Source organism: Oncorhynchus kisutch, linkage group LG1 (assembly GCF_002021735.2).
Source record: "Oncorhynchus kisutch isolate 150728-3 linkage group LG1, Okis_V2, whole genome shotgun sequence".
In the NCBI taxonomy this organism is placed as follows: Eukaryota; Metazoa; Chordata; class Actinopteri; order Salmoniformes; family Salmonidae; genus Oncorhynchus; species Oncorhynchus kisutch.
Window position 1 is genome coordinate 44022050 of NC_034174.2, and position 144179 is coordinate 44166228.

At 42.7% G+C, this 144179-nt stretch overlaps 2 protein-coding genes across 2 annotated transcripts; both read right to left on the bottom strand.

The window, feature by feature from the left end:
- Nucleotides 1-9368: 9368 nt before the first annotated feature.
- LOC109893182 (acidic mammalian chitinase) lies at nt 9369-13739 on the bottom strand. Its single transcript, XM_031825271.1, has 12 exons — nt 13701-13739; nt 12685-12751; nt 12510-12539; nt 12043-12247; nt 11885-11941; nt 11489-11654; nt 11151-11275; nt 10805-10928; nt 10417-10599; nt 10158-10274; nt 9924-10050; nt 9369-9786 (listed from the first exon to the last, which is right to left on the bottom strand). The coding sequence occupies exons 2-12, from the start codon at nt 12707-12709 to the stop codon at nt 9578-9580; spliced, it is 1368 nt and encodes a 455-aa protein (XP_031681131.1). The 5' UTR covers nt 12710-12751; nt 13701-13739; the 3' UTR covers nt 9369-9577.
- Nucleotides 13740-14034: 295 nt separating this feature from the next.
- Nucleotides 14035-98120, bottom strand: LOC109893174 (contactin-2). Its single transcript, XM_020486264.2, has 22 exons — nt 97846-98120; nt 39040-39177; nt 31805-31946; nt 31512-31684; nt 31133-31228; nt 30161-30373; nt 29703-29805; nt 29190-29371; nt 27532-27668; nt 27245-27374; nt 26966-27116; nt 26604-26731; nt 26236-26411; nt 24618-24738; nt 24193-24351; nt 23864-24084; nt 23502-23736; nt 23166-23281; nt 22258-22444; nt 21203-21315; nt 20589-20757; nt 14035-19093 (listed from the first exon to the last, which is right to left on the bottom strand). Exons 2-22 carry the CDS (start codon nt 39104-39106, stop codon nt 18984-18986), a joined length of 3129 nt encoding a protein of 1042 aa, XP_020341853.1. The 5' UTR covers nt 39107-39177; nt 97846-98120; the 3' UTR covers nt 14035-18983.
- Between the last annotated feature and the right edge of the window lie 46059 nt (nt 98121-144179).

A 144179-nucleotide genomic window follows, 5' to 3' on the forward strand; every position in this document is an offset into this window, starting at 1 on the left:
CATATCTTTTACCTGGATTCCTCTGGTCAGTCTATATCATGGAAAGAGCAGGTGTTCGTAATGTTTTATACACTCGGTGTGTATTGCAGGCATTTAGAAAAATGTGCTCAATTGGATTCAGGTCTGGGGAACGGGCGGGCCAGTCCATAGCATCAATGCCTTCCTCTTGCAGGAACTGCTGACACACTCCAGCCACATGAGGTCTAGCATTGTCTTGCATTAGGAGGAACCCAGGGCCAACCGCACCAGCATATGGTCTCACAAGATGTCTGAGGATCTCATCTCGGTACCTGATGGCAGTCAGGCTACCTCTGGCGAGCACATGGAGGGCTGTGCGGCCCCCCAAAGAAATGCCACCCCACACCATGACTGACCCACCGCCAAACCGGTCATGCTGGAGGATGTTGCAGGCAGCAGAACGTTCTCCACGGCGTCTCCAGACTGTCACGTCTTTCACATGTGCTCAGTGTGAACCTGCTTTCATCTGTGAAGAGCACAGGGAGCCAGTGGCGAATTTGCCAATCTTGGTGTTCTCTGGCAAATGAAAAACGTCCTGCACGGTGTTGGGCTGTAAGCACAACCCCCACCTGTGGACATCGGGCCCTCATACCACCCTCATGGAGTCTGTTTCTGACCGTTTGAGCAGACACATGCACATTTGTGGCCTGCTGGAGGTCATTTGCAGGGCTCTGGCAGTGCTCCTCCTGCTCCTCCTTGCACAAAGGCGGAGGTAGCGGTCCTGCTGCTGGGTTGTTGCCCTCCTACGGCCTCCACCACGTCTCCTGATGTACTGGCATGTCTCCTGGTAGCGCCTCCATGCTCTGGACACTACGCTGACAGACACAGCAAACCTTCTTGCCACAGCTCGCATTGATGTGCCATCCTGGATGAGCTGCACTACCTGAGCCACTTGTGTGGGTTGTAGACTCCATCTCATGCTACCACTAGAGTGAAAGCACCGCCAGCATTCAAAAGTGACCAAAACATCAGCCAGGAAGCATAGGAACTGAGAAGTGGTCTGTGGTCCCCACCTGCAGAACCACTCCTTTATTGGGGGTGTCTTGCTAATTGCCTATAATTTCCACCTGTTGTCTATTCCATTTGCAGAACAGCATGTGAAATTTATTGTCAATCAGTGTTGCTTCCTAAGTGGACAGTTTGATTTCACAGAAGTGTGATTGACTTGGAGTTACATTGTGTTGTTTAAGTGTTCCCATTATTTTTTTGAGCAGTGTATTTAAAAAGCGTACTTTTTCAACTTTGATCTCATGATAACGATATGAATTTCTGGCAGTGGTTTGTTAGGTACATTTGGTCAAGTCACTGCCAACTGTTTTTGGCAGATGCCTTGGAGCAAAGTTGACTTGGATATTTAATGTCAGCAGAATTGTTGTTTTTTTGGCGCTTTGCCACGCATGTGCACTCACGTACGTAATAAAATCAACGTAAGAAATATAAAGTTGTCAGCAATATTTTATTTCATCTTTCATTAGATCACCACCTTAGTGGGATTATTTCTTTGTCACATAAATGACAACATTTACAAATCCCTTACTACTGCTGAGACTACTGATTAGAGTAATAGAAAACAGAGGTGCAACAACCTTTAGTAGCTGTCTGTCAATAAATATGAAAGCCTTATGTAAACTGTCATTGTGGAATATGGCACAGATTGCAGTGTTGCATTTGTTTGTTCTTTTTTATTACATTGACTTGTATTGTTCAGAGACAGGAATGACAGTTCATATTAATCATGTAAATACATATTTTTTGCAATATCTACATAACAAAACAGTTACTTTGGTGTCTATTTGAAATTTCATAACCTGAGCATAAACAGATGAACAACAGTGCACCTTAGATTGGTAATGTTGCTTTTCTGTTCATTTCCCATTTTAGTAGAGATTTTGAGGTCAAAGTAATTAATACGAAGCATATACACCGTGAGAATGTTCATTCTGTATTTGCAAAACAATGTTATGTACAGTATTATAAAAACTGTAGCTGGGATTATACAGTGAGTGTACAAAACATTAGGAACACCTTCCTAATATTGTGTTGCACCCCCTATTGCCCTCAGAACAGTCTCAATTCGTTGGTACATGGACTCTACAACATGTTTTGGAAGTGCTCCACAGGAATGCTGGCCCATGTTGACTGCAATGCTTCCCACAGTTGTCAAATTGCCTGGATGTCCTTTGGGTGTTGGACCATTCTTGATACACATGGGAAACTGTTGAGTGCGAAAACCCCAGCAGCATTGCAGTTCTTGACACACTCAAATCGGTCCACCTGGCAACTACTACCCTTCCCTGTTCAAAGGCACTTAAATCTTTTGTCTTGCCATTCACCCTCTGAATGGCACACATACACAATCCATGTCTCAATTGTCTCAAGGCTTAAACATCCTTCTTTAACCTGTCTCCTTCCCTTCATCTACGCTGATTAAAGTAGATTTAACAGGTAATATTACTAAGGAAGCATATCTTTTACCTGGATTCCTCTGGTCACTATATTTCATGGAAAGAGCAGGTGATCGTAATGTTTTGTACACTCGGTGTGTATTGCAGGCATTTAGAATTTTTTAAATCATAATTGGCACAACTATCCATTTGTTGGAATTGTGATAACACATTAATTAGTCATTATGTTGGCAAGTTTGATAATAATGACCATTATTTGTTCAGATTATGCTATCTGTGTCCCGCGCTGTCAAAAACATCCAAACAATTCAATAGTTGACACTTCACAACTTTATTATGGCATGTCTGATTGTCTTTGATCCAGCAGGTTCATAGCTGTACTGAAATACTGTATATATTTAAAAAGTCTACTTTTTCAACTTTGATCTCTTATGATAACGATATGAATTTCTGGCAGTGGTTTGTTAGGTACATTTGGTCAAGTCACTGCCAACTGTTTTTGGCAGATCCTTGGAGCAAAGTTTACTTGGATATTTAATGTCAGCATAATTGTAGTTTTTTGGCGCTCTGCCACACATGTGCACTCAAGTGCGTAATAAAATCAACGTAAGATATATAAAGTTGTCAGCAATATTTCATTTCACCTTTCATTAGATCACCACCTAAGTGGGATTATTTCTTTGTCATGTACAGTTGAAGTCAGAAGTTTACATACACTTAGGTTGGAGTCATTAAAACTTGTTTTTCAACGACTCCACAAATTTCTTGTTAATTAACAAACTTTCGTTTTGGCAAGTTTGTTAGGACATCTACTTTGTGCATGACACAAGTAATATTTCCAACAATTGTTTACATACAGATTATTTCATTTATAATTCACTGTATCACAATTACAGTGGGTCAGAAGTTGACAAACACTAAGTTGACTTTACCTATAAACAGCTTGGAAAATTCCAGAAAATGACGTCATGGCTTCTGATAGGCTACTTGAAATAATTTGATTCAATTGTAGGTGTACCTGTGGATATATTTCAAGGCCTACCTTCCAACTCAGTGCATCTTTGCTTGATATCATGGGGAAATTAAAAGAAATCAGCCAAGACATCAGAAAGAAAATGTAGACATCCACAATTCTGGTTCATCCTTGGGAGCAATTTCCAAATGCCTGAAGGTACCACGTTCATCTGTACAAACAGTAGTACGCATGTATAAACACCATGGGACCACGCAGCTGTCACACCGCTCAGGAAGGAGACGCTTTCTGTCTCCTAGAGATGAACATACTTTGGTGCGAAAAGTGTAAAACAATCCCAGAACAACAGCAAATGACCTTGTAAAGATGCTGGAGGAAACGGGTACAAAGGTATCTATATCCACAGTAAACAAGTCCTATATCGACATAACTTGAATGGCCGCTCAGCAAGGAAGAAGCCACTGCTCCAAAATCGCCATAAAAAAGCCAGACTACGGTTTGCAACTGCACATGGGGACAAAGATCGTACTTTTTGAGAAATACCCTCTGGTCTGATGAAACAAAATACAACTGTTCGGCCATAATGACCATCGTTATGTTTGAAGGAAAACCGTGGAGCACGGGGGTGGCAGCATCATGTTGTGTGGGTGCTTTGCTGAAGGAGGGACTGGTGCATTTCACAAAATAGATGGCATCATGTTGTAGGAAAATTATGTGGATATATTGAAGCAATATCTCAAGACATCAGTCAGGAAGTTAAAGCTTGGTCTCAAATGGGTCTTGCAAATGGACAATGACCCCAAGCATAGTTCCAAAGGTGTGGCAAAGTGGCTTAATGACAACAAAGTCAAGGTATTGGAGTGGCAATCACAACACCCCGACCTCAATTCCATAGAAAATTTGTTGGCAGAATTGAAAAGCGTGTGCGAGCAAGGAGGCCTACAAACCTGACTCTGTTACACCTTCTCTGTCAGGAGGAATGGGCCAACATTCACCCAACGTATTGTGGGAAGCTTGTGGAAAGCTAACCAAAACGTTTGACCCAAGTTAAACAATTTAAAGGCAATGCTACTAAATACTAATTGAGTGTATGTACACTTCTGACCCACTGGGAATGTGATTAAGGAAATTAAAGCTGAAATAAATCATCCTCTCTACTATTATTCTGACATTTCACATTCTTAAAATAAAGTGGTGATCCTAACTGACCTAAGACAGGTAATTTTTACTAGGATTAAATGTCATGAATTGGAAGTGAAAGGAAGTGAAAAACTGAGTTTAAATGTAGTTGGCTAAGGTGTATGTAAACTTCTGACTTCAACTGTATAGAAAACAGAGGTGCAACAACCTTTAGTAACTGTCTGTCAATAAATATGAAAGCCTTATGAAAATATGACACAGCTAGCAGTGTTGCATTTGTTTGTTCTTTTTTATTACATTGACTTGTATTGTTCAGTGACATGAATGACAGTTCATATTAATCATGTAAAAATAGAAAAAATATATATTTTTGCAATATTTAAATAACAAAACAGTTACTTTGGTGTCTATTTGTAATATCCTTAAATTGTGCGCCCTTCATTAAAACATTGAATGAACACTCAACTTCAGTCCCTGTGGGATGCATTTAGCTGTGTACAGGGCTGCATTGTGGCTGCAAACAAACAGCACATTTATCCCACTAGACATAATGAAAGAAATCAATATCACCATGCAGAAGTGTTCACATAAACAGCTATATTTTTTGGTACCCTCATTACTGGGATTTACACTGAGATGTCATTGAAACTTCTTTATTGCATTATCATTACCTGCTAATTAAGGCTTTTTAGTATCTTTGGGAATGATTTGATTGAAATTAAGTGCCATTTGTACATATGGTAACATGTAATAATAATACTGATTCTATTGAATTATATATTTTTTCACCCTAAATGCCTCATCCTTCTAAACTGTAACATAAATGAATTAGCCACTATGACCTCATTCGGAATCCATTTGAATCATGTAAACAGAAAGTGTGCTATCTACGCTGATGTACAAAACATTAGGAACACCTGCTCTTTCCATGACATAGACGGACCAGGTGAATCCGATTGAAAGCTATGATCCCTTACTGTTGTCACTTGTTAAATCCAATAGAGGAAAGGGAGGAGACAGGTTAAATAAGTATTTTTAAGCCTTGATACAATTGAGACATGGATTGTGTATATCTGCCATTCAGAGGGTGAATGGGTAAGACAAAATATTTAAGTGCCTTTGAACAGGGCATGGTAGTAGGTGCCAGGCACACTGGTTTGAGTGTGTCAAGAACTGGAACACTGCTGGATTTTTCCCACTCAACAGTTTCCCGCGTGTATCAAGAATGTTCCACCACCCAAAGGACATCCAGCCAACTTGACACGACCGTGGGAAGCACTGGAGTCAACATGGGCCGGCATCCCTGTGGAACGCTTTCAGTCCGACTAATTAGCGCTGTTCTGAGGGGAAAAGGGGCTGCAACTCAATATTAGGAAGATGTTCTTAATGTTTTGTACACTAAGTGTATGTGCAGAGATCCGGGAAGTAATAATAATGCAGCACTTTGGACAAAGGCATGACGCTTATTACTCTCCTGATGGCCATTATCTGAGGATAAGTGTTGGCAATGTAAACCACAGCATACACTCTGACTGCTCTGCTACTGTCACATCCTGACCATAGTTTGCTTTGTATGTTTCTATGTTTTGTTTGGTCAGGGTGTGATCTGAGTGGTCATTCTATGTTGGATGTCTTGTTTGTCTATTTCTATGTCTGGCCTGATATGGTTCTCAATTAGAGGCAGGTGTTAGTCATTGTCTCTGATTGGGAACCATATTTAGGTAGCCTGTTTGTTGTTGGGTTTTGGGGGTAATTGTTCCTGTCTCTGTGTTTGCACTAGATAGGGCTGTTTTTTAGGTTTTCACGGTTCTTGGTTTGTTAGTCTGTTCATGTGTAGAGTCTTTATTAAAGAACCATGAATAGAAACCACGCTGCATTTTGGTCCTCCTCTCCTTCACCTCAAGAGAACCGTTACAGCTACTATGACCATGGGAGCACAGTTTTTATTTGGCATGTTTTCTGGTAAACATCCAGGTTTGTTGAAATTAAAATATAAAATGTTGCTTTATTTTTTTGTCTATGGTATTAACTTAGAAATGACTTGGTAAACTGGTAGTAAAATAACATTATGGACGTTTGCATCATCTTGTGTGAGATTACTTGACCCCCTATCAATGTGAACTTCTCTGAGACCAAGTGGAAAGTGCTAAACTACAGTTGTAGTGATTCTAACACATTCTTATACTGTATGTCTATGGTTGTATTTGCAGGGGGAGAGGGGCCGTTGATCAAATGCTTAATATATGCAGTTTAATCATAGCTAATAAAAGTGACAAGCTGACATTCCAGTGTATGTGCTTTAGTGCCATGACATGCAAGGTTTGTTTCCATCATGAATCACGGGTAACAGGTTGAAACATTACAGCACTCTTCAACTTCATGTAAAAATACAAACATTTTACATATCAAATCAAATTTATTTATATAGCCCTTTGTACATCAGCTGATATCTCAAAGTGCTGTACAGAAACCCAGCCTAAAACCCCAAACAGCAAGCAATGCAGGTGTAGAAGCACGGTGTCTAGGAAAAATTCCATAGAAAGGCCAAAACCTAGGAAGAAACCTAGAGGAACCAGGCTATGTGGGGTGGCCAGTCCTCTTCTGGCTGTGCCGGGTGGAGATTATAACAGAACATGGCCAAGATGTTCAAATGTTCATAAATGACCAGCATGGTCGAATAATAAGGCAGAACAGTTGAAACTGGAGCAGCAGCACGGCCAGGTGGACTGGGGACAGCAAGGAGTCATGTCAGGTAGTCCTGGGGCATGGTCCTAGGGCTCAGGTCCTCCGAGAGAAAGGAGAGAATTAGAGAACGCACACTTAGATTCACACAGGACACCGAATAGGACAGGAGAAGTACTCCAGATATAACAAACTGACCCTAGCCCCCCGACACAAACTACTGCAGCATAAATACTGGAGGCTGAGACAGGAGGGGTTAGGAGACACTGTAGCCCCATCCGAGGACACCCCGGACAGGGCCAAACAGGAAGGATATAACCCCACCCACTTTGCCAAAGCACAGCCCCTACACCACACCATCTTCAACCACCAACTTACCATCCTGAGACAAGGCTGAGTATAGTCCACAAAGATCTCCGCCATGGCACAACCCAAGGGGGGGCGCCAACCCAGACAGGATGACCACATCAGTGAATCAACCCACTCAGGTGACGCACCCCTTCCAGGGACGGCATGAGAGAGCCCCAGTAAGCCAGTGACTCAGCCCCTGTAATAGGGTTAGAGGCAGAGAATCCCAGTGGAAAGAGGGGAACCGGCCAGGCAGAGACAGCAAGGGCGGTTCGTTGCTCCAGAGCCTTTCAGTTCACCTTCCCACTCCTGGGCCAGACTACACTCAATCATATGACCCACTGAAGAGATGAGTCTTCAGTAAAGACTTAAAGGTTGAGACCGAGTTTGCGTCTCTGACATGGGTAGGCAGACCGTTCCATAAAATATGTGAGCTTATATACAGTACCAGTCATAGTTTGGACACACCTACTTATTCAAGGGTTTTTCTTAATTTGTACTATTTTCTACATTGTAGAATAATAGTGAAGACATCAAACTATGACATAACACATATGGAATCATGTAGTAACCAAAACAATTGTTACAAATCAAAATATATTTTAGATTTGAGATTCTTCAAAGTAGCCACACTTTGCCTGGAGGTGTGTTGGGTCACTGTCCTGTTGAAAAACAAATGATAGTCCCACTAAGCGCAAACCAGATGGGATGGCGAATCTCTGCAGTATGTTGTGGTAGCCATAATGGTTCAGTGTGCCTTGAGTTAATAATAAATCACAGACAGTGTCACCAGCAAAGCACCCCCACACCATCATACCTCCTCCTCCATGCTTCACGGTGGGAAATACACATGCAGAGATATTCCGTTAACCTACTCTGCGTTGGAACCAAAAATCTCAAATTTGGACTCATCAGACCAAAGGACAGATTTCCAACGGTCTAATGTCCATTGCTCGTGTTTCTTTGCCCAACTAAGTCTCTTCTTATTGGTGTCCTTTAGTAGTGGTTTCTTTGCAGCAATTCGACCATGAAGGCCTGATTCACGCATTCCCTTCTGAATAGTAGATGTAGAGATGTGTCTGTTACTTGAACTCTGTGAAGCATTTATTTGGGCTGCAATTTCTGAGGCTGGTAACTCTAATGAACTTATCCTCTGCAGACAAGTAACTCTGCGTTTCCCTTTTCTTGTGGCGGTCCTCATGAGAGCCAGTTTCATCATAACACTTCATGGTTTCTGCGACTGCACTTGAATAAACGTTCAAAGTTCTTGAAAGTTTCCAGATTGACTGACCTTCATGTCTTAAAGTAATGATGGACTGTCATTCTCTTTGATTATTTGAGCTGTTCTTGCCATAATATGGACTTGGTCTTTGGCCAAATAGGGCTATCCTCTGTATACCCCCCTACCTTGTCACAACACAACTGATTGGCTTAAATGCATTAACAAGGAAATATATTCCACAATTTAACTTTTAACAAGGCACACCTGTTAATTGAAATGCATTCCCGGTGACTACCTCATGAAGCTGGTTAAGAGAATGTCAAGAGTATGCAAAGCTGTCATCAATGCAAAAGATGTCTACTTTGAAGAATCTCAAATATATTTTGATTTGTATAACACTTTTTTGGTTGCTACATGATTCCATATGTGTTCTTTTATAGTTTTGATGTCTTCACTATTATTCTACAATGTAGAACATAGTAAAATAAAGAAAAACCCTTGAATAAGTAGGTGTGTCCAAACGTTTGACTGGTACAGTATGAAAAACTGACAAGCAAAATGAAACATTCACAATATTGTATTCAGTCTTAGTATGGTATTATTTTTATTTGAGAAAGACAGTAACCCGACAAATAGAAAATGACAAAATGAAAATTAGTATATTTTGTAACATTTTGCCAGTTGCAGTTCAGGATCAGATCCTAGGATAAGTTATTGCCGTTACAGCTAGTTGTCATTGAAGGTTGTTATAGCATTCTAACTAATTGGTCCTACATAGCTAGCAGTCATTCAGGGCCAGTCACAGCACTTGCAGGAATCAATATAGACGAGGCCGGGCTGGCATCGGTGCAGGTAGGTGTTTCCACGGAAACACTGGAAATAGGTGGTGTTGTCGATGACGTTGACGTACAAGCCATCTGGGCGTCCGGAGCAGAAGCTGAGGATGGGGTCAGGGGTGGTGGTGGGGGCCCGAGTGGTTGTGGGCTTGGGGGCGAAGCCTGGGAGGGAGAAAGGGAAGGAGGGGTGGAGGGAAGAGAGTGGGAGATAAGATGATATAAAAACCTACCTTTAATGTACTTGACTTATGGGTTTATAAAAAAAAACTAGAATTTAACTTCAATGGAACTGAATTTACCCAGAGAGTTGCGGAGGTGATTGACAAGAGGGAAGGAACCATCAGCACAGAAAGCACCAGTGAAGTCATCCATGTCCAGTGTCCACACGGAGGCTCCTCCCAGGTTCTTGTTCCTCAGCCAATGGACCTGATGGAGCAAAAGGGGACAAAGACAGATGTGTAAACATGGACATGGGTATATAGAGAACTTGATTGATTGATGGATCAATTGACTGAGATGTTCCTGGCATGCACCTTGGCAGCGTAGCTCTCCTTGTTGTCATAGCCCACCCAGGAGCTGCCCTGGACAGCATAGGGGACCTTCTGCTCATCAATCCACCCAACAGTGGCGCTGGAGGTGAAGGCGCAGACCTGGGAGGAGAGAGAAGCATCCTGTTAGCTAATGACAAACAAACACATAAACAAACAAAACAACACAATATAACATAGTGTTTTGAGATCCATGGCCTGTATGCTTTGAGTTTGAGAAAAAGGCCTCATAGATCAAATGTACCTCGTAGTAGGACCAGTATCCTGCTTCGCGGGTGAATGGGCCGGCGTCAGCAGGGCCGTTGGCGGGAGCTCCCAGGCCAGTGTTGGTGGTGGTGAGACGGTAGGTGCGGCCATATGTGGGGAAACTCATCAACAGCTTCTCAGCAGGGGCACCGTTGTCCAGCCAGTAGGTGATGGCAGAGTCCTAAATCACATGGACAGGTGGTTAGGACAAGGCAGTGAAGTTGAAGGACATCAACACCAATATTTCCTATATGTAAATAGTTTATTTACAAGTTTCCTTTATATAATCATGGTCAATAACACAATGGTTTACAAGTACTTCCTGGTTTAATACTCAGCATGGAATAGAATCAATCCTAATAAAACCAAGTGTGTGTTAGTCTTACGACGTTGAAGTCGTAGTGTGTCACTGAGTCGTGACTGCTGCGGTACAGGGGGCTGTTGTGTCCGGTTGCTTTCTCCCAGTGTCCGTGAAAGTCATAGGTCATCACGTTGATGAAGTCCAGAGAGCTGCATAGACATAAAGAGACAAGTATATGGAGTATAGTGTGCCTGTTGAGTTTGTAAGATTCATGAATAGGATGTATGGTGTTATTCTCTATTTTAAGGTTTTCCTTCATTGACTAATTCGTCTTTTTTAGATCAAATGTAATTTACCCAAACTCTGGTAAAAAATTATTTCAAAATGTGTTTGACGAATGTCTCTTTCACCCTCAGTCACATGCTGCCTACCTGGCGATCTGGGCCACCTCGTAGCTGGAGTTGATGGTGGGCCGTAAAGCAGCCACGCTGGCAGACAGCAGCAGCTGGGTTAGCTTGGTGTCTTTGGCATCTTCCATAAAGGCCTTCTGCAGCTCCTGTAAAGCCATACAGAAACATAACGTTCTGACAGAAAGTAATATAAACTATTTGGCCCTTCAGGCCGAGCTAATCCCTTCAGCAGGTGGTAGATCGCTATACAACCATACATAGTCCCAGAAAATGAAAGTAACACATTGAAAGATATTGGTGCAAATTCTCACTCATGTTATAACTGTCAGTAAAAAAAAAAAGGTTCTGTGCAAGCTTACCCTGACGAGCTCGGTGAACCTCTTCCTGTCTCCGTTGGGGCTGCCGTTCTGAGTGGGGTACTCCCAGGCCAGGTTGAGACCATCAAAGTTGTGGGAACGCAGGTAGTTGATGGCTGACTTGATGAAGGCCTGGCGGCTCTCAGGTTTGGACACCATGCCGATGAATCTGGAGGGGGAAGGAGACATAATTTAACTATTATTCTGGTTGTGAGCCTATATGAAAGGACTGAAACCCAACAGACACAGCAGTCCTCCAGATTAGGACAAAAACCGGGAAACACTATGATAATTATAATTGATTTCTCAGGTGCTGGGTGCAAAAAGACAAATCTGCCTTATGTGGAATTGCGCAATATAATATCGTTATCAACCAATAAGAATCATCACTAGACTTACGGGCTGAGTCCGTTGACTGTGCCTCCGACAGAAAGCAGAGTCTTCAGCATTGGGTTCCTGCGGATCAGCGAGATAAGATGAGGAGTCAAACCTAGTGTTCATCATGGAGTTATCAACTAAGGTCCAACTCTCACTGAAGTACACCCAGAGTCACTCACACGTTCTTCAGGTTGTTGAGGCTGATGTATAATGTTTCGTCGTTCCACTCGATGGGGGCGACCTGGTTGAAGCTGTTGATGGTGGCCAGGCCGTAGACCACATGGGTGCAGAGGAAGGGGTCGATGTTCTCAGGGGTGAATTTCCCACTGCTGGGGCGGTACTGGGCCCAGTTGGTCATGTGGCAGACCAGTTTGGTGGAGGCGGCTGAAGGTAGAGAAGGAAAACTATTCAGAGACAGAAGTTCACATTGACCTTTTGGGGTACCTTAAAATAGCAGGCTGGACATTGTGTTCATTGGGATGCTCTCTTTATTATTCCAAATGCTTATGGGGGATCTGTGGTTTTTGATGGGATTGCCAAGCATCTTGAGTATGAACCACAGAATTATTTAGAGATAAATGATGTATTCTATGGTCTAAACATTTCAACTGAGAAATGTAAAAAGGTTGATGACGAAAAGGCTTACCAATCTGCACCATCATCAGAAGGCCCAGACCTGAGGAGAGATGACAATGTTTTCATACACTGAATGACCCAGGCCCAGAGGATCATATTGAAGAATAATGATAAGAATATGATGAGGATGATGATAGGGATTATAATGACTGAAGAAGCCTGCAAGCACAGTGAGTCTATGGTACCTGCAAGCACAGTGAGTCTGGCCATTGTGTTGTGAAATCCAGTCGGTTATCTTTAGAAACAATGTACCTGTATAAATAAATACAAAATATGACATAAATGCATGAATAGACACACATTTATTATTTTTTTGTATTTTTTTTTTTACAAATGAACTAATACAGAGTTACTTAAATATAGATATATAACAACATGTTATTATTATAACATTTTGACATTTCATTATTAAAATACTTTTAAAAGTATAGAGCAGTTCAGTTGTTATGTTGTTAATTCAGATGAAACGAGTTTGTAAATATTAAGTATTGGATACTGTTCGTAATACACAATCCATAATATTTAGCAATGAACCTATGTTTCTGTAATAGCGAGATAGCAAACAAAGTCAGATGTATGTATGTCCAGACTTAGGTCAAATGTATAAACAATTAAAATACTTGAGGTGCACTTTACATAACTTGACTGGTACAATGGAATCGCTAAAATGTTCCCAAAAGTGCACCCACCCCGCACTGTGTTCAATAATGCATTTGAACCAAGTCTGTTGCATGCATCCAGATGTAGGATCTTAAGTTGATCACTCTTTTACTGCTGAGAATTGAACCTTCTTGTGTATTTCAGGTGTAAAAAAGCTTCTAAAGTTTGTAATTTCTACCTTGAAATTTCAGAATTATTTGCCGTAGTGAAAAATGTATGTATCCCTACGAAAAATATCCTTTAATTATAATTCACATAATAATTCACATTTCCTGTTGCTGCAGGATTATTTTCCTACTGTAGCAAACTGGCTCAAATGAATATCCTACATCTGTACACACACTCATTCACTGTTAGCAAACCTCCTCGATCTCTTTACATGCAATTCTACAAGTTAATTAATAAACACACTTTCATCACCATGTCATCCGTGATAAGTAAGGTGCAATATAGTAGGAATATTACCTCTGATATCACAAGCAATGTTACATAAATGAATATAAAGTTACATATTAGATACAATACATGAATACCATATTACCTTTCTCCACCAGTGACAGAGGGAGAGTTCCTACAGTAGCTGTGCTGTGTTCTTGCCGATTTATACTTCTCATTTTCCCTAATAATAATTGGTACCAAAGTGCAAGTGATAAGATTCCTGAGTAATCCGGGAAGTGGGAGACGAACTGATTACCTAATAGATTCAATTACACACACTAGGTAAAATGGCAAGTATTATGACTTACTTGAAAAGGGGATATTCATGCCGCTAGGTCACAACTGACATAATAAAGCAATCTAATATGATCATGCTACATCTGCCATGCAAATTCAACAGTGGTGAGGAAGTAAAAAACACAGTGGAACAAGCATGATTTAAATACAATCCCAAGGTGTTTATTGAGTAATATTTACAAGTGCCATACCTCCCCTTCACTTTCCCATTTAATCACAGATTTAGAAGGGCCCAATGGTATCAGAACATTTCAACATTTCAGCCCAGCCAGCTGACAGACAAACACATCCTAGCAAACACGTTGCCCTTAACCACTGATACAGGGACATATTTGTTTTCATCCCTTTATGGTTCAGGTTATGATTCCTAGATCTGTGGTTAAGGGCAAGCTCTACCTCAATAGCCATTGTAGCTTCCACCAGGAAGTGTGATTTGAATCGACTTCTTGAAAATGACACAGAATATTCAGAGAACAGGGGTTTGAAAAGATGTCACCTTAGTATTACAGAGATGCTGTAAGATGATAATTACTTTTAATGGGTCTTTAGCCGATGGGAACTTTGCATATAAAAAGCGTTGGGTTAACAAAAACATTCACACACACACACACACACATACGCAAATGAGCTAGCAAATGAGCTAGCATTACGCAAATAAGCTAGCATTAAGTACATAACCAAAAAGGCAGTGTTTCCAATATTTCCCATTGGGTTAGAAACCAAGCAAGGGCAGATCACGTGTACTTGTGAGTCTTTCAGGCCTATACCAGTGCTGGGTGAAAAAGGAACAACACTAGCCACCAGAGAGTAAGCAATTTCTTTCTGAGTATGTGAGCTAAGTGTGCGCTAACAACTGTACTCTAGCAGTACAGCACCACACAGTATCTACAGACCGATGATGAGTGAGATCCAGTGTATATGTATTTCTTTACTACAATAACTCCTATCCTGCTCTTGAGGGAACATAGGCTGCTTTCCCAGTTGGCGGCTCTATCAGTTTATCTTGAACATTATTGAACAGCTAGATGAGATATAGTGTATAGTAATCTCCGAGCTGGGTGATCCAGTGGCTTACAGCATTACCGGCCATCTGTTAGACCCTGCAGTTGCTGCCACATGGAGGAGAATGAGATATCATATCACCAGCAACGTTTGACTACAGTTTGACAGGCAGGTTGAAAGAGAGTTAACTTGACTCCCTTGTCCTGCAATTTCGTATAGCCAGCCGGTAGTACCAATCACACTTCTACTGTCTTCAACTACGAAGTGTGAGTTTGAGTTCCCCCCCCCCAAGGAAGTCATCACTGCAAGACATCTGGATATTTCACGTGTTTTTAAGCTGCCCTCTTTCTTCTAAGGTACATTGAGCCACATACAAAAACAGTTTATAAAACACAACACTCCCAATCCAATATAAAATTACCCTGAACACCATCAGGCACAGGGTTAAGTGGCTTCACCCACTAAAATCAAAACAACATCATTGGTCTAAACATAAAAACTGTCAGGTGGGGACTAGTGTGGTGCTGAATATGTCTATGTATTATAAAAGCAACACTACTGTCACTACTGGGGCACTCTGGGTTGACAAAAAAATGCTCTCTGGAACCTAAAAGGGTTATTCGAATGTCCCCATATGAGAACCCTTTGAAGAACTATTTTTGATTCCTGGGAGAACCCTTTTGGTTCCAGGGTTCTACTTGGAACCCAAAAGGGTTATCCTACAGGGACATGGGAAGAACACTTACGGAACCCTTTTTTTTCTAAGATTGTACTGGTGTTGCTGCTGTACTAACAGATTGTCATCAACATGTTTCATGTCCAGAGTGTGTTTGTATCTTGATCATTCTGATGTCGACAATCAATCGATGTCTGTGTAAGAGAGTCAATAACATCATAATAACTTCTATACAGTTGTGGGCACAACAAAGTGAGATGTAGCTAACAACCAAACAACACCAGAAAAACCATCATCCAACCACTTACTCAACAAATCTTTTTCACCTCTCAGACTTTTACAAATAACAAAACACAATATGATTTTGGCTTCACCAGACCGCTTGCAAACCATAAAAAGTATTGTTTGATTCCTAAGCTCCTGAGATGTATCGAAATCATGAGCTAACAATTACAATTTATGATGACCCACAAACCCTGAAGTGCCGCAAAACTTCTTGATACCTTGCACTGTTCTACTGCACAGAACAACATTTGGCAGCAGAACTGTGCTGCCACAGGCCAATTTGCCTATGAATGTTTCAGAGCAACAGAAATGAAAAAAACAAACAAACATACAGTAGTCGCCATTTTGTTTCCTGTTGCCTAAGCTTCATCTACCGGTAGTTATATTCAGAACAGACACACTGTGTTGAAATGGCCGTTTACCATTGAACTACTTGACTATGCCCAAAATCAATAGTTCAAGGTATTATACAGAACACACATTCCACAGATTTTACAGGTGCAAGGGGGTATCAAATATGGAAAAAGAAAATCCACTGTTCAAATGCTGCCATGGTTTTATTATACAGTGGCAATAGGCTTGACAAGGACAGTGGTTGACATGTTAGTATTGTGACTTTGGGAACATTGGGAACATCTAAACAGTGTGTGGGTATTATCCTTGCATTCCACCCAAATCAATCCCACAGGGGCTTCATGATTAACTAGCAGACGCGGTATGTTCCATAGATGACATATCCTTGCAGTGAACTCTCCTCAGACAGGCAGTGTTTATGGCAGAAGTGTTGCATGATTAACAGTTAATGAACAACGGGACATGTTATGTAAAGGGGTGAACGATAACACTGTACTTTGTGATCAGTCTTCAGTACCTGCTTTCATCGTTTTATCGCAACTATTGCCATTGCGAAATACTCATCTTACACTTCAGCATAGATGGGTTTCATAACCAACCCAAAAACACTGAATTGAAATTGTTTTCCATTTGTGTCTGAATCTTCTAAACAATGCAGGCACAAAAAAAAGTGTAAACACAGAACTGATAAATATCTTTATAAAGTTGAGTTCCCAACATAAACATAAAGGTAAACATTCATTTGGATGAGTGAAGTTATTCATTCAGACGCTGTCACCGCCATAACTACATCACATAAAACAAACAAACCAACACACAGGCAGAAAATCCTAGGACGAGACAAAAAGTTGTGTCATAAGAAAGTAAGCATGCGTCCATTCACAGGGAGTTCAATTTGAAGTAGACTTCCTGAAGAGCCATGAGATGTATGAATGAGGTCACTGTTTAATCCCCCCTTCATCTTATTCAAGAGACAAAGAGTTGGTCAGTGTCTGAGTGCACCAGAGATGTCTACTGTTCTGTATGTACACATGATGTTCTACATACAGAAGTTACGTTGGGTGACATATAGTGCTAAGCGATTAACCAAAATGTTATTTTTTGTTTTTTAATTATTTGAATTCCATGTTTTTTTTATTTATTTTTTACTGTAAGCTCAATGCACTGTTTTTCTACAAAGAAATCAGATCAAGCGCAAACTGTGATGTAGTAGGGAGATGTAGTTTTCAACAGCCCAATATTCTATATAGTTTACTGCAGAAAATGTGGTAATTGACTATAATGACCATAATCCATTGCGTGCCTACTTGTCCGGTCAAGTTTGTGGAGCAGATATGGAGAGGGATAGAAGGGAGGGATAGAGAGAGCAGTTGTTTCTTCGCGAGGTATCTCTACCCGACAATACAAGTGTTTGATAGTTGGTATTCAGCAGTCATAAAAGTATGCCTTATTTACTTGGAAGAACTACTAAAATAGTGATTTCGTCAGACAACGTAGGCAGCAGCTCTATAGAGCCAGGTAATATATAGGATGACTCATTGGGGAGCACAGAGATAGTAGGCTGGCTGGCTGCAACTGCATGAGCAGAGATGAGACAATGTCTTGGATTTAAATTTTTTTAAAGGGCCCAATCAGATCTGCTTTAGCCAACATCCGCAAAACTGATGTTTTGACCGTGTAGTAGGTAGAACTGTGTTAGAGCTGTCAAATCCCCAAGCAGCTCCCGGCATTATACCTAAAGTGGACATTACCATTGGCTGCAATGAGTCGCAATAAGAGAAATCACATGCAGCCTTGATTACAAATTTGAACACTAGAATGTGAGATGTAATCTACACCTTGATTAGTCTGATGGAAATCCTTATTATTTAAGTTGAATGATTTTACAATTTCAGTGTAATTATTTATACATAGAAGTTCCGAATAAGAAAGTGTAGGCTAACGCAAATGGGGCGGTTGTAGCTTCGTGACGATGATCCCCAGAGCAGCTGCTCACCGATTTGACTGCAGTACAGTTTCACCTCTGACACCTCCAAAACATCCACCCGCATGGGTGTCTGCTAGTGCCAGTTACTGCTTGATCTGATTGAATCTAGTCCGAAGTTATCAAATAAAACAAATGTATACATACACAACAGACATATTTTATTAATAAAGTAATGTGAATGGTTAATAAGTGGTACGCAGTATTGGGTCGTCACTTACCATCATGGGGCTTAAAAATAAAAATCTGTGTTATTACAGCATTCAACCCACATTATGCATAGTGCATTTATTGTTAAAAAAACAACATTGAAACCGAAAACCATTTTTTAAATTTTTTTAAACTACACGAAACTGAACCGACTTCAGAAAGCACGACTGACATACGCTATCGAGCTTAGGGTTCATAGCAGAGTAGGGGAAGCCAGGAGACATGGCGAGTGTGACGAATTGCCCTGCTGCTTTGAAGGAGGACAAAAGCCTCTCGTATCCCCATAAGGCATGGTTCTAATGACACCAATGTAATTGACAATCAGGTAGTCTGACCCCTCCCTTAAAACCCATAGACACACACACTTAAAAAATGTCCCGGTTTGATGTTCTTATAAAAAGAAGAATAAAATAACCATTTTAATTCCCCCCATCCCCCTTGCTTCAAAATATTACCCCACACACCCTTGTCCACCTGTTCAAAATACCCTCCCCGCCACAACAAAACAATAGATAGGTGAATCTGAACAATAGGCTTTACACCATGACTATGACACAATGTCCAGGGACTGGCGGAGATCACAGGTCCAGTAAGCCAATAAGAGTGAGGGAGAGTGTGGCGGTGAGAAGGAGGGGAGCATGATTGGACCATGGGGATCTTGCTTGGTTCTGCACCATCATTCCAGTTCCTGTTTGAGAGAAAGAGAGCGACAGAGCGAGAGAGAGAGAGGTGGGGTGGGGTGGGGGGTGGGGGGTCAGAATTGCAGACATGATCTAGTACAGTATTATCCCAACAGTTGCCTACTTGCCTCCTTGGCTTTTTTGAGGAGTCACAGCTAGGGTCTCAGAATAGTGAAAGACAGGTCCTAATATGGAGCACAATGGAAATACTAATTGACTCACTTAAACCTGTCTCTCTGACTGGCTAAAACAGCTCTATTGTGTTCTAACTTTAAGCAGGCTTAAAGGTGCAATATGTAACTTTTTAGGTGACACAACATAATTCTCATAGAAACGTGAGTTATAGATCTGTCATTCTCATTGAAAGCAAGTCTAGGAAGCGGTAGATCTGTTCTATGTGCTCTATTTCTAAGCTTCCATTTTTAAGTTTAGTTTTTGCTCTTTTACTTTCTACACTATAGTTGCTTGTTTTGTCACATAAACTGAAATTTTTGCAACTAGGAAATGATGGAGTGATTTCTGCATAGGTCAAATTTAAGCAGGATCTAAGTACTAATGTGTGTGTGGTGCCGGCGCACACGTGTGTACAGTACAGATGTAGGATCTTAATTTGATCACTCTTTTGTTGCTGAGATGTTTCCGCACTAACACACGGTTATATTAACAGTATTCTATTTTTCATGTAGCCTCGTTTTGACCAGATAATAGCCTTATCACCGATCAAGCAACATTAAGGACTAAATGTTCAAATCCTGCTACTACAGGATTATTTTGCTGAGACAAATTAAGATCTTTCATCTCTATGTGCATGTCTGCGTGCACTAATACAGAGCCCAGTGAGGTAACCCCCCATTAACCCTCACTGCCTCTCACTAAACCCCGTCACTCAGTGACAAACCTCAACTTCCATCAGCACCATATCAACCTCACAGGCAGATGTCGTGTGTGGCCGCCAGATGATACAAAATACTAATTAGTCCCTCTTGGTTCAAATGAGCACTTATGCTCTTGTACCCTTCTGTGTGTGACAGCTAGCTAATCCTGTTAGCCTCAGGCCATGCTCGCTGTTGGCGGTAGACTTGGTGAAGAACAGGAGGAGAGATTTGGATTATTTCCTCCTGTAGTGAGTTCTAGTCACAGCAGGAGTGGTGTTGCTGCTAGGCAAGTCCCAGGTGGGGATGTAACTTAAACCTGACACAAAACCTTGCCTGGATAAGCTCTGGGGCTATGTGGTGTGTGACTGAAAAACATGTGTTGTGCCGAAGTCTCCCTTCCATCAAACCTCAGTGTCAGTGGCTACGTCCCTATTACATCTCCTTTTGTTCACTTCCCTTCACTGATTTGAAAGGAATTGACTGGCATATAAATATGGTGGAAATTCCCTTTAGTATAGCCCATCCTTCCACCAATCCAATGCTTTTAGATTTGTGGGAAGTAGCGAATGAATGTACACTTCAGGAAGAAGGAGATATTATTGCGACATACCCAGTCAGTCTGTCTCACCTGAGTCGCGGGAAACAATGGTCTCGTGTGCGGCTCCGTCTCCTCCCTCCCCCCAGGAGCGTATCTCCAGGACCACATAGCCGTTGTCTTTGGGTAAGGGCAGGGTGACGGACGTCTTCCCCTTGTCCAGAACCTTCAGTGCAGACTGGCCCTCATGCTTATACAACACCTGAAAGAAGAGAGAGGGAGGGAACCGCTTCATTTCAGATTCTGACAAACTGTACAGAGGAAATCAGTTATTTAATGTTTTTCCTTTGCCCCTTTGTTCAATGTTTGTTGAAGTATTTTTGGTTTAAGAAGCTAATGTTTCTATTCCTTTTATTTTTTCTCTCTGCACACTATCGCATTATAAAAACAATAAATGATTGTTAATGTTATCTGTTGATGATATGCCGTATCATGCTCTAAGAGTTTTATTGCTCTGCAAACCTGATTACTTACACAAGTAGCTCATTATGATTTATCCAAACAACATGAATCATTTTGACCGCATATCTCCTTTCACTTCACACATTTGAACATTCTTTAAAAAATTTGGACCGTGCATTTGCAATATGACAAACACATATCCACCTGCACACACACATCTCTCCTTCAAAACAGACACCACTCACCTTGTAGCCCAGCACAGCTGATTCGTTGCCGAGGGCCTTGACATGATCCCACCTCACAGTTACCCATGAGCCATCAGTCTTCCAGAACACGTTGCCAGGGGGGCGATTAGGAGCTGTTAACATAAAAGAACAGACAACAACTTACTGGCCGGTCTCTCACCATCTGAAACTTACTTGACCAAGACATGACCAGGAAGTTATTGAGGAATTACACTTAGATACTTAATAACTTGGTAATACAAAGGTCTCGCGTACAAATTATAGATACAGCGACGTTATGATCCAAACTGTAACCGAACTGCAAACTAAAAGGCATGATATCATATATAATATACTAATATAGCTATGTTTGTGCGTAATGTTGATGTTCGTGTGTTCCGAAAGGGTTCGTCAGCTGTCCCCATAGGAGAACCCCTTTTTAGTTCCAGAGAGAAGAGAAGAGAGAGGAGAAGATCCTCTGTATCAGGATCTAAATCCCCTACTAGAATCCCTTTACACACTTAAAAGGAAAACTCCACCCTCAAACTATCTTTTGGTATTTGTTTCATCAGTCCATTGTTGATATAGACCCAACATGTTTTGTATGTCAGCGATCAACTTTTCAAGAGATACGACAAAATGCATCTGACAGGCTGCATTTCTGCATTTTAAAAGTGACATATCTTGAAAACATGACTGTGGACATGCAAAACATCTTGGGAACTACAGTGTATATCAATGGACTAATACCCAAATATCTTTTGCCTTTCTTGAAGCCCAGTGCATGCTGGTAGTCAGGTGCATGGTGGATATCTCCCCTCCCAAACACACTGTGTGTTTGAACCCCTGGGGTATTCTCAGCCGGTAGGGACAATCCATCTTTTCCCACATGGGAGAACTCATACTTGCACCGCTGGCCTAACCCAGTTATGTCACATCTGATCCCTCGAAGAGGGTTGGGGCCCAGGGGACTGAAACAATATTTGAGTGTGTGTGTTTGTTATGTCACACATACAGTACGGTGTGTTGGTGGTGGAAATGTTGTGTGTGTGTGTGTGTGTGTGTATCCTACATACGTGGTCTCCTGGTAGTGACAGTGGATTTGGGTGAGGCTGGTCCTGTGCCAGCGCTGTTGTAGGCCAGCACGGTAACATGGTACCGGGTGCTGGGTCTCAGTCCTGCCACGCGAGCCGTTGTCTCCAACCCGGCTGTACGCACACGGTCTGCAGCTGCCTCCCGCTCATGCTGACGCCAGTACCGGATCTGTAAACACACATTTTAGTGTGCTGATGCCACCAACAGTACATCTCTGTGAAAAACTGGGGGCCTTCCCCAAAAAAGAAACTACCAAATAATTATGACTGTTTTTTTTCTCACAATATACTGTGAGGTAAATATGAACAGATCACTTGAAGGCCCTAAAATGTAAGCATTTTGTTATCTCTTAAACAGTTTCCTTTTAAATGTGTACAATGAACAATAACCAGATTAATGAGCAAAGTTTCCTCCAGCTGCCCTGTCATAACATTAATGACTCTCACTCTGACTCTCCCCTTTTTCCCCCTCAGGGCCATCATGATAACCAGCCAGACCTAATCTGCCTGGTGACGGATCCCAACCAAACAACACATCAAATAAATGAATAAAACCTTTATTAGTCGGGGGATATAAGATATCAAGGCTGAGGAGATGAGGTGAGGTCATCTCCAGGGCAATGTCACTGTTGCCTCAGGATGGTAATAGCATAGCTGTTACCTCAGTTAACTTTCACACCAGTACTGACTGGTTCAGACTGGTTTGAACCTGAAGTCTAGATATGGGTCCCAAATTGCATGCTATTCCCTTTATAATGCACAACTTTCGACCAGGGCCCATTGCTTGTCACATTGTTTGGGGTAAATGCACATGTCGGGGTATATCGGGGTATGATATATTTCATGGTATATGTATATGTTCATGTTCATATGTTGTGCAGGTCCTTAACCTCGTAACCTCTGAGGATGCCATTGGCGCTGAGGTGTTGGACCGGGTCCCACGACACCTGCATCTCGAACGCCGTCAGAGCCGTGGCATTGATCCTCAAGGGCGCCACCGTGGGCTCTGCATGGAGGGGCAGGGGTCAGAGGTCAAGGGTCAGGGGTCAGGGGTCAGGGGTGAAATTAGGGTTGAGGATTATATCCAACACACACAAGTACGATAAACACAGTGAACAAATGTGGTTGGTAACATTTTGTTTTTTGTGTTTTTGTTCGCCCTCTTGTGGCAATGTAGCATAATGCTCCTCATCCTTCTTGTATAAGCCAGATCTGTTCTGACTCACCCTCCTCTGCAGAGTGCACCAGGGCAATCTGGCTGAAGGGACCCTCTCCTTTACGGTTGTAGGCTTTGATCTTCACCTCAAATGGGCAGTAGGGGGACAGGCTCTGGTTGGAGTACACATAGCGAGACGACTCCACGTTGGAAACACGCTCCACCACCCATGTCGGAGTGTTCCGCTTCCGGAATGCCAGGATGTAGCCAAAGCCATCTCCATTCTGGTACTCTCTGGCCATGGGCTGGGATCAGATTCAAACAAAACTTAATGTCAACTTTGACAAAGCTCTCCATCTAACTCTCTCTCTAAAATGCGCACACACACACACACTCAGGCATGCGTACACATACACAGACAGACATACTTACGGTCCAGGTGATGATGAGTTCGTTGCGGTCTCCTCCTCCTCCACCTAGTCCACTAGGGGCCACTGTGGGAGCTGCTTGCTGGGTGCGTACGGTGTGAGAGGACATGCTAGGCTCTCCACTACCCAGGATGTTACTGGCGATGACCTGGAACTCATAGTCCATCCAGGGCAACAGGCCAACCACACGAGCCGATTCAGCATTGCCTTCAATGTTAGATGGTTCTGCGGGGGGAGAGGAGTATGGGGAGAGGGAGAGGTCAGGGACTGATTGATTGATACAAAAACATACATTCATATGCACGAGTGCACACACAACGGTGGTCCTCTCACCTGTCCTCATCGTCCTCCATCCGGATGACAGTGGGGAGCAACCCATGATGACATACTTCCCGATGGGGCTGTGGTTGTCATAGCCACGACTCCACCGCAGCTCCGCCGACGTCTCAGCAACGTTCTTCACCACTAAACCACCAGGAGGTCCCGGGGGGCCTGAGGAGAGACCGTTGGAGAATGCATGGTCAGGACATTTATCCAAATTCCTTCATTTACATGCAACTACAAATCCTCACCCAGAAAGTAGTGGACGGAGCTCATTGTGGCCTGGGGATGAAGAGGATTACGCAAGTAAGTAATTAAGTAAAAATCCTCATAAAATGTAGAATCGAAATCCTGCAATGCTGTAACACAAACATTTCATGAGGATGACCATCATAGAAAAAGGACAGGTGAGTTGTTGTGATATGATCGGGTCTTACCTCTGACCACCAGTTTAGCGGAGGCTGAGGCGCTGTCCACCACGGTCTGAGCTGTACAGCTGTATGTACCGGCCTGACTCAGCTGACCACTCACTATCAACAGATCCCCTATGGTCTCCTTCTGTTAGAGAGACAGAGAAAGACAGAGAGAGAGAGAGAGACAGAGAGACAGACAGAGAGACAGACAGAGAGAAAGACAGCGCAAGTAAGAGAAAGACAGAGAGAGAGAGAAAGAAAGAGACAGACAGGCAGACAGACCGACAGACCGACAGACCGACAGACCGACAGACAGACAGACAGACAGACAGACAGACAGACAGACAGACAGACAGACAGACAGACAGACAGACAGACAGACAGACAGACAGACAGACAGACAGACAGACAGACAGACAGACAGACAGACAGAGAAAGAAAGAAAGACAGAAATAGACAGAAAGACAGAAATAGACAGAGAGACAGAGAGACAGAGAGACAGACAGCGCAAGTGAGAGAAAGACAGACAGACAGAGAGACAGACAGCACAAGTGAGAGAAAGAAGGACAGAGAGAGAGAGATACAGAGAGAGACAGATAGAAAGAAAGACAGAGAAAGAGACAGAGAAAGAAAGACAGAAAGAGACAAAGAGACAGAAAGAGAGAGACAGAGAAAGAAAGACAGAAAGAGAGAGACAGAGAGCGCAAGTGAGAGAAAGAAAGAGAGAGACAGAGAGTGCAAGTGAGAGAAAGAGAGAGAGAGAGAGAGAGAGAGAGAGAGTGCGAGAGAGAGAGTGCAAGTGAGAGAAAGAGGGAGAGAGAGAGAGAGAGAGGAGAGAGAGAGGAGGGAGAGAGAGAGAGAGAGAGAGAGAGAGAGGAGGGAGAGAGAGAGAGAGAAAGAGAGAGAGACAGACAGAGAGACAGAGAGACAGAGAGTGCAAGTGAGAGAAAGAAATAAAGAGAGATAGAGAGAGAGAGAGAGAGAGAGAGAGAGAGAGAGAGCTTGTTCAGAATTAGAGACATACTCAGTAATTGGAGACATGGTCTGCCTGATACAGAGAAACAAGCCAGGTATTCATATAATCACAGTTTCACAGCAGTACTGAATGTAATTTGAATTCAATTGAAATTCAATTATATCCAACACTCTGCTTTGAAAGTCTTTTCCATTATAAGACAACTCCAGTGGCAGTGAAATCATAGCGCTGACCATAATTTGTTTGGGTCAGGATTATAAACTCTAATCCCCAATAAACCAAGGGGCATGGAAAATCGCAATGTCACATCATCAACATAGAAGTGTTTCATCAGCAAGACGTGAACAGTAGGCTGTGACTCTGCACATTAAATGGATAGTTTCCTTGATATGGTCTGCAACTTAGATTGAAATGAGGCATATATCTGACTAATGTCTTGTAAATACACCCTGATTCATGGTCATTTTCATTAACCCTATTATTCACTCAAAATCATACCAAATGTCTTTTTGATTAAAAAAATTATCTGTTAAGCAATTTGATTCAATTTCAAACGGTTTGATTGAAAATAACCCCAAGTGAACCTGTGGATTTTTTTTGTCTTATTCATCATGATGCACACCCATTCCTGCAGTGGTACATTCTACTGTGGCCTGACTAACTCACCCCCTCCACACGGTGGTACGGTCCGGCGGGGTCCTCCAGGTCCAGCAGAGCTCCATTATGAGCCCAGGTGAAGGTGAGGTCCATGGTGGGATCATGTGACGCGTGACACTGCAGCGTGACGTTCTCTTCCTGGTTGATGTCAGCGTTGGAGGGAGCTAGGGTGATCTTAGTGGCATCTGGGGAAGAGAGGGGAAGGAGAAAGCGAAGGAGGAGAGTAGGGGAGGAGTGAAACTGTCTTAAAACAAGCACTGGTGTTTCAGTGGGCCAGTGTGTGTGTACACGTGTGTAAGAATGTGCATGCCATGTGTGTGCAAATGTGAGTGTGTTTTTGCATGTGTATGTATGTGTGCATCCATGCTTTTGTGTACCTCTAACCGACAGGTGTCCAGTGCTGTTGGCCTTGCCCAAGTAGTTCTCAGCAAAGCAGGTGTACTTCCCCTCATCTGCCCTGCTGATGTTGTGGATCCACAGGATCCCATCTGGAGTCACTGTCACCCTGGGAGAAGAAGCAGGAAATGTAATCTTTATTATCCCAAATGTTTCCATGTGTTTGCAGTTTGCACTTGTTGTTAGGTGGGAGTATTGGACAAAATCTGACACTTTTCCTTCAGATCACATTTATCTTTTAATCCCCCCCCAGAACTGTTGAGGCTTTCTGAATCAAGCCTCACTAAGTCTGAATCTAAGGTTAAAGTGAGGTTCAGGGTCAGGTGTGTGTTTGTGCGTGTACCTGCTGCTGTTGGTGAGGAGCTCAGTGCCACGGCTCCAGAACAGGGTAGGTTTTGGGGCGGCTCGCGGCCGACACTCCAACATCACCTGCCCCCCTCGGGCTGCTGGGACCAACCTCCTCACCGGGTTGGAGCGGAAGTCTGGGGCCTGGACTGGAGACCACAACACAAGGGGGAGGACAGGGAGTTAGAGAGGTTAGAACTCGGGTGTTAAGTTGCATTTCTCTTGGGCTGCAGTGTTTACGGGGTTTGGTTTTAACCCTTGAACCCTGACCTCTCACCTTGCACCCTCAGTTCGGCGTTGGAGTAGATGGTGTCGTGTTTGTTTTCAGCCACACACTGATACATCCCAGAATCCTCCAGTGCCAGGTTGATGACCTTCAGACGACCCCCATTGACCTCCACTCGGTCCTGATGTCAGAGGGATGGATGGAGAGATAGAGGAATGGATGGAAGGAGATATAGGTAAATGAATAGGGAGGGGGAAAACATCACACAAGGGAGGGTAGAGACGAGCGACATGGGCTTGTGTGTCTATGTGTACGTGTGTGTGTGTGTGTGTATATACCTGTGTGCTAAGGGGCTGTCCATTACGTAACCAGCGTATGGAGGGTCTTGGTTTGCCAGCAGCCACACAGGTCCAGTGCAGTTCTGAACTGATCTCCACCTCAGAGTCACTCATCACCTGCAGCCACTCTGGCTGGGCTGAATGAACCAAACAGATACAGGGACAAGTTCACAGACAAATTCAGGTAAACACGGATGGTTCTGAGTGTCATATAATGGTTATATTCAGGGGGAACAGGGTTTCAGACTTGCTGCTGGATACTACACTGAACAAAAATATAAACATGTAAAGTGTTGGTCCCGTGTTTCATGAGCTGAAATAAAAGATCCCAGAAATGTTCCATACGCACAAAAGGCTTATTTCTCTCAAATGTTGTGCACAAATTTGTTTACATTCTGTTAGTGAGCATTTCTCCTTTGCCAAGATAATCCATCCAGTTGACATGTGTGGCATATCAAGAAGCTGATTAAACGGCATGATCATTACACAGGTGCACCTTGTGCTGGGGACAATAAAATGCCACTCTAAAATGTGCAGTTTTGTCACACAACACAATGCCACAGATGTCTCAAGTTTTGAGGGAGCGTGCAATTGGCATGCTGGCTGCAGGAATGTCCACCAGAGCTGTTGCCAGAAAATGTAATGTTAATTTCTCTACCATAAGCCAACAGGCCTCACACTCAGACCACGTGTAACCACGCCAGCCGAGAACCTCCACATCCGGCTTCTTCCCCAGCGGGATCGTCTGAGACCAGCCACCAGGACAGCTGATGAAACTGTAGGTTTGCATAACCAAAGAATTTCGACACAAACTGGTGTTATCCTCACCAGGGTCTTCATCTGACTGCAGTTCAGAGTCGTAACTGACTTCAGTGGACAAATACTCACCTTCGTTTACCACTGGCATGCTGGAGAAGTGTGATCTACACAGATTAATCCTGGTTTCAACTGTACCAGGCAGATGGCAGACAGCGTGTATGGTGTTGTGTGGGCGAGCAGGTTTCTGATGTCAACATTGTGGTATGGGCAGGCATAAGCTGCGGACAATGAACACAGCTGCATTTTATCGATGGCAATTTGATTGCACAGAGATACCGTGATGAGATCCTGAGGCCCATTGTCGTGCCATTCATCCACTCCCTCCACCTCATGTTTCAGCATGATAATGCATGGCCCCATGTCGCAAGGATCTGTAGACAATTCCTGGAAGCTGAAAATGTCCCAGTTCTTCCATGGCTTGCATACTCACCATACATGTCACCCATTGAGCATGTGTGGGATGCTCTGGATTGACGTGTAAGATGGCGTGTTCCAATTCCCGCACATATTCAGCAACTTCACACAACCATTGAAGAGGAGTGGTACAACATTCCTAAGGCCACAATCAACAGCCTGATCAACTCTATGCAAAGGCGATGTGTTGCGCTGCATGAAGCAAATGGTGGAGACACCAGATACCGACTGGTTTTCTGATCCACGACACACCTTTTTTTTTTTAGGTATCTGTGACCAAAAGATGCATATCTGTATTCCCAGTCATGTGAAATTCATAGATTAGGGCCTAGTGGTTTTTCAATTGACTGAGTTCCTAATATGAACTGTAACTCAGTAAAGTCTTAGAAATTGTGTGTGTGTGTTTGTTTGTGTCTCTACCCTACCTTGCACGTTGATGCGTCCCTGGTGTTTGTCGCGGCCCTCAGAGTTGTAGGCCTCACACTCGTACACGCCCTCGTCATGGAAGGTAATCTCAGGCAGAGTGAGGATGGGTCCCTCTGCACTGGCCCCGGCCTTAGACGGCAACAGACCATCCACCTTCCTCCAACGCAACTTTGGGATGGGACTAAGGTGAGGGAAGGGAAGCAGTGGTGGATAAAGAGGGAGAGCGGCATGGGCAGAAGGAGGGGAAGGTGGAGGAGGAAGAGGACATTGGAGGAGGGAGAGGCAAGAAAAGGGGAATGCAGTGCGAGAGTGTGTGGATACAGTATACAACAAATCGTGTATAGAGAATGCTTACATACTTTATCGCGTTCCTCTTATTTTAATTTATTGTGTGTTTCTGTTCTACCTTGTTATTTTTAGTATTAAATTGTTATTGATTACTGCATTGTTGCAAGCTTGCAAATTGGAGATATTTTAACAATATGGGATAATAACATGGATCAGGGACTTACTTTCCGTAGGCAAAGCACTCCAGCTGGGTGGTGTGTCCTGCCAGGGCGTAAGTCTCTGCTGGAAAACGCACTTTGATAGCAGGAGCTGACTTCCTGGTATTGGCTGTGGTTAATAGAGAGGACATGTCAACAACAGCGAAAATGGCTGATGTGAAATAAAGCAAATTACACCTGCACTTCAAGTCTCTCCTCTTAGAGGAGAAATATACAGCACTGTATTCTTTGTAGTTCCTTGTCAATTGAAATGTCAAACGCTTTTCAAAACTGCACAATTACCGTGTAAGAGGAACAGAGTACTTGAATAGGCCTTTTCTCTCTACACACACACACACACACACACACACACACACACACACACACACACACACACACACACACACACACACACACACACACACACACACACACACACACACACACACACACACACACACACACACACACACACACACACACACCGTCTGGCTGCACGGTGAGCTGGTTGGCCTTGCTGAAGGTACTCTTGGTACTGATGTCCATGTCGATGGTGGTGAAGCAAAAGTAGCTTGCCGTATCGTTAGGCTCCGCCTTGGCCAGGTACAGGTTGCCCGTTACCTGGGAGACGAACCACCTACCCCCGTCAGGCTTCACGAAGCTGGGGAAGTCGTTAACGAACCAGCGGTAGGACAGCGCTAACGAGAGGAGAAAGAGAGAGAAGGGAGAGCAAGAGCGAGAGAGAAGACGAGGAGGAGAGTGAGACTTAATCAATGTGCCATAAATACGGGCTTATCAATGAAAACATTCCACAAACTAGTTCAAGGGAGCACTCAGAGAGAAAGCAGAGATTGGAATAAAAGGCATCTCAACAGTTTTTAACCCCCAAACCATAAGACTCCTGAACAGGTAATCAAATGGCTACCCAGACGATTTACATTGTGTGCCCCCACCCACCAACCCTGCTCCTCTCTGTTTATCTTATATGCATAGTCACTTTATTAACTATACATTCATGTACATACTACCTCAAAATGGCCGACCAACCAGTGCTTCCGCACATTGACTGACTGGGCTATCTGAATTGTGTCCTGCCACACACCACCCGCCAACCCCTCTTTTACGCTACTGCTACTCTCTGTTCAGCATATATGCATAGTAACTTTACCCATATCTACATGTACATACTCCCTCAATCAGCCCGACTAACCGTTGTCTGTATGTAGCCTTGCTACTTTTATCGCCTCGCTACTGTATATAGCCTGTCTTTTTACTGTTGTTTTATTTCTTTACCTACCTATTGTTCACCTAATACCTTTTTTGCACTATTGGTTAGAGCCTGTAAGTAAGCATTTCACTGTAAGGTCTACAGACCTGTTGTATTCGGCGCACATGACAAATAAACTTTGATTTTGATTTGTGTGTGTGTGTGTGTGTGTGTGTGTGTGTGTGTGTACCTGGGTAGTGGGCTGGGGCCTGACAGGCCAGGAAGGCACCTGCACCCTCGTACACTGTCTGCGGGCTCTGCCCTTCCCCAGAGAAGTCATGGAGGTCTAGAAAAACAGTAAAGGATATCACAAGAAGATAGAAAACAAACTACACGAGACAATGAAAAAAAAAACTCAATTAAATTCAGTCAAGAGTACCACAAGACGAAAGTGTACTTCTCACTGAGCAATTTCTTCTTTTCACTATATAAACCAATCAATGGAATAAGATGAGATCCACAGAAAAGAGAGTTTGATGAATAACAACGGGGATCCAATACATGTTGATTAATATGCATCAACACAGAGAATGGTAAATACATAAATATGAATAAATGAATGTACTCACAGCCGAATTTGAGATTGGCGACGCGGCTGAGTATGGTGCCACAGCGGTTCATGGCCAGACACTGGTAGGAGCCTCCGTCACTGCCGTACTGGGGACCACTGATCACCAGGTTACCGGCTACCAGTGTATACCGGAGGTCCCCTACCGGGACATTCGTACCATTCACATGCCACCTATCGGACAGGGAAGGGAAGAAGTTACATAACGCTGAAGAGATGAGCACTTAGTACCTGTACCACCTCTCTGATGACTGCTTCTCTGATGTGTGTATGTGTGCACATGTTTGTCCTTACCTGTACGTAGCAGCAGGGCTGGCTCTAGCCTGGCAGTTGAGAGTAACTGTTCCCTTACTGAGACCTTCTGGGTAAACCACACTGCTGGGCTGCTCCTCAAACACTGGCCCACTGTCATGACCTGTTATGCACACGTCCCCGCCTGTCAACACACACACACACACACACACACACAAAATCAGATTGACCAACCACCCAATTTCCTACTAGCAGCCCCTTCCAACCAATCAAGATTAAGAGTAAACAATTAGATTCCAGATTTTTTTCCCTTTTCAAACTGTATTCAACTGGAACTGTGTTGTGCTGCGGCTGTTGAAAGACACTAACATTTCAAAACAACTTGTTCTGTATTACTATAACATGTTTTTTCTTAATTAAACGGAAAGGGAGCATCCCCAAAACACCATGTATCACCATTCAGAAATTCAGTTGGTGGTAAATACGAGTTTCATCTGTGCTTTGGGAAGCCAAAGTCAGAAAATGTGGAATTGTCTAATTGAATGAGAAATGTTCACAAATTACAGTGGAAGTATTTGATTAAATGTAATCTAATCCATTTTAATCTCAGCTAAATAATGTACTCTGGGATGGTGTTGAGATGGCCTGTTTTCCCCTATTCCCTGTTCCCCTGACAGAAAACCCATAATTATGTGTTCATGGCTCAGAGATGTGTGTGTGAGTGTGAGTGTGAAGCAGGAGTTGTGCAGGCAAGCATTATGGTAAAACAACCATCTGCACTGAAAGTGGGAGTGAGATCCAAAGGGTGGGAGTCTGGAGGGGATACAGGCTGTCAGGGGCAATACTGTTCGGGTACGACAGTGATGAAGAGAGAACGAGGGGAGAGGGACTTAAATGGGGAGAGGACATAGAGGTGAAGAGTGAAAAAGAGACTGAGTGTTGGGGTGGCTAGAGGGAGGAGAGGCGCAGGTAAAGGTGGAGAGGGGGGATGAACAGAGGAGAGTAGAAGAGTGGAGGGGTGGAGAGAGAGGGAGATGAGAGAAACAGAAGGTGCAGTAGAAACAGCCGGTTGGAACAGACAGCTAGCTATTCTCCAGGTACACAGAGAATCTGTCCGTGTTATACAGCGCAAATTGGGTTAGAGACGCCTCATGAACATATGGGAATCTAATGCTGAATCCTCGTGGCACAAAAAGTGTGTGCGAGAGAGAGGGAAAGAGGGAGGGAGGAAATAAGAGATAACAGAAAGAGATGGTACGTTTGCACATGAGCATGTGTGCGTACATGTGTGTGTGTGTGTGTGTGTGTGTTTGAGAGAGAGAAGGGGAGCTCTTAAAGTCCCAGTGCAGTCAAAAACTATGAGGTTGGAATAACACTGTAAAATGTTGACAATTTTGATAATGCCCTTATAGTGAAAGAGTTGTTTAAAAACATCGCTTTAAATTTCAGTCTGTTTTGGTGGGATGGAGTGTGGGTTTGCCTGGTGACAGCACCAGGCAGTACAAGTTAATAGACCAATAACAAAGAGAGAGTTTCAAACCTCTCTGCCAAAAACAGCACTTTTTCTGGTATTTTTGTTTGTTTTCAATTAAAATGGTTAAAAAAAAATCACAGTAAGGTACCTCAATTATTACCCAGAAATGATTTGATATTGAGATAAAAATAGCTGCATTGGACCTTTAAATCTGGGGCAGTGAGAGACACACAGGCTGTTTGGGGACTCTCTAATCAGTCTCTCCTCTCTCTGGGTGTTTGCTATGCTGGGGTGCTAGGATGCTGTGTGTGTGTGTGTGTGTGTGTGTGTGTGTGTGTGTGTGTGTGTGTGTGTGTGTGTGTGTGTGTGTGTGTGTGTGTGTGTGTGTGTGTGTGTGTGCGTGTGGAGGGGGACGGCAATCCCCCAACCATACAGAAGATACATTTCCAAATCATTTCATACCCTGGAAACATCCAAACCTACCAGCTAACAGTGCTGCATGTTAGAAACCTGCCATACAAACCACTGTTCGTGTTCATTTTGAGGTGTGGCAATGAGAGAAGACAATGAGTATATCTAAATATCAAATCATTTTGACTCTCTCTCTCTCTACTACACCTGCTGTCTCGACCTCTGAATGCTCGGCTATGAAAAGCCAACTGACATTTACTCCTTAGGTGGTGACCGGTTGCACCCTTTACAACCGCTGCTATTATTATTTGAACCTGATGGTCATCTACGAACGTTTGAAGAACGATCTGGCCTTTAATGGCCAATTACTCATATAATCTCTACCCGGCACAGCCAGAACAGGGCTGGCCACCCCTCGGAGCCTGGTTCCTCTCTAGGTTTCTTTTTAGGTTACTGGCTAGTTTTTCCTAGCCACTGTGCTTCTACATCTGCATTGCTTGCTCTTTGGAGTTTTAGGCTGGCTATGTTTTTAAGCACTTTGCCATCTGCTGGCTTTATAAAATACAGTTGATTGATTGATTTGATTGAACGAATAGGCCCATTTCTTTCACAGCAACAAAACAGAATAACCTGAGGTAGGCTAACTATGAACTTCCCAACCAAACAGACCAACAGTTCTTTATCGTCAGATACATTCAATGTTCTTGTTGTGTCCTTGGGTGTGTCTGTGTGTGGGGTAGTATGTGTACTGGTTTTCCTACATTCTCAGGACCGCAATATCCCAACATTTCACCTGAAAGAATCATTATTCTACGGTGTAGATCCTCTCACAAGTTGCCTGATCTGCTCCTCCATCATTGGAAATATGACAGGTAAGCTTGCATGCATGATACAAACTATGATTTTGTTAACTAGCTAAATAAGCTATTTTAATGACCGTTTTTCGAATGTGATTAAGTCATACAACTATCACACCCATGCATATTATTTAAAAAGACACTGATGTTCAAGATAACATACAGTTCATCGGAAAGTATTCAGACCCCTTGACCTTTTCCACATTTTGTTATGTTACAGCCTTATTCGAAAATGCATTCAATTGTATTATTTCCCTCAATCTACACACAATATCCCATAATGACAAAGCAAAAAAAGGTTTTTAGAAATGTTTGCACATGTATTAAAATGAACAATGAAATATCACATTTGCATAAGCATTCAGACCCTTTACTAAGTACTTTCTTGAAGCACCTTTGGAAGCGATTACAGCCTCAAGTACTTTGAGTATGACGCTACGAGCTTGGCACACCTGCATTTGGGGAGTTTCTCCTATTCTTCTCTGCATATCCTCTCAAGCTCTGTCAGCTTGGATGAATATCCTTGAGTGGAGAGTCGCTGCACAACGATTTTCAGGTCTCTCCAGAGATGTTTGATCGGGTTCAAGTCCAGGCTCTGGCTGGGCCACTCAAGGATATTCAGAGACTTGTCACAAAGCCATTCCTGAGTTGTCTTGGCTGTGTGCTTACGGTCATTGTCCTGTTGGATGGTGAACCTTCACCCCAGTCTGTGGTCCTGAGCAGGTTTTCATCAAAGACCTCTCTGTACTTTGCTCCGTTCATCTTTCCCCTCGATCTTGACTAGACTCCCAGTCCCTGCCGCTGAAAAACATCTCCACAGCAGGATGCTGCCACCACCATGCTTCACCATAGGGATGATGCCAGGTTTCCTTCAGATGTGACACTTGGCATTCAGGCCAAAGAGTTCAATCTTAGTTTCATCAGACTAGAGAATCTTGTTTCTCATGGTCAGAGAGTCCTTTAAGTGCCTTTTGGCAAACTCCAAGCTGACTAGTGGTGTGGGGGCTGTGCTTTGGCAAAGTGGGTGGGGTTATATCCTTCCTGTTTGGCCCTGTCCGGGGGTGTCCTCGGATGGGGCCACAGTGTCTCCTGACCCCTCCTGTCTCAGCCTCCAGTATTTATGCTGCAGTAGTTTATGTGTCGGGGGGCTGGGGTCAGTTTGTTATATCTGGAGTACTTCTCCTGTCCTATTCGGTGCCCTGTGTGAATCTAAGTGTGCGTTCTCTAATTCTCTCCTTCTCTCTTTCTTTCTCTCTCTCGGAGGACCTGAGCCCTAGGACCATGCCCCAGGACTACCTGACATGATGACTCCTTGCTGTCCCCAGTCCACCTGGCCATGCTGCTGTTCCAGTTTCAACTGACCTGAGCCCTAGGACCATGCCCCAGGACTACCTGACATGATGACTCCTTGCTGTCCCCAGTCTACCTGGCCATGCTGCTGCTCCAGTTTCAACTTCCACCTGACTGTGCTGCTGCTCTAGTTTCAACTGTTCTGCCTTATTATTATTCGACCATGCTGGTCATTTATGAACATTGAACATCTTGACCATGTTCTGTTATAATCTCCACCCGGCACAGCCAGAAGAGGACTGGCCACCCCACATAGCCTGGTTCCTCTCTAGGTTTCTTCCTAGGTATTGGCCTTTCTAGGGAGTTTTTCCTAGCCACCGTGCTTCTACACCTGCATTGCTTGCTGTTTGGGGTTTTAGGCTGGGTTTCTGTACAGCACTTTGAGATATCAGCTGATGTACGAAGGGCTATATAAATAAATTTGATTTGATTTGATTTGACTGTCATCTGCCTTTTACTGAGGAGTGGTTTCCGTCTTGCCACTCTACCATATAGGCCTGATGGTATGTGTTTATTAGTGTGGCCTTGTATATGATTGTCTGTGTATGTTATTCGCTTTTTGTTTACTGAGCATAGAAAGTTAACACATACTGGGTGTCAAAGTCTGTCCATTGGGATGTATGAGCGTGTGTGTCTGTTTCTGGGTTTCTGTGGCCTTGCATCTTTTGCAAAATCTTCAGCAAAAAAAAGAAAAACGTCCTCTCTCTGTCAACTGCATTCATTTTCAGCAAACTTAACATTTGTATATATGTGTATGAACATAACAAGATTCAACAACTGAGACATAAACTGAACATGTTCCACAGACATGTGACTAAGAGACATGGAATAATGTGTCCCTGAACAAAGTAACAGTCAGTAAGTATCTGGTGTGGCCACCAGCTGCATTAAGTACTGCAGTGCATCTCCTCCTCATGGACAACACCAGATTTGGAAGTTCTTGCTGTGAGGTGTTACCACACTCTTCCACCAAGGCACCTGCAAGTTGTCTAACATTTCTGGGGGGAATGGCCCTAGCCCTCACCCTCCAATCAAACAGGTCCCAGACGAGCTCAATGGGATGGAGATCCGGGCTCTTCGCTGGCCATGGCAGAACACTGACATTCCTGTCTTGCAGGAAATCACGCACAGAACGAGCAGTATGGCTGGTGGCATTGTCATGCTGGAGGGTCATGTCAGGATGAGGCTGCAGGAAGGGTGCCACATGAGGGAGGAGGATGTCTTCCCTGTAACGCACAGCATTAAGATTGCCTGCAATGACAACAAGCTCAGTCCAATAATGCTGTGACACAACGCCCCAGACCATGACGGACCCTCTCCAGAATACAGGCATTGGTGTAACGCTCATTCCTTCGACGATAAAAGCGAATCCTTCCATCACCCCTGGTGAGACAAAACCGAGGCTCGTTGGTGAAGAGCACTTTTTGCCAGTCCTGTCTGGTCCAGCGATGGTGGGTTTGTGCCCACAGGCGACATTGTTGCTGGTAATGTCTGGTGAGGAACTGCCTTACAAAAGGCCTACAACGCCCTCAGTCTAGCCTCACTCAGCCAATTGCGGAAAGTCTGAGCACTGATGGAGGGATTGTGCGTTCCTGGTGTAACTCGGGCAGTTGTTGTGGCCATCCTGTATCAGTCCCGCAGGTGTGATGTTCCGTTGTACCGATCCCGTGTAGGTGTTGTTACACGTGGTCTGCCACTGCGAGGACGATCAGCTGTCCATCTGGTCTGTAGCGCTGTCTTAGGCGTCTCACAGTACAGACATTGCAATTTATTGCCCTGGCCACATCTGGCCACAGTCCTTATGCCTCCTTGCAGCATGACTATGGCACGTTCACGCAGATGAGCAGGGACCCTGGGCATCTTTCTTTTGGTGTTTTTCCAGAGTCAGTAAAAAGGCCTCTTTAGTGTCCTAAGTTTTTATAACTGTGACTTTAATTGCCTACCGTCTGTAAGCTGTTAGTGTCTTAACGACCGTTCCACGGGTGCATGTTCATTCATTGTTTATGGTTCATTGAACAAGCATGGGAAACACCCATTACAATGAAGATCTGTGAAGTTATTTGGATTTTTTACGAATTATCTTTAAAGGCAGGGTCCTGAAAAAGGGACATTTTTTTTTTTTTACTGAGTTTATGTATGTGTGACTCCTCCTTCATGTTGAGTATTGATTAATACTATACTAAGTTTTGTTTATGCAGAGTGTGTGTGTGTGTGTATGTGTGTGTGTGTGTGTGTGTGTGTGTGTGTGTGTGTGTGTGTGTGTGTGTGTGTGTGTGTGTGTGTGTGTGTGTGTGTGTGTTCATGTGTGCATGTGTGATTCACTTCATCAACAGTCCAACGGAGCATTGATGAGGCTAATAATTACAATTTCATGGACTGTGTGTTGTCCACAGGGATTGACTATGAGTAACTGCACATTTGGCAACAGTGGAAAATCTTGTTCATTTCAACAAAGGAACGCTACACCATCTTCATCTATCATTCATGAGATCGCTGAATTATTTCAACTCTGTCGTCAAGTAAATAAATAAACAAAAAAAAATCGAATCCCTTGTGCCCGCTGGTCTAAAATAACAACATTAAATTTTAATCTGGCCTGAAGCCCCCCAGAGGCGCAGAACCCTTACTTTTGGTTCTCCAGACACACTCAACCCCCAAACCCACCCATCGCACACCAAACCATCAGTCTGATAAGATACATGATCATGTTGAGTGTGTGTACGTGTCTGGAGTGAGAGGCTGTGGGGGCTAGGGGAGCACAAAAACTGAAAGAGGTTGCATGTGGGTGGGAGAGGGAGATTTTAATAACAACGACTGAGATAGTGGATGTGTTCATATTGATGGGGAAGTAGCCCGGAGCTGAAGTCCATCCTAATTTACTAGTCAATTCAGGAAGTGAACAGCACTCTTATGGAAATGTCATTTTATCCAATTCACCATCCAGGACTGACAGTAGCCACATTCCTTGGTAGTATTGAAAGATTCAAACTAATGGAGTGGACGTGAGAGGAGATCTGACAGTAAGTGGTGATGCGAGGAGGAACGGAACTGACATTGGAACATAGGGTAAGGAGAATAAAAGAGAAAGGGGAGGAGAGGGAAATAGAGAAGACAGGAGGAGATGAGTGGAGAGGAGGGAGGAGTAAACAGAATATATAACAAAAAGAGAGAGAGAGAGAACTTACCGACAGCGTAGCTCAGAGCTAATGAGCTGAGGCTCAACAGAATCATTCTCACGCTCCAACGCGCCATTCTCGCGCTCAGATCAGAACTGAACCGGATCAGAACCACACCAGAAGAAAGGAGAAAAGGCTTATCAGTTCCTGTGGAGAACAAAAAGAATGACAGATTGATTATTTATTTATTATTTATTTATTTATTACTACAAGGCTAGCTCTCTATTGCTAACACATGATCTATAAGCAGCCACACTCTCTTTTTCTAAACATCCTCACAGTACAGGGTCTCTAATGTCTGTGGACGGAAGCAATGTGTCACACTACAGCGGGGGTTTGTCCAAATGGCACACTATTCCATACATAGTGCATTACTTTTGACCAGAGCCTTATGGGCCTCGGTCAAAAGTAGTGCGCTATATAAGCAGTAGGGTGCCATTTGGACAAGCACCCCTGCTAAGTATGCCCCAGTGGCCTTCTGTCTTCAATAGCTATATCTCCCGCTGCCTTTCACACACCCAGGAGACTGTCTTCCCGCGCTCTACTTCAGGTTACATTACAGAATAAACACTATAGCCTAAGGTAGATAGACAAACAGATAGTACGGGTCATTCTTGGTACACAGCATTGCAATTATCTCTCTCTGGCAATGTGAAAAAGCAGCTTGGGGGAAGAATGGGCGAGGTAAGAGCATTCGCAGTGATTTACGATGGATTTTTGTTGAGATTACATGAAATGGATTGCTCTTAAATAAATCGTAGTGCTCTTACGTTCAATTTATAACTCTTTCACAAGGTGCAAACAGAACATCTCCTTGACAATGTCTTCTCTGACCTTCTTATTCTCCCTCCCTCTTTCTCTTACCCTCCTCTCCTTTCCTGTCTCGTTTTCTCTCTCTCAGCTGGAAATGCTGGCAAGACACCCACCTAATCTAAAAATCAGCATTACATGACAAAAAAAATAACTTATAAACACAATAGCCTAACACGATCGTGGAAAGCAACGAGAGGGTTTTCATTCGTTAAGTGTTTTATTCTCTTCAAATCCAATAGGTCCAAGGTCTTTAGAAAGAAACATCAATAAGCCAGGAAGGTTCTGGCTCTTTAACTCGGAAGCTGGCACAGAAAGTAGAATTAGATCTAGTACATCTGTCGGAACTTCTCCAGACAGCTCACAGCCTAGTAGGCTAATTTACAGACCAGGAACAAGTTACTCCATGGCAGAATTCCCTGGACAGACCCGGCTAACATAATCTACTCTGTCAGCCTGTGTTCTCCCTCTGTGCTCTCCCTCTGTGCTCTCCCACTCTCCCCAAACTGTCACCTTCTGACACTTCACTGGATACTACTGTTATTAAACACAGAGAGAGGGGGGGGGGGGGGGTGAGATAGAGATATGAGAGGGGGGATAGGGAAGAGCGAAAGAGAAAGATATCAATAAAAAAAGAGCAGAGAGAGGAGAGAAAAACAGACAAAAAGCAAGCCAGGCAAAGACAGAGAGATATATCTCATCAAATCAGCTCACAGCTTAATGATTGTGGAAGGAAGAGATGAGAGCATATCACATTGCTCTCACGTCTTCATCGCACCACAGCCAAACAACTGGGTCTGGTTCAACAGTCAGCTCAAAGTAGATAGAAACATTCATATGACATGCTTTAATAGGGCTTGGATACACTGAAATGATGACATGACAAGACAATTAGGTAGTAGTGACAACCAGGAAAAGTATCTGGTTGCTTTGCAATGGAGCATGACTCCTTCATGACTCCTGCAGAAGCAGGTGCGTCACTTTAAAGATCAACGCCGTCAATTTGTTGCGCCTGATGATTTCCATACGGCATCTCATTGCCAGCCAAACCGACTACCAACAACCAGGTGTTGTGCATTTAGCAATCAATGGAACCACAACTGAACAAAACACGTCTCAACCCTCAGGGAATGAGAGTTTCCTGTAAATCGGTCCATATGAATTGTCGTATCAGGGTAAAATCTGTCCAATATGTGCAGTCAGTGCAGACCCTTCCATTTCTGTGTGTAGCGCTGGGGAATTTTGTGTCCCATTGACGATCCTCAGGGTGAGTCACCCATCAGTGCACACCTCTTCCTCTCTTCCTCGCTCTTCCTCGCCTCCTCATCTCTCTGCTCCTGTAATTGGAACTCAGAACTCTGACACATTCTGACAGATAACAGTAATGGAACCAGCACTGTTCCAGTCTAGACAGGAAGCGTTCCTCCCGTGAGCACTGATCTAGGACCTGCTTTACCCTCTCCTAATCCTATGACCACAAGGGGGAAATCACAAAACTGACCTTAGATCATTGTTGTCTGTTTTGATCTTGGCTGAATTATTTTGGGCTGTTTCTGGGGACCGGCTGGTCCAAGCAACTTAACCAAGGACCACAGATGGGCTGTTTATGAGGAGTGGTTAAAAACTGATTGTGTCTCTGGAGAGGAGAGGGCCCAGATTGGTGATTCTACAGTTTAGAGTGAGCAGGAAAGAGAGGGTACACACACACACACACACACACACACACACACACACACACACACACACACACACACACACACACACACACACACACACACACACACACACACACACACACACACACACAGGTCCTGAAATTAGAACCATGTGCGATTGATTTTATTATTATTGTCATGCAAGGATGCACAACCTACATGGGCTTATAAGACACTGTTTTCGCTGTAGCAAAATAAAATAATTTGTCTGAGTGTCTCTGATGGCTGATTGCAGACTCAATGTGTACCACTCTCTCACTTAGATGCTTGTTTCCTCAGTTTGAGTTCAGCCGGCTATACTGCAGCGCTCTTAGCAGCCCCTTCGCTAACAACAAAACGCCACACACACGCTCTCCACACAGTATGGAAGGCTGGAGACCGAGCTAAGCCTTTTAAGGATGCTCCTCTGTCAGTGTGGGTGTTTTCCCAGAGGCCCCTCAGTTATCCACCATTATCTGCACATTCTTCACATAATATGGATGACTGGGTCCGGATCACAGTAAAGGGCGGCTGATACTGTATAGGACGGCTGGTGATGTATTCCATCTTTGCGGTGTGCAAGGCTAGTGTGTGTGTGTGCGGGGAAGGGGGGGGTATGCTGTAGTTGAGTGCTTGAGTTAACACCGACTTCACTTGTGTGGAGTGGAGTGTTGGTCTGATTGCTGGAGAAATCTCTGCAGCTCACTCCCTCTCTTCTCTCCCCTCCTTTTCACAGTATTCTCCTATGTGTTCCTCTCCTCATCCATATACAACACAGACTGAGCAATGGCGCTAGCAGAGATAGTCTCCTCGTTTCAGGTTCTTAGAAATCTATGCAGTTCTTTGTTATTTTATGTATTATTTCTTACATTGTTAGCTCAGAAAATCTCATGTGTTATTACATACAGCCAGGCAGAACTATTGGATATAAAAGCGACGTCAACTTACCAACATTACAACCAGGAATATGTCTTTCCCGAAGCGGATCCTTTGTTTGGACCTCCACCCTGGACATGGGATCTTAACCCAGAGGCCAACCTAAAACAACGCGGTCGCCGCAGGAGAGGCAGACGGAGCGCCCTACTGGTCAGACTCAGAAGGCGAGCACAGGATCCACCGCTTCCGAGCATATTACTTGCCAATGTCCAATCTCTAGATAACAAGGTGGACGGAATTAGGGCACGAGTTGCCTTCCAGAGAGACATCAGAGATTGTAACATTCTCTGTTTCACGGAAACATGGCTCACTCTGGATATGTTGTCAGAGTCGGTACAGCCACCCGGTTTCTTCAAGCATCACGCCGACCGAAACAAACATCTCTCTGGTAAGAAGAAAGGTGGGGGTGTATGCCTTATGATTAACGACTCATGGTGTATTCACAACAACATACAGAAACTCAAGTCCTTTTGATCACCTGACCAAGAATTCCTTACAATCAAATGCCCACTGCATTATCTTCCAAGAGAATTCTCTTTGATTATAATCACAGTCGTGTACACCCCCCCCCACACACCCCCACCCCCAAGCAGATCCCTTGTCGGCCCTGAAATAACTTCACTGGACTCTATGTAAGCTGGAAACTATACATCCCGAGGATGCATTTATTGTAGCTGGGGATTTTAACAAAAATAACCTAAGAACAATACTTCCAAAATTCTATCAGCATATCGAATGTGCAACACGAGCTGGTAGCATTCTGGGTCATTGCTACTCGAACTTCCGCGATACATACAAAGCCAACTCCCGCCCTGCCTTCGGCAAGTCTGACCATGACTGACCATGACTGACCATGACTGATTGTTTTGCTCCCAGCCTACAAACAGAAACTAAAACAGGAAACGCCCGTGCTTAGGTCAATACAATGCTGGTCTGACCACGCTTCAAGATTGCTTCAATCACGTGGACTGGGATATGTTCCCGGATAGCCTCAGACAACAACATTGATGTACAGTTGAAGTTGGAAGTTTACATACACTTAGGTTGGAGTCATTAAAACTCGTTTTTCAAGAACTCCACCTATTTCTTGTTGACAAACTATAGTTTTGGCAAGTCGGTTAGGACATCTACTTCATGCATGACACAAGTCATTTTTCTAACAATTGCTTACGTACAGATTATTTCACTTATAATTCATTGTATCACAATTCCAGTGGGTCAGAAGTTTACATACACTAAGTTGACTGTACAGCTTGGAAAATTCCAGAAAATTATGTCATTGTTTTAAAAGCTTCTGATAGGCTACTTGACATCAATTTAGTCAAATGTAGGTGTACCTGTGGATGTATTTCAAGACCTACATTCATACTCAGTGCCTCTTTGCTTGACATAATGGTAAAATCAAAATAAATCAGCCAAGACCTCAGAAAAAAAATGGTTGACCTCCACAAGTCTGGTTCATCCTTGGGAGCAATTTCCAAACGCCTCAATGTACCAAGTTCATCTGTAAAAACAATAGTATGCATGTATAAACACCCTGGGACCACGCAGCCATCATACCGCTCAGGAAGGAGATGAAGAGATGAACGTACTTTGGAGCAAAAAGTGCAAATCAATCCCAGAACAACAGCAAAGGACCTTGTGAAGAGGCTGGAGGAAACAGGTACAAAAGTATCTATATCCACAGTAAAACGAGTCCTATATTGACATAACTTGAAAGGCCTATCAGCAAGGAAGAAACCACTTTCAAAACCGCCATAAAAAAGCCAGACTACGGTTTGCAACTGCACATGGGGACAAAGATCGTACTTTTTGGTGAAATGTCCTCTGGTCTGATGAAACAAAAATAGAACTGTTCGGCCATAATGACGATTGTTATGTTTGGAGGAAAAAGGGGGAGGCTTCAAGCTGAAGGACACCATCCCAACCGTGAAGCACGAGGGTGGCAGCATCATGTTGTGGGGGTGCTTTGCTGCAGGAGGGACAGGTGCACTTCACAAAATAGATGGCATCATGAGGTAGGAAAATTATGTGGATATATTGAAGCTAAATCTCAAGACATCAGTCAGGAAGTTAAAGCTTGGTCTCAAATGGGTCATCCAAATGGACACTGACCCCAACCATACTTCCAAAGTTGTGGCAAAATGGCTTAAGGACAACAAAGACAAGGTATTGGAGTGGCCATAACAACGCCCTGATAATCCTATAGAACATTGTGGGCAGAACTGAAAAGCGTGTGTGAGCAAGGAGGCCTACAAACCTAACTCAGTTACACCAGCTCTGTCAGGAGGAATGGGCAAAAATTCACCCAACTTATCATGGGAAGCTTGTGGAAGGCTACCCGAAACGTTTGACCCAAGTTAAACAATTGAAAGGCAATGCTACCAAGTAGTAATTGAGTGTATGTAAACTTCTGACCCACTGGGAATGTGATGAAAGAAATAAAAGCAGAAATGAATTATTCTCTACTATTATTCTGACATTTCAGATTTGAAAAATAAAGTGGTGATCCTAACTGACCTAAAACAGGGAATTGTTTCTAGGATTAAATGTCAGGAATTGTGAAAAACTGAGTTTAAATGTATTTGGCTAAGGTGTATGTAAACTTATAACTTCAACTGTATACGCTGACTTGGTGAGCGAGTTTATAAGCAAGTGCATCGGAGATGTCGTACCCTCTGTGACTATTAAAACGTTCCCTAACCAGAAACCGTGGATTGATGGCAGCATTCGCACAAAAAGAGCGACCCACCACTTTAATAATGGCAAGGCGACCAGAAACATGACCGAATACAAACAGTGCAGCCAATCCCCTCCGCAAGGCACTCAAACAAGCAAAGTGTCAGTATGGAGACAATGTAGAGCCGCAATTCAACAGCTCAAACATGAGACATATGTGTCAGGGTCTAGAGTCAATCACGGATTACCAAAAGCAAACCAGCCCCGTCGCGGACATTGATGTCTTGCCCCCGTGACAAATTAAACAACTTCTTTGCTTACTTTGAGGACAATACAGTGCCACTGACACAGCCCACTACCAAAGCCTGTTGGCTCTCCTCCGTGGCCAACGTGAGTAAAACATTTAAACGTGTCAACCCTCGCAAGGCTGCCGGTCCAGATGGCATCCCTATCCGTGTCCTCAGAGCATGCACAGACGAGCTGGCTGGTGTGTTTACGGACATATTCAACCAATCCCTATCCCAGTATGTTGTCCCCACATGCTTCAAGGTGGCCACCATTGTTCCTGTTCCCAAGAAAGCTAAGGTAACTGAACTAAATCCCTATCGCCCCATTGCACTCACTTCTGTCATCATGAAGTGCTTCGAGAGACTAGTCAAGGATCATATCACCTCCACCCTACCTGATACCCTAGACCCACTCCAATTTGCTTACCGCCCCAATAGGTCCACTGACGATGCAATCACCATCACACTGCAAACTGCCCCTATCCCATCTGGAAATGAGGAATACCTATGTAAGAATGCTGTTCATTGACTACAGCTCAGCATTTAATAACACCATAGCACCCTCCAAAGGTGCAACAGTGCCTCTTCAACCTCAGGAGGCTGAAGAAATTTGTCTTGTCAAAAACCATTAAACTTTAACAAGTGCACAATCGAGAGCATCCTATTGGGCTGTATCACCGCCTGGTTCGGCAATTGCACCACCCTCAACCGCAAGGCCCTCCAGAGGGTAGTGCGGTCTGCACAACACATCACTGGGGGCAAACTACCTGCCCTCCAGGACACCTACACCACCCGATGTCACAGGAAGGCCAAAAAGATCATCAAGGGCAACAACCACCTGATCCACTGCATGTTCACCCCGCTATCATCCAGAAGGCAAGGTCAGTACAGGTGCATCAAAGCTGGGACCGAGAGGCTGAAAAACAGCTTCCATCTCAAGGCCATCAGACTGTTAAACAGCCATCACTAACATAGAGAGGCTGCTGCCAACACATAGACTCAAATCTCTGGCCACTTCAATAAAAGGACTGAAAATGTATTACTAGTCACTTTAAATAACAGCACTTTAATAATGTTTAAATATCCTACATTACTCATCTCATATGTATACAGTGCCTTGCGAAAGTATTCGGCCCCCTTGAACTTTGCGACCTTTTGCCACATTTCAGGCTTCAAACATAAAGATATAAAACTGTATTTTTTTGTGAAGAATCAACAAGTGGGACACAATCATGAAGTGGAACGACATTTATTGGATATTTCAAACTTTTTTAACAAATCAAAAACTGAAAAATTGGGCGTGCCAAATTATTCAGCCCCTTTACTTTCAGTGCAGCAAACTCTCTCCAGAAGTTCAGTGAGGATCTCTGAATGATCCAAAGTTGACCTAAATGACTAATGATGATAAATACAATCCACCTGTGTGTAATCAAGTCTCCGTATAAATGCACCTGCACTGTGATAGTCTCAGAGGTCCGTTAAAAGCGCAGAGAGCATCATGAAGAACAAGGAACACACCAGGCAGGTCCGAGATACTGTTGTGAAGAAGTTTAAAGCCGGATTTGGATACAAAAAGATTTCCCAAGCTTTAAACATCCCAAGGAGCACTGTGCAAGCGATAATATTGAAATGGAAGGAGTATCAGACCACTGCAAATCTACCAAGACCTGGCCGTCCCTCTAAACTTTCAGCTCATACAAGGAGAAGACTGATCAGAGATGCAGCCAAGAGGCCCATGATCACTCTGGATGAACTGCAGAGATCTACAGCTGAGGTGGGAGACTCTGTCCATAGGACAACAATCAGTCATATATTGCACAAATCTGGCCTTTATGGAAGAGTGGCAAGAAGAAAGCCATTTCTTAAAGATATCCATAAAAAGTGTTGTTTAAAGTTTGCCACAAGCCACCTGGGAGACACACCAAACATGTGGCAGAAGGTGCTCTGGTCAGATGAAACCAAAATTGAACTTTTTGGCAACAATGCAAAACGTTATGTTTGGCGTAAAAGCAACACAGCTCATCACCCTGAACACCCATCCCCACTGTCAAACATGGTGGTGGCAGCATCATGGTTTGGGCCTGCTTTTCTTCAGCAGGGACAGGGAAGATGGTTAATTGATGGGAAGATGGATGGAGCCAAATACAGGACCATTCTGGAAGAAAACCTGATGGAGTCTGCAAAAGACCTGAGACTGGGACGGAGATTTGTCTTCCAACAAGACAATGATCCAAAACATAAAGCAAAATCTACAATGGAATGGTTCAAAAATAAACATATCCAGGTGTTAGAATGGCCAAGTCAAAGTCCAGACCTGAATCCAATCGAGAATCTGTGGAAAGAACTGAAAACTGCTGTTCACAAATGCTTTCCATCCAACCTCACTGAGCTCGAGCTGTTTTGCAAGGAGGAATGGGAAAAAATGTCAGTCTCTCGATGTGCAAAACTGATAGAGACATACCCCAAGCGACTTACAGCTGTAATCGCAGCAAAAGGTGGCGCTACAAAGTATTAACTTAAGGGGGCTGAATAATTCTGCACGCCCAATTTTTCAGTTTTTGATTTGTTAAAAAAGTTTGAAATATCCAATAAATGTTGTTCCACTTCATGATTGTGTCCCACTTGTTGTTGATTCTTCACAAAAAAATACAGTTTTATATCTTTATGTTTGAAGCCTGAAATGTGGCAAAAGGTCGCAAAGTTCAAGGGGGCCGAATACTTTCGCAAGGCACTGTATACTGTATTCTACACCATCTTGCCTATGCCGCACGCCATCGCTCATCCATATATTTATATGTACATTACATATTCTTATTCATCCCTTTACATTTGTGTGTATAAGATAGTTGTTGTGAATTTGTTAATTACTGTTAATTACTGGTATTACTGCATAGTCGGAACTAGAAGCACAAGCATTTCGCTACACTCGCATTAACATCTGCTAACCATGTGCACGAGACCTATAAAATTTGATTTGAGAGTGGTTGATGGTACTTTTGGCAATTGACATTCATATTCATATGTGTCATAATGCTGCCTCCCAAACCACATCCCACAGACAGACACCACAACACCTCTTTCTCCATCTATCCCACCATCGTTCAGTACTCTCCTTGTCTACCTTCTCCTCCCTCCATCCCTCCATCCCTCCATCCCTCCCTCTAAAGTTGTCATGCTCCATAAAGGAGGGAAGGACGGCCTGAGGCCATGGAGCTTTTAGCTCAGCCCAGACATCTGCCAACAGGACACACACTCCCACAAGGACCACACACACACACAGGACACTCTCATAATGGCACTTACCACCCCAGGTGGGCTGTTTGGGACACCGCTCTGTGTAGGGGGAAGGAGAGAGGGAGGAGGAGAGGATGAAAAAGGAGGTGGGAAGGGGATAACTGACAGGGACACCAGAAGACAAAACCTTTAATTATTGAAGTCATTTTTTATCAGCTAAGATCCCAACAGTCCTGCCCTACCCTCTGTGGTGACAACTAATATCCTGTCTGCTCTGGCCTTGGAGCGTGACACACTCACACACACACACACACACACACACACACACACACACACACACACACACACACACACACACACACACACACACACACACACACACACACACACACACACACACACACTGCTCTGAAATGTCCCGTCTTCTTGGCGATAACCATCTCTTTAGCAGGTGTTTGATGAGAAAGCAGAGGGTGTTAGCTGTCCCTGCCAGGACCCCTGAGAACATCAAACATAACACTGATCTGGTCCCTAAATCCATCTCTGGGATGAACTGTGGTGATTGGGAGCTCTGGATGGCTTCTACATCATATACCTCTGTGAATAGCATACACACACACACACACACACACACACACACACACACACACACACACACACACACACACACACACACACACACACACACACACACACACACACACACACACACACACACACACACACACACACACACATACACAGATCCCTAGCTGTTGATTCAAAGATAAAGAGGCTTGAAGATGGAGACGGCTGATATTGCAGCGTGAGATGACAGCCACTGGCAGCATGACTGGAATCATAACTTAGTCATCCCATCAAACACACACACACACACACACACACACACACACACACACACACACACACACACACACACACACACACACACACACACACACACACACACACACACACACACACACACATACACATTCACACATGCACACATACACATGCACACACAAAGGTAGAGATCATTACCACACCTTAGGAAGGAAGGTCAGGGACAGCTTAGCTGCAATTTCACAGGTAAATTGTTAAATAGCTCCAGATTTCAACACCTAATAATATAATGCACATTACGTCAGTTTCACAGCTGGAAGATGTAGCACCTCAGACAGATATCTGTGACAGTCACATTAGCATTATCCTGCACATGCACACACAGTATATCCTCCGGGGTGTATGGAATTCACACTCAACCTGACTTTAATGGTTTGACTACAATTCACACTATTGGGCTTGCAAATCTGACAGACAAAGAGTACTCTACACACATACATTGGCAGGCACAGACTGTAATAGTTTTGACTTGAGGTTATTGTTTGTGGGGGTACCAGGTAGGTTGTGCCTACCAGAGAAAATATTGCTTTCTCCTTTTTGTGTGTGAGGGAATGAGTCCCGTCTGGTCCGTGAAGTCTACACCGATACGAAGGACTCATGCAAAAGTCAGTATGGACATACACTTTTCATAAATCCTTAAAACATTGGAAATAACTTCAAAACAACTGTTCTGTTGCATGGGTTGTATTACCAACATAAATAATCACACATAATAATATAACAAACAATAAGCTCTGGTTCCTCAAGAAAAGTCCTGTACCTCAGGCCGAAAAGATTCCAGTCCGGTAAAGGAGTTGAGTGAACTCAAGTGACCTTAGTCACGCAATGTTTGTCCGTTAATAAAAGTGTAGGGTAAACCCAGTCTCTATCATACAATCAAAATATCAAACTCTTTTACCACACAACCCTAAAGAGTATCAAATCTCAGTAGTTTTCAACTACAACTTGTCACGCCCTGATCTGTTTCACCTGTTCTTGTGATTGTCTCCACCTCCTCCAGATGTTGCTTATTTCCCCAGTGTATTATCCCTGTGTTTCCTGTCTCTCTGTGCCAGTTTGTCTTGAATGGTTCCAAGTCAACCAGCGTGTTTTCCGATGCTCCTGTTTTCTATTCTCTTTTTCTAGTCTTCCCGGTTTTGACCCTTGCCTGTTTTTACGGGACTCTTTACCCGCCTGCCTGACCCTTCTGCCTGCCCTGACTTCCAGCCTGTCTGCCACTATATACCTATTGGAAACTCAGAATCTGGTTTTGACCTTTTGCCTGTCCACGAACATTCTCTTGCCTACTCCTTTTGGATTATAAATAAACTACACAGACTCTAACCATCTGCATCTGGGTCTCGCCTTGTGCCCTTATAGTACGAACGGGCCATGACAGACCCAGCAGACTTGGACCAGCTTCGCTACGCTGTCCCCCTGCAGGGAGCCACCATCGGGAGACATGAGGAGCTGTTACAGGACCTTTTGGAACGGCTCCGTTCCTTGACGGAATGCAACGACCAAGGGTTTAAGGAGATTATAGAGCAAATCAGGGAGTTAGCTCAGAGGCTGCCTGCTACCTCTAAGAAAACCCAACCACCCAGTAATTATTTCCCCTATTACTGGTGAGCTTGTACAGCCAACCCCGAGATCCCGGCTTACCTCCTCCGGAGTGATATTCTGGGGGTCCCGGTACCTGCCATGGTTTTCTTTCTCAGTGCTATCTTATTTATGAGCAACAGCCATCTTCATTTCCTTCAGACCGATCTAAGATAGCAGATGTTATTACGCTAATGTCGGGAAGGGCGCTCTCCTGGGCTACGGCAGCTTGGGAGCAACAATCCACCATTTGTTGTCACCTGGAGGATTTCATGGCAGAAGCGAGGAAGGTATTCAATTCTCCGGTATCCGGGAGAGAGGCGGCCAGTAAACTTCTTGAATTACGTCAACTCCCGTAGTGTGGCAGACTACGTGGTTGATTTTCACACGTTGGCCGTCGAGAGTCCCCGGAATCCGGAGACTCTTTTCAAAACATTTTTTCACAGATTATCTGAGGTGGTAAAAGATGAGCTAGCTGCTCGGGAACTACTGGTGGACCTCAACTCCCTCATTGCCCTCACCATTAGAATTGATGGACGCCTAAGGGAAACACAGGTGTGAGAGGATGTCTGGTCTCGGGCACACTCGTTCATCCACAGCGGCTCGCTCACCTCCGAGGGAACCCAGAAGTCCCTGAGAATGGTTTTTCCAAGAGGATCCGAAGCCACCCGAGCTCCCTCAAGAATCATCGACGATGTGTGAGTCGGATATACCAGAACCTATGCAACTGGAAAGAGCTAGATTATCACCTAGGGGACGTTCACATATGCTAAGCTCCAACAGTTGTCTGTATTGCGGTGCTGCGGGGCATTTCATTGCTACCTGTCCAGTGACCTGGTGACTCCCCTCTCTGCACTCACCTCTCCCAAGGTACCGTTCACATGGTCCCCAGCAGCTAACAAGGCTTTTGTGGATTTGATGCAACGATTCACCACTGTCCCATCCTCATTCATCCGGATCAGTTTGTCGTGGAGGTTGACACTTCCGACATGGTGAGTAGGGGCCATTCTTTCCCAGCGATCCGTCCAGGACCAAAAGCTTCATCCCAGTGCCTTCATATCCCATCGTCTCAACTCGGCAGAGAGGAACTATGACGTTGGCAACCGGGAACTCCGAGCAGTAAAGATGGCCCTGGAGGAGTGGAGGCATTGGCTGGAAGGGGCGGAACATGCATTTTTGGTTTGGACCGACCATAAGAATTTGGAATATCTCCGCACAGCCAAGTGCTTTAACTCTAGGCAGGCCCAGTGGGCTCTGTTATTCACTAGGTTTAATTAAACCATCTCCTACCGCCCAGGGTCCAAAAATGTGAAGCCGGACGCCCTTTCCCGTCTGTACAGTTTCGCTGCCAAACCCTCAGAATCGGAGACCATTCTCCTTGCCTCATGTTTGGCGGCTACGGTTGTCTGGGGTATTGAGGCTCTGGTTCGTAAAGCACAACGTTCCCAGCCGGACACCGGGGGAGGCCCGGCTAAAACGGATGTTCGTTCCATACTCGGTCCGGTCCCAAGTCCTGGAATGGGCTCACTCCTCCAGGCATACCTGTCATCCAGGTGCTCATCTAACCCTGGCTTTCCTCCAACAGTGCTTCTGGTGGTCCACCATGGCTCCTGATGTCTCGGCCTTCGTTGCCGCATGCATGGTGTGTGCCCAAAACAAGACTACACAACAAGCTCCGTCTTGTCTTCTTCAGCCACCTCCTGTTCCTCATCACCCCCGTTCCAATATTTCCCTGGATTTTGTCACTGGGCTTCCTCGGTCAGATGGCAACAACACCATCCTGACGGTGGTTGACAGGTTCTCCAAGGCCACCCATTTCATTCCTCTTCCTAAATTACCTTCCGCCATGGAGACAGCCCAGCTCATGGTGCAGCATGTCTTCCAAATCCATGGACTCCTGGTCGACATTGTCTCAGATTGGTGTCCTCAGTTTTCATCCCGATTATGGGAGGCGTTCTGTACCCTTATCGGGTCGTCAGTCAGCCTGTTCTCCGGGTTTCATCCCCAGTCCAACGGCCAGTCGGAGCGAGCTAATCAAGATATGGACACGGCACTCCGGTGTCTTGCTGCCAGTAACCCCGCCACCTGGAGTCAGCAACTGGTCTAGGATGAATATGCCAGGAACACTCTCCCCTGCTCGGCTACTGGACTATCCCCCTTAGAATGCTCCATGGGATATCAGCCTCCACTCTTCCCAGAGCAAGAAGTGGAGGTCAACATACCTTCAGCCCAGATGTTCGTCCGTCGCTGTTGGCATTCCTGGAAAAGAGCTCGGGCGGCTCTTCTCAAGAAAACCTCCAGGTATCGTCGACAAGCAGACCGCCACTGGACTCTGGCTCCTCGCTATCAGGTCGTTTCATTGGTCCTTTCCCCATTTTTAGAGTCGTTAGTCCCACTGCTATCCATCTGCTGCTGCCCCGTACCCTCCGTGTTCACCCTCCTACTGTTCATGTGTCCAGGATTAAGCCCTTGTCTCACAGTCCTCTGTCTTCTGTTTCTAGCCCCCCCCCCCCGGGTCATTGATGTCCAGATGGCATATACGATGAGACACCTCCTGCGGGTTCGACAACTGGGAAAGGGTTTCCAGGACCTGGTTGACTGGGAGGGTTATGGTCCGGAGGAGAGGTGCTGGGTTCCTACTAAAGACATCCTGGACCCGGCCCTCATCGCCCATTTTCACAGTCGACACCCCGGTCAGCCAGGTATGTGCCCAGGTATGACACCAGGTGGCGTCCCTAGAGGAGGGGGGGTACTATCACGCTCTGTTCTGTTTCAGCTGTTCTTGTGATTGTCTCCACCTCCTCCAGGTGTCGCTTATTTCCCCAATCTATTTATCCCTGTGTTTCCTGTCTCTCTGTGCCAGTTTGTGTTGTATGTTTTCAAGTCAACCAGCGTATTTTCCGATGCTCCTGTTTTCTATTATCTTTTGCTAGTCTTCCCGTTTTTTTCCCGGTCTTCCCCTTACCTGTTATTTTCTGGACTCCGTGCCCACCTGCCTGATCCTTCTGCCTGCCCTGACTTTGAGCCTGTCTGCCACTCATTACCTATTGGACTCAGAATCTGGTTTTGACCTTTTGCCTGTCCACGACCATTCTCCTGCCTACTCCTTCTGGATTATAAATAAACTACAAAGACTCTAACCATCTGCCTCCTGGGTCTAGCCTTGTGCCCTTATACAACCAATCACAAATCAACATGGTACAAATCACACTCAAACAAATGAAATACCGTTTGCAAAAAAAGTTGTAGTCAGACAATCCAATCCGCCAACAGATCTCCAGCACAGAAAGGCCATGACAAAACAGCGGAGACCAAATGGGATGTGTAGTCCAAAGGAAGAAATGAGTGGATCCGATCCTGCTTAAACTTGAGACAAAGCTACAAAGCACACTTTTAAATACAACAAAACAAGCGGAGTAAAGAAGCTTCGGAACTGATGGTTGAACACATCTTCATTCGCACCAGCATCACAACTACCTTTTTCGCATCTGATGCTGGCTATTTAATTGGAAATTAAAGGGGAAGCGCCCTATTGGAAGGAGAAGCAGAGATGGTTCAGACAAATTCATGGCCGTCACAAGACACACAGGCACTTTTTTGTATACTCACTCAGTGTCCTTCCCTGACTCTCTCTCTCGCTTACTTACTTTCTCTCTCACACTGTGAACTACTCCCCACTCGACCCAATCCCCCAGCCGCCACATGGCACAGAATTATGCTGTCAGAGTTGGCAAGGATGTGTGTATCACATTCTCTCTCTGTGTCTCTGTGTCTGGCCCTGGGCATCTCAGACCGGTAGTCACTGACATGGTCAGACACTGAAGGTGACTCCAGTCATGACCAAGTCTGAGCTAATACACACACACACACACACACACACACACACACACACACACACACACACACACACACACACACACACACACACACACACACACACACACAGCCTACAGAAGGCAGAAACTGTGCTGGTCATGCATTATGTATTGAATCCTTCTAGGATGTTCCACATTGGCTGTCAGTTAGTCACTGGGCAGTAACAACCAGAGTGAAGTATGAAACTACGAAAGGGTTAGAGGGTTTAAGAGGGTTTCCCACATTCAAACTGATGGACACACACACATATACACTGTCAAACACAAACACAATTATACGCTTGGCTGTCCACACACCCGCCATTCCTGCACACACCACTTCTAAGGGCAACGTTTGATCATGCTGAGGACAGAGTTCAGAAAGCTCAGATGTGACTACTGCAAACCTATTGTTGAAAAGACATAAGCACCAATAAATGTCACCATTATAATCACAGCTCTATATCATACAGATAGAGTTTAGAGTTAGGATTTAGAGTTTCCATTTTAGTTTAGAGTTGCGATTTAGAGATTAGAATTTATGGCCAGATTTAGTGTTTACATAGTTTAGAGCAGGGCTATTCAACTGGTGTCCCTCCAGATTTGGACATGTTTGTATTTTATTAAACTGGCCCGTTGATCAATTCTGAATATTAAAAAAGGGTATGCAAAAAAATCCCAGCAAAAATCTGCCATTCAATTCCAAAATTACAAGCTCTATTGTGGTTGTCTATAGTGCGATTTTTTTGTGGGTTTTAGAGGTTTCTAGAGCCTACAGTGCATTCGCAAAGTATTCAGACGCCTGGACGTTTTCCACATTTTGTTAAGTTACAGCCTTATTCTAAAATGGATTAAAAAAATAAAAAATACTTAGCAATCTACACACAATACCTCACAATGACAATGCAAAAACAGTTTTTTAGACATTTGGGACTCGTTTCAGGAAATAAGGCCCATGTTGCCCATCTCTACTTCACAGATGATTTGAAAAATCTAACTGCGTTTGTTTGGCAGAAATGCCTTCTGGAACTTTCATGTGCCTTAATAATAAACTTGTATGCCATCTGTAAATACAAATATTTTTTTTTAATTACGAGCGTAGTTGGTTTAGCCCACGAAAAAGACATCAAACTTCCCGCTATCCATGATTGGCTGAGATAATGGGTCGGCTGGATATGCCGAGAGATGAGTTCGGATTGGTCTGCCATGTAGCATGCATCTGTCTATAACATGAGCTGGTCAGTTTGTGTAGGTAATCATTTCTAAATGGCTTTTTTGAAAGATATAATTTAGTAGAACTGCATAAGTGTTGCTCTCCACTTTCTGGAGGACTGAGTTTTTAAATCAGTGTTATTAGAGTATGATATCTAAGAGATGGAGAAAATTCTGGTGTTTGATTGCAAATATGCAGACGAAAAGTCAAAAAGAGAACACACAGAAGGTTGTTGTATAAAACACCTGTCTCTGGATTACATCTTCAAACTAAGGGTAACCCCATATTGGGGAGCATATAAGATTATTTTTATTCAGTTAAGTCTGATATGAGAATGGTAGCCCATATCTGCAAAAGCAGAGTGTCTGCGGAATGCTGAATATCTTGGCTTTTGATCTGTGCCTTAAAATCGTTGGTGTGACTTACTACCATATATGGACATACAAATGTATAAGTGCAGGCCGAGCCGATGATGATGACTGCCACCTACATTCCAGGGTTGCCATCCAAAAACTTAAAAGACACACTCTCGTCCACTTACCCTCGCCCTATCCCCTTGGGGGAATCTCCATCGCCATCTTGGAGGGCGGTCCAAATGATTAGCCAAGCAAGGGAAGTTTGGAACACAAGCCCCATAGCCCTCATTTTTAGTTGGCTTTGGAAGTGTACAATTATGTTCATTTCGGGGCCTGAAACTACCCATTATTCAATTTGCAACGATTGTACATCCGCTAAGAAAAGTTCGCAAAAACTTAAAAACAACATCAAGGGTGCATATTTTAAGTGCTTGGACCACCAAAATATGACGTATGCAACCATCACACAGGGGATTGGCTACTATGGCACCTTGACAGTCTTGTAGCCAATGAGATAAGCTTTCCAGGGATATGCAGTTGACCTGGGTGGGACAAAGCAAGGCCTAAAACCCTTTATGTGTAATGTGAACAATTGCTACCTGGCTTAGAGACAAGATGCACCGAGCATGCTACATTTAAATTGTAAACAGATTTCATCGCTTTACTTTAATTGCTTTCATAAAAGATCGCTTCTCAAGGGGGGAAAAAAGCTAAAAACTAAGAATATTGAACAGGGAGCTAAAAAAAGGCAGTTATGAATAAAATACTGGTTGGACTCGGATCAGGGGAGCGATTTGAACAACGAGTATTTCGACTCGGTCGATGAAGATTGCTTTCTACAAGGATTGGATCCATTTTTAGATCAGTAAGTAAATTATTTTCATGACTTTCTATAGCTAATGTATTATATGTATTTAGTTTTTTTACAAGTTGTCTGCTTTTTGTGCTTTGGATTTAGTTCACGTAGGCTTATGTAACTAATCATTTCATTGTTATATAATTCCAAAGTAGTCATTGTCTATGTTTCATATTAGTTCACTGTTTGCTGTTCTAAGTTTCATCCTTGTATCTTTGGAGAGGCCACTAAATTCTCATGGCCATTATTTATTTGTGGTTCTCACCGCTGTCTTGGTCTCTCTTACTGACAGTTGTGGCTGCTTTTCATGATGTATTATTGTCTCCATCTTCTTGCCCTTTCTGCTGTTCTGCGCCCAATAATGTTTGTATCCTGTGCTGCTGCCATGTTGTGTTGCTACCATGTTGCTGTCATGTTGTGTTGCTACCATGCTGTGTTGTCATGTGATGCTGCCATGCTATGCTACCGTTTTCTTAGGTTTCTCTTTATGTAGTGTTGTGTTGTCTCTCTGGTTGTGATGTGTGTTTTGTCCTATATTTTATTTTATTTGAATTACATTTTTAATCCCAGCCCCCGTTCTCGCAGGAGGCCTTTTGCCTTTTGGTAGGCCATAATTGTAAATATGAATGTTTTCTTAACTGACTTGCCTAGTTAAATAAAGATAAAATAAATAAAATAATAAATACAAGTCTTCAAAGTGTTACTGTTTGCATTGTGTGTGTGCTTCACACCTTCTATGTGAGTCACTGTACAGATACAGTTTAGGCTTCATGTTTTGACATTACAGTAATGTTGTTTTGTAAATTTAGTAAACTGTAATTCTGTCTGTTTTACAACAATATATCCCTTTATTTTATTCACCACAGAGTGGAGAATGCAGATTTTTGGATGATGACATTTGGGAGCCACCCCTCCCCAGCAAGCACCCCCTGCCGGTCAAGGCCTTCACTCACCACTGCTATGTCAATCACCCTGTCTGATGGTTCTACATCCACTTTACATAGACCTCTTCAAAAATAAAATAGGGGCTTGTGGCACCATTCGTCCTAATATAATCAGTTTCCCCAAGATCAAGGTAAATGACATGACAAAGACAGCGGAGAGGGGACCATACATTGGATCAGGACTAACAAGATGCTTTTTGTGAAATGGAAGGACACTAGAGAAGTAACCATGCTCACCACACAGCATAAGGCATTTAATAACAACCAAGGAGGGTGAAAGAGGAAGAATGTCCCCATTTCTGTGAAGGACTACTATGCCACTATTGGGGGTGTCGACCTATCTTGTGTTCTGAAAGGCCACCACTAGGTCCTCCACAAGACCAGGAATAGGTCTAATACTTTTTTGACCACTTTGTGGACCATGCTACAGTAAATGCTTTCATTCCCTACAAGCAGATGGCCAAAGCAAAAGGTTAAACCCCTCTCTCCCAGTTGGCCTTCCCGAGAGCAGCTAGTTCAATTAATTTGTATCTGGGACCAATACATTGGATATGCCAAGACTAAACTTTGAGGCACTTTGGAGAGGTTGAATATCCCACTTGGATATCCCCTGTCTGTCCCCCGACACCACCACAATGTTTGAGAGAAGTTGGTGTTAAATACATTTAGTTTTTATAGTGAACAACAACTTTTAGACACATCCAGTCTGCAAAAACAATGCGATTACCACATTCGGACACGTTGGAGAGGTTGAAAGGACACTTGAATGTATCCTGGATACCCCATAACACCACCACAATGTTTGAGTGAGGATGATATGGTAGACATTGTTTTTATACTGAATAAATTGCATTTAGGGATTGCAAATATGTAATAGCACTAGAATGATCTAATTTACAGACATATGCCACTTTGGAGAGGTTTAGGGACACTTGGAAACGTCCCGTGACCACACCTGACACCCCTTACTAAAACATATGTCCATTTCTAGTTGTTAGGTCTATCAATCCCATTTTTTTCTGATATTTTTCACATCTTGTGGAAGCCACCTGTTGTGGTTCCAGTTCTGGGAATCAATAATTCACTTATAGCTTGTCAATGAAAAATGTTTTTTTTTTTTACAATAAAAAAAACAAGGTTATTTTGTGTGTGACTGATCTTGTGTATTCTGAACTATTTATTTATTTATTTATTTTACCTTTATTTAACCAGGTAGGCAAGTTGAGAACAAGTTCTCATTTACAATTGCGACCTGGCCAAGATAAAGCAAAGCAGTTCGACAGATAAAACGACACAGAGTTACACATGGAGTAAAAACAAACATACAGTCAATAATGCAGTATAAACAAGTCTATATACAATGTGAGCAAATGAGGTGAGAAGGGAGGTAAAGGCAAGAAAAGGCCATGATGGCAAAGTAAATACAATATAGCAAGTAAAATACTGGAATGGTAGTTTTGCAATGGAAGAATGTGCAAAGTAGAAATAAAAAAATAATGGGGTGCAAAGGAGCAAAATAAATAAATAAATAAAAATTAAATACAGTTGGGAAAGAGGTAGTTGTTTGGGCTAAATTTTAGGTGGGCTATGTACAGGTGCAGTAATCTGTGAGCTGCTCTGACAGTTGGTGCTTAAAGCTAGTGAGGGAGATAAGTGTTTCCAGTTTCAGAGATTTTTGTAGTTCGTTCCAGTCATTGGCAGCAGAGAACTGGAAGGAGAGGCGGCCAAAGAAAGAATTGGTCTTGGGGGTGACTAGAGAGATATACCTGCTGGAGCGTGTGCTACAGGTGGGAGATGCTATGGTGACCAGCGAGCTGAGATAAGGGGGGACTTTACCTAGCAGGGTCTTGTAGATGAATGTATCTCCTATCTTCTGATCATTTCCTCATTATCTCCCAGATGTCTGCTTTCCAAATGTACCACGTTTTGGCATATCAGAATCATGTATTCACACATGAATAGCAGTTACTCTTGGGCATGTCTATTTAGACGGAAATCTACATTTTGACATTAAATTTAAGAGGTTAAAGTGTACTGTTTGCTGGCTGGCTCGCACTCTAGCTAACGCTACGTATATGATCTGTGTATTCATGATATTTGTATCTCAGAACCATTTGCATTGCTAGTTATAGCCTAATGTTAGATAGCTAACATTGAACTTGGTTAGTTAGCTACCTGTAGATTCATGCAGGGTGGGGGCATAATGTCACGTGTGACAATTTCTTCACTTCTTATGAACTCAGGCAGCAGCTCCTGAAGAGGAAAATCACCATGGTTGGCACAGTTAGAAAGAACAAGCCTGCGCTCCCCCCTGCAATCCTCTCAACAAGGGAGAGAGAGGCTTTCTCATCAAAGTTTGCCTTCACCCCCACCACCACTCTAGTTTCTTAACTCCCAAAGAGGAACAAGAATGTGGTCCTCCTGAGCACACTGCACAAAATGGCTGAGGAAGCCAGTCATCATCCTGGACTACAATCACAACAAAGGAGGCGTGGACAACCTGGACAAGGTAATTAGAACTTACAGCTGCATGAGGATGACTGCCCGCTGGCCCCTGGTATCTTCCATAACATCATTGATGTGTCCTCATAAAATGCCTTCGTGATATGGGTCAAGACCAACCATAATTGGATGCCTGATAACCAGAATAAGAGGAGCGTGTTCCTGGAGCAGCTGGGAAAGGCACTTGTAACCCCACACATTCAAAGAAGGGAGGGACTCCCCTGCACAGCAGCCTCTGCAGCGCTTGTGAAAGCTGTTCATGGGGCTGAATCTTGTCCTGGTCCACCTGAGGCTGCTGCTGGGGCAGGCAAGAGGAGGAGATGCCAATTCCGGCCCTCGAAGAAGGACTGTAAAACAAATACTATGTGCTGCAAGTGTCAGAAATACATCTGCAAAGCCCATGCACACATACATGTACTTGCATACTGTCCCACATGTGCTCATTATAGTTATTTTGATATATGTTCATCACGTTTTTGTTTTGTATCTGTTATCTTATTTTATTATTATTTATTGTTGTTGTTTATACACCTTGTGGGTGCGGGCAATGGTTAAAAAATGGGAGAAGACTAGTATTTTGTAGTTGAATTCCTCATTGTACAGTATATAAGAATATACCACTATGTTGCCCTTAAGGTTCAAGACTGCTGTTGTTTCCCTTCAATAAAATGCATTCAAAACTACTTTCTGCACATTTCTTCTACCTTCTTAGGCTATACAAGTGCTATCTCTTGCTAAAAATGTTATGTTTACGCCTATGCAGTACCTTTAGCAATAATAATAATAATAATAGTAAACTTCTACTTTAGTAAAGAAAACAATTATGACAGGTGTGTTGTAATAAAACAAGTGGTGTCCACTGATTAAATGCAGTCTTTCTGCCTTGTGGAGACAAAACACAGATATTCACAAAGTTTGTGATGAACGACAGGTTATTTCTTCATGCAAAATAGATTTGGGGTTTAAAATTCAATTCAATTCAGGTATTTACATAATACAGTGGGTCAAAAATAATACAGTGGGTCAGACCCTTTGCTCAGTATTTTGGTAAAGCACCTTTGGTAGTGAATACAGCCTTGAGTCTTCTTGGGTATGATGCTACAAGCTTGGAACATCTGCACATCCTCGCAAGCTCTGTCAGGTTGGATGGGGAGAATCGCTACACAGCTACTTTCAGGTCTCTCCAGAGATGTTCCATCGGGTTCAAGTCTGGGCTCTGGCTGGGCCACTCAAGGACATTCAGAGACTTGTCCCAATAGCCACTCCTGCATTGTCTTGGCTGTGTGCTTAGGGTCATTGTCCTGTTGGACGGTGAGCCTTCTCACCAGTCTGAGGTCCTGAGTGCTCTGGAACCAGTTTTCATCAAGGATCTCTCGTTACTTTGCTCCATTCATCTTTCCATCGATCCTGATTTGTCTCCCAGCCCCTGCCGCTGAAAAACATCCCCACAGCATGAGGCTGGCCAAAGAGTTCAATCTCGGTTTAATCAGAATCAGACCAGAGATTCTTGTTTCTCATGGTCGGAGTCCTTTAGGTGCCATTTGGAAAATTCCAAGCTCGCTGTCGTGCCTTTTACTGAGGAATGGCTTCTGTCTGGCCACTCTACCATAAAGGCCTGATTTGGTGGTGCTGCAGAGATGGTTGTCCTTCTGGAAGGTTCTCCCATCTCCACAGAGGAACTCTGGAGCTTTTTCACAGTGACCATTGTGTTCTTGTGCACCACGACCTCATGATTTGGTTTTGGCTCTGACATGTGGGATCTTGTGTGCCTTTCCAAATCATGTGGGAACAGAATGCACCTGAGCTCAATTTAGAGTCTCATAGTAAAGACTCAGAATATTTCTGTACATAAGGAGTTTCAGTTGTTTTATTTGCAATATATTGGCCAAAAAAACAACTGTTTCTGCCTTTTCATTATGGGGTATTAATTGTAGATTGATGAGGAACATTTTTTATTTAATACATTTTAGAATAAGGCTATAATGCATTGTATGTTTATGATTTTTATGATTTTTTTTCTTCATTTGAATTTGGCTCAAGCATTTGAACAATTGAATCTACAAAATATGATGATCCCATTCCTGAAAGCTCCCAGGAACACACACATGCTTTCTCTTCCTCTCTGATGCTCACTGGGAAATTCATTAAAATAATACTCCCTTCAGACTGGAAATTGCATTGCGTGATTGGATGTATCTTTGTTATTTAGATGCTTAGTTTTAAAATGATCTAATTACTTTTAAAAAGCTTTTAATAATAGCTGTTTTAAAATGACTGTTTGTTCACACACTCATTTCTGTTCGTAGTGTGTAGAGATGGCTGGGTAAATACAAATTCTTTATCAACAATACATGCAGTAGGTGTGTTGTAGATGGGATTGCTTTATCTAACACAGAATGTGTTTGTGTGTGTATGCGAGAGAGAAAGAGAAAGAGAGAGAGTAGCGTGAGAGAGAGAGAGACAAACAAAGATGAGATATTATGTACAGAGCGAGAGTGAGAGAGAAAGTAGACTGAGCAGGGGAAAACATAACAGCTCTAAACAGCAGAAAAGTGTAAATCAATCCATTGGTTCATTACTCACCCCAAACGCAAACTGTCTTTTACGTGGTTCTTCTATTTGTTCTTCTTCTCATCAATAATTCTTGACCATTGCTACTCCATCTTACAGGATGGCTACAAGGCACTCCCCTGCCCTCCCTTTGGAAAATCTGATCACGCCTGCATTCTGCTCATCCCTTCCTATAGAAAGTACCCGTGGTAAGGACTGTTCAACGTTGGTCTAATCAATCGGAACCTATTCTTCAAGTTTGTTTTGATCACGCGGACTGGGATATGTCCCGGGTTACGCCTTAAAATAAAATAACACACACTGACTCGTGACTGAGTTCATGAGGAAGTGCATAAAGGATGTTGTGACCACTGAGACGATTGGAACTTTTCCAAAAATTAAATGTATGTGGCAAGGACACCAAACAATCACAGATTATAAAGGGAACACCAGCCACAGTCCTCAACAAACTAAACACCTTCTTTGCCCGCTATGAGGAAAACAGTGGCCGGCCACCGCCACTCATGAGGACAACGCCTACAAGGATTAGGTGAGAGCCCTGGCAGAGCGGTGCCAGGAAAATAACCTCTTCTTCAACGTCAACAAAAAGGAGCTAATTGTGGACTTCCACATCAATGGAGAGGGTGAAAAGCGTCAAGTTCCTCTGCATGTACAACCTGAAATGGTCCATCCACACAGACAGTGTGGTGAAGAAGGTGCAATAGTGCCTCTTCAACTTCAGAAGGCTGAAATTCATCTTTGCCCCTAAGACCCTCAAGAACTTCTACAGATGCATGATTGAGAGCATCCCGTTGGGCTGTATCACCATCTTTTACGGCAACTGCACCATCTACAGTCGCAGGGGAAGTTGTATGTGTCTGGCTTAAGGTTTTAGTTTCTGTAATACTAGTCTGACAGTCAGCAAGACAGTATGTGTGAGTGTCTGTGTGCTCTAGACTGATATTGGTTCAAATAGGGCTGCCGAGCGTTCTGCCTCTATTGAATGGTGATTGTGAACACTTGCCCTTTCAGAAAACAGGGAGAAAAAGACGTCTAATAGCTCTGACCTTTAAAGAAGACCACAAGAGGGATTATTTTGCATTCAGACTAAATGTCTGGAAGTTTAGTAGCCCAAGGAATGAGCTAAGTTTAGCTAGCAGACATTTTTACATGATTTAAAATCTACCTCATGATTTAAAATCTACATACACCCTTCATAGAAACGAAGATAAGCCTGCTTTACACATTCACATACAAACACACAAACAAACAAACACACACCCCTGCTCTAGAGAACAAAATGTCACGGGGATGAATGCTAGATCAGAATGTCAAAATGTCATGGAGACAAGTGTTTTATTTGTCCACCAATAAATAAACAACACAGGAATAACAAACAAACATACACAACCAGACTATTTCCTTCCTCTATGACCTTAATCAAGACAACAAATGATTTCCAATATGAAAACATCATGATTGTGTTCTTCAGTTTGTCGTGGTCAGGAGTTTTTCATGGCCATGTGGCCAAACCATGAAAAATCCTAGGCCATTGTTGAATTGGTAATTTAAATAAAAAAATAACACCATTGCCTCGATGGCACTAACACTCGCACTTATCTTTTATTTTTTGCCGCTGACTTTCCTGGTAGCTACTTCATTGAGGAAAAATGTAGTTACTACGGTTGTGATATGTGGTTGTCTCACCTAGCTATCTTAAGATGTATGCACTAACTAAGTCGCTCTGTTAAATTACTAAAATGTAAATGTTCTCAGTCCGGTCATGTGATCAGGAAAACCCTCCTGGTCCCCTTCATTGAATATACGCAGTAACTATTCAGATATCAGTTCTACATTCTATGGGACTGAGTCTAACGCACACAGAACAGCAGTGAGTGATGGGAAGGGTTGATACCAATAGTGACTTCATCTGTGGATGGATGATCCCAGCATCTGTGTTTGTGTGTGTGTGCGTGTACTGTTCATTGGGGAACAATACAGGGTTTATGGGTCCCCTTAGCTCCTTCTGCTTCAGTTAAACAGAGAACCATTTACAGGATTAGCACTCTACTTTAATGACAGGGTCACAGAGGGACACAAAGTAAGACATGCGCTTATGCACACACACACTTCCAAAACGCACAACCACACACAGCTCGACGGGGCCACAGTGGAGAATGTCCAAAGCTTCAAGTTCCTATGTGTACACATTATTGACGACCTGAAATTGTCACACAGTCACACATTCAGCATGGTGAAGAAGGTGTAACAGCGCCTCTTCAACTTCCGGAGGCTGAAGAAATTCAGCTTGGCCCACAAGACCCTCACAAACTGGTACAGATGCACCATTGAGAACATTGTCTGGCTGTATCACCGCCTTGTAGGCAATTGCACCGTCCGCAATCACAGGGCTTTCTAGAGGGTGGTGTGGTCAGCCCAACACATCATCGGAGCACAATGCCTGCCCTCCAGGACATCTACAGCACCCGGTGTCACAGGATGGCCAAGAAGATAATCAAGGACCTCAGCCACCCGAGCCACGGCCTGTTCACCACGCTACCATGTAGAAGGAGGAGACAGTACAGGTGCATCAAAGCTGGGACAGAGAGACTGATGAACAGCTTCTATTTGTAGGAAATCCGTGTTAAACAGTCCTACTAGACTAGCCGGCCTCCGCCAAGTACCCTGTACCCAGCCCTGAACCTTAGTCACTGTTACTAGCCGGCTATCACCCAGTATTCGTTTCGTGCTGTTGGTGGTAGGTGCACTTTATTCAGCAGCCATAGCGCTGGGAATGCAAAGTGTTCCCATTTTGAAACATTTCATGTGTCGGAAGGGTACAACTCAACCTACCCGGCAGGCCCAGATAGCAAATGAAGTGCACTTACAGGCATACCACTGGCCAATCAGATAACTCAGATCACCATGGCTGCACAGTTTTCTCACACCATAGACTTTAAAATTTTTTTTTAAAAATCATGACTAGAGAGACTCAATGAATAAAGCAAAGAGCTGCTGTTTTTAGGAGTATGCTTATGTTGAAGTTGTTATTCAGCACTGTCAACACTTTTATAAGCCATAAATTGTGCGCTTCCCTACTTCCACTCACGCTACAACCAGCGCTGCAGCTGCAATGAATGAGTATAGGACAGCAGTCAATAAACTTGTGTTGTTATTATTAGCGGCTTGTCTTTTTTAATATCGAAGAATATTCTACTTTCTCTTTTCATAGGAGTAACAACATGAATTGGTGCATGAGGAAGAAATAATGCAGTGCGACTTAAGTTTCACCATCAGCTGGAAGACTGTGTCCCCTTTTCTTAGCGGCGGGAGGGCGAGAGGAGGGACAGTGAGTCGGGTGAGAGGCAGCCTCAACGCTGCTCCCTCCCTTCTGACTGACCATCAGATGCAGGCCATCAGTCCAGTAAAAAAAGCACATTCTTATGCTCACTCAGGTGTGCCTCACAAGTAATGCAATAAATGATCTATTACTAGTGCGATCTGTGACGTCCCTGACACTCTGTCTGCTGGGATCTCCTGTTTGGTAGTCTGCTTGTTACAGGAGGCCAGTGGGTAGAGCTAGGAGGATGTGGCGCACCAAGGTAGGCTAGGCCTGTAGGCTATAAAGTGTGGCCACATCAGCCAACACCCTCTCTCTTCCCTGACTGGCAGGCTGGCTTCCACCACATTTTGGGGTTTTTGGTCTGCTTTCACCATACAACACCCTCTCCACTCATCCACACACTGCATACACTACTGATCCTACAGATGTCCACAGTTTATGTTTATTTTTTTGGTTAATATTTCGTTTAATACATTTACTCCTTTTTACATTTAAGTAATGCGTGGTCTCCTTTTGTTGTTACAAACTATGAGTCAGGTCGTAACTCATTGGGGGCTTGTCCAAATTAGAGATGTTGGTTATGTGGTAGTTTTGGTGGTAGTTATGCTATTTGTAAATTTGGCTAATTTGTTTTGTTTGGATGGCATTTGGTTTGGACGCCCTGTTTTGTGCATGGTCAGCTTGGAGCACCGTGAAGGGGTAGTAATTGGGGCCCAATTGGGTTGAGCTGTGTTGGTGCAGTTCTTAGAATGCAATGGTTTACTATTTGTTTGGCAGCCTTTGTTAAAGCCAAAGTTTGGGATTATCACTCATGATTTTTTTTCAGGGTTTTTCCTTGATTGTGTTCGCTTTAAGGGTTTTGTTTTGGTAGATGCTGGAAAGGAAGCAGCCTTTGTCCCCTGTGTGTTGGTCTACAAATGTGTTTGTGCCTATTTCCTAATCACTGGTGTTTTGGGTTCTGGTACATGTGTTACATTGATTTGGTAAGGATTGCCAATTCAGTAGGTAGGAGCCACATATCCCCTTCTAGGTTTCAGTGACTTTATCTCAAAAGGAGATCGGTGATTTTGTACTCTCTCTAGTGTGGTGCAGACTGTGGGTAGAGCCCATTTGTGATAAATTGGCACGGGAGCACTTCCTTGAATTCAGATCAGTCACTGGATTTCCGGTTGCATTTCTGTTTCCGATGGAACCAGTTCATAAATACCCGATTCAAGTATCTGCACGAAGACTGGGGTTGAGATTAGATAGGTGTATTTGTTAGAATAGCCCTGGGGAGTTTCCATTTTGTCTTGGTTGTCCTTTACCTTATCAGTGTACACTATGTACCAACACTAGTTTTGTAGGGTTTTGTCTTAGTCTAAATTGGTAATTTAGTTTAGTTTATCACGGCTAGTAATGTAGACAAGTTTGAGTGCCTGTCTGACTCACTTCTTCAGCAGTGCACTACAAAGCAGACAGCACAGATTGAAAGCAATTGAAAGACATTATGAAGGTCAGTCTAAAAGCCAAACTAGTTGAGGAAGGAATCTTAGCTATTCGAGATACAGTTTGTTACTCCAGTTGCGTCACCAGGTGTTGCTGGTTTAAGTTTTGAGCAACAAAGAGATGTTAATGCTACAACTAGCAAAATAGCAGATTAAACACATTGAGTTGAAAAATTGAGCTACACCTAATCAGAGAGGGTAAGCTTAAATGAATCATCAGTTTTGCCAGTAACAAACTATCCAACTGAGGACATTGTCAGAAATGTGCGTTTATTTCCTAAATTGAATGAAAAGGACACAGAAACATTTTTCTGTTTGTTTGAGTAAGTAGCTGAATCTAGAGATTGGTGTGGTGAAGATAGTACTTTACTGCTACAGTGTGTGTTAACTCAAAAGGCCTTTTCAGCGTTAGATTTAGCTGAGAGTAAGGTCTCTGAAACGTTGACAAAGGCAGTGTTAAAAGTCCACGATATTGGTTCCAGATTCGTATAGGCAGCGTTTTCGCAATTATTAAATGACATGACAAGTCAACCTAATTTAGTTACATCCAATTGGTAGTTACAGTTTTGTCCCATCGCTACAACTCCTGCACGGACTCGGGAGAGGCAAATGTCGAGAGCCGTGTGTCCTCTGAAACACGACCCTTCCAAGTCGCCCTGCTTCTTGACACAATGCACGCTTAACCCAGAAGCACCAATGTGCTGGAGGAAACACCATTCACCTGGCGACAGTGTCAGTGTGCGTTGCGCCTGGCCCGTCCAGGAGTCGCTAGAGCGCGATGAGACAAGGACAACCCGGCCAGGCCAAGCCCTCCCCTAACCTGGACGACGCTGGGCCAATTGTGTGCCGCCTCATGGATCTCCTGGACGCAGCCGGCTGAAACACAGCCTGGGATCGAACCAGGATCTATAGTGATCCAGCTAGCACTGTGATGCAGTGCCTGCACCACTCGGGAGGCCCACAACCTATGTAGATTTTGCAGGTAATTTTGTGTCTCAGTTTAATTGTTGGTGCTCTGCCTCAGAGGTAGATACATTTTTTATGGGTCCTGTAGTCATACTGAAACTGCCCGTAAAGAGTACTCTCACCTCGCTAAAAGTTTTCAAGGTTGGGAGTAGGTCACTGTTTTCCTTGGGTTGTTTGTGGTCTATGAGGTAGAAATGATCTAAAACGAGTTTAACTACTGTCAAGGTAAGGGACACTGGAAAAATGAGTGTCCTGTCCTTAGAGCAAAAGCTCAATTCTGGTGGCAACTCAAAATACATATATTTTTGTTGGGGCCTAGCTATATCACTTAGTCCAAATACTGTATCTCTGCTTGAGAAGCATGCATAGATAGACCTTATAGAAAATGCAGTGCTTCTGCCTATGCTGCATACATTTATGAGGGTTACACGTGACCGACCAGCTCGTTTCAGTCTTTTGTCGCAAAATGTTAAATTGTGGTTTTTACATTGGATAAAAGTAGAGACTCAACTCTAGAAAATGGTATATCATACACTACAGTTAAGGGACAATGGGAAAGTAATTATGCTTTGAACGTTGATAAACTTTTGAGAAAATGGCCTTTGAATGTTTTGGTACACCCACTGGTACACCCATTCAGCATCGTTCACACCCTTTAAGCTATAGCCCCGTCCGTAAACGCAGAGTGTTGTCAGATTGTCCGTTCGTAAATCCAGAGCGTTTCGCTTTCGGAGCGCTCAGACCGCACACTGGACGCTCTGGCCGAGGTGTAGGGTTGATCCGAGCCTTCTGTCATAACAGCAGTCAAGCACCCAAGCTAACTGGTTAACGTTGGCTAGTTTGCTAGCTACTTCCAGACAAATGAGAGAATACTCTGATCATTTTACTCACCCTAGCAGAGCTGGTTAGTCTGTTTTTATGTTATCCAGAGCTTTGGTGACTGCAACTGTGCTGCTAGCAACAATTTTATTGATACTTTTTTGCTAACGTTTACTGACACCGGCGATATTCAACGGGTGTTGAGCGTTTGTAAATTCGTCAGTTATTCTGAATCATAATCCCAACTCATGACGTTACTACCCTGCATGAATCTGCAGGTAGCTAACCAACCAGGTTCAATGTTAGCTAGCTAACATTAAGCAATAACTAAGCAAAGCAAATGGCTCTGAGATACAAATAATATTGCTACACAGATCACACATGTAACGTTAGCTAGCGAGCCAGCCAGCTAATGTTAGCTATACAGATAACAGTACACTTTATCTTGAAATGAAAATTACTTTCTGACAAAATTAGAAATGTGTTATATCTGAAAATGTTGCTAGCTATACTATTTTACCCGTAAACATAAAAGGACGCTTCTCCCTCTCCGTCACGGATGCCATGGTTGCTCTTAGTTTGAAGATGCAATCCGGGGACAGGTGTTTTCTCCATCTCCTTACCTATCATATATTATATTCCACTGATCTCTTGGCATGTCCAGCCAACTCATTATCTCATCCAATCATGGCTAGCGGAAAGGTTGCTGGCTTTTTCCAACTAGGCTTGTCATTTTAGCAATTTTATTCATATTTTCAGATGGCATACAAGTTTGTTATGAAGTCACATGAAAGTTCACATGTTCCAGAAGGCATTTCGGCCAAAAAACACATTTTGATAAAAAAAAGAAGAAGTTTACTTTCAAATGGCTCTCCTGTGAAGTAGTCATGCGCCTAGTCTACCAGGGAGGTGCCAGAAACGAGGCACACACCTCCCTGGTAGAACGTGTTGAGAAAGTGCCAGTCAAAATATTGTGCGACACAGGCTCTGTGGAATTATTTGTTTGTGAATCCATATTGCCATTCTCCAGTCCGATACAAATGATTCTATACTCATATGTGGGATGGGGTTGTTCCTTTTTCCTGCTCCTGTGTATACATTTCAACTTGACTCAGATCTTGTAAGTCAAGTTGAGGGTTGAGGGTATTCATCTCATTCTGGGTAACCAGTTAGCTTTGTGCACAGGTCTGGGTTGGGGTGCCACCACGTTGTGGCTACACAGCAAACCCATGTTCTCCCTGCTCCTGAGGAGTCAGAACTCTCCAGATAGTGCATTATCAATACAGCTTGTGCTGTATAGATAACTTGTGCCGTGAGCTGTGAGGTGTCAGTAACTGAACACAATTGTGTCTGTTACATAACTGTTTGACTCTCCTGAGCACCTTTTGTCTGCTTCTCGTGATGAATTGGTGTAGGAACAGCAGCGTGACCCCTCTTTGAAGGAGCTGTTTGACAGTGTTGCCAGCTGATGCACAGCTCTGCACAAGGTTACTTGCTTCAAAACAGTATGCTAGTTCGCAGGTGGGTGCCTAATGGGAAAAAAATTGTAAGTCAAATCAAATCAAATCAAATTTTATTTGTCACATACACATGGTTAGCAGATGTTAATGCGAGTGTAGCGAAATTCTTGTGCTTCTAGTTCCGACAATGCAGTAATAACCAACAAGTAATCTAACTAACAACTCCAAAACTACTGTCTTATACACACAAGTGTAAGGGGATAAAGAATATGTACATAAAGATATATGAATGAGTGATGGTACAGAGCGGCATAGGCAAGATACAGTAGATGGTATCGAGTACAGTATATACATATGAGATGAGTATGTAAACAAAGTGGCATAGTTAAAGTGGCTTGTGATACATGTATTACATAAAGATGCAGTAGATGATATAGAGTACAGTATATACGTATACATATGAGATGAATAATGTAGGGTATGATCCTATCATGCAGATTGTAGTGCCCTCTATGTTTTGCACATGTAGCCTACATATCAATACATGCGCAGGATATATATCTAGGTTAAATAGGGGACAGGTGTTGTGCCGTGAGGTGTTGCTTTATCTGTTTTTTTTAAACCAGGTTTGCTGTTCACTTGAGCAGTATGAGATGGAATTGAGTTCCATGCAATAATTGCTCTATAATACTGTACACTTTCTTGAATTTGTTCTGGATTTGGGGACTGAGAAAATACCCATGGTGGCATGTCTTGTGGGGTAAGTGTGTGTCAGAGATCTTTGTACGTTGACTATGCAAACAATTTGGCATTTTCAACACATTGGGATTTTTAACACTAAGGTTTCTTTATAAAAATAAGTGATGCAGTCAGTCTCCTCAATTCTTAGCCAAGAGATTGGAATGCACAGTATTTATATCAGCCCTCTGATTGCAATGAAGAGCAAGACACGCTCTGTTCTGGGCCAGCTGCAGCTTAACTAGCTCTTTCCTTGTAGCACTCGACCACACGACTGGACAATAATCAAGATAAGACAAAATTAGAGCCTGCAAGACTAGCTTTTTGGAGTGTGGTGTCAAAAAAGCAGCACATCTCTTTATTACGGACAGACCTCTCCCCAGCTTTACAACCATTTAATCTATATGTTTTGACCACGACAGTTTACAATCTAAGGTAAGGCCAAGCAATTTCGTCTCAACTTGTCAACAGCCGCAACATTCATTACCAGATTCAGCTGAGGTCTAGCACTGAATGATTTGTACAAAATACATAATATATAATTATAATATAATGCTCTCAGTTTTAGATGTTCAGGACCAGTTTATTACTGGCCACCCATTCCAAAACAGACTGCAACTCTTTTTTTGTGTGTGAATTTTACCCCTTTTTCTCCCCAATTTCATGGTATCCAGTTGTTTTAGTAGCTACTATCTTGTCTCATCGCTACAACTCCCGTACGGGCTCGGGAGAGATGAAGGTTGAAAGTCATGCATCCTCCGATACACAACCCAACCAAGCCGCACTGCTTCTTAACACAGCACCATCCAACCTGGAAGCCATGTGTCAGAGGAAACACTGTGCACCTGGCAACCTTGGTTAGCGCAAACTGCACCTGGCCCACCACAGGAGTCATAATGAAACAAGGATTTCCCTACCGGCCAAACCTAACCTGGACGACAGTAGGCCAATTGTGCATCACCCCACAGACCTCCCGGTCGCAGCCGGTTATGACAGAGCCTGGGCGCGAACCCAGAGTCTCTGGTGGCACAGCTGGTTCTGCAGTACAGCACCCTTAACCACTGCGCCACCCGGGAGGCCCTGCAACTCTTTGTTAAGGGTTTCAGTGACTTCATTAGCTGTGGTTGCTGATGAGTATATGGTTGAATCATCAGCATACATGGACACACATGCTTTGTTTAATGCAAGTGGTAAACATAGAAAAGAGTAAAGAACCTAGAGAGCTACAGTACACCACACTTTACATGTTTGACATTAGAGAAGCTTCCATTGAAGAAAACCCTCTTGAGTTCTATTAGATAGATAGAGGCAGAGGTTGAAAAGCCATAACAGATACGTTCTTTCAAAAACAGGTCATGGTTAATAATATAAAAGGCTGCACTGAAATCTAACAGTACAGCTCCCACAATTTTATTATCAATTTCTTTCAACCAATCATCTGTCATTTATGTCAGTGCAGTACATGTTGAGTGCCCTTCACCATAAGCATGCTGAAATTCTGTTAATTTGTTTACAGAGAAATTGCACTGTATTTGGTCAAACTATTTTTTCCCCATCAGTTTGCTAAGAGCTGGCAGCAAGCTTATAGGTTTGCTGTTAGAACCAGTAAAGCTTTACCACTCTTGGGTAGTGTAATTACTTTGGCTTCCCTCCAGGCCTGAGTACAAAGACTTTATTCTAGGCTTAGGTTAAAGATATGACAGCAGTGGCTATAGTCAGCTACCATCCTCAGTAGCTTTCCATCTAAGTTTTCTAAGCCAGGTTTGTTATTATTGATCAATAACAATTTTTCTACATCTCCCAAACTTACTTTACAAAATGATTTGTCTTTCATTATTATTTGTTTTATGCATGGATACGATGGCTCACTGTTCGTTGTTGGCATTTCCTGCCTAAGTTTGCCCACTTTGCCAAATGAAGTAATCATTATAGGAATTGGCAACATTAAATGCTTTAGTGATGAATAAGCCATCTGATTCGATGAAAGATGGAGTTTAATTTGTCTTTCTGCCCATTTCATTTAAAGTACTCAAGTTTTTCCCCCCATTCTTTATATCATTGATCTTGGCTTCGTAATACAGTTTCTTCCTTTTCTTTTTGTTGTTTCTCAATTTGCAGTAAGTCAGCCAGTCCGATGTCCAGCCAGACTTATTAGCTGTTCCTTTTGCCCCAATTCTTTCAATCATATAGTTTTTCAAATCTCATCAATCCTTGGAACCTTAACAGTTCTAACAGTCAGTTTCTTAACAGGTGCATGTTGATCAATAATTGGAAGAAGCAATTTCATAAATGCATCAAGTGCAGCATCTGGATGCTCCTTAATAATCACATCAGACCAACAAATATTTTTAACATCATCCACATAAGAGTCACAGCAAATCTTTTATATGATCTCTTATACACCATTTTCGGCCTAGCTGTTGGAACTTTGGCTTTCCTGGATATATCCACTATATTGTGATCACTGCATCCAATGGGTAGAGATACACCTTTAAAACAAAGTTCTACAGTATTAGTAAAAATGAGATTGACATATGTGGATGATCTTGTTCCTGTAATGTTTTGTAAACACCCTGCTAGGTTGATTAATAACCTGAATCAGATTACAGGCACTGGTTGGTTACAGTGAAAAGGTTCCTCTTGAGCAGACACCTTGATGAAACCCAGTCAATATTCAGGTCGTCAAGACTGTAGACCTCTGTTTACATCACATACACTATCAAGTCTTTCACACACATTATTTAGATACTGACTGTTAGCACTCGGTGGCCTATAGCAACACACCAAAAGAAGAGGATTTAAATGTGCCAAGTAAACCTGCAGCCACAAGATATTTTCTAAGCATCGCAGGGATATGGCTCTGAATATATACAGCAGCACCGCCCCATAAGCATTTCTGTCTCTTCTATAGATGTTATATCCTTGTATTGCTACTGCTGTTTCAGTAAATTATCTAAGTGAGTCTCAGAAATGGCTAATATATGAATGTTATTTTATGTTAGCAAGTTATTGATTTCATGAACCTTATTTCTAAGGCTACGTACATTAAAATGGGCTATTTTCAGCCCTTTTCTGGGTAGCTTATCAGAGATGGACATAATATGGAACAGCAAGCAAAGCAATAGAAATAATATACATGAATCGAGTGTGTGTGTGCTGCGGGGGTTGAAGCTCCGAACCCATAGGCTGTAAACTTCTGACTTCAACTGTACACATGTTTAACAGATGTTATTGCAGGTGTAGAAAAATGCTTGCGTTTCTAGTGCAGTAATATCTAACAATTCACAACAATACACACAAACCTAAAAGTAAAATAATGGAATTAAGTAATATATAAATATTAGGAGGAGCAATGTCGGAGTGGGATAGACTAACATACAGTAGAATAGAATACAGTATATATGTACATATGAGAAGAATAAAGCAAAATTATGTAAACATTATTAAAGTGACTAGTATTCCATAATTAAAGTGACCAGTGATTTCAAGTTTATGTTTACAGGGCAGCAGCCTCTAAAGCGCAGGGTTACGTAACCGGATGTAAGCCGCCTAGTGATGGCTATTTAATAGTCTGATGACCTTGAGATAAAAGCTGTTTTCAGTCTCTCAGTCCCAGTTTTGATGCACCTGTACTGACCTCGCCTTCTGGATGATAGCGGGGTGAACAGGCAGTGGCTCAGGTGGTTGTGGTCCTCAGGTGGTCCTTGATGATCATTTTGGCCTTCCTGTGACATTGAGTGCTGTAGATGTCCTGGAAGGCAGGTAGTTTAAGCCCAGTGATGCATTGGACAGACCACACCACCCTCTGGAGAGCCCTGAAGTTGCGGGCAGTGCAGTTGCCGTAGCAGGCGGTGATACAGCCCGACAGGATCCTCTCAATTGTGCATCGGTAAAATTATGTGAGGGTTTTAGGTGCAAAGCCAAATTTCTTCAGCCTCCTGAGGTTGAAGAGGCACCTTCTTCACCACACTGTCTGTGGACCATTTCAGATCGCCAGCGATGTGTACGCTGAGGAACTTGAAGCTTTCCACCTGCTCCATGCAAACATGGGTGAACAGGGAGTACAGGAGGGGGCTGAGCATGCACCCTTGTGGTGCCCCTGTGTTGAGAATCAGCAAAGTGGAGGTGTTGTTTCCTACCTTCACCATCGCGAGGGGGCCCGTCAGGAAGTCCAGGACCCAGTTACATGGGGCGGGGTTCAGATCCAGGGTCCCGAGCTTAATGATGAGCTTGAAGGGTTCTATGGTGTTGAATGCTGAGCTATAGTCAATGAACAGCATTCTTACATAGGTATTCCTCGTGTCCAGATAGGATAGGGCAATGTGCAATGCGATGGAAATAGCATCATCTGTGGATCTATTAAGAAAATTGAAGTGCGTCTAGAGTGTCAGGTAAGGTAGAGGTGATTTGATTCTTAACTAGCCTCTCAAAGCAATTCATGATGACAGAAGTGAGTGCTATGGGGCAATAGTCATTTTTTCAGACACCTTTTCTGTCTTGGGTACAGGAATAATGGTGGACATCTTGCAGCAAGTGGGGACAGCAGACTGGGATAGGGAGAGATTGAATATGTTTGTAAAAACTCCAGCCAGCTGGTTTGCACATGCTCTAAGGATGCTGCTAGGGATGCCGTCTGGTTGCCTGGGCAAAGAGGGCAAAGAAGGTGTTTAGCGAGACGTCGGTGTCCGCAACATGGCTGCTTTTCCCTTTGTAGTCCGTGATTGTCTGTAAACCTTACCACATACCTGCAGTGCATTCTCTGTTTGGCTTATCCCCATCTCCATTTCTAAAGAGCGCCAAAGACTTGGTTACCAAAGACTCGGTCCTCCAAAACATATTAAAAATGTAAACTGTAGGTCTAGGCTATATCTTCCTTACTAAGAATGTGCCTCACACATTAAATACAGTTTACAGAAGTTTAGTATTTTTTTTATTTGTGGACAACTGCAATGCGTAAAGTCCTATACTACTTAAAACCAATTAAAACAGTGTTGACTGTCAATGCTCCAAACATATTGAGCAAACACTGGATGTTTTTGTTTTACTGTGTGCTATTTAATAAACTGTAGTATCAATATACAAAGGACTAGGATGAGAATATTCCGCTTCCAGAGCTGGATTGGAGTTATTATTTCTTATTATTAAGCTATGGGAGGGGTTGAATGGAGCTGAAGGGTGGACTAATAACAACAAGATAACCAACGTAAAACATTGGTGTGTAAAATGTATATAGGTTCAGAAATGTTGTGAAATAGCACAGTTACAAATAGAAATCAAACTGGATCAAATCAAATCAAATGTATTTATAAAGCCCTTCTTACATCAGCTGATATCTCAAAGTGCTGTACAGAAACCCAGGCTAAAACCCAAAACAGCAAGCAATGCAGGTGTAGAAGCACGGATAAACATCAGAAATAGAGGAAGGACTAAAAACAAACTAAATATAACTATTGTAACATAGATTGTGTCTGTAAAATGTATATAATTTATTTTTATTTTTCCTTTATTTAACCAGGCAAGTCAGTTAAGAACAAATTCTTATTTTCAATGACGGCCTAGGAACAGTGGGTTAACTGCCTGTTCAGGGGCAGAACGACAGATTTGTACCTTGTCAGCTCGGGGGTTTGATGTATAAACTGAAAGTAAAGCCTAAGTGTTATTGTTTATTAGTTTACTCCAAATGAGGGAGGGGTGGTAGGGTTTGCGGGGAATAATAAAGGTATACTCTAAAAAAAAGTGTGTGTGTGTGGATATATATATATATATTACTCCTTCCTCTATATATATTTACTCTAAAAATATATGGGGGATTGGAAATGATGCAGACAATTAGATTTATAGAAGCAGCAATCTATCTGCAATATTAAAGCTGATCCATCGCTTTAAAATTATATATATATAAAAAATATTTTAAAAATGTAAAAGCCATGGAACGCCTTGATTGGCCAGTGAATTGCCAAGTCCACGTCGCACCTACAACTTGTCTGTTCACCAAAACCCAGCCCCTTTGCGACACCGCCAGCTATTGTGCTCAAAATTCTGGCTGTTGAAATTGCTAAAATATTTCTGACAAACCCCCGGATCTATAGAGCTATTGCCAGCGCTTAGATTTACCATTGCTTTAGGTTTGTTATCGTAGAGCCCTCTTTCTCATTCCCCAGAACACCTCACAGAGAGAGGGAGTGTGTCACATGCACAGGAAATAGCACTGGCTATTTTCAAAGCCAGATTTACTCACAAATTAACCTTGATGAATCCCAAGTTCACCATACAACAGATAGCTCCAACATCCAGAGTGACATAGGCTATTAACCAAATGTAAATACCAATGAAGCCAAGATAGCCTCCGATGGCGGCATACTTCAATTTCATCCGACAAAATGACAAAATGCTCAACTCAACTCAGCCTTAGACCAATGTAGCATTCACAGATACAACTGATAGGTGGCACTAAATGACCAATATGGTCACATGTCATACAAATAATTTGCAACACAAACTCCATAGCCTTTCATAATGGATTTACAATTACAAAATGACCCATGTTCGCGCTGCGAACAAACACGAAATAATATTATTATGTGAAATATTATTACACACACATATATAATAAAGATCGAACAACATTTCCATATCAACAGCTGAAATTACTAAAAAATGTGTTTAAAACATTAAAAAACCATACAAATCAAATGCATTCAAAGGGATGTTGTCTATGCTCATGATTCAAAAGCATCCCCAAGGCCCATTATGTCCACAAAGCAAAAGTAAATGTCCTAGATGGGTAAAAGGTATTAGTTGGTAATGAAGAAGCTGACAGTCCAGTACTCACTTTGCCTGCCTGACAGCTAGCAGTGAGGGAGATGGTGACATGGTGGTTGCCTGTAATGTCACGTCTTGTGTGTAGAGATCCTGTATGCTGCCTCTGTCTGGTCTTAACTTTCATTAAAGTTGTGTTCCACTCTTTCACTCTGACATTTCCAATGGCATGTTACATTATTCCAAACTGGAAAATTGTTTAAGGACCAGAGAAAGATGGCGGACTTAACACAGCAGTGTAGATCACCTCAAGATAAAAATGGAATATGTGACTCACCACCTGGATTTGGTTTTATGTAGCAAAATATTGAAATGGTGTTTTTAACATTGGATAAAAGTAGGGACTCAGACCTACAAAATGGTATATCATAGACTGCATTTCTTGAGGTACAATGGGAAAGTAATTCTGCGTTGAAAGTTGATCAACTTGTAAACTCACTTTTTAGAAAATGGCCTTTGAATATTTTGGTATCTAGTGAAGAGCTTAAGACATGTAGCTAGCTAGCTATGTAAACAATGAACCTAGCTATGTAAACAACGTGCAAGATCACACACGTCATGTAACGTTAGCTAACGAGCCAGCCAGCTAACATTAGCTAGTTAAACAACAAGAAACATAGTGCCAAATCATGTTGTTACTACCCTTCATGATTCTGCTGGGAGCTAACCAACCTGGTTCAATGTTAGCTAGCTAACATTAGGCTCTAACTAGCAAACGGCTCTGGAATACGAATAATAACATAATACATGTAACGTTAGCTAGGGAGCCAGCCAGCTAACTTTAGCTAGCTATCTAACAGTACACTTTAGCTTGAAATGAAACCACTTTCTGTCAAAATTAGAAATGTGTAATATCTGAACATGTACCTAGATAGACTATCTTACCTGTATACATCATCATGCATGATGGAAGTGTCTCCCTGTCACAGATGCCATGCCACAGTTGCCCTTAGTTTGAAGATGTAATCCGGAGATAGGTGTTTTCTCAATTTCTTTAGTTATCATACTCTAATTCCACGGATTTCAAAACTAGATCCTCCAGAAAGTGGAGAGCAACACTTGTGCAGTTTCACTATGCGATACTTTTTTTTATAAAGTCGCGTTCGAACAGGATTACCAACACAGACTGACCAGCTCAAATAGACAGAAGCCCTCTAAATGGCAGACCAATCCTCTCTCGGCATGTCCAGCCCACTCATTATCTCAGCTAATCATGGCTAGTGGGAAGTTTGCGGACTTTGTGGCTTAACGAGCAAGGCTCATAATTTAACAATTGTATCATTATTTACAGAGGGAATACAAGTTTGTTCACATGTTCAAGAAGGTATTTCTGCCCCAAAAAATGCATTTTGATATAAATGTTGAAATGGCTCTCCTGTGAAGTTGTGACTTGCGACATACGCCTAGTTTCTTGAAATGGGTCACATATTCAATATCGGTAAGTTAGACTAAATATTAGCACTTCACAAACTGGTGAGTTATAACCTTCAATCTGGCTAACAACACAAAACAAATCTTAAGGCTAGAGAAATTTATCGAAAAATATTATGAATACAAGGAACACATTTTGGAGAGTAAAACAGGGGAACCAATCCCGAAAAGAAAACGTTACTCTTTGACAGACACAGACAATTTAGTCTTTTAGATGGTAAAAGATGGAAACCGATCTCTTAAAATCAATAACTGACAAACTGGGCATACTTGAATTAGTCAGTAAGGATATAAAGGAGTTGAAGGCAAACCTTGAGATGAGTGGCGAAAAAGCTGCGACATGCAAACAAGCTGAAAGGGACAGTTATTAAAATTGAAACCGATGTTAATGAACTTAACATTTTCACACGTACCAACACACAGGTGTGATCATTGTACAGCTGTCCCTGTAGCGTACGATCAAACAGGTGTGATTAGAATGCTTATTTAGAATGTCCAGTTTCGGTATGATGCAACAATCAGCATTTGAGCTGGCCACACTGTTTTTTCAGAAACATTTTGCACAAACACAGTCCTTACAAAGTTCTGTCCAGAATGTGAGGAGTTTATTTTTGGATGCAATGTTCAGACCTTCACAGAAGGAGCTACAGCTTAACACAATCAACAAAATAGGAAAAATGTAGGCTACATTTGTCTTAGCGCTAACTGAGGAAAGATTGACATAACACAAGCGATCACATTTTTAAAACTCTAGGCTGAAAGAAACTACAATATGAATTAGCTAATTGCAATTTCTATTTAGAATGAATCTCATCACGGGTGAGCTCAACAATGATCAAAATAATTGACTAATACACTTTCTAGAAATCAAAAGTAATCCGACGATGGGTACTTTCTGCGCGCCGGCATGTTTGTTTTTTCTCAGAAACCGAAGATAAGAGGAGACAAGATGAGTTTGGTCTGTTTTATAGTATGCATGTTGAAGGGGTTGTGTCGTTCTCAAAAAATGAGTGTACCCTTACTCAACATCTTTGGTACGACAGACAATTACGTGAAACCCATAATGCATTGTACGTCAACAAACATGGCTCCACACATAGCTGGAATTAGCTTAGCTCATCACAATCAGTACAAACTTCTAAAAAGTATTTTACACACACTGTGTTCATTACAATCTATGCAAGAATCGGAATGCATGTTTTGTCACCAGGTCTTGAAAACGTGAATAAAACAGTAAATATTTAAATAATTACCACACAAACTAAATTCTGATAGTGATCTATTGATACAAGTGGCGCGTGGTGGCAGTCAATCACATAACCTCTCACTCCCACTTTGAGCCGTTCAGTGTTGTTGTTTATGTATGTAGCTAGTGAGCTAAGCTGTAGCGTTAGCAATGTCTTTCAAAAGGAGAAAACACACAAATGCGGAAATTCTGGAGGTTTAAAAAAAATTCTGACAATGAGTGAATATGAAAGTCAGGAATTCGATTCTGACAGTGACAGTGAGGAGCTGTCACACAACCTTGTAGCCATTGAGGACCCTGAATCTGAGGACCCCTTGTCCACTGACGAAGTCCCAGGTCCCTTTGAAGATGCTGTTGGTGATTGAAGCAGACCGACAGTGGATGAAGTACAGGAGTTCTGTGGTAGCTGGAAGGCCGTCAGCCATTTCATCCCTCCTGGCCCTGCTGTTTGCTTTGATGAGTCCCAGTTTGGAGTGCAAAGCCCCTTGCAGAGTGCTTCAAGTTGTTTCTGACTGTGGAGCTGGTGGGAGACATAGTAGAGAAGACCAATCACTCAGCCTTGGAGCTACAGGAGAAGAGGGAGCCAGGAGTGAGGGGGAAACTCACTAAATGGGTGACAACCACAATTAGTGTAATGTATACCTTCCTGGTGACAGTCCTTCTCGTGGGAATAGTAAAGAAGAACTCCCTAAGAGAATACTGGAGCACAGATCCTATGTTTGTTCAACCAACCACCACCAATACTGCAATAAAATAGGTCAATACGTAATAGTAGTCTATGTGTTTTCTTGCTGTGTTTTCATCCAGTAAAACTGTACTCCAGCGTACAAAAGTGTGTACTCCAGCATACAAAAGATGGCCTCAATCTTCAGCTCAAAAGAGCTCCAGTTCCAATTATGATATTGGCAAATACTGTTTGTGTGTGTGTGGTTTCTGAAAGTACAGAATAAAGAGGAATTATTCATTAGAATACAATATCAGGATATAGCAATAAAACAATACTACAAAGAAGTAACATAATAAACACTGCTATAAAAATAATATATTGCATTGACAAAATCACAGATTTGAGTTATAACAGTAAGAAACAGTAACTGTTGAGCTCTACAAGGGGGCAGGGCAGAACAGAGTTATGCTAAATATGTCAAATGAAAACAAACCAGTCATCTATTTTTATTTTATTTAACTAAGCAAGTCATGTAAGAACATATTACTATTTACAATGACGGCCTTCACCCTGGCCAAACTCGGATGGCGCTAGGTCAATTGTGCGCCCTATGACACTTCCAATCACGGCCAGTTGTGATACAGCCTGGAGTCAAACCAGTGTCTGCAGTGAGGCCTCCAGGACTGAGATGCAGTGCCTTAGACCGCTGTGCCACTTCGGAGTCATAATGCCAGGATAGCTTCAAAATACAACACAAGATAATACTCCTCTGACGCAATTAGCATTGTTTTAAAGAGCTAATAGAATAATGTAGCTAGCTACTTAAGCACAATTGAATATAACACCATAAAGGTTATGAAATGAGTAACTGTTGCCTCGCGTGTCCGCGTTTATAAGGAATATACACAAATATATTATGCTCCATACACACAGTGAGCTACAGTAGAAACGACATAACATGAAATACAGAAACTATTATAACGTAATAAGGCACTTTGTTAGAAAGGCACACATTTCCAAAGTTATTATTGGTAATAAAAACGACTGCGATGTGGGTACCAGACAGAAAATGTGAACACGTGTGTGCAGATCCTGTTCTAACGGGAGATGCGCAAATGTCTGCAGACTTGAACTGCACAAACAATTGGGAAGTGATTGGGGAATTTTGTCCTGTTAACTTTAAAGTTGAAACAGCCAATAAATAAAAACAGGCAGCGTGCCTTGGTTTGAGGGCACCGCGGATTAATTGTCCTGTTGCGTAACAATCACATTTTGGAACTGGTGAGTGCATTCTAACATCACGTGCATAAATAAAGTTATGCTGGGGCGACCCGTTAGATATTTGGAACTCACGTATGAAAAGGTTCAAATGGAGAACATCTTTCTGAGTGAAGCCTTACTTGACATACAGACTAGGAAAATTGATTCAAAGGGAAACATTTAGCTCTCGTAGTCGATAAACTGTATATTGATAACCAAATGTTGAGAGACACAAAGACTACTCCATGGCTATTCTAAATACAGTATTACAGTTCCCATAGAGGAGTCGAATAATGGAACACACAATACTAGACATGGTAGAGATTGTAATAAAAAAATATAGAAAAGCAATAAAATACATTCTAGATAGGGAATGTTGGAAAATAATAATAATGTTGGAAAATAATAATAATAATTTACACTTTCCAATTATAGTATTTCATAAATTGAAAAGACTGCATTAGAAGAAAGGATAATAAGCTAAATAATATATCTTCAAATTTAAGGAACTGGAACACAAAAGTACTCAATCAACATGGTAGAGATAAACACAGAGGACATAGAAGGCACAGTATGTGGTTATGTGCGCATGTTTTGTGATGGAAGGTGGGGTGTTTGTTTTTGTGTTTGGAAAAGTGTGGAGTTAAGTGAAAAAGGATACGGGTTGAAAATCTCAGAGCCCATCAAAGTCTAGCTAAGGGAAAAGTCTAGCTAAGTATGATTCCCAATCAGAGACAACGACAGACAGCTGTCCCTGATTGAGAGCCATACCCGGCCAAAACATAGAAATACAAAAACATAGAAAACAGAACATAGAATGCCCACCCAAATCAAAACCATACCAAACCAAATAGAGACATAAATAGGCTCTCTAAGGTCAGGGCGTGACCCCAAAGGTGCGGACTCCGGCCGCAAAACCTGAACCTATAAGGGAGGGTCCGGGTGGGCATCTATCCGCGGTGGCGGCTCTGGTGCGGGACGTAGACCCCGCTCCACCTCTGGCTCACCCCACTTTGGTGGCGCCTCTGGTGCGAGAACCCTCGCCGCCGACCCTGGACTGGGGACCCTCGCTGGAGGCTCCGGACTGGAGAACTTCGCTGGAGGCTCCGGACTGGAGACCGTCACTGGAGGCTCCGGACTGGAGGCCATCGCTGGAGGCTCCGGACTGGAGACCGTCTCTGGAGGCTTTGTGCCATGGATCATCACTGGAGGCTTCGTGCCATGGATCATCACTGGAGGCTTCTTGCCATGGATCATCACTGGAGGCTTCGTGCCATGGATCATCACTGGACGCTTCTTGCCATGGATCATCACTGGAGGCTGGGGACCCTTGTTGCAATGTTCTTTGAAGGGAGTAGTACACAGCGTTGTACGAGATCTTGTATGAGATATTCTCACATAGAATAGCTTTCATTTCACAGAACAAGAATAGACTGACGAGTTTCAGAAGAAAGTGCTTTGTTTCTGGCCATTTTGAGCCTGTAATCGAAACCATATATGCTGATGCTGATACTCAACTAGTCTAAAGAAGGCCAGTTTTATTGCTTCTCATAATCAGAACAACAGTTTTCAGCTGTGCTAACATAATTGCAAAAGGGTTTTCTAATGATTAATTAGCCTTTTAAAATTATAAACTTGGATTAGCTAACATAATGTGCCATTGGAACACAGGAGTGATGGTTGCTGATAATGGGCCTCTGTAACACCTATGTAGATATTCCATAAAAAAATCTGCCATTTCCAGCTACAATAGTCATTTACAACATTAACAATGTCTACACTGTATTAATGATCAATTTGATGTTATTTTAATGGACAAAAAATGTGCTTTTCTTTCAAAAACAAGGACATTTGTAAGTGATACCAAACTTTTGAACGGTAGTACTTATCTTCGTATGTACGTACGTACGTGTGTATACAGTTGAAGTCTGAAGATTACATATAATAAAATCACTTCAGTTAGTCAGTGTGCAACAGATGAAATATACATTCATGGGTAACAAAACATACCAGAATTCTCCGCAACACAAGTAAACTTGTTTTTCAACTACTCCACAAATTTCTTGTTAACAAACTATAGTTTTGGCAAGTCGGTTATGGCTTCTACTTCTTGCATGACACAATAAATGTTTCCAACAATTGTTTACACATGGATTATTTCACTTACAATTCACTGTATCACAATTCCAGTGGGTCTGAAGTTTACATACACTAGGTTGATTGTGCCTATAAACAGCTTGAAAAATTTCACAAAATTATGTCATGGCTTTAGAAGCTTCTGATAGGCTAAGTGACATCATTTCAGTAATTTGGAGGTGTATCTGTGGATGTATTTCAATGCCTACCTTCAGATACAGTGCCTCTTTGCTTGACATCATGGGAAAATCAAAAGAAATCAGCCAAGACCTCAGAAAAACAAATTGTAGACCTCCACAAGTCTGGTTCATCTTTGGGAGCAATTTCCAAACACCTGAAAGTACCACATTAATCTGTACAAAAAATAGTATGCAAGTATTAACACCATGGGACCCCGCAGCAGTCATACCGCTCAGGAGGAGGCGCGTTCTGTCTCCTAGAGATGAACTTACTTTGGTGCGAAAAGTGCAAATCAATCCCAGAACAACAGCAGAGGACCTTGTGAAGATGCTGGAGGAAACAGGTACAAAAGTAACTATATCGACATAACCTGAAAAGTCGCTCAGCAAGGAAGAAGCCACTGCTCCAAAACCACCATAACAAAGCCAGACTATGGTTTGCAACTGCACATGGGGACAAAGATCATACTTTTTGGAGAAATGTCCTCTAGTCTGATGAAACAAATGGCCATAATTACCATTGTTACGTTTGGAGGAAAAAGGGGGAGGTTTGCAAGCTGAAGAACACCATCCCAACCGTGAAGCATGGGGGTGGCAGCATCATGTTGTGGGGGTGCTTTGCTGCAGGAGGGACTGGTGCACTTCACAAAATAGATGGCGTCATGAGGGAGGAAAATAATGTGGATACATTGAAGCAACATCCCAAGACATCAGTCAGGAAATTAAAGCTTGGTTGCAAATGGGTCTTCCAAATGGACTATGACTATAATCTTCAATGCCCTTGCTGATGGAAGGAGGTTTTCACTCAAAATCTCACGATACATTGCCCCATTCATTCTTTCCTTTACACGGATCAGTCGTCCTGGTCCCTTTGCAGAAAAACAGCCCCAAAGCATGATGTTTCCACCCCCATGCTTCACAGTAGGTATGGTGTTCTTTAGATGCAACTCCGCATTCTTTGTCCTCCAAACATGACGAGTTGAGTTTTTACCAAAAAGTTATATTTTGGTTTCATCTGACCATATGACATTCTCCCAATCTTCTTCTGGATCATCCAAATGCTCTCTAGCAAACTTCAGACGGGCCTGGACATGTACTGGCTTAAGCAGGGGGACACGTCTGGCACTGCAGGATTTGAGTCCCTGGAGGCGTAGTGTGTTACTGATGGTAGGCTTTGTTACTTTGGTCCCAGCTCTCTGCAGGTCATTCACTAGGTCCCCCCGTGTGGTTCTGGGATTTTTGCTCACCGTTCTTGTGATCATTTTGACCCCATGGCGTGAGATCTTGCGTGGAGCACCAGATCGAGGGAGATTATCAGTGGTCTTGTATGTCTTCCATTTCCTAATAATTGCTCCCACATTTGATTTCTTCAAACCAAGCTGCTTACCTATTGCAGATTCAGTCTTCCCAGCCTGGTGCAGGTCTACAATTTTGTTTTTGGTGTCCTTTGACAGCTCTTTGGTCTTGGCCATAGTGGAGTTTGGAGGGTGACTGTTTGAGGTTGTGGACAGGTGTCTTTTATACTGATAACAAGTTCAAACAGGTGCCATTAATACAGGTAACGAGTGGAGGACAGAGGAGCCTCTTAAAGAAGAAGTTACAGGTCTGTGAGAGCAAGAAATCTTGCTTGTTTGTAGCTGACCAAATACTTATTTTCCACCATAATTTGCAAATAAATTCATAAAAAATCCTACAATGTGATTTTCTGGATTTTTTTTCACATTTTGTCTCATTTTGTCTGTCATAGTTGAAGTGTAGGCCTGTCTCATCTTTTTAAGTGGGAGAACTTGCACAATTGGTGGCTGACTAAATACTTTTTTGCCTCACTGTATATTTACCCCACAACTGTATGAGGGATTGGAAATGACGCAGACAATTACACCGATGAAAAGCTACAATCTATCCGCAATATTAAAGCTGATCCACCCACATAAAACAGTGCAATAGTCACCATTAGTCTGGTACCATGTTGTTTTTGCTCTCCAACTTTGTTCAGTTCAAGGGGTGTTGCGAGCTCCAAATTATGTAGACACACGCACATGTGCACAGCTTTCCCAAGGGCAATACCCACACAACATGTTTAGGCTCTACGCATGCACAAAATATGACACTGGCTCGATTTAAGCTACTTCAAGCTAGGCAAAGCAGCAACGCATATGCTGACCCTGTCCATTAACATTGACTAGAATCAGGAAATTCTGCGCACTTCAAAGATTGTGGTGGCTTTGAATGGATGGAAAGAAAGGCACGAATACCCTAGCACCTTTCCTGAGTTTTTATGACGTTTCAAAACACCAGAAGCATTGAGAAAAAAACTTTTTTATATATTACATTTTTTTATTTGTTTTTTTCATAACATCTTTCCTCATTAGATTATCACAGGGTAAGCACTGCCTACCCTGCCTACCCTGACTGACGTTTTTCATAAGTGCCATATTTAACACCGTAGGAAAATATGTCTGTGTGGTGGGCATAGTGTTGGAGAAAGTGTTGTGTGGATCAACCTTGAAATAATTTGAGATTCCCTATTGAATACAGATATGGTCATCTCGGACGGAGGTAGCAACTAGCTACTGTAACTAACAATCACTTCCCAAATGAGATAGAGTTATATCAGGCAGTAGGCAGTTTTCCATCTGCAGCGACAGAGCCCAGTGTTCTATAGGGCCTCTCAGCTCTAACAGACACACATGAGAGCTGCAGCTTTGAGATACAGTAAATGAGGTCTGATTGAAGTGAGCTGATGCTAAGTGCTTTGTTACGGCTATCAGAAGCACAGGCTGGCTGAGTTAGAAGAAGAGATCATTCAGAAGAACAGCTCATGCCTGAGCAAGGAGGAAGAAAGGCAGGCAAGGATTTAAACATCCATGTTCAGGGTGGAAGACTAACAGGCTTAGGGAAGAAAGGGAGAATGTACTGAAGGACATGAGAAGGTGTGAAAGAGAGTGGAGTCCTCAAAAATGATCTGCAAACGAATAGCTGCACGCAATGTTTTGGATGGCTGATTGATTAGCAGGCACTCAAAATACAAATCTGGCCTGCAATTGTCAGTCATCCAAAACCTCCGCAAATTATAATGACCATAGATCATATTCACAATGCACAACCGTTTCAGGGACATTTCTTCTCATCTAGGGAAATCTTACTTACTTTACATTTTCATAGTTCTGGTGCCAAGGCCCCCAAACCCCAAATCAGCACAATGTCCTTTAGAAATAAGTACATCATCTTATTTCTGCCCAATAACTCAAAACGCATTAGCTGTATCCATTATTCAAATGGTTTTCCTTGGTTTTAGGGAAACCCCAGTTGGATTCCGTGAGGCAAAAACTGTGTCAAATGAAATGAGAAATATAATTTCTAAATGTTACTCGCTCCCCCAAAAAAGCTTTAAGAGGTGCAGCCTAACTTTGGTGATGTAGCAGAGGGCCTCTCTGAACCTATCTGAAACAGTTCAAGTTTAATGAGGCTGTGTGTCGAGCCTACTGCCATTGACCTTCCCTTCACAGGTAAGCTCACTGAGAGCACAGCAATGATCTGGAGTAGAGTTACAGGGGAGGAGAGGAGAATAAAGGAGAGGAGAGGAGAGCTGGGCTAGCTGGGCATTATTATGTTAGTGTAGCAGTATGAGCTGCCAGGTTGGGAACTGAGCCAACCAGTACACTGGGGTTTAGTACACCCACTCCTGTGACAGGTTTTTAATGACTATTGAGTCGGGACCTTGGTTCAACATCTCATCTGTTGCCTGTGTGAATGAAAAGCCTAGCTAAAAAAAAAAAATTGACAGATCTAGGATCAGCTTCCCCTCACCCAATCTTCACCTTCAAACACAAAACAAACCTTAGACCAACATTTAGGGGTAACTTCCTCCTACTGTGTGTATGCAGTATGCTGCCTGTGTGGATGTGAATGGCTGCCTGGTGCAGTGTGGGTGGCTATATATATGTATTTATTTTTTAAATAAATGATTCAAGGTCAGACAGCACTGGCTCTGAGCGAGACAGTGGTGGACCATTAAGGTTGTGAGACTTCACTGACTGTACCAATGGAACTATATCTCCATGAAAGTGTCCCAGTAATAAGGCCCTCGCATTGTTTATGCAAGTGTTGTGTGGATGTACCGGTGAATGATATTTGCTCTCTCTATCTAAAGTATCTCTGTTTGTGTGTTTGTCCTCTCTTCCACTCTCCTTGAGTCACGCTCTTTCTCTCTCTCTCTCTCTCGCTCTTTCTCTGTCTCTCACTCTCACTCGCTCTCTCTAGGCTTATGCCTTGTTCTTTCTAAGTATGTCTCTCACTCTCTATCCCGCTTTCCCTTACATGTTCTTCTCCTTGTAAACACCCAGTGCTCTGTCCTGCCATGACTCTGTGTTAGTTTTCTAGCGCTGCCCTGACATTACCAATGTAGTAGTTAGCTACGCTGCCCTAACATTATCAGTGTAATAGCTGGCTAGCTGTGCGTGGACATAGCATTAGCAGTCTGCATCATGTTCTCCTATAGCGCTTCAGTGACTTTTAATTTGCACTTCTGCTGCTGCTGGGCTTCTATCTGCTGCCCTGACAGTCCCAGTACTCCCACACCCCTCCAGCCAACCAGTCCGCACTCAGACAGACACACACATTGGAAAGCACACGCACATTCGTGAAGCAGATCACACAAACACACACACACACACACATATTTATGGTGTCAGAAAAAAGAACACCTACATTGCTCTTCCTTTCACACATTTCAAACCCATTTTAACATGTGTGGTTAAAGGCACACACAGCTCTCTGTCTCCCACTCAGCTATCCATTTGCAGAGTGCTTTAGGTGGCTAATTCATAGGGACGTGTGTGAACTCCCCAGCAGTGTGAGACCAGATCAGAGCTCAGTCAGACGGAGGTCACATCTAATCACCCGGGGTCATAACTCTCAGCCCTTATCTACTGCACTGAGCTAGAAAGAACAAGTGTCTCAGTCTCAACAGTCTCACCCCTCCAACTATTAGTCACGCACGTTATCACACTGACCACGATAGTTTCATGAAAAAGGAGTGTTTGTACTGTTTGTAGTGTGTGTGTGTGTGTGTGTGTGTGTGTGTGTGTGTGTGTGTGTGTGTGTGTGTGTGTGTGTGTGTGTGTGTGTGTGTGTGTGTGTGTGTGTGTGTGTGTGTGTGTGTGTGTGAAATCAGACCCATTGAACTCATTCATCTCTGCAGGAGAGACAAGATGACCGGGAGGGATGGCGTGTAGTCAGGATAGAACATTCTCACCAAACTACTGTCCCCTGCTGGGGATTGGGAGTTCAGATGAAGAATTTTACAAGTGAGGCCACAGCAGAGAAAGAAAAGAGACAGAGCAAGAAAGAGAGATAGGACGACAGACAGACAGAGCTAGAGACAGTCAGAGACAGGGAGAGTTTTTGCTACTTAGAAAATGTGCTGTATGTTTTCATTGGATAAGAATAAGATCTCCGTTTGATAACATGTTCTCCCATTCCATGCCTTCTGAACACGACCCAGCCAAACACTACGACGTCATCGCTCTAGACAGAGACTAGAAGGTCTGGGCACAGCCTGCTGGGTTTCTCTTTGACCTAATAATTAATTAATTAATTGAGTTTGAGGGTTCTAGAGGGACTATCAAAGAGGAACTTGCAGATCACCCCCAAATCCTTCAGAACATTGCTGTGAACACCCCTATAAGGAGTTAGTTGGTCTAGTCGACAATTTCCAGGACAGTTACAACAGTCATTGTATAATTCAGACGCTAAAGGGGACCATTGTACCATGCAGCCAAAACAGTCTGTGTGGTATCACAGGATACTGTGGAAGTACTACTGTAGTCTAATAGTTCTATATCAGAGAGGGTTCCATACAGAGCAAAGCATTCCACCAACATTCTATCTGCCAGTCTGAGACAAAGAATTCCTCTCACTTCCATTGGATGTTGATTTAAGATTCTGAGATGTTCTGACAGCTCCACAAGTCACTGGTTGGTGGCATGAGTCACTGAGTAAAACATGCACACAAACAGTACAAGTCAAAAGTTTGGACACACCTACTCCTTCAAGGGTTCTTTATTTTTACAAATTTCTACATTGTAGAATAACACTATGAAATAATACATGGATTAATGTAGTAAGCAACAAAGTGTTAAACAAATATATTTGAGATTCTTCAAAGTAGCCACCCATTTCCTTGATGAAAGCTTTGCACACTCTTGGCATTCGCTCGACCTGTTTCATTAGGTTGTCACCTGGAATGTACTTCAATTCAAATTAAAAATTAAAAAATCTAATTTTATTGGTCACATACACATGGCTAGCAGATGTTATTGCAAGTGTAGCAAAATGCTTGTACTTCTAGTTCCGACAGTGCAGAAATACCTAACAAGTAATATCTAACAATTCCACAACAAAAACCTTATACACACATATCTAAGTAAAGGAACAGAATAAGAATGTATACATATATAGATGAGCAATGTCAGAGCGGCATAGGATAAGATGTAAAATATTGCATAAAATACAGTATATACAGTGCCTTGCGAAAGTATTCGGCCCCCTTGAACTTTGCGACCTTTTGCCACATTTCTGGCTTCAAACATAAAGATATAAAACTGTATTTTTTTGTGAAGAATCAACAACAAGTGGGACACAATCATGAAGTGGAACGACATTTATTGGATATTTCAAATTTTTTAACAAATCAAAAACGGAAAAATTGGGCGTGCAAAATTATTCAGCCCCTTTACTTTCAGTGCAGCAAACTCTCTCCAGAAGTTCAGTGAGGATCTCTGAATGATCCAATGTTGACCTAAATGACTAATGATGATAAATACAATCCACCTGTGTGTAATCAAGTCTCTGTATAAATGCACCTGCACTGTGATAGTCTCAGAGGTCGTTAAAAGCGCAGAGAGCATCATGAAGAACAAGGAACACACCAGGCAGGTCCGAGATACTGTTGTGAAGAAGTTTAAAGCCGGATTTGGATACAAAAAGATCTCCCAAGCTTTAAACATCCCAAGGAGCACTGTGCAAGCGATAATATTGAAATGGAAGGAGTATCAGACCACTGCAAATCTACCAAGACCTGGCCGTCCCTCTAAACTTTCAGCTCATACAAGGAGAAGACTGATCAGAGATGCAGCCAAGAGGCCCATGATCACTCTGGATGAACTGCAGCTGAGGTGGGAGACTCTGTCCATAGGACATATCCAGGTGTTAGAATGGCCAAGTGAAAGTCCAGACCTGAATCCAATCGAGAATCTGTGGAAAGAACTGAAAACTGCTATTCACAAATGCTCTCCATCCAACCTCACTGAGCTCGAGCTGTTTTGTAAGGAGGAATGGGAAAAATGTTCAGTCTCTCGATGCGCAAAACTGATAGAGACATACCCCAAGCGACTTACAGCTGTAATCGCAGCAAAAGGTGGCGCTACAAAGTATTAACTTAAGGGGGCTGAATAATTTAGCACGCCCAATTTTTCAGTTTTTGATTTGTTAAAAAAGTTTGAAATATCCAATAAATGTCGTTCCACTTCATGATTGTGTCCCACTTGTTGTTGATTCTTCACAAAAAAATACAGTTTTATATCTTTATGTTTGAAGCCAGAAATGTGGCAAAAGGTCGCAAAGTTCAAGGGGGCCGAATACTTTCGCAAGGCACTGTACATATGAAATGAGTAATGCAAGATATGTAAACATTGTTAAAGTGGCATTTTTAAAGTGACTAGTCTTCCATTTATTAAAGTGGCCTATAATTTCATATTTTATTACATTTTAATTTAACCTTTATTTAACTATCTATAGGCAGCAGCCTCTCTGTGCTAGTGATGGCTGCTTAACTATGGCCTTGAGATAGAAGCTGCTTTTCAATCTCTCGGTTCCAGCTTTGATGCACCTGTACTGACCTCGCCTTCTGGATGATAGTGGGGTGAACAGGGAGTGGCTCGGGTGGTTGGTGTCCTGGATTGATCTTTTTGGCCTTCCTGTGACATCGGGTGCTGTAAGTGTCCTGGAGGGCAGGTAGTTTGCTTCCGGTGATGCGTTGTGCAGACCGCACCACCCACTGGAGAGCCCTGCGGTTGTGGGCGGTGCAGTTGCCATGCCAGGCGGTGATACAGCACAACAGGATGCTCTCAATTGTGCATCTGTAAAGTTTGTGAGGGTTTTAAGTGACAAGCCAAATTTCTTCAGCCTCCTGAGGTTGAAGAGGTGCTGTTGTGCCTTCTGTGGGTGGACCATTTCAGTTTGTCAGTGATATGTACGCCGAGGAACTTTCCACGTTCTCCACCGCTGTCCCGTTGAGTGAGAGGTTATTTTCCTGACACCACCCTCTGAGAATCCTCACCTTCTCCCTGTAGGGAGTCTCGTAATCATTGGTAATCAAGCCTACTACTGTTGTGTCATCTGCAAACTTGATGATTGAGTTGGAGGTGTGTGTGGCCATGCAGTCATGGGTGAACAGGGAGAACAGGAGGGTGCTGAGCACGTACCCTTGTGGGGCAGGGTGGAGATGTTGTTTGATGATGAAGTCCAGGACCCAATTGTACAGGGCGGGGTTGAGACCCAGGGCCTCAAGCTTAATGATAAGCTTGGAGGGTACTATGGTGTTGAATGCTGAGCAGTATTCAATCAATCAATCAAATGTATTTATTAAGCCATTTTTACATCAGCCGATGTCAAAGTGCTATACAGAAACACAGCCTAAAACCCCAAACAGCAAGTAATGCATATGTAGAAGCACGGTGGCTAGGAAAAACTCTCTGAAAAGGCAGGAACCTAGGAAGAAACCTAGAGAGGAACCAGGCTCTGAGGTGTGGCCAGTTCTCTTCTGGCTTTGCCGGGTGGAGATTACAACAGTACATGGCCAAGATATTCAAATGTTCATAGATGACCAGCAGGGTCAAATAATAATAACAATTGCAGTGGTTGTAAAGGGTGCAACAGGTCAGCACCTCAGGAGTAAATGTCAGTTGATTTTTCATAGCCGAGCATTCAGAGTTAAAGACAGCAGGTGTTATCAATGTAGTCAATGAACAGCATTCTTACATAAGTTTTCCTCTTGTCCAGATGGGATAGGTCAGTGTGCAGTGAGATGGCGATTGCATCGTCTGTGGACCTATTGGGGCAGTAAGCAAATTGAATTGGATCTAGGATGACAGGTAAGGTTGAGGTGATATGATCCTTGACTAGTCTCTCAAAACACTTCATGATGACAGAAGGCCAAGTCAAGAATTTTGAAAGTTTCTTCAAGTGCAGTCGCAAAAGCCATCAAGCGCTATGATGAAATTGACTCACATGAAGACCGCCACAGGAAATGAAGACCCAGAGTTACCTCCGCTGCAGAGGATAAGTTCATTAGAGTTGCCTGCCTCAGAAATTGGATTTTTGGTTCAAATCGGCGTGTTTTTGTGAGATGCAAAGTAGGTGAATGGATGATCTCAGCATGTGTGGTTCTCACCGAGAAGCATGGAGGAGGAGGTGTGATGGTGTGTGGGTGCGTTGCTGGTGACACTGTCAGTGATCTATTTAGAAATTAAGGCACACTTAACCAGTATGGCAACCACAACATTCTGCAGCGATGCACCATCCCATCTGGTTTGCGCTTAGTGGAACTATCATTTATTTTGACCCAAAACACCTCCAAGCTGTGTAAGGGTTATTTGACAAAGAACGAGTGGCCTCCACAATCACACAATCTCAACCCAATTGAGATGGTTTGGGATGAGTTGGACCGCAGAGTGAAGGAAAAGCAGTCAACAAGTGCTCAGCATATGTGGGAACTCCTTCAAGACTGTTGGAAAAGCATTCCAGGTGAAACTGGTTGAGAGAATGCCAAGAGTGTGCAAAGCTGTCATCAAGGCAAAGGGTGGCTACTTTGAAGATCCTCAAATATAAAATATATTTGGATTTGTTTGAAAATGTTTGGTTACTACATCATTCCATTTGTGTTATTTCATAGTTTTGATGTCTTCACTATTATTCTACAATGTAGAAAATAGTACAAATGAAGAAAAGCCCTTGAATGAGTAGGTGTGTCCAAACTTTTGACTGGTAATGTATGTGCATGCCCAAACACACACACACACACACACACACACACACACACACACACACACACACACACACACACACACACACGTACACGTACACACTGAGGGAGGATTGACCCTGTGGTCTGCCCCTCGTTATAGGGAGCAGAAGGAGTCTTTTGAGCTGGCGGTGGGTCACTGAGACACACAGACACAGGCAACGGCGGAAAGACAGACACTCCAGCCAAAGGAATATCCAGGGAGGGTTAACCTTGTCAAGTTCAAAGTGAGAGGAACCCCAACATATCATCAGCAAAATAAGAAGAAAGGGAATGTGCACAGCGGCTGGCCACACAGTGTGGGCCACTCCCAGACCTCACCCTGATCGTTATTCAGGTGGTAGTGATACAACATAAGGTGACCTTGCTGGCTTTCACATGGGAGACGGACCCTGCTGCTACAGAAACACAGAGAAAAACACTAGAGAGGTCCTCGAGGCTAAGTAGTATATTCACTCTGTAGCTAATATCTTAACTGGAGGATAACCAGGGGCATTCTCCTCACCACAATGCAACACTTTCACAGGTGTACAATGCCTAGATTATGGTTATTCTGAGTGGCGGAGAGAGACCCACCTCTACCATCTCTATCCCTCTATCCTTGCCTCTCAGCCTTCCCAGTTTCTGCACTCATCAACGCTACAGTGTTACCTTGCCAAATAGACCAGAGCCAAAAAGCAAAAACATACACCTACACCCTCCACTCTCCACGTTTGTGTTTCTATTTCATCAATTCACAGTACAATTCATGTTATTAAAACTCACTTTAGAGGCGTTCTGTTGATGGTATGGAGACGTTTTATGCACTGACTGTGCTGTCCCTCCAGACAAATAGAAAGCTGAATAGGTTTTTACATAAAAAGGGTCATATTAACATACACAATGAACTGTCTGGAGTGGTGCTTTAACATCTGGGAGAAAGACAGCGAGATATGTGTACCTTCTGAATGCTGTATGTTCTTCACCTTTATTTTAGTCATTTGATATGTATCAATAAATTGAAAGTGCCCTTTCCTACTCTTGCTCAGCAGACCTTTAAAGGTAAACATCACTGTCAGAAGGTAATTTATGCTTGAGTGCGTTCATATTAATGTGTGTGTGTGTGTGTGTACCCACGCACGCACGCGCAAGACACTGTGCGCGTTATACCAGCCTGCCAGCACACAGCGCCAGCCATACGCACCTGACCGCGAAACGTGCTCATCAGCGGCGCATGATGATGGTAGGGCTGACGGTATAGCGCCCCGGGAGCAGCCGTGGGGTTTCTTTGCCCCTGTACCAATAAACTGGGCTGCATATCACTTTAGGTGTAACAGACCCGAAACACAACCTACCGTTTTACTTTTTAGCAATCAGGGGTCTGTCAATGGAGCATGAACCATCCCACTGGACATACACTGGTTGAATTAAATTACGTTGTACCAACGTGGAATATCCATTGAATTGACGTCTTTGCCCGATGGGATGCCCCTGTTTGATCCTGCAAACTATTGGAATAATCCATAATGTGTCCCAAAACATAATGTGTCCCAAAACCAGATGAAACATTTAGCCCCTCATGCCAAATGGTGTATAAGTGCGTATCTCTATCCCATGCACGTTGCGTCTAATGAAATGAAAACGGAAAATGGGAACCCTTTCATAACAGTCGAACCCCAACAACTGCTCTAGCAATATCATGCTTTTTGAAACCCTTAACGATAGGTAATGACAACCTTTAAACTGCACAAATCTTTACAGGACAGAAAACATAAATCTTATCTGATAGTGCGACAAGGAAATGCAAATGCGTGTTTACCTACCTCAATTAGCGGAGGAGAGCGGGTGTTTTTCTTTCTGTCTCTGGCGGAGAGATGCTGAGATATGTGTTGACTCTCGGCAGAAGGGATGCGTAGACAGCTGATCATGCGCAAGAGACACACTGATGCTGCCCGTTCAGAACGCCCTGTAATAAAGGAGACCACACAGAAAATAGAAGCGTCTCAAGCCTCATCTGACAGATCTTTGTTGCCCCTCCCACCCTCTCTCTTCTTTTGTCGTTGCTCACTCGTTTTTCCTGTCTCCCCCTTCTGCACTAAGCAATTTAGTCAAGCTGCAGCCGCTGTCCTGTTAGGATGATCTGTCTCTCGAAAAGCAGCCGCTTTTCTTTCGCTGCTTGTACTCCCTGCCCACCGTCCTCCTCCTCCTCTCTCACCTTCTGTTCTCTTCTCCTCCTTTAAAACGAAACGAAGAAAAACAAAACAGCAGCAGCCTGTGCATCTCACTAGCCTTTGTTGCCTGCCTCTCCTACACAGTCAACCTGGACACAGAGTTAGACATAACATGGAACATCTAAATCTGTCTCTCTCTATTTAGTATGATATCATGTTTCAAATGGTAAGCATTAATTTGTGGATGTCCATCATCCATTTTGTGTGATATGTTAAGAATTGTATGATATGTTACAAATTGCAAGTCATACAATATGTTACAAATTTTCAATACATAAGATATGTTACAAAATTCCAATTTGTTGTGGCTAATGTTAGCTAGGCTAGCGGTCCTGTGCTTCGCAATTGACTCAAGCTGCAGCCCCTGTTATGGTTAGGGGTTAGGGTTAGGAGTTAGGTTAAAGGGTTAGGGGAAGGGTTAGCTAACATGCGAAATAGTTGCAAAGTAGCTAAAAAGTAGAAAGTAGTTGCAAAGTTGATAAAATGCTAAAGTTGTCCGTGATGAGTTTCAAACACGCAATCTTTGGGTACTTGATGTTCTCGCAATATATGCCCACCCATCCACCCCGACCAACTACCCTCCTTTCGTTTTTGCTTTAAGTAACCTTCTGTGTTACGTAACCATACCAAACATAACGTATCATACTAATTTGAATGTCCTGGATCTACATTTACTATGTTACTGACACAGCAGCTACTCATTTTAGAATATTAGCCATATCTCCAAATGTGTGGGCTGCGCACGCCCTCCCCCATGCTCCCATTCCTCATTTCACACCTCACTAATGAACATCTCATGCCACAATATGCACACAATCTCATCAATGAGCGAGACCTGCTTGTCGCACGGGGTACTCGAGCGCTTTCCTTAATGATTTCCTCAGAAGTTATTACACCCAGGTCTCATCTACCCACACCTGAGCTCCCTGCTCATAGCCAATAGGCCACATATGGCGCTGACACTCACAGTACTGATGGCAAAAGAAAACGCACAATATGAATAGGTGCATTTGGAAAGTATTCATACCCCTTGACCTATTCCACATTTTGTTGTTACAGCCTGATTTCAAAATGTGTTTCTTTTTTCACGACACACAATACTGCATAATTACAAATTGAAAACATGTTTTTGGATATGTTTTCACATTTATTGACAATTAAATGCAGAACTATATCATTTTGAGAAGTATTCACACCCATCTGCACCCCTTTGCTATGACACTCCAAATTGACCTCAGGTACATCCAATTTCCTTTGATCATCCTTTAGATGTCAATGCAACTTCATTGGAGTCCACCTGTGGCAAATTCAATTGTTTGGACATGATTTTGAAAGAAACACACCTGTCTATATAAGGTCCCACAGTTGACAGTGCATGTCAGAGCTGAAACTATACCATGAAGTTCAAAGAACTGTCCGTAGATCTCCGGAATGAAATTATGATGAGACATACAATACGAGTCAAAAGTTTGTACACCTACTCATTTAAGGGTTTTTATTTATTTAGAATATTTTCTACATTCTAGAATAATAGTGAAGGTATCAAAACTACGAAATAACACATATGGAATCATGTAGTAACCAAAAAAGTGCTAAACAAATCAAAATGTATTATAGATTTTAGAATCTTCAAAAGTAGCCACCCTTTGCCTTGATGACAGCTTTGCGTACTCATACTCATTCTCTCAACCAGCTTCACATGGAATGCTTTTCCAACAGTCTCGAAGGAGTTCCCACATATGCTGAGCACTTGTTGGCTGCTTTTCCTTCACTCTGTGGTCCAACTAATCCCAAACCATCTCAACTGGGTTGAGTTCGGGTGACTGTGGAGACCAGGTCATCTGATGCAGCACTCCATCACTCTGGTTCTTGGTCAACTAGCGCTTACACAGCCTGGAGGTGTGTTGGGTCATTGTCCTGTTGAAAAGCAAATTATAGTCCCACTAACCACAAACCAGATGGGATGGCATATCGCTGCAGAATGCTGTGGTGGCCATGCTGGTTAGGTGTGCCTTGAATTATAAATAATTCAGAGACGGTGTCACCAGCAAAACACCCCCCACACCATCACACCTCCTCCTCCATGCTTCATGGTGGACCCTACACATGCAGAGATCATGTGTTCGATCATGTGTTCATCTACTCTGCATCTCACAAAAACAAGGTGGTTGAAACCAAAAATCGTAAATTTGGACTCATCAGACCAAAGGACAGATTTCCACCTGTCTAATGTCAATTTCTCGTGTTTCTTGGCCCAAGCAAGTCTCTTCTTGTTATTGGTGTCCTTTAGTGGTGGTTTCTTTACAGCAATTCGACCATGAAGGCCTGATTCATGCAGTCTCCTCTGAGACAGTTGATGTTGAAATGTATCTGTTACTTTTACTTTTACTCTGTGAAGCATTTATTTGGGCTGCAATTTCTGACATTGGTAACTCAAATGAACTTATCGTCTGCAGCAGAGGTAATTCTGAGTCTTCCATTCCTGTGGCGGTCCTCATGAGAGCCAGTTTCATCATAGTGCTCGATGGTTTTTGCAACTGCACTTGAAGAAACTTTAAAAATTCTTGACATTTTCCAGATTGACTGACCTTCATGTCTTAAAGTAATGATGGACTGTTGTTTATCTTTGCTTATTTGAGCTGTTCCTCCATAATATGGACATGGTCTTTTACCAAATAGGGCAATCTTCTGTATAGAATGCCTACCTGTCACGCCTTGGTCATAGTGTTTTGTGTTTTCGTTATATATTTTGGTCAGGCCAGGGTGTGACAGGGGTTTATGTTATTGTATTTCGTATTGGGGTTTGTAGTATTTGGGATCACGGCTGATTAGGGGTGTTGTATAGGCTTGGCTGCCTGAGGCGGTTCTCAATCAGGAGTCAGGTGATTCACGTTGTCTCTGATTGGGAACCGTATTTAGGTAGCCTGAGTTCGCTTTGTATTTCGTGGGTGATTGTTCCTGTCTCTGTGTAGTTTCACCAGATAGGCTGTAATTAGGTTTCACGTTCCGTTTGTTGTTTTTTGTATTTATAAGTTAGTTCATGTATCGTTCCGTCATTTGTTTCATTAAAGATCATGATTAACCACCACGCTGCATTTCGGTCCTCTCTTTCAACAAACGAAGAACGCCGTTACACTAGCTTGTCACAACACAACTGATTGGCTCAAACGCATTAAGAAGGATAGAAAATCCACAAATTAACTTTTAACAAGGCACACCTGTTAATTAATTTAAATGCATTCCAGGTGACTACCTAATGAAGCTGGTTGAGAGAATGCCAAGAGTGTGCAAAGCTGTCATCAAGGCAAAGGGTGGCTACTTTGAAGAATCTCAAATACAAACTATATGTGTATTTATTTAACGTTCTTTTGGTTACTTACATTTCAAAGTTGTGATGTCTTCACTATTATTCTACATTGTAGAAAATAGTAAAAATAAAGAAAAACACTTGAATGAGTAGGTGTGTCCAAACCTTTGACTGGTACTGTCACACCCTGATCTGTTTCACCTGTCTCTGTGATTGTCTCCACCCCCCTCCAGGTGTCGCCCATCTTCCCCATCATACCCTGTGTATTTACACCCGTGTTCTCTGTTGGTCTGTTAACAGTTTGTCTTGCTTGTTCGAGTCAACCAGCATTCCCCCTCCCCCTGCTTTTTCTAGTCTCTCTTTCCTTGCCCTCCAGTTTTGACCCTTGCCTGTTCTGACTTTGAGCCCACCTGCCTGACCACTCTGCCAGTCCCTGACCTTGAGCCTGCCTGCCGTTCGGTACCATTGCCCGACTTCTGGTTTTCTTACCCCTGCCTGTCCTGACCTGTCTTTTGCCTGCCCCTATTGAAACATTAAACTATGGTCTGCATCTGGGTCTACATCTTGGTCTCCCTTCATACCTGATAGGTACTGTATATCTGGGGAAGGGTATGCAACCATTTTTAGTGTTGAAAGTTTCCAAGAGCACAATGGTCTCCATTATTGTGAAATGGAAAAAAACATGGGACTACCCAGACCTTGCCTAGAGCTGGCCGTTCGACCAAACTGAGCAACCAGGCAAGAAGGACCTTGGTCAGGGAGGAGATCAAGAACCAAATGACCACTCTGACAGAACTACAGAGTGGTTGAGATGGGAGAACCTGCCAGAAGGACAACAGTCTCTACCACCCTTCACCAATCAGGGCTTTATGAGAGAGTGTCTAGACGGAAGCTATTCCTGAGAAAAAGGCAAATGACAGCATACCTGGAGTTTGCAAAAATTCATGTGAAACACTCTGAGAGTATAAGGCAAACGATTCTGTGGTATGATGAGACAAAAATAATTCTGTATTAAACCAGGCACAGCTCATCACCCATCTAACACCACCCCTACTGTGAAGCATGGTGGTAGCAGCATCATGCTATAGGGATGCTTTCAGTGGCAGGGACTAAGACTGGTAAGGATAAAGGGAACAATGAATGGAACCAAATACAGGCAATTCCTTGATGATAAACTGTTTCAGATTGTAAACGACTTCAGTCTGGGGGAAAGATTTATTTTAAAACAGGACCCAAGCATACAGCCAAACCAATGCTTAAATGACTTCAGAACAAGAATATGAAAGTTGTTGAGTGGTCCAGCCAAAGTCCGGACTTGAATGCCATTGAAAATGTGTGGAAAGACATGAAGATTGCTGTATACTTCAACTCCCCATCTAACTTAACAAAGCTTGAGAAAATATGCAATGAAAAATGGGAGAAAATCCCCATATCCATATGTGCAAAGCTGATAAAGCTGTAATCACCATCAAAGGTGCTTCTACAAAGTACTTACATATATAGATTAGATATTTCTGAATAAAAATGTCAATACATTTTCTCACATTTCTAAAAACATGTTTTCATTTCAAAATCGATTTAATCCATTTTGAATTCAGGCTGTACCACAGGTAATGTGGAAATTATTGTGTATTTACTTGAACCTACATTTAAATAGGCAAGTCAGTTAAGAGCTTAATCTTATTTACAATGATTTCCTACCCTTGTCAGACCCTAACCCTGCATTCATGAAAATACAAGTGTCATACATCCCTTAAAAGCTTAACTTCTTATTAATCCAGCCGCTTTGTCAGATTTCAAAAAGGCTTTACGGCGAAAGCATACCATGCGATTATCTGAGGACAGCGCTGGCATACAAAGCATTACAAACATTTTCCAAACCAGCAGAGGTGTCACAAAAGTCAGAAATAGTGATAAAATAAATCAGTTACCTCTGAAGATCTTCCTCTGTTTGCAATCCCAAGGGTCCCAGCTACACAACAAATGTTCAAAAAAAGCCCTTCTTTATATCCCAAAAAAGTCTGTTTAGTTGGCGCGTTTGATTCAGTAATCTTCCCGTTCCACTCGTTCAACGTGCATACACAGGAATCACAAAAGTTAACAATAAACTTTGTCCAAACAAGTTTCTAATCAATCCTCAGGTACCCTAATATGTAAATAAACGATCACATTTAAGACGGAATGTAATATGTTCAATACAGGAGATAAACAACGAAATGCGCGCCCTCATCCACACGCGCCACAAGACAACAATCCAAAATGAGAGCCACCTTGAAAAACTACAATTACGAATTCAAAAAACAAGCCTGAAATCATTTCTAAAGACTATTGACATCTAGTGGAAGCCATAGGAGCTGCAATCTGGGAGGATTTCCTTTGAATATCCCTTAGACAAGCATTTCAATGGGTGATGACATGGGTGATGACATGTGCTGGCTTGAGCAGGGGGACCTTGCGTGCGCTGCAGGATTTTAATCCATGACGGCGTAGTGTGTTACTAATGGTTTTCTTTGAGACTGTGGTCCCAGCTCTCTTCAGGTCATTGACCATGTCCTGCCATGTAGTTCTGGGCTGATCCCTCACCTTCCTCATGATCATTGATGCCCTACGAGGTGAGATCTTGCATGGAGCCCAAAACCGAGGATTGACCGTCATCTTGAACTTCTTCCATTTTCAAAAAATTGCGCCAACAGTTGTTGCCTTCTCACCAAGCTGCTTGCCTATTGTCCTGTAGCCCATCTCAGTCTTGTGCAGGTCTACAATTTTATCCCTGATGTCCTTACACAGCTCTCTGGTCTTGGCCATTGTGGAGAGGTTGGAGTCTGTTTGATTGAGTGTGTGGACAGGTGTCTTTTATACAGGTAACAGTTTAAACAGGTGCAGTTAGTACAGGTAATGAGTGGAGAACAGGTCTGTGAGAGCCAGAATTCTTACTGGTTGGTAGGTGATCAAATACTTATGCCATACAATAAAATGCTAATTAATTACTTAAAAATCATACAATGTGATTTTCTGGAATTTTGTTTTAGATTCCGTCTCTCACAGTTGAATTGTACCTATGATAAAAAAAATTACAGACCTCTACATGCTTTGTAAGTAGGAAATTGGCAGTGTATCAAATACTTGTTCTCCCCACTATAGGTGTTACTTTTGTCCAGAGGGTTATTCATATTGAAATAATTTGACATTTCACTCACTTTGTTTGCTGCCGCTGCCACCTACAACACTCTCCCCATTCACATGGTTTATGTCCTTCTTATAGGCAAGCAATGGGCCTATTAATATTATAACTTACATGACGGGAACGATTTGGCATTTCCCATATGACTGATGAGGATCTCCATATGGCAAATGTACGGTCCCTTACTAGACGTCCGCGAATGTTTTTAAAATAGGTCGAAGGTCTCTGGTCAGACGCCAGGGCCTGCTCTTCTGGGAAGTCGTCAAATGAAGTCTCTCGGACATTTGTTTCCTTTTTATAACATTTTCAATTTTTTGTCATTTTTCCTCTGTACTGGAAAATTCCACCAGATGGTGACAGGCAGCTTAATGCAAATGGCCAAAACAGCACCAAAGTGACATGGCCATTTCTCCTAAATGGAAAAGCCTTTGAAGACGGAATTTGGTGAGCACGGGTTTGACTTAAACGGTTTTTAGCCCAGAAACAACATGGCGTCGAGGCCTCAACACTTTTTGAGGTAAGACCCTTTTTCTGAGATTAAAGGTAAAAAATGGTAATTGAGCGCTAATTTGACCACTTCATGTCAAAGTACATGAACCGACTGAGTAAGGAAATAAAGAAACAGCCATTTATCTATCGTAATTTACGAGAAATTGTACAATGTACAATTGGTGATGGTTAACTTCTTGCGTCGAGCCATCCCGGATCGTGAATACAGCTTCAAGCTCATTACCATAACGCAACGTTAACTATTCATGAAAATCGCAAATGAAATGAAATTAATATGCTAGCTCTCAAGCTTAGCCTTTTGTTAACAACACTGTCATCTCAGATTTTCAAAATATGCTTCTCAACCATAGCAAAACAAGCATTTGTGTAACAGCTAGCGCTGCTAGCGTAGCATTTAGCGTTAGCATTAGCAGGCAACATTTTCACAAAAAACAGAAAATCATTCAAATAAAATCATTACCTTTGAAGAACTTCAGATGTTTTCAATGAGGAGACTCTCAGTTAGATAGCAAATGCTCAGTTTTTCCTGAAAGATTATTTGTTTAGGAGAAATTGCTCCGTTTGGTGCGTCACGTTTGGCTACCAAAAAAAAACGAAAATTCAGTCTTCAAAACGCCAAACTTTTTTCCAAATTAACTCCATAATATCGACTGAAACATGGTAAAGGTTGTTTAGAATCAATCCTCAAGGTGTTTTTCACATATCTCTTCATGATATATCGTTCGTTGAAAGCCTTCTCTCTCCTCTCAATCACTGGATGACTGCGTGCAGCTTGTAGATTACGCACCAATTTAGACAAAGGACACCAGGCGGACCCCTGGTAAATGTAGTCTCTTATGGCCAATCTTCCAATGATATGCCTACAAATACGTCACAATGCTGCAGACACCTTGGAGAAACGATAGAAAGGGCAGGCTCATTCCCGGCGCATTCACAGCCATATAAGGAGACAATGGAAAACAGAGCTTCAAAAATTCTGCCCATTTCCTGGTTGAAGTTTCATTCTGGTTTCGCCTGTAGCATGAGTTCTGTGGCACTCACAGATAATATCTTTGCAGTTTTGGAAACCTTAGAGTGTTTTCTTTCCAAAGCCGCCAATTATATGCATAGTCGAGCATCTTTTCGTGACAAAATATTGCGCTTAAAACAGGCACGTTTTTTTATCCATAAATTAAAAGAGCGCCACCTATATCCAAGAAGTTAATAACGAAATGTAGTTGTTTTTTAAGTTGCAGATCCCATTGCGGCGTGTTCAGACAAATCCGTTAAGGTTGGTTTCAGAGCTCTATGTGATTTCTGTGATTTTCTGAACTCACACACACATTCAATAGAGAGTAACACAGTGTGTGGCTTATAGACACGCAGAGCCTGCAATAGTTACCTGCGTTCGAACTATCAAAGAACCGTCAGACCTAGAGCTCTGACATTATATATACATGTTCTAGAGCTAAAGTCGAGAGTGCACGATGAGTTATGTGGCTCTAGAAGGTTCTCAGGCAGAGAAACAGCCAAGTATATTTGTAATGACTTCAATTCATTTTGACCACCGTGAAAATTATGACATTTAGAAAAGTCCCAGAGTCACAAGACTATGTGCATTGAAACCGCCTCGGTCCATAGCGATGGACCCTAAAGTTTCTTTCCGATAGCTCATTCAGGGATCCCGTAGCAACGCTTGGAAAAAGTGTATTTTCAGCACTAATTAAGGTTGCTGCTCGGGCTCCAAATGACCTATCGAGCCAAAACTCGGGATTCGGTGTCGGCTGAGCTAGGCCTACAAATAATGTCAGAACTGGACCCCACCAAAGTGACATGCTGGAAGCAACACCAAGGAGCGATGGAGAGGAACAAATATCACTGCTCAACCATCCCGAGTTCAACGGGCCAGTCAATTGGACATTTCTGCAGTATATTAGAGCATGTCAAATTCGTGATGGTAAATGCCCATTGTAAGACATTGCAAATGGACAGCCGTGCACCTGGTTACCTGAACGGGTTACCTGTAGGTCGGGTAGGGAGCACGCCCAACACATGCCCAATCAATATAAGGCACTCCTGGTCATTTTGGATGTTTTTCAAAACAATCGACAGAGTCCCACTTCTCTCTCATTGCACCAATGAGCGATGAAGATGAACAAATATCACTGCTCAACCATCCCGAGTTCAACGGGCCAGTCAACTGGGCATTTCTGCAGTATATTAGAGCATGTCCAATTCATGACGGTAAATACTCATTGTAAGACATCGCAAATGGACAGCCGTGCACCTGGTTACCTGAATGGGTTACCAGTAGCACATTTTTGAAATAGTTTTTAATGCCTTTAGGGGGGTGCAAGGGGTCCATGTCCGGGTAGGGAGCACCCCCCACCCGGGCCCATCCAATAGGGGGCGCCCCTGGTCATTTTGGAAATATCTTTAATAAAAACGACAGTCCCACTTCTCTCTCATTGCATCAAATTCTTACTTCCTATGGCTTTCTATGTTCAAACATGACAAATAGACCTTCTAGGTTGACCCAGAGCTTAACACAGTGATATATATATATATAATTTGGTCAGTATAAATGCCATTTGGACATTTCTTATGCCATTTGGAAATGGTTTACTGACTTTTGGGTTCAGAAGCCGACTTCCTATGATCACATATGGCAAATGGACATAACATCCTGATTTGGTACTTTCAATAATTATGTATGCCATTTAGACATTTCTTATGCCATTTGGCCATGGTTCACTGACATTTGGGTTCGGAAGCCGACTTCCTATGATCATATATTGCAAATGGACAAAACATAGGCCTTATGGAAAAACTCAAGAATTTCAGACTAAGGTATGTTTATATGGTTATTATATATGTATAATTGATTTAAAAAATAAAATTACATTAAAAAAACAGTTCAGAAAGCACTTTTTAGAGTGGGTTGAATTTGAGGTGCTCTTTTTTTCTCAAAATGTTACTCTTAGGTCTTGACTATGTGACCATTTGCAATGTGAAAATCTACGGTGGAGTGCGCTCTCCATCTTTGGGATTTTTGTTGTATGACAATTAGCATTTACCATATGTCACTTGCCATATGGTTTAGATGAACTTCCGTCCATTTGAGTGGTATTTGCGATTATGTATATGTTTCGTCCAATGACAATATGTTGCCATTCATTTTTGTCCATTTCATGGGAGTTTTCCCTTACATTACATTCTCCATTGCTACGTTGGAAAGTCAAAATCAACAAATGGGCAAAGGTGAGTGTAGTTGAGATGAAAATGTAGAAATATTTACTTTCACCTCATAAACTCCAATAAAAAGAGTTCATGTTTGAAATGTATAGTCTGAAATGAGAAAGGAAGGTATTCAGCCCAATGCCGTTTGGAGAATGGGAAAGTGTTCTAGGCGGCAGCGGTAGCAGACAAAGAGAGTGAAATGGAGTAGAACTAATTCAATATGGAGACTCACAGTGCATCTACAGTATCAAACAGGGCACGCCTTATTCCAAGACTGTCGTCTCTGCGGAGCGAGAGAGAGAGAGAGAGAAAGAGATGCTACTGTGGAGCATACAAGAACACCAGTGTACTGGAGTTTCTTTTTCAAATATATAAATATTTTTCTCAATGCACCTAAAACTATACCATGTGTGAATAACCCTGTTTTTCAATCGGATGCTGAAAAGATGAGATACATTATCAGCCAAATCATTTATCAGTTCTTTGGAGAAGTCTACAGGGAAAATGACTAAATCATTAAAACCAACTTGTACATATCCAAATGATCTGAAATGTGTTTTCGATACTATCATCTTACACATCAATGGTGTTTATCGGCTGTTTTAGTTATACTATTTGGTCCACCTAGGCATTGGCAGGTCCAGAGCATTTTGAATGAGAGTGGCAAAGGGTGGGCACAGACCCAGTTTAGGGGGGCCATAAGATTTTCAAGTTTCAAGATTTTAGACGTCATATGGTTTGGGGATAGAAGCTCTTCAGGTGCATGTTGGTGTCAGACTTGATGCACCACTTGCCTTGCGGAAGCAGAGATGGCTCGGGTTGCTTTAGTCTTTCATGATTTTCCGGGTCTTTTACACTGCCTGATATATAGAGGTCCTGGACGTACAGTGATGTAGTAGGCTGTCCACACCACCCTCTGTAGCGCTATGCGATCGAGGATGGTGCTGTTGCCATATAAAGCAGTGATAAGCAGTGATACAGTCAAGACGCTCTCAATGGTGCAGCTGTAGAACTTTTTAAGGATTTGAAGGCCCATGCCAAACCTTTTCAACTTCTTGAGGGGGAAGAGACACTGTCACACATTCTTCGCAACTGTGCACGTGTGAGTGGACCATTTTAAGTCCTGAATGATTTGGATAGTGTGGAACTTGAAGATTCTGACCCACTCCACTGCAGCTCTCGACCCCCCATTTCCTGTAGTCCACGACCAGCTCCTTTATCTTGCTCACATTGAGGGAGAGGTTGTTGTCCTGGCACCATACTGCAGGTCTCTGACCTCCTCCATATAGGCTGTCTCATCATTGTTGGTTAACAGGCCTACCACTGTTGTGTCGTCAGCAAACTTAATGAAGGTGTTGGAGTCGTGTTTGGCTATGCAGTCGTGGGTGAACAGGGAGTACAGGAGGGGACTAAGCACGCACCCCTGATGGGACCCAGTGTTGAGGATCAGTGTGGCTGACATGTTGTTGCCTACCTTTACCACCTGGGGGCAGCCCGTCAGGAAGTCCAGGATCCAGTTGCAGAGGGAGGTGTTCCCAGGGTCCTTAGCTTAGTGATGAGCTTTGTGGGAACTACGGGGTTGAACGCTGGACTGTAGTCAATGAACAGTATTCCCACATAGCTGTTCCTTTTCTCCAGGTGGGAAAGGGCAGTATGGAGTGCGGTTAAGATTCGATCATCTGTGGATCTGTTGGGGCGGTATGCGAATCGGAGTGGGTCAAGGGTATCCAGGATGATGCTGTTGATGTGAGCCATTACCAGCCTTTCAAAGCACTGGCTACCGACGTGAGTGCAACGGGGTGGTATTCATTTAGGCAGATTATCTTCGCTTCCTTAGACACAGGGACTATGGTGGTCTGCTTGAAACATGTAGGTATTACAGACTCAGTCAGGGAGAGGTTGAAAATGTCAGTGAAGACATTTGCCAGTTGGTCCGTGCAATCTTTGAGCACACGTCCTGGTAATCCATCTGGCCCCGCGGCTTTGTGAATGTTGACCTGTTTAAAGGTCTTGATCACATCGGCTACGGCGAGCGTTATCACACAGTCGTCCGGAACATCTGGTGCTCTCATGTTTGCTTCAGTGTTGCTTTCCTCGAAGCGAGCATAAAAGGCATTTAGCTCGTCTGGTAGGCTCGTGCCACTGGACAGCTTGCGGCTGGGTTTCCCTTTGTGGTCCGTAATAGTTTTCAAGCCCTGCCACATCCGACGAGCGTCAGAGCCGATGTAGTAGGATTCAATCTTAATCCTGTTTTGACGCTTTGCCTGTTTGATGGTTCATCTAAGGGCATAGCAGGATTTCGTATAAGTGTCCGGATTAGTGTCCTGCTCTATGAAAGAGGCAGATCTAGCCTTCAGCTCGATGCGGATGTTGCCTGTAATCCTGTGGGGACGCGCCGTTGATGCACAAAATGAGGCCGATGACCGCGGTCATATACTCCTCAATGCCATTGGATGAATCACTGAACATATTCAAGTCTGTGCTAGCAAAACAGTCCTGTAGCATAGCATCTGACCACTTCCGTATTGAGCGAGTCACTAGTACTTCCTGCTTTAGTTAATCAGAAGGAATCAGGAGGATAGAATTATGGTCAGATTTGCCAAATGGAGGGCAAATGAGAGCTTTGTATGCGTCTCTTATGTGGAGTAAAGGTGGTCTAGAGTTTTTTCCCCCATTCTGGTAGAAATGAGGTAAAAATGGATTTAAGTTTGCCTGCATTAAAGTCCCTGGCCACTAGGAGTGCAGCATCTGGATGAGCATTTTCTTGTTTGCTTATGGCCTTATACCGCTGGTTGAGTGAGGTCTTTGTGCCAGCATCGGTTTGTGGTGGTAAGCAGACAGCTACTAATAATATAGATAGGAACTCTCTTGGTAGATTGTGTGGTCTACAGCTAATCATAAGGTACTCTACCTCAGGCAAGCAAAACCTAGAGACGTCTTTAATATTAAACATTGCGGACCAGCTGTTATTGACAAATAGACACACACCCCACCCCTTGTCTTACCAGACGTACAGTGCCTTGCAAAAGTATTCATCCCCCTTGGCATTTTTCCTATTTTGTTGCATTACAACCTGTAATTTAAATGGATTTTTATTTGGATTTCATGTAATGGACATAAACAAAATAGTCCAAATTGGTGAAGTGAAATTTAAAAAATGTGTTGTTTCAAAAAATTTAAAAATTAAAAAAATCTGGAAAAGTTGTGCGTGCATATGTATTCGCCCTCTTTGCTATGAAGTCCCTGAATAAGATCTGGTGCAACCAATTACCTTCAGAAGACACATAATTAGTTACAGTTTTTTCCAACTGCTTACACACAAAATCTTTTCATGTCACACTATTTTTTTTTTTACCTCTCACTCAAAGTGCAAAACTACACACCAAATATCCAAAACCATAAGCTATTTCTCAGCCTGTGACCCAACTGTCAATTGAATAAAACACCTTTTTCAAATCACTACATACAATTCTCTACCTAAAACACAAAAATCTAACAGGAAGTGACTCTCTTTCCTTTTCCAAACACAACCAATCAAAATGCTACACTTATTCACCAGGTCACACACACACTCCTCACATGTGCAAACACTAATAGCTTAACTGATCACTAACCAATCACTGCTTTACTGTAGTATAGACCTATAAATAGGTCAACGGTCAGATTACCTGTTTTGAACAATGGATGCCAACAATGGACAGAGAGCAAGAGGAGTAGGAGTAGGAGGAAGAGGAAGAGGAAGAAGAGGACGAGGGCAAAGAAGAGAAGGAAGGAGAGCCATCTCTGATGAGATTAGGGCAACACTTGGTGATTATGTGATCAACCACGGTTTGACCATGAGAGAGGCTGGACTGAGAGTCCAGCCCAACTTGAGTCGATTTACAGTGGCGTCCATAATTTGAACCTTCAGAAATGAGAACAGTTATGCAACTATCTGATCACTATTTTAGCATGTACTGTAAAATACGTATGACTGCATAGTATTGCATAAACATTTGTAACTCTAAGACATCAATTTACTGCACTGCATTGAATGAATGATGTTGGTTATCATGCTGTACTACCTTTTTTTGTACATTGTTTACAGTTCCTATGCTGAACACATACGGTGTTTGAATTCTGTACAGAGTGGAAATGCAAAGACATCATGGAGGACGCTTGTTTACAGATGTACAAGAGACTGCAATTCTAAATATGGTTTTGGCCACCAATGCAATTAGGATTCGAGAGATAAGAGAGCATATCTTGAATAATGACACCATATTTAACAACATCAATGCTGTAAGCCTGTCGACGATACAACGCATCCTCCAACGGCACCGAGTGACGAAACAACTTTACAAGGTGCCATTTGAGAGAAACTCTGACAGTCAAGAATTTGCGACATGACTTTGTAGAGGTATGTATGCAACATTACTTCCAGTACTTCAGACATACCATATTTACTCATCTGTATATCCTTTTGTCTGTTATAGAGAGCATTGGAGCTGGATGCCCATGTAATTCGCCATTAATTTATTTATGTGGTTGGCTTCAACCTCACCAAAACCAGGCGCGGCGGAAGAAATGTAATAGGACAGAGGGCAATTACCAATGTCCCTAGACAGCGTGGGGGTAATATGCTGCCATCACTCAAAACGGGGTCCTCCATCACAATGCCACACTGGGTCCGTACAACACCGGCCATATGCTCACTTTTCTGGATGCAATTTACACAATGCTTGTCCCTGATCCAGATCAGGAGCCTGTTATATTTGTGGTTTTATGGGACAATGTTAGTTTTCACCGGGCTGTTCTGGTTCAAAACTGGTTTGCCACCCATCCACCATTTGTAGTTTTGTACCTACCCCCATATTCACCTTTTCTAAATCCCATAGAGGAATTCTTCTCAGCCTGGCGCTGGAAAGTATATGATTGCCAACCCTATGCCCGCATGCCGCTTCTCCAGGCAATGGAGGATGCATGTGGGGATGTAGAGGTTTTCTCTGTCCAAGGTTGGATACGCCATGCTAGGAGATACTTCCCTCGATGTTTGGCAAGAGAAAACGTATCTTGTGATGTAGACGAAGTATTGTGGCCAGACCCAGGCCGGAGAAGAGATGAAGCGTAGCTTAGCACTGGTGACTGCCCTCCCTACCAATTCCTGGACTGCCCCCCCCGGGACCCCACACACACAATTGTGTTCTTTACTGTATTCTAACAAATATACTTTTGGTTTATATATGTTTATGGGGTTGTTGTATGCTACTGTATACAACAGTAATGTTTGGCCTAATAAATATTTTCTGTTTCTACATTGCATTGGTGTTTACAGTGTACTTGTTACCCCTCTCAGCAGATTACTTTCACTGTAGAACATTGTATTGAAATGTAGATATAAGCCTATGAAAGACCAAAGAGCTTTAGATTTAGAACAGTGTTTACATGGTATATCCAAAAATGTACTATTATGAAAGCAGTGTTTGCCATTTGATGCAAATGCTTCATTCTGACATGTGTGTTTATGGCATTTTGAATGCAGTGGTACATTTTGAAGGAGATGTGAGGCATTTTGTGTGCAGTTTTGGGAATTGTGTGTAGAGTTTTGAAAACGTGTAAGCAGTTGGAAAAAACTGTAAAGTCCACGTGTGCAATCTACGTTTCACATGATCTGTCACACGATCTCAGTATATAAACACATTTTATGAACTGCCCCAGAGTCTGCAACACCACTAAGCAAGGGGCACCACCAAGCAAGCGACAAAGGACTTCTCCAAACCGTTCAGGGAAAAAGTTGTGGTGAATTACAGACCAGGGTTGGGTTATAAAAAAAAATATCCGTAACTTTGAACATCCCACGGAGCAACATTAAATCCATTATAAAAAAAGGGAAAGAATATGGCACCACAACAAACCTGCCAAGAGAGGGACGCCCACCAAAACTCATGGACCAGGCAAGGAGGGCATTAATCAGAGAGGCAACAGAGACCAAAGATAACCCTGAAGGAGCTGCAAAGCGCCACAGTTGCGATTGGAGTATCTGCCCACAGGACCACCTTTAAGCTGTACACTCCACAGTGCTGGGCTTTACGGAAGAGTGTCCAGAAAAAAGTAATTTCCTAAAAGAATAAAGAAAAACATTTGGTGTTTGCCAAAGGCATGTGGGAGATTGCCCAAACATATGGAAGAAGGTAATCTGGTCAGATGAGACTAAAATTGAGCTTTTTGGCCATCGAGGAAAATGCTATGTCTGGGGCAAACCCAACATCTTTCATCACCCCGAGAACACCATTCCCAGTGAAGCATGGTGGTGGTAGCATCATGCTGTGGGGATGTTTTTCATCAGCAGGGACTGGGAAACTGGTCAAAATTGAAGGAATGATGGATGGTGCTAAATACAGGGAGGTTCTTGAAGGAAACCTGCTTCAGTCTTCCAGAGATTTGAGACTGGGATGGAGCTTCACCTTCCAGCAAGACAATGACCCTAAGCATACTGCTAAAGCAACACTCAATTGGTTTGAGGGGAAACATTTAAATGTCTTGGAATGGCCTAGTCAAAGCCCAGACCTCAATCCAATAGAGAATCTGTGGTATGACTTAAAGATTGCTGTACACCAGCGGAACCCATCCAACTTGAAGGAGCTGGAGCAGTTTTGCCTTGAAGAATGGGCAAAAATCCCAGTGGTTAGATGTGCCAAGCTTATAGAGACATACTCAAATAGACTTGCAGCTGTAATTGCTGCATAAGGTGGCTCTACAAAGTATTGACTTTGGGGGGTGAATAGTTATGCACACTCAAGTTTTCTGTTTTTCTGTCTTATTTCTAGTTTGTTTCACAAAAAAATATTTTGTATCTTCAAAGTGTTAGGCATATTGTGTAAATCAAATGATACAATCCCCCCCAAAATCTATTTGAATTCCAGGTTGTAAGGCAACAAAATGGGAAAATGCCAAGGGGGTGAATACTATCTTCTCTGTCCTGCCGATGTTTGGAAAAGCTGCATATTATCCGTGTTGTTGTTCAGCAACGACTCGGTGAAACATAAGATATTACAGTTTTTTATGTCCTGTTGGTAAGATTGTCTTGATCATATATCATCCATTTTGTTTTCCAAACGATTGCATGTTGGCCAATAGAACGGATGCTGGTTGGATGTTTACTCATTCGCCTACGAATTCTCAGAAGGCAGCCCGACCACCGCCCCCTTTTTCTGCGACTTTTCTTCACGCAAATGAGGGAAATGATTGGGATCTTGTCACTGTATTTTTGTGCATTCATATTGCCATGCCTGCCCATACCATAACCCCATCACCACCATGGGGAACTCGGCCAAATTATCTAAAAAGACGTTGGATGAAGCTTATTGTAGAGAAATGAACATCCAATTACCTGGCAACAGCTCTCCTGCAGTCAGCATGCCAATTACATGCTCCCTCAAATCTTGAGACATCTGTGGCATTGTGTTGTGTGACAAAACTGCACATTTTAGATGGACCTTTTATTGTCCCCAGCACAGGGGTGCACCTGTGTAATGGTCATGCTGTTTAATCAGGTTCTTGGTATGCCACGCCTTTCAGCTGGATGGATTATCTTGGCAAAGGAGAAATGCTTCCTAACAGGGATGTAAACAAATTTGTGCACAACATTTGAGAAAATAATATTTTTGTGCTTATGGAATATTTCTGGGATCTTTTATTTCAGCTCAAACATGGAACCAAAACATTATATTTTGTGTTTGTATTTTTATTCAATGTATTTATGTAACCTTTATTTAACTAGGCAAGTCAGCTTATTTACAGTGATGGCCTACCAAGAGGCATGCACTTCCATAAGAAAGCCTTGAGGGCCTCAATTAAAAAGAGGTCGATCCCTTCAGCTTTCTATAGGCTGGGCAAACTATATTTATTTCTCAACTTTCCTAGTATTAAGCACATTGCTTCGCATTACAACTGAAGTAACCTACCTGGCTGGCATGAAAATGAACCACAGGAAAAGCGTCCTCCATTTGCTATTTAAGTGCATACGGATGACATGTCTTTTCTCCCCCTGCCCCTGTTCCCGAAAGGTGCATGATAATGCCCATTCTAAATCAAAACACATTTCACACATATACTGTATGATCTGGTATACAGTTGAAGTCAGAAGTTTACATACACCTTAGCCAAATACATTTAAACTCAGTTTTTCACAATTCCTGACATTTAATCCTTGTAAAAAAATCCCTGTTTTAGGTAAATTAGGATCACCACTTTATTTTAAGAATGTGAAATGTCAGAATAATAGTAGAGAGAATGATTTATTTCAGCTTTTATTTCTTTCATCACATTCCCAGTGGGTGAGAAGTTTACATACACTCAATTAGTACTTTAAATTGTTGAACTTGGGTAAAACATTTTGGGTAGCCTTCCACAAGCTTCCCACAATAAGTTGGGTGAATTTTGACCAATTCCTCCTGATTGTATCCAAGATGGCATAGCAGTCAGACGTCCTTGTCCTGTCGTGTCCCTTGTATATATTGTTTTACATATTTTTCGTTGCATATCCTTTAAAATATTTTGCTAAACCTCATCATCTAAATACTCTCCTGCAACCCGCCTCACCCAATGTGGCGTGGATCTGCTTTTTTTTCCTAAAGTATTTATATTTACTTTGGGTCTGGAATCCCTCAACTGAAGCTAGCCAGCTAACTACCAGATATTAGTCAGCAAACCATTGCCAGCGGTCATCAGCTAACCTTCAGCTCGGAAAGCTCTCGCCAGTTCTAACAACTTGACTCTAACCAGAGCATAACGGACCTGTTATTTTTATCCCCGGATTCCTACCGCAAACTGAACATTTTCATCTGGATCTTCACAACTAGCTAACCGCAATCCCGGATGACTACTCCTGGCTAGCGTTTCCATCCCAGAGCAAGCACCAATTCAGCTTGAAGCTAGTCCGGCCAGGGCTCCTGTGCTACCACCGAAGCATACTCCTGGGGTACAATATCGGCCTGCTAGCTACCTAGAGCTACTTGGAACCCTACTAATTCCACGACTGGTCTATCGACGTCACCGTACGAAGAGGCAAAAACAGACTTACCCCCATCGCGACGTCCCCCCCCAAAGGCTAACTTTCTAGCCCCTGCTATCTGCTTGCTTGCTAACCCAGTCTGCTAACTGCTAAACTGCCGGGCCATGGTCTGCTAACTGCTAGCCCTCGCTAACTGCTTGCTTGCTAACCAGGTCTGCTAACTGCTAGCTTGCCCGCCCAGTCTACTAACTGCTAGCCCATGCTAACTGCTTGCTTGCTAACCCGGCCTGCTAACTGCTAGCTTGCCCTGGTCTACTAGCTGCTAACTTTATAGCTCCGGCCTACTAACTGTTAGCTTGTTAGCCTGCTATCTGTCTGAATCGCTGTGTCCCCAGCCAGCCCAACCACTCACTGGACCCATATGTTCACTTGGCTATGCATGCCTCTCTCTAATATCAATATGCCTTGTCCATTACTGTCCTTGTTAGTGATTACTGTAGAGCCTCTAGCCCTGCTCAATATGCCTTAACCAACCATGTTGTTCCACCTCCTACATATGCGGTGACATTACCTGGTTTAAACATATCTAGAGACTATAGCTCTCTCTTCATTACTCAATGCCTAGGTTTACCTCCAATGTACTCACATCCTACCTTACCTTTGTCTGTACACTATACCTTGAATCTATGCTATAGTGCCCAGAAACCTGCTCCTTTTACTCTCTGTTCTGAACGTGCTAGACGGCCAGTTCGTATAGTCTTTAGTCGTACCCTTATCCTACTTCTCCTCTGTTCCTCTGGTGATGTGGAGGTTAATCCAGGTCCTGCAGTGCCTAGCTCCACTCCCATCCCCCAGGTGCTCTCATTTGTTGACTTCTGTAAACGTAAAAGCCTTGGTTTCATGCATGTTAACATTCAAAGCCTACTCCCTAAGCTTGTTTTACTCACTGCTTTAGCACACTCTGCCAACCCAGATGTCTTAGCCGTGTCTGAATCATGGCTTAGGAAAACCACCAAAAACCCTGAAATCTCCATTGCTAACTATAACGTTTTCCGCCAAGATAGAACTGCCAAAGGGGGCGGTGTTGCAAACTACTGCAAAGATAGAAAGTAATACAGAACTCTGCAGGCTAAGTCTGTACCCAAACAATTTGAACTTCGACTTCTAAAAATTCACCTTTCCAGAAACAAGTCTCTCACTGTTGCCGCTTGCTATAGACCTCCCTCTGCCCCCAGCTGTGCCCTCGATACTATATGTGAACTGATTGCCCCCCATCTATCTTCTGAGCTCGTGCTACTAGGTGACCTAAACTGGGACATGCTTGACACCCCGGCCATCCTACAAACTAAGCTTGATGCCCACAATCTCACAAAAATTATCAATGAATCTACCAGGTACAACCCCAAATCAGTAAACACGGGCACCCTCATAGATGTCATCCTAACTAATTCGCCCTCCAAATACACCTCTGCTGTTTTCAATCAAGATCTCAGCGATCACTGCCTCATTACCTGCATCCGTAATGGGTCTGCGACCCAACGACCACCCCTCATCACTGTCAAACGCTCCCTGAAACACTTCTACGAGCAGGCCTTTCTAATCGACCTGACCGGGCTATCCTGGAATTACATTGACCTCATCCCGTCAGTAGATGATGCCTGGCTATTCTTTAAAAGTGCCTTCCTCACCATCTTAAATAAGCATGCCCCTCTCAAAAAATTGAGAACTAGGAATAGATATAGTCCTTGGTTCACGCCAGACCTGTCTGCCCTTGACCAGCACAAAAACATCCTGTGGCGTTCTGCATTAGCATCGAATAGCCCCCGTGATATGCAACTTTTCAGGGAAGTTAGGAACAAATATACACAGGCAGTTAGAAAAGCTAAGGCAAGCTTTTTCAAACAGAAATTTGCATCCCGTAGTACTAACTCAAAAAAGTTCTGGGACACTGTAAAGTCCATGGAGAATAAGAGCACCTCCTCCCAGCTGCCCACTGCTCTGAGGCTAGGAAACATTGTCACCACCGATAAGTCCATAATAATTAAGAATTTCAATAAGCATTTTTCTACGGCTGGCCATGCTTTCCACTTGGCTACCCCTACCCCGGTCAACTGCCCGGCACCCTCCACAGCAACCCACCAAAGCCCCCACCATTTCTCCTTTACCCAAATTCAGATAGCCGATATTCTGAAAGAGCTGCAAAATCTGGACCCCTACAAATCAGCCGGGCTAGACAATCTGGACCCTGTCTTTCTATCTGCCGAAATTGTTGCAACCCCTATTACTAGCCTGTTCAACCACTCTTTCGTATCGTCTGAGATTCCCAAAGATTGGAAAGCTGCCGCGGTCATCCCCTTCTTCAAAGGGGGTGACACTCTAGACTCAAACTGCTACAGACCTATACAGACCTAGAACTATCCTACCCTGTCTTTCTAAGGTCTTCGAAAGCCAAGTTAACAAACAGATTACTGACCATTTCAAATCCCACCATACCTTCTCCGCTGGTTAGACTGTAAACTCTCCTTCCAGACTCACATTAAGCATCTCCAATCCAAAATTAAATCTAGAATCGGCTTCCTATCTCGCAACAAAGCATCTTTCACTCATGCTGCCAAACATACCCTCGTAAAACTGACCATCCTACCGATCCTCGACTTTGGTGATGTCATCTATAAAATAGCCTCCAACACTCTACTCAACAAACTGGATGCAGTCTATCACAGTGCCATCCGTTTTGTCACCAAAGCCCCATACACTACCCACCATTGCGACCTGTACGCTCTCGTTGGTTGGCCCTCGCTTCATACACATCGCCAAACCCACTGGCTACAGGTTATCTACAAGTCTCTGCTAGGTAAAGCCCCGCCTTATCTCAGCTCACTGGTCACCATAGCAGCACCCACAAGTAGCACGCACTCCAGCAGGTATATCTCACTGGTCACCCCCAAAGCCATTTCCTCCGTTGGTCGTCTTTCCTTACAGTTCTCTGCTGCCCATGACTGGAACGAATTGCAAAAATCTCTGAAGCTGGAGACTCACATCTCCCTCACTAGCTTTAAGCACCAGCTGTCAGAGGGGTTTACCAATCACTGCACATGTACTTAGCATATCTGTAAACAGCCCATCTACCTACCTCATCCCCATACTGGTATTTATTTATTTATTTTGCTCCCCCAGTATCCCCTAGTATCTCTACCTGCACATTAATCTTCTGCCGATTTACCATTCCAGTGTTTAATTGCTATATTGTAATTACTTCCCCACCATGGCCTATTTCCTTAACATACCTCATTTGCACTCACTGTATATAGAATTTTTGTTTTCTTTTGTTCTACTGTATTATTGACTGTATGTTTTGTTTATTCCATGTGTAACTATGTGTTGTATGTGTCGAATTACTACGCTTTATCTTGGCCAGGTCGCAGTCGCAAATGAGAACTTGTTCTCAACTAGCCTACCTGGTTAAATAAAGGTGAAAAAAAAAATGAAAAAACATAGCTGGTGTAACTGAGTCAGGTTTGTAGGCCTCCTTGCCATTTTGCCACAAGTCTGGAAGTATGCTTGGGGTCATTGTCCATTTGGAAGACCCATTTGCAACCAAGCTTCAAAGTCCTGACTGATGTCTTGAGATTTTGCTTCAATTTACCCACGTAATTTTCCTCCTATTTATTTATTTTGTGACATGCACCAGTCCCTCCTGCACCAAAGCACCCCCACAACATGATGCTGCCACCCCCGTGCTTCACGGTTGGGATGATGTTCTTCGGCTTGCAAGCCTCCCCCTTTATCCTCCAAACATAAAGATGGTCATTATGGCCAAACAGTTCTGTTTTTGTTTCATCAGACCAGAGGTCATTTTTACAAAAAGTACGATCGTTGTCCCCATGTGCAGTTGCAAACGGTAGTCTGGCTTTTTTATGGATGTTTGGAGCAGTTACTTCTTCCTTGCTGAGAGGCCTTCAGGTTATGTTGAAACAGGACTCGTTTTACTCTGGATATAGATACTTTTGTATCGGTTTCCTCCAGCATCTTCACAGGGTCCTTTGCTGTTGTTCTGGGATTGATTTGCAATTTTTGCACCAACATACGTTCATCTCTAGGAGACAGAATGAGTCTCCTTCCTGAGCGGTATGATGGCTGTGTGGTCCCATGGTGTTTATACTTGCGTGCTATTGTTTGTAAAGATGAGCGTGGTACCTTCAGTCGTTTGGAAATTGCTCACAAGGATGAACCAGACATGTGGAGGTATACAATTATTTTCTCTTAGGTCTTGGCTGATTTCTTTTGATTTCCCCATGATGTCAAGCAAAGAGGCACTGAGTTCGAAGGTAGGCCTTGAAATAGATCCACAGGTACACCTCCAAATGACTGAAATGATGGAAATTAGCCTATCAGAAGCTTCTAAAGCCATTACATCATTTTCTGGAATATTCCATGCTGTTTATAGGCACAGTCAACTTAGTGTATGTAAACTTCTGACCAACTGGAATTGTGATACAGTGAATTAAGTGAAATAATCTGTCTGTAAACAATAGTTGGATAAATGCATTGTGTCACGCACAAAGTAGATGTCCAATTCGATTTGCCAAAGCTCTAGTTGAAGTTTATCATTTCCCTTCGTCCCCATTTCCATCTCTTTACATGGCAGATGGATGTGCTCATTTTTCAGACCTAATACCCCTGAGCCTATCTCCTATCTCCTCACCCCTTCTCATCTTCCCTCCCAGTGCTGAGTCTTCAAAACTTCTCATCCCAAAATCTCTCACCCCATCCTCTCTCCCTTCACCCCCTCAAACATAACCTCAACCCCTCTGCTCAGTCTTGAGAGCTTGGCCTGAAACCCCTCAGTCTGCCGCTTCACCCCCTATGTCCCCCTCACTCCCCTCTCTCCCTCCTTCCTCACCCCTCCATCCCTCCCTCCTCACCCCTCCTGTGGAAAGCTTCACCCACTCCCCCTCCCTCTCCCTGTCTCTGCAGGTCCCTGGTGTCGTATTAATTTTCATTCTGACTGCATGGTCACACGACCCTCCACAAATCACCTCCGGCCTGTCACATGTCAGACGCTACTACAGTATATGTGTGTGTGTGCGCATGCATGTGTCTGAGTGCTGGGATGAAAAAGGATCAATGGGAAATGTGACGCGATATAGTACATTACATTCACTACATTCATTAAGCATATGCTCTTATTTATAGAGAATTTCATGAACTGCAAATACATTTTAGGCTCTATATTGTACACAGCCTGATGAATTTTCATACTGTCAATGTTTGTTCTAGGAAATGCAAATACAATATATATATATTTCTACCCTCACATAATAGTGAATTTGTAGAAGTGCATTTTGTTCTGTTTTTATCTATGGCAGCTTCTGCCGGTGTTTCCATGAGCCCAACAAATCACCATGGATACCGCAGAATGGACTTTTGTCACACAAAACTAAATATGTGAATGATGTTCAGCAACTCTTGAGAACAATGGATGTTAACTAGAAAAATACTGCTCTACTATTTGACTATTTAACCAAAAAATACATATTTATTATTAAAAGTGTAATAATTGTCCTCATGATGTACCCATGCATGTATCCTTGCTGGAGAGTGGGTCTACCTCACAGAATTACACATAGACTCACTAATTTATAGGATCGCTATGTCCTACCCTTTGTCTATAGATGGTATTTCTGTTTAGATTTATATGAAAAAATAGATAATTATTAATTTCAAGCTTCATCTCCTCATATCTCCTAATATAGAAGGGCCTGGTTTAAATGTGTCGTGTCCCTCTTCAGAATCCCTCTCCTCCCTCCTCTGAGTATTGATAATCTCAGAGTGTCATCATCATTCATGGCCTGCAGTATGACTTGCCTAGTTCAGTTGCAGTCAGAAGTTTACATACACTTAGGTTGTTTTTCAACCACTCCACAAATGTCTTGTTAACAAATGATGATTTTGGCAAGTCAGTTAGGACATCTACTTTGTACATGACACAAGTCATTTTTTCAAACAATTGTTTACAGACAGATTATTTCACTTATAACTCAATGTATCACAATTCTAGTGGTTCAGAAGTTTACATACACAAAGTTGACTGTGCCCTTAAACAACTTGGAAAATTCCAGAAAATGATGTCATGGCTTTAGAAGCTTCTGATAGGCTAATTGACATCATTTGAGTCAATTGGAGGTGTACCTGTGGATGTATTGCAAGGCCTACCTTCAAACTCACTGCCTCTTTGCTTGACATTATGGGAAAATCAAAAGATATCAGCCAATACCTCAGAAAATAAATTGTAGACCTCCACAAGTCTGGTTCATCCTTCACACGCTTTTTCAGTTCTGCCCACAAATTATCTATAGGATTTAGGTCAGGGCTTTGTGATGGCCAGTCTAATACCTTGGCTTTGTTGTCCTTAGGCATATTGCCACAACTTTGAAGTTTGCTTGGGGTCATTGTCCATTTGGTAGACCCATTTGTGACCAAGTTTTAATCTTCCTGACTGATGTCTTGAGATGTTGCTTCAATATATCCACTTAATTTTCCTTCTTCATGATGCCATTTCTTTTGTGAAGTTCACCAGTCCCAAAGCACCCCTAAATCATGATGTTGAAACCCCCGTGCTTCACAGTTGAGAAGCCTCTTCATTTTCCTCCAAACATAACGGTGGTCAATATGGCCAAACAGTTCTATTTTTGTTTCATCAGACCAGAGGACATTACTCCATAAAGTACGATATTTGTCCCCATGTGCAGTTGCAAACCGTAGTTTGGCTTTTTTATGGAGGTTTTGGAGCAGTGGCTTCTTCCTTGCTGAGCGGCCTTTCAGGTTTTGTCGATATAGGACTCATTTTGCTGTGGATATAGATACTTTTGTACCTGTTTCCTCCGGGATCTTCACAAGGTCGTTTTCTGTTGTTGTGGACTTGTGGAGGTCTACCATTTTTTTCTGAGGTCTTGACTGATATCTTTTAATTTTCCCATGATGTCAAGCAAAGAGGCACTGAGTTTGAAGGTAGGCCTTGAAATACATCCACAGGTACATCTCCAATTGACTCAAATTATGTAAATTAGCCTATCATTAACTTCTAAAGCCATGAATTTTCTGGAATTTTCCAAGCTGTTTAAGGGCGCAGTTAACTTAGTGTATGTAAACTTCTGACCCACTGGAATTGTGATACAGTCTGTAAACAATTGTTGAAAAAATTGTGTCATGCACAAAGTAGACGTCCTAACCGACTTGCAAAAACTATAGTTTGTTAGCAAGAACTTTGTGGAGTGGTTGAAAAATGAGTTTTAATGACTCCAACCTAAGTGTATGTAAACTTCCGACTTCAACTGTTTAAATATATAAACTACCATTCAATAGTTTGTTGTCACTTAGAAATGTCCTTGTTTTTGAAAGAAAAGCAAAACCAACTGTTCTTTTATATTTTTTTGTACCATCATCTTTGAAATACAAGACAAAGGCCATAATGTATTAATCCAGCCCAGGTGCAATTTAGATGTTTGGCCACTAGATGACAGGAGCGTATGTGCAACGTTTTAGACCGATCCAATGAACCATTACATTTCTGTTAAATTTTGCATCAAGACTGCCCAAATGTGCCTCATTTGTTTATTAATAACTCTTCATGGTTAAAATTGTGCACTCTTCTCAAACAATAGCATGATATTATTTCACTGTAATAGCTACTGTAACTACCACAGATAAGTTAATACGAATGTAAGCTTTCTGCCAATATCAGATATGTCTATGTCCTGGGAAATGTTCTTGTTAGTTACAACCTCTTGCTAATCGAATTAGCCTACATTAGCTCAACCATCCCGTAGAAGGGACACCGATCCCCGAAGAAGTTTTAAAGAAGCAATAAAACTCACCTATTTTAGACTAGTTGAGTATCTGGAGCATCAGCATTTGTGGGTTCGATTACAGGCTCAAAATGGCCAGAAACAAAGGCCTTTATTCTGAAATTTGTCAGTCTGTTATTGTTCTGAGATATGTAAGCTATTCCATGAGAGAAATTGCCAAGAAACTGAAGATCTCGAACAACGCTGTGTACTATTCCCTTCAAAGAACAGCGCAAACTGGCTCTAACCAGAATAGAAAGAGGAGTGGGAGGCCCCGGTGCACAACTGAGTAAGAGGGCAAGGACAATAGAGTGTCTAGTTTGAGAAACAGATGCCTCACAAGTCCTCAACTGGCAGCTTCATTAAATAGTCCCTGCAAAACACTAGTCTCAACGTCAACGGTGAAGTGGGATGCTGGGATGCTGGCCTTCTAGGCAGTGGTCCTCGGTCCAGTGTCTGTGCTTTTTTCCCCATCTTGATCTTTTATTTTTATTTGCCAGTCTGAGATATGGCTTTTTCTTTGCAACTCTGCTTAGAAGGCCAGCATCCTGGAGTTGCCTCTTCACTGTAGACATTGAGATTGGTGTTTTGCGGGTACTATTTAATGAAGCTGCTATTTGAGGACTTGTGAGGCGTCTGTTTCAAAGAGCCCTCAGAAAAGAATATTTTGAACATGCCCGAACCAAGGCGCATTTGGTGGCAGCAAGCTTTTAGACAAGGCTAAAGAGGACAACCAAGTTATAGTTAATACTCAAAAGGAAAAAATTGACTTTAAAGCCAAAGTCTTTCGAAAAGCCTTAGGAGGCTAAACGTCACAGCCACAGGCCCGCTCATGGCTTTGAGCAAGAAATGTCAGGAGTTAAATGGACATGACACAGCAAGAGTCATTGTGAGAGGTTTTGAAAACTAAGGTAGGATTTTAGTTTTTATTTTCAAACTTGTTCTGCACTGTGAAATTAATCGGAATATGTGTGTCATATTATCACACAGGCATGAGGCCTATATTTTGTCAAATGTGTTTTCTGCTGTAGCCTACATTGATTTATTTTATTTGAAGTTAATTTCCGGTATTGTGATATTTGCTCTACTGCTCCATTGATTTCTTGAAAATAATATGAAATTCGGGTCTTGTAAGGCTCACAGCTGAGTACTGTATGTGTGAACATGCATATGGCCAGTGTTCTGCAGTGATGTCTAAACATTTTGCTGTACATTGATGTCTAGAAAATTCATTTATAAGAAATTCAGACTTTTGTAAGCCCTGCAGCTATAATCAAGTATGTGGGTATACTGGAGTGAAGTCTAAAATGCTTTGAATTAATCAACACCTTGGAGAGTCCTGTCCATTTCACCACCGTAGATAGTAGGCTACTTGGCTGTTTACTCTGTCTGCTGCGCAGCTATGATGTGCTTGACACTTTTTTTCTCTCTCAATTTATTCCAATATCCCAGAGCCCCCTGGATAACCCTCCCTCTCTCATGCTCACTATGTGTTCCCGATTTACAAATTCAACAGTGAGTCCAACTTTTCTCAAGCCTACCTTTCTTTGATCTGAGGTGTATCCTACAAAGAAAGCTAGATTGACTCAGGGTTTTCTAAAGCTAACCAGCTTCAGTTAGCTTCACATTCCAGCTCAGGCCTCTTCTGCACTACCACGGTGGATATTGCTAGTCCGCCTGCTGCTAATTCTAGCAGGCTTGTAATTGCACGTGCATGTCGCACATGGCTAGTCGAATGACAAACTCTTTATTGAGACAATGCTGAAACATCCATCAAATGGCGAGTCGGTGCCACATTTTCATTTGTGCCAAAATCAAAATGGAAGAAAAGTTATCTTTTAGAAGTGCCATTTTTCTTTGACTATTTATCGTTAATTTCGATTTTGGTGTGCTTATCAATGCACAACCACCTTTTTCCCCACTGCTATCGCTGAAATCATTTGAGAAAAGTGTTATTATGTGTGAAGTTCAAAATACATTCTGTCATTACTAAATGAGTAACACAATCTTTGCAAGAGGTAGGGAATCTGATTTTGTTGGTCCTCAACTCGTGGTTTAGTCATTTAATTCAGGGTAAGTGTAGTAAGCCACGAGTTAGCCTGCCCGGGAGCAGGTTAGTTCTGAAGGATTCATTGCCATAGAAATGTATCTCGCTAAAAGTTGAGCCACTTTCGTATGACCGGTTGTCCTAAGTTGAACACAGAGTTGACTACTCAAACCTGCTTCATAGGATACCCCTCTGCTTTTCAGAGCTTATCACTGTCCTCAGAGCCCGTCAACATCCCAACCCTCTTTAAGCTCTCCCATCCTGCCACTGTCTCACCCAGTCTGCTGTAGACCTATTCCTTGCTCAGGGTCTTACCATCCATTTCTACCACTGTTCCAACATACTATTGTACAAGTGAACATGTTAACTTTCTGTAGACCTGCCTGGCTTTGATCTGGTCCCTGTTGTTACCAGATTTATCTTTGAGCCTTTTTGCACATCTTCAATACTATTGTGGATAATCATGCTCCCTTCAAAGGGTTAAAGGAAGCTTGAGTGCTGTTACACTCCGGAATTATCAGAAGTAATTTATAAAAGAGATGACGCTTGGGTCAAGGCCAGGAACACAGGCTTAGGCCCGGACTGGCAAGCTTTTAAGCAACTGAGGAATATTTGTGTAAGACAAATCAGAAAGGTTCAATCTGATTATTATGTAACCGCTCTTTGGGATTGTAATGGTAACCCAGCTAAATTCTGGAAAACTGTCAAATCCCTGAAGGGTTCTACTTCAGACACTGGCCTCATTACAGAAACAAATGCCATCATTGATGCATTTAATCGCCTTCTAAGCTTATTCACAATGATATTGGGCTGAATGCTGATAAGGGAAACTTGCTGAATGATCAGAGAAATGATAGTCAAAGCTTTTTGTTTAGGCTATTCACAGAAAAATAAGTCCTGGATGCTTTGCTAGCAATAGGCACCAATAAATCCACAGGGGGCGACCAATTGGAGCCCAGTCTGCTTGAGTGTGCAGAGCCCATCATTGTTGGCTCAATAACCATCATTTTTTATTTAATATTGTTATCAGGAAATATTCAAAAAATGTATGGAAATCAGCTCTTGAGCTGCCACTCCATAAGGGAGGCGATCGTAGTGATCTTAATCATTATCGCCCCATTTCAAGGCGTCCTTGTCCAGCTAATATTATTGAAACCTTGGAAAATGTAGAGCTTTTTTATCTGACAAATGTATTTTGAATGTAAACCAATCTGGATGGCACTACTGCCTCTTTAGTTGTTAATGATCTTGTCAATGCTTTGTACTGCTTTGTTTGTTGACCTGCCAAAAGCTTTTGATACTGTTGATCATGCTATTGTATTGAACAAGTTGTCCTCAATAGGCCTGACCTCTGACACCTGTTCATAGTTTCATGATTATCTTAGTGACAGAACTCAGGCCATCGTGACTGATGTGCCCTTCTGAATTTCTTGAAGTACATAAAGGTGTACCACAGGGGTCGATTTCGGGACCTGTTCTCTTCACTATTTATAAAACACCATTGGTCAATCGGTTAAAAATGGTAAACTTTATCTACAGTATATGCGGATATATGCATATTATTGTGCATGCTATTGCCTCAATTGTTGATCTGTCTCTGTCAAAACTACAGTCAGATTTTATAGCTATGCAGGAATCCCTTGCTGATTTAAAACTGGTGTTTTATATGAGCAAAACGAAATACATGTTATTTTTAAACTCTAGTAGGAATGTTTCAGATGAACTACATGTTCACTCACTGGAAGGTTCTCCAATCCAACATGTTCCCGCACATAAATATTTAGGCATTTGGATTGATATGGATTTGACAATGAAAAAACATGTTGATGAACTGGTTAAGAAGCAAAGATAGCTTTTTCTACAGAAACAGATCATGCCTTTCTCTAAGCAGTAGGAATCTGTATCTGTACTTGATTTATGGTGATTTTATTCATCAAAGTGCAGCTGCTAACACTCTTAAACCTTTATCATAGTGCCCTTCCTTTTGTTACAGGTGACAGTTTTGATACTCATCACTGCATCCTGTATTAACAGGTTGGCTGGACTTGGCTAAAGACCCATAGATTTCTGTATTACTCCCTTTTTGTTTACAAGGCCCTACTCCATAAACTTCAATTTTTATCTAACTTTAATGTTGAAGTATAGACACCTGAGTTGCCTTACCCGTACACAGGATTGGTCAACTCTTCAGGTTCCTAGGGTCTCGACCAAGCTGGGTAAAACTGCTTTTAGTGTTAATGCACCGTATTGCTGGAACAAAATTCTAAATGCATTTCATCTTGGTCTCGAGCCTTTAAGTACATTGAAAGTATTGATTGTGGAAGAATGTAACGTTTCTTCTGGATGATTTGGGATGTTTGTGCTTCCCATGACTGTGACATGCGTATAATGTATATATGTGTATACTATTTATGTTGTATTATACAGAGCGCGTTTGAAAAAGAAACCTAGATCTCTGTCTCCCCTGTTAAAAATGAAGGTGAAGTCAAAGAAAAACACAACGTAACACCTGGGAGTCAATATCAATCTGCTCACAGCAGCACTCAGTATTCTAATCTAACCGTTGGTAAAAAAAAAAAAAACTCTAGCCTACAGCACTACCATTGATCCAGTCCAGGCTACCCAGCCGTCTGAACTAACCATCTCATTACTGAACTGATTAACACACAAACATACTCAGACACATACTGGTGCCAGACACATCAGAGATCAACACATTCACAGTCCTCATCTGTTTTTTTGTTTTTTTACATGTCTTGAAAACTGCCTATTGTTTTCAACGTCTTCCCAGTCATGGACTGAATTACCACTCACTTCCTCGCCTGACTGTGTGAATATTGAATTGACCCCAACTTCTGCATCTGTCTATTTACTCACCTACCTCCTCCACAACAAAAACAACCCAATCATCCAACAACAGTTCTTTGACCCCCCTCCTCCATCACTACCGACTGACCAGCCGACTCGCGCCTTTCCAGGCCAGGAGATGTGGACTCACTCTGGGCTGAGAGAGATACCAATCTGGCCCTGTTGGTTCTACAAACTATTGTTGTTGTTGAGCTAGATTGCTCCTAGGGCCTCCACCTGAGAGAGATCAGGTTCTTTCATCACTGAGCCCAGGTAAAGCTGCTTCGCCTGGCTGACAGATTTGAAAAATAAAACATATCATCTTTGCTGCAGAGACTCAGAAAGGAGAGCAACCAATGTTTTGAGTAAAAATGTAATATGATTGCAGTGGGGGTGTGGGGAATTAGATTTTGTTCTGTGAATATGAAAGGATGTAATATTTATAGCCAACACATGCTCACACACAAGCATGCACACAGACAGTCAGGCAGGCATGCAGGCAGGTGCACGAGCACACGTGTGCACACACACACGCACCAATATGATACAAAATGCCTGAGGAAGACTGTGTTTCCTGGTACCTGAAACTTGATCCAGCAATATACGCATCCCTGACCCTGCACCGCTCCCCCACCCTGCCATGTCATCCACTGACCTGCTGAAGACAGGCAATCTATGGATCTCTTCTTTCTTTCCTCCTTTCTTTTTTTCTTTCTTAATTTCTTTTAGTTCTTTCTATATTTCATTCATACTCATCCATTTTCTCTCTCTCCCTCTCTCTCTCTCTGTCTCTCTCTCTCTCTCACTCTCTCTTTCATACTCATCCATTCTCTCTCTCTCTCTCTCTCTCTCTCTCTCTCTCTCTCTCTCTCTCTCTCTCTCTCTCTCTCTCTCTCTCTCTCTCTCTCACACTCTCTCTCCAAATTAGCATTTAGATGAGAGGTACTGGCTTGTAGAGAACCAGGACACATCTCTCCTCAGAGTCCTAGACCCCTGTCCTCTCTTCCTCAGGGGAACCACGGGATGCTTACACACTTACAAAAGTGATGCCACTCATTCATACCTGCAGGCTGGCACAACAGGGTGGTGTAGGTGGTGTGTGTTGTGTGTGCATGTGCTTGTGTGTGACTCAGTGTTTACGTGCATGTGCCACATGTTTATTTGTGTGTGCATGCCTGCATGTGTGTGTGTGTTGGTGTGTGTGCGCGTGCATGCTCATGTGTTGGGTTAGAGGTCTCCAAAGCTCCAGAAATTACCTCTCTAGAGCAATTTCATAACCTCTCTGCCCCTCAGAGTTCTGCTTCTGGATGTGAGACACAACACTGATTATAACCTGCCTGTCAGCTTCTCCAGTCTCACGCCCACGTTCCCCGGGTGTTATATCCTCATGCAGCTGAGTCACTACTGTATCTTCATTCCTCTCAAAAGGAAAGCACTGTTCATAATTTAACAATGGTGACATAGTTTTCACATACAGCGAAAGCAGACTGGGGTGTTTAAGGTAAGAATGGATAAGCATAGAGGATGTCAGACAACACTTAGAACAATCTTCATAACAAGGCCTATTATATAGCAGATATACTTTTTCATTGTGTGTGCAGTTGAAACCTTCCTTTAACTCTAGTTAACTAGACAGGAGGGCCAGTGGGGGTGGTACCAGAGTCCCAGTGCACTAAGTCCCACTCTCAGCATCTTTATCTTTAGAAACTGTCCAAGCAGTCAATTTGATAATAGAATCCCCCAGAGTGGTAATCATGGACCGTCACATTGGCACTGCCAACTGTGCCATCTGCCTTTGAGGCATATGGTGGCCACTCACCAGGGAGAGTGTGTGTGTAAAGGAGAGAGAGTGTGAGTGTGTGTGTGTGTCAGCACACACCTGTGCCAAGCCAGGCAAAACAACAACTATGCCAACACCTCAGCTACCCACTGTGAGGACTGTCTAACTCACTTACAGATTCACACACCTCACCCCTACCCACACATTGATGCGCACACAAACACACACACATACACATGCACACGCACTCACTCACACGCGCGCACACACACCCACGAGCACTTAAGATAAACAGATGCAGACATTTCACAAAACGTAGGAGAGAATTTGATTAGCAACTCAGAAAAACAAAAACAACAAAAACAATAAACAATTCTAATCTCCATCGCCCACTCAACTCTCCAGGAATCGCCTTACAATAGACTGATTAATAAGGCCATGCATTTCCCATGCTCTTCAATGTACGAAATGAACCCTTATAATGAGTGTTTTTCAGACATATCATTGTTAGTCGTTGCAAATATGTGGTGAGTCAAGTCAATTGAGACAGAGGGCAAAGGCAGAGAGTGTATTTTTACATCCAGTCAGACATCCAGCATATCGTAAGCATGTGTCTGCATATTACTTCTGTAATATGCTGTAACCTTTGTTACGATATTCAATTATTATACATTCTGAAAGTCTCGAAGCAACTCTTACACCCACCAGTAAGATATTGAAAGTGATGTGTTAATGTAACATTGAAGAGATGGCCTTTCTCTGTTCATTGATCATACCTCCCTATTGATCTACTGCACAGCGAGTGAGACCTGGGTCGTTTTCTGTGACTCACAGATGGCCGCACACGTAATCCGACCCTGATTAAAACTTCAGTATGGCCCTGTCAATCAAACATGGTGATTCAATTATGACAGGAGGAATTGGGGGGAGGTGTCGTAAGAAACCCACAGCAGATGAGGCCCCCTACAATACCTCTCCTTCTCAACCCCCCCCCCCCCCGCCCACCATCTAATCTCAGATCTCAGACTGGACCATTACACTCCATTATCTGGACAGAAAGAATAGGGAACAGTACATGTCAGATGAAGAAATGGCTCATGTCTTTGAAGGTCATTCTAAGGGGTGGAGGGGGCAAATAGTCGAGAGGATGTTTTTATATATTATTTTTATTTAACCTTTATTTAACTAGGCAAGTCAGTTAAGAACAAAGTTTTACTTACGATAACAGCCTACCCCGGCCAAACCCAAACCGGGACGACACCGGGCCAATTGTGCACCACCCTATGGGTCTCCCAATCACAGCCGGTTGTGATACAGCCTGAAATCAAACCAGGGTCTGTAGTGATACCTCTAGCCCTGAGATGCAGTGCCTTAGACCACTGTGCCACTCGGGAGCCCAATGATGCTTTTGAGGATGTCATTGCTTTGTGTTCGGTTGACTCAAGCCAACATGAAATATCCAAAAAGTAAACAAGTGAATGAGTGATTGTATGACCTCCTTCATCTCAATATATTGTGAGCCGAGTCTTGCTTCTGGAAATTAGAAAAATAAACGTCTCCTCCTCTCAGTGTGGTTCGACTCAAAAAAGCTCTGAGGGATGAAAGAGATATGCCAACGAGGCAGGCTTGACACTGATGCGAAGAGAGCAGGAGAGGAGATGGAATGAAGTCGGTGCCTCTAAAGTCAAGCGCGATGGGAGGTCTGATACGGAGATGAAAGACAGAGCCGGGGCTGTGATGGTAACCGGGGTTGATGGGGCGAGCTGCAGGCTGATCAGTCTCTCTTTAAAGAGAAGGAGGTTTCTATTCCTTTGACAGACTGGCTTAACACAGTAATGAGGCAGACAGTAATGAATACATCAGTGACATTGCACTGGTGTTCTCAATGGAGAGGTTGTATGAGGATACATGAGGGAGGGAATTAGGAATCATTAACACTGATTCAGTCTGCTCGGGCTAAACAGAGAGAGAGAGAGAGAGAGAGAGAGAGAGAGAGAGAGAGAGAGAGAGAGAGAGAATGAATGAAAGATAGAAAGAAGAATTTGCAGATGTGTGATGGTCCAGTGCTGACCATCAAGAACCAGTACAGAAGTAGAAGAGTGATTGACATGTACCAGTACATTATTACTCCATTGAACCCAGAAAGGCCAGTCAATGAAATTAGCTCTATTGGAATTAAAGAGGGAAACCAATACCACAATCAATCACCTGTTTAGCTTCCAATACATCCACCAAGTCAAAGTCCATCCACTCATTACCAGACTGGCGGAAATACAAGGGGTGGAGATTGGGGTGCCTTGTTAGAATTCGTAGGTGAGTGGGTAACCCGCTTCTACCATCCATTTTATTGGCCAACGTGCAATCACTGGAGAATAACTGGATGATCTCTGTTTGAGACTATCCTACCAACAGGACATTAAAACCTGTAATATCTTGTGTTTCACGGAGTCGAGCCTGAACGACGATGTGGAAAATATGCAGTTGGCTGTTTTCCGTGCATCGACAGGATATAACAGCTACGTCTGGTAAGATGAGGGATGTGTGTGTCTATTTGTCAATAACAGCTGATGTGCGATGTCTAATATTAAGGAAGTCTCGAGGTACTGCTCGCCTGAGGTAGAGTACTTCATGGTAAGCTGTAGACCACACTATCTAAATGTTTCGTAGTCGACTATTTACCACCACAAACCGATGCTGGCTCTAAGACCGCACTCAATGAGCTGTATAAGGCCATAAGAAAACAATAAAATGCTCAGCTGGAAGTGGCGCTCCTAGTGGCTGGGGACTTTAATGCAGGCAAATTTAAATCAACCAGAGGGAAAAAACTGTAGACCACCTTTACTCCACTTATAGAGACGTGTACATAGCTCTCCGTTGCACTCCATTTGGCAAATCTGATCATAATTCTATCCTCCTGCTTCCTGCTTACACGCAAAAACGAAAGCAGGAAGTACTAGTGACTTGCTCAATATGAAAGTGGTCACATGAGGTGGATGCTACGCTACAGGACAGTTTTGCTAGCACAGACTGGAATAAGTTCTGGGATTCCTTTCAATGGCATTGAGGAGTATAGCACCTCAGTCACCGGCTTCATCAATAACTGCTTCGACAACAGTGACCGTATGTACATATCCCAACCAGAAGCCATGGATTATAGGCAACATCTGCACAGAGCTAAAGGCTATAGCTGCTGCTTTCAAGAAACAGTTGAAGTCGGAAGTTTACATACACTTAGGTTAGAGTCATTAAAAATAGTTTTTCAGCCACTCCACAAATGTCTTGTTTAACAAACTATAGTTTTGGCAAGTTGGTTAGGACATCTACTTTGTGCGTGACACAAGTTATTTTTCCAGCAATTGTTTACAGACAGATAATTTAACTTATAATTCAATGTATCACAATTGCAGTGGGTCAGAAGTTTACATACACTAAGTTGCCTGTGCCTTTAAACAGGTTGGGAAATTCCAGAAAATGATGTCATTGCCTTAGAAGCTTCTGGTGGCTAATTTACATCATTTGAGTCATTTGGAGGAGTACCTGTGGATGTATTTCAAGGCCTACCTTCAAATTCAGTGACTCTTTGATTGACAAAGAATTCTCAGAAAAAGAATTGTAGACCTCCACAAGTCTGGATCATCCTTGGGAGAAATTTCCAAATGCCTGAAGGTACCACGTTCATCTGTACAAACAATAGTATGCAAGTATAAATCCTGTTAAGGCTAGGGCAGAATACTGCCCCCATTGGTGAAATGCGTGCCCATAGTAAACAGAAAAAAAATCTGTAAAAAATTGCTAATATATGCATATAATAAATATTATTGAATAGAAAACACTCTAAAGCTTCTAAAACCGTTTAAATTATGTCTGTAAGTAAAGCAGAACTCTCAGGGCACTCATTCTCCCAAACTCTCTCTTGTCATCCAAAAAGTTGGCCCAACTTTGACGTCATCGCCCCCACCCTTCCCAAGCACCTACGGTCCTGGGAACAGTTCCTATGCCTTCGGCGCGGTGTCCGCTTTCAATGGGGCTTCTCATTGTGTGAATCGCGCTCACGAGATTAATGACGGGCCGAATCCTTTCGGTCGCGCGAGATCTCACGCGCATTCTGCGCCTGTGGTGTCTTTCTTTCAAGATTGATTAAACGATGCATGTGTTTCTCTTTGTCCTGAGAATTGCAGTGAAGCTATATAGCATGCTAACGCTGTGTTCTGAACCAAGTTTGACAAGTTTAGTCGACATATAATATGTAATTTCGACGTTTTGGTGCGAACTAACTTTACTTTTTGGCTGCATTTCAACCGAAATATGTCGTGTTTGATAACCGAAAGACACAGACTTCAAAACTAAAGCTGTTTTTGGTAAGTATAAACCCTTCCAGGTCTTCTGATGGAAGAACAGCAAAGGTAAGGGAACATTTATGTGTTAAATTTGGGTTTCTGTGGAGGAGCCAAAATGCTAATTCCTGAGCGCCGACTCACATTATAGCCTAGTGAACGAAATCTGTAAAGTTAAAAATAAATGTAACACAGCTGTTTTATTAAGAAGAAGTGTATCTTTCTAAGTATATGTAGAACATGTATATTTAGTCAACGTTTATGATGTGTATTTCTGTTATCTGGCAGAGTTACCATAATTTCTCCAGGCATTGTTGTAGCATTTTTTAGCCATGACCTTCTATGTAAACCGTGATTTATGGATATAATTAGCATATTATTGAAAAAAACATAAATGTACTGTATAACATGTCCTATTCCTGTCATCTGATGAAGATTTTCAAAAGGTTAGTGAATTATTTTACTTTTAATCCTGCTTTTGTGATTGCATCTATTGTTCTACAAAATGGCTATGTAAATTAGCCTATCTTTGGTGGTGGTTTGACATAAATATGTGCTATGTTTTCGCCGTAAAACATTTTAGAAATCTGACTTGGTGGCTAGATGAACAAGGTGTTTATCTTTCATTTGAGCTATTGGACTTGTTAATGTGTGGAGGTTAAATATTTCTATGAATATTTTTTGCGTTCTGTGTGCTACTGTGTCAGTTGAGCAGTGGGGGGAGGTGCCCTAGCGGGACGTGTGGTGCCAAGTAGATATATTATAAACACCATGGGACCACGCAGCCATCATACCGCTCAGGAAGGAGACGCTTTCTGTCTCCTAGAGTTGAATGTACTTTGGTGTGAAAAGTGCAAATCAATCCCAGAACAACAGCAAAGGACACTGTGAACATGCTGGAGGAAACAAGTACAAAAGTATCTATATCCACAGTAAAATGAGTACTATATTGACAGAACCTGAAAGGCCGCTCAGCAAGGAAGAAGCAACTCCTCCAAACATCCATAAAAAAGACAGACTACGGTTTGCAACTGCACATGGGGACAAAGATCGTACTTTTTGGAGAAATGTCCTCTGGTCTGATGAAACAAAAACCGAACTGTTTGGCCATAATGACCATCGTTATGTTTGGAGGATAAAAGGCGAGGCTTGCAAGCCGATGAGCATCATCCCAACCGTGAAGCATGGGGGTGGCAGCATCATGTTGTGGGGGTTATTTGCTGCAGGAGAGACTGGTGCATGTCACAAAATAGATGGCATCATGAGGTAGGAAAATTATGTGGGTATCTTGAAGCAACATCTCAAGACATCAGTCAGGACTTTATGGGATGGGTCTTCCAAATGGACAATGACCCCAAGCATGATTCCAAAGTTGTGGAAAAATGGCAAGGAGGCCTACAAACCTGACTCAGTTACACCAGCTCTGTGAGGAGGAACGGGCCAAAATTCACCCAATTTATTGTGGGAAGCTTGTGGAAGGCTACCCGAAAAGTTTGACCCAAGTTAACAAATTTAGAGGCAATGCTACCAAGTACTAATTGAGTGTATGCAAACTTCTCACCCACTGGGAATGTGATGAAATAAATCAAAGCTGAAATAAATAATTCTCTCACTATTATTCTGACATTTCACATTCTTAAAATAAAGTGTGGATCCTAACTGACCTAAGACTGGGAATTTCTACTAGGATTAAATGTCAGGAATTGTGAAAAAAAGAGTTTAAATGTATTTGGCTAATGTGTATGTAAGCTTCTGACTTCAACTGTATACCCTCAACCGAACCATCAAACAGGCAAAACGTCAATAAAGGACTAAGACTGAATCCTAGTACACTGGCTCTGATGATCGTCGATAGTGGCAGGGCTTGCAAACTATTACGGACTCACCTGGACACAAGGAACATCTTTCTGAGAATGCTGTTTATTGACTACAGCTCAGCGTTCAACACCATAGTGCCCTGAAAGCTCATCACTAAGCTAAGGTCCCTGGAACTAAACACCTCAATCTGCATCTGGATCCTGGACTTCCTGATGGGCTACCCCCAGGTGGTAAGGGTAGGCAACATTACATCTGCCATGCTGATCCTAAACACTGTTGCCCCTCAGGGGTGCGTGCTTAGTCCCCTCTTGTACTCCCTGCTCACCCACAACCTCTTGACCAAACACAACTCCATTCACATCGTCGCGACTGTAGTGGAGGGGGTCGAGAGTTTCAAGTTCCTTGGTGTCCACATCACCAACAAACTATCATGGTCCAAACACACCAAAACAGTAATGAAGTGGGCATGACAACACCTTTTCCTCCTCAGGAGACTGAAAAGATTTGGCATGGGTCCCCAGATCCTCAAAAATATCTACAGCTGTACTATCGAGAGCATTCTGACCGGTTGCATCACCGCCTGGTACGGCAACTGCACGGCATCAGACCGTAAGGCGCTACAGAGTGTAGTGCATACAGTCCATTTCATCTATGGGGCCAAGCTTCCTTCCATCCAGGACCTATATATTAGGCGGTGTCAGAGGAAGGCCCAAACAATTGTCAAAGCTTCCAGTCACCCAAGTCATATACTGTTCTCTCTTACTACCGCATGGCAAGCAGTACCGGAGCGCCATGCCTAGGTCCAAAAGGCTACTTTACAGCTTCTTCTATTAATCAAATGGCCACCCGGACTATTTATGTTGACCCCCCCTCCTTTGTTTTTACACTGCTGCTACTCACTGTTTATTATCTATGCATAGTCACGTTTCCCCTAACTACATGTACAAATTGCATTGACTAGCCTGTACCGCTGCACATTGACAATAAGCATTGTGTCACTTTCTTTTCTTAGCTCTATTTCTTGAATGGCATTGTTGGTTAAGGGTTTGTAAGTTAACAGCTCACGCGAAGGTGTGAGTTGCGTGAGTGCCCTTAATTAAGGAGTTTAGCATCTCGCGGTTCTCATGGTCCTCCCTAACTAAACTCACAACTCAACTACAGTGGGGAATTTGATGCTCTCGTTTTTCTCTTTTTCTGTTCTATTCCATGCTGTACTCTTTCTATTCTATTCAATTCTATTCAAGCACTGGATTATGAAGGAGTTTTTTTTTATGAGGCTGGTACTATGTGGTTGTCTCAGTAGGTATTGCAAGTTGCTTTGGACAAGCGTATTTGCTTATTGGACAACATGTAAAAGATATCCCTCCCACGAGCCAAACTGTACTTTGGATGTGTTCTGTCATAACGTCTGTTAAATAATGACCTTGCAGATCCAGCAGCCATACAAATCCATGTGTTGATACAGTTGAAGCAGTCTGAGTGAAGCTAGCATATTTGTCTGGACTCCATTCTGCAACCACTGTGGCATGCAGTCACTGTCACAATGACAGCCAAGACAAATATGTATTCATCTCTGATTGAAATGTAAAGCCCCTTCACATCTAAAACTCACTCACAATTCTGTCATTCAGAGAGGATATCTTCAAATCAGAGTATAGTAATAACATTATAATAATAACTTTAGAAAGCAAATTTCATCATTTCATCATCTGCTAATGTGTCAACAACAGTTCTTGCAACATTGAGATGCATATTAAATATATCCCTACAACAGGATTCAAGATTTTAGAACTGTCATGTTTTCAGCAGCATTTGATTCTAGAGTAAACAAACTGGGTGGTTCGAGCCCTGAATGCTGGCTGGCTGACAGCCGTGGTACATCAGACCATATACCACGGGCATTGTGTTGATTTATTTCTCAATTTATTTTTACTACTGTAATTACATTGGTAACCAGCTTATGATATGACACCTCGGGTGTTTGTGGTAAATGGCCAATATACCATGGCTGTTTCTAGGCACTCCTACCACCATACCCCGTTCAAAGGCACTTTAATATTTTGTCTTTCCCATTCACCCTCTGAACAGCACACATACACAATCCATCTCTCAATTGTCTAAAGGCTTAACAATCCTTCTTTAATCTGTCTCCTCCCCTTCATCTACACTGATTGAAGTGGATTTAACAGGTGACATCAATAAAGGATCATAGCTTTCACCTGGACATACCTGGTCAGTCTATGTCATGGAAAGAGCCTGATGTTCCTAATGTTTTGTACACTCAGTGTTTAAGCCACATACATGAACATGATAAAAAGCAAGCTAAGCTGTTAATTAACAGCCTGACTGCATTTTGCCCAAACCAGCAACTTGCCCAAGCCTCCCCATTTCTCTTTCACTCAGATTCAGATAGCTGATGTTCTGAAAGAGCTGCAAAATCTGGACCTCTACAAATCAGCCGGGCTAGACTATCTAGCAAGTTGCTGTTAAACAGCCACCACTAACATTGAGTGGCTGCTGCCAACACACTGACTCAACTCCAGCCACTTTAATAATGGGAATTGATGGGAAATGATGTAAAATATATCACTAGCCACTTTAAACAATGCTACCTAATATAATGTTTACATACCCTACATTATTCATCTCATATGTATACGTATATACTGTACTCTATATCATCTACTGCATCTTTATGTAATACATGTATTACTAGCCACTTTAACTATGCCACTTTGTTTACATACTCATCTCATATGTATATACTGTACTCGATACCATCTACTGTATCTTGCCTATGCCGCTCTGTACCATCACTCATTCATATATCTTTATGTACATATTCTTTATCCCCCTACACTTGTGTGTATAAGACAGTAGTTTTTGAATTGTTAGTTAGATTACTTGTTGGTTATTACTGCATTGTCGGAACTAGAAGCACAAGCATTTCGCTACACTCGCATTAACATCTGCCAACCATGTGTATGTGACAAATAAAATTAGATTTTATTTTATTTGATCTGAACCCTCTTTTTAAAAAACAATCTGCTGTAATTATTGCAAACCCAATTACTAGCCTGTTCAACCTTTCTTTCGTATCGTCTGAAATACCGAAAGATTGGAAAGCTGCCATGGTCATCCCCCTCTTCAAAGGGGGAGACACTCTAGACCCAAACTGCTACAGACCTATATCTATCCTACCCTGCCTTTCTAAGGTCTTCGAAAGCCAAGTTAACAAACAGATCACCGACCATTTCGAATCCCACCGTACCTTCTCCGCTATGCAATCTGGTTTCCGAGCTGGTCATGGGTGCACCTCAGCCACACTCAAGGTCCTAAACGATATCATAACCGCTATCGATATGAGACAATACTGTGCAGCTGTATTCATCGACCTGGCCAAGGCTTTCGACTCTGTCAATCACCACATTCTTATCGGCAGAATCAATAGCCTTGGTTTCTCAAATGACTGCCTCGCCTGGTTCACCAACAACTGCTCAGATAGAGTTCAGTGTGTCAAATCGGAGGGCCTGTTGTCCGGACCTCTGGCAGTCTCTATGGGGGTGCCACAGGGTTCAATTCCCGGGCCGACTCTCTTCTCTGTATACATCAATGATGTCGCTCTTGCTGCTGGTGATTCTCTGATCCACCTCTATGCAGACGACACCATTCTGTATACCTCTGGTCCTTCTTTGGACACTGTGTTAACTAACCTCCAGATGAGCTTCAATGCCCTACAACTCTCCTCCCGTGGCCTCCAACTGCTCATAAATGCAAGTAAAACTAAATGCATGCTCTTCAACCAATCGCTGCCCACACCTGCCCGCCGGTCCAGCATCACTACTCTGGACGGTGCTGACTTAGAAAATGTGGACAACTACAAATACCTAGGTGTCTGGTTAAACTCTCCTTCCAGACTCACATTAAGCATCTCCAATCCAAAATTAAATCTAGAATTGGCTTCCTACTTCGCATCAAAGCATCCTTCACTCATGCTGCCAAACATACCCTCGTAAAACTGACTATCCTACCGATCCATGACTTCGGCGATGTCATTTACAAAATAGCCTCCAACACTCTACTCAGCAAATTAGATGCAGTCTATCACAGTGCCATCCGTTTAGTCACCAAAGCCCCATATACTACCCTCCACTGCGACCTGTATGCTCTCGTTGGCTGGCCCTCGCTTCATATTCGCCACCAAACCCACTGGCTCCAGGTCATCTATAAGTCTTTGCTAGGTAAAGCCCTGCCTTATCTCAGCTCACTGGTCACCATACAGTGCCTTGCGAAAGTATTCGGCCCCCTTGAACTTTGTGAACTTTTGCCACATTTCAGGCTTCAAACATAAAGATATAAAACTGTATTTTTTTGTGAAGAATCAACAACAAGTGGGACACAATCATGAAGTGGAACGACATTTATTGGATATTTCAAACTTTTTTAACAAATCAAAAACTGAACAATTGGGCGTGCAAAATTATTCAGCCCCCTTAAGTTAATACTTTGTAGCGCCACCTTTTGCTGCGATTACAGCTGTAAGTCGCGTGGGGTATGTCTCTATCAGTTTTGCACATCGAGAGACTGAAATTTTTTCCCATTCCTCCTTGCAAAACAGCTCGAGCTCAGTGAGGTTGGATGGAGAGCATTTGTGAACAGCAGTTTTCAGTTCTTTCCACAGATTCTCGATTGGATTCAGGTCTGGACTTTGACTTGGCCATTCTAACACCTGGATATGTTTATTTTTGAACCATTCCATTGTAGATTTTGCTTTATGTTTTGGATCATTGTCTTGTTGGAAGACAAATCTCTGTCTCAGTCTCAGGTCTTTTGCAGACTCCATCAGGTTTTCTTCCAGAATGGTCCTCTATTTGGCTCCATCCATCTTCCCATCAATTTTAACCATCTTCCCTGTCCCTGCTGAAGAAAAGCAGGCCCAAACCATGATGCTGCCACCACCATGTTTAACAGTGGGGATGGTGTGTTCAGGGTGATGGGCTGTGTTGCTTTTACGCCAAACATAACGTTTTGCATTGTTGCCAAAAAGTTCAATTTTGGTTTCATCTGACCAGAGCACCTTCTTCCACATGTTTGGTGTGTCTCCCAGGTGGCTTGTGGCAAACTTTAAACAACACTTTTTATGGATATCTTTAAGAAATGGCTTTCTTCTTGCCACTCTTCCATAAAGGCCAGATTTGTGCAATATACGACTGATTGTTGTCCTATGGACAGAGTCTCCCACCTCAGCTGTAGATCTCTGCAGTTCATCCAGATTGATCATGGGCCTCTTGGCTGCATCTCTGATCAGTCTTCTCCTTGTATGAGCTGAAAGTTTAGAGGGACGGCCAGGTCTTGGTAGATTTGCAGTGGTCTGATAGTCCTGCCATTTCAATATTATCGCTTGCACAGTGCTCCTTGGGATGTTTAAAGCTTGGGAAATATTTTTGTATCCAAATCCGGCTTTAAACTTCTTCACAACAGTATCTCGGACCTGCCTGGTGTGTTCCTTGTTCTTCATGATGCTCTCTGCGCTTTTAACGGACCTCTGAGACTATCACAGTGCAGGTGCATTTATACGGAGACTTGATTACACACAGGTGGATTGTATTTATCATCATTAGTCATTTAGGTCAACATTGGATCATTCAGAGATCCTCACTGAACTTCTGCACTGAAAGTAAAGGGGCTCAGTTTTTGATTTGTTAAAAAAGTTTGAAATATCCAATATATGTCGTTCCACTTCATGATTGTGTCCCACTTGTTGTTGATTCTTCACAAAAAAATACAGTTTTATATCTTTATGTTTGAAGCCTGAAATGTGGCAAAAGGTTGCAAAGTTCAAGGGGGCCGAATACTTTCGCAAGGCACTGTAGCAGCACCCACCCGTAGCACGCACTCCAGCAGGTATATTTCAATGGTTACCCGTAAAGCCAATTCCTCCTTTGGCTGCCTTTGCTTCCAGGTCTCTGCTGCCAATGACTGGAACGAGCTGCAAAAATCACTGAAGCTGGAGACTCATATCTGCCTCACTAACTTTAAGCACC

Coding starts and splice junctions, on each gene's coding strand:
- LOC109893182 (XM_031825271.1), bottom strand. CDS start 12,709: ATGGCCAGACTCACTGTGCTTGCAG. Junction 12,540..12,684: donor CAGACTCACTGTGCTTGCAG/GTACCATAGACT, acceptor ATCTCTCCTCAG/GTCTGGGCCTTCTGATGATG. Junction 10,051..10,157: donor AGGAGAGCTACGCTGCCAAG/GTGCATGCCAGG, acceptor TTGCTCCATCAG/GTCCATTGGCTGAGGAACAA.
- LOC109893174 (XM_020486264.2), bottom strand. CDS start 39,106: ATGGCGCGTTGGAGCGTGAGAATGATTCTGTTGAGCCTCAGCTCATTA. Junction 30,374..31,132: donor GGCCCCAGCCCACTACCCAG/GTACACACACAC, acceptor TCCTCTCGTTAG/CGCTGTCCTACCGCTGGTTC. Junction 29,806..30,160: donor GCTCACCGTGCAGCCAGACG/GTGTGTGTGTGT, acceptor TATTAACCACAG/CCAATACCAGGAAGTCAGCT.